This window comes from Festucalex cinctus, chromosome 2 (genome assembly GCF_051991245.1).
Source record: "Festucalex cinctus isolate MCC-2025b chromosome 2, RoL_Fcin_1.0, whole genome shotgun sequence".
NCBI classification, from domain to species: Eukaryota; Metazoa; Chordata; class Actinopteri; order Syngnathiformes; family Syngnathidae; genus Festucalex; species Festucalex cinctus.
Window position 1 is genome coordinate 18,033,351 of NC_135412.1, and position 121,207 is coordinate 18,154,557.

General features: G+C 39.9%; 3 protein-coding genes and 1 long non-coding RNA gene across 16 annotated transcripts; all 4 read right to left on the minus strand.

Moving 5' to 3' along the window:
• Window positions 1–8,014: 8,014 nt before the first annotated feature.
• On the minus strand, window positions 8,015–31,555 carry uckl1b (uridine-cytidine kinase 1-like 1b). 8 transcript variants are annotated; one of them, XM_077513459.1, is made up of 16 exons: window positions 27,196–27,475; window positions 22,252–22,448; window positions 20,489–20,595; window positions 18,890–19,060; window positions 18,630–18,701; window positions 18,486–18,513; window positions 18,234–18,392; window positions 18,032–18,093; window positions 14,083–14,102; window positions 13,420–13,518; window positions 13,235–13,328; window positions 11,737–11,799; window positions 11,518–11,646; window positions 11,321–11,428; window positions 9,257–9,413; window positions 8,015–8,937 (listed from the first exon to the last, which is right to left on the minus strand). In XM_077513459.1, exons 1-16 carry the CDS (start codon window positions 27,351–27,353, stop codon window positions 8,858–8,860), a joined length of 1,704 nt encoding a protein of 567 aa, XP_077369585.1. In that variant the 5' UTR covers window positions 27,354–27,475; the 3' UTR covers window positions 8,015–8,857. The 8 variants fall into 8 exon arrangements, with proteins under 8 accessions (XP_077369585.1, XP_077369589.1, XP_077369588.1 ...); XM_077513463.1 differs by lacking the exons at window positions 18,486–18,513; window positions 27,196–27,475 and adding an exon at window positions 31,437–31,555 and having other exon boundaries at window positions 11,524–11,646; window positions 18,234–18,423; XM_077513462.1 differs by lacking the exons at window positions 18,486–18,513; window positions 27,196–27,475 and adding an exon at window positions 31,437–31,555 and having other exon boundaries at window positions 18,234–18,423.
• Window positions 31,556–33,235: 1,680 nt separating this feature from the next.
• Window positions 33,236–38,295, minus strand: LOC144013998 (uncharacterized). 2 transcript variants are annotated; one of them, XR_013282381.1, is made up of 8 exons: window positions 36,784–38,295; window positions 36,033–36,174; window positions 35,830–35,907; window positions 35,686–35,756; window positions 35,520–35,571; window positions 35,342–35,404; window positions 34,720–34,899; window positions 33,236–33,537 (listed from the first exon to the last, which is right to left on the minus strand). It is a non-coding gene; the product is annotated as an uncharacterized LOC144013998 (long non-coding RNA). The 2 variants fall into 2 exon arrangements; XR_013282380.1 differs by having other exon boundaries at window positions 36,033–38,291.
• A 2,576-nt stretch (window positions 38,296–40,871) lies between these two features.
• znf512b (zinc finger protein 512B) lies at window positions 40,872–62,395 on the minus strand. Of its 4 annotated transcripts, none has more exons than XM_077513467.1 (18): window positions 62,087–62,393; window positions 60,990–61,185; window positions 59,066–59,200; window positions 48,934–49,013; window positions 48,659–48,787; window positions 48,332–48,510; window positions 47,949–48,226; window positions 47,786–47,863; window positions 47,573–47,704; window positions 47,003–47,130; window positions 46,545–46,637; window positions 44,311–44,409; window positions 43,747–43,995; window positions 43,371–43,682; window positions 43,142–43,243; window positions 42,964–43,026; window positions 41,738–41,836; window positions 40,872–41,378 (listed from the first exon to the last, which is right to left on the minus strand). In XM_077513467.1, the coding sequence occupies exons 3-18, from the start codon at window positions 59,196–59,198 to the stop codon at window positions 41,034–41,036; spliced, it is 2,499 nt and encodes an 832-aa protein (XP_077369593.1). In that variant the 5' UTR covers window positions 59,199–59,200; window positions 60,990–61,185; window positions 62,087–62,393; the 3' UTR covers window positions 40,872–41,033. The 4 variants fall into 4 exon arrangements, with proteins under 4 accessions (XP_077369593.1, XP_077369591.1, XP_077369595.1 ...); XM_077513465.1 differs by having other exon boundaries at window positions 61,659–62,393; XM_077513469.1 differs by having other exon boundaries at window positions 43,747–43,893; window positions 60,990–62,395.
• A 1,288-nt stretch (window positions 62,396–63,683) lies between these two features.
• On the minus strand, window positions 63,684–113,609 carry samd10b (sterile alpha motif domain containing 10b). 2 transcript variants are annotated; one of them, XM_077513471.1, is made up of 5 exons: window positions 113,337–113,609; window positions 85,440–85,624; window positions 76,732–76,900; window positions 72,368–72,508; window positions 63,684–65,043 (listed from the first exon to the last, which is right to left on the minus strand). In XM_077513471.1, exons 1-5 carry the CDS (start codon window positions 113,347–113,349, stop codon window positions 65,021–65,023), a joined length of 531 nt encoding a protein of 176 aa, XP_077369597.1. In that variant the 5' UTR covers window positions 113,350–113,609; the 3' UTR covers window positions 63,684–65,020. The 2 variants fall into 2 exon arrangements, with proteins under 2 accessions (XP_077369597.1, XP_077369596.1); XM_077513470.1 differs by lacking the exon at window positions 113,337–113,609 and adding an exon at window positions 94,446–94,577.
• Window positions 113,610–121,207: the final 7,598 nt, after the last annotated feature.

A 121,207-nucleotide genomic window follows, 5' to 3' on the forward strand; every position in this document is an offset into this window, starting at 1 on the left:
AGTGTGTGAGAGCATTTTAGTAGGTTGTGAGAATGTTTTGGTAGGAAAGTAGTGTTACAGCAGTTTTCTGAGAGCATTTCAGTAGTTTATGTAAGCATTTCGGTAACATTTTGTATTTTAGTAAGCGGCATGAGAGCCCTTCCGTAGTGTGTGAGAGCATTTTTTTAGGGTGAGAGAATTGTGTATAAGAAAGCATTTCAGTCATGTGTATAATATAATTCCAGATTTGTGAGATCATTTTAGTAGTCTGAATGACAGCATTTCAGTAGTGTGTGTGAGAGCATTTTATTAGTGGGTGAGACCAGATTGGTAGTTTGTGAGAGCATTTTAGCAGAGTGTAAGAGCATTTCAGTAGTGTATGGCAGCAGTTCAGTAATGAATATGAGAGCATTACAGTAGGTTGTGAGAATGTTTTGTTCGTAATTCTGAGTGTTATAGCAGTTTTCGTGAGAGCATTTCAGTAGTTTATGGGAGTATTTCAGTAACATTTTTAAGAGTATCTTAGTAGTTTGCATGAGAGCCCTTTCATAGTGTGTGAGAGCGTTTTTGGTAGGCATGAGGGAATTTTAGTTGTGCGCGAGAAAGAATTTCGAAAGTGTATTTGAGAGATGTTTAGTAGTGTATAAGGAAGCATTTCTGTCATGTGTATAACAGAATTTCGGATTTTTATAAGAGCAGCATTTTCGTAGCCTGAAAGACAGCATTTCAGTGGTGTGTGAGAGCATTTTATTAGTGGGTGAGACCAGTTTGGTAGAGGTTGTGAGAGCATTTTAGCAGCGTGTGAGCATTGTAGTACTGTGTGAGAACATTTTAGTAGTGTGTGAGAGCATTTAAAAAGTTGTGGGAGAATTTCAGTGGCATATTTTTTAGTGTTTTAGTGCTGTGTAAGAGAGCACCAGTAGTGTGCAAGAGCATTTTTTATGTGTGAGAGCATTTTGGTAGTTGTGAGAACATTTTAGTAGTGTGTGAGAGCATTTTAGTTGCTGGTGAGATTGAAAAGTGGCCACATGAGCGTTTCACCTGTGTTTAATTAAGAGAGCGTTTCGGTAAGTATATATATGAACGGGAAACAAAGCCCAGTAGGTTGTGAGAGCAGTTCAGTTGTGCATGTGTGAAACAAACAAACAAACAAAAAAATCTGTAGTGTGTGTGAAAGTATTTCAGTCATTGCACAAATTGGGGCGAGTGAGTGTGATGGGGTGAGTGTGCGTGTGTGTGGCAAGGTGGGGGTTAAAGGCCAGGGGAGAGACGGACGGGCGTGGTCAACGGTTGCGGCGCTCACAGGAAGTGGCGGGGAAGGGGAAAGGGGAAGTGAGCCACCCCCACACTGTTGCTCGCCTCCTCGGGGATGGAACAAAAAGTGACCTCAGCTCACAACTCCCACCACACTTTCTTAACCCTCTAACGTGCACACGCATTCGCACGCGCACATGCGCCTCGTGGAAGTAAACATACTCACGGCGAGTCAAGCCCTGTTTTAAGACTTGTGAAAAGTGAATTTGTATTCCGCAAATGGAGCTTTTAGCTTGAAATGATGCGATAAAACAATGAAAAAAAGCAATTGGTATCATAATCGTATGGCACAAATAAACATGAATTTTTACATGGGAGCAACACACCTTACTTGAGCATTCCTGTTAAAATTGACTTCATAAATAATGTCACATTTGATCTGCCTTTAAAAAGCTCTGAGAGTTATTATCAAAATTGTCTGTGTGCTTATTAATCTGACCTCTTCAACCACCTTCAGACTTTGAGCACTCAATGTCCGATTTAGAAGAGCACTATATATTTATTAATTACAACAGATATGACACAAACCCTCAGTTCAGAAGATGAATAAAATACTTATTGCTAACACATTTAACAGATTACATTAATTACACACTTTCAGTTATGTAAAAAAAACAAAAACAAAAAAAACATCTCGTTATTTACATTTCCCACTAACTTACTTTTCCATCTAGATTGATTTTTTCTTTTTTTTTTTTCTTTTTTTTTCTTTTTAATTGTAAGAAGAATATTTAATCCTAGTTAGGCTTTCTGAAGACTGTTACACCCACACAATCAAATATGAAGTTATTGAAATTAAAATGACCAGAGGTATGAAGTGCAAAGCACTGAAAACGTTTGTACAATTTCAAAATTAAAACCCAGAGGAGCTCAGTGACAACGGTGGTCCATTTTCACTGATTTATGTGTATATTGCGCCACCTACTGGTCAATTAGTTACTGGATTTTTTTTCCCCCCTGCGTCTTCAGACCCAAATAAGAGATACTCGTGTTTAAAATAGATAATTAGATAGATAGATAGATAGATAGATAGATAGATAGATAGATAGATAGATAGATAGATAGATAGATAGATAGATAGATAGATAGATAGATAGATAGATAGATAGATAGATAGATAGATAGATAGATAGATAAATAAATAAATAAATAAATAAATAAATAAATACTAATGTAGGCTAGTAATTCAACTCCTTTGCTTAATAAAGTCCTAGTTTGATTTAAAGATGATTGCTATTGTCCAAAAAACTGTAATAAATCACCTGAAGGATGAAAAAAAAAAAAGACATAGTGTATTTGGTTAGCTCAATTTAAATATGTTCATGCACGTCACATTGAATTGTGTATGCCAAATAAAAGCTAAAGTTGGGCTGCATAAAAACAATTAATAGACAATCATTTGCTGGAACAACTTCAAAATTTCACGTTAACAATTTTGTTCAATGTAACAATAATGGCATTTCCATTCATTTCAAAGGGAAAAGATCATTTGAGTGTTTTGATTTACAAGCGTGGTCATGGAACAAATTACCATTGTGTCTCAAGGCCCCACTGTGCCTGCTTTCACTTGTAGGGAACAAAAGTCAGAAGTCATGCAGAGTGAGATACCTGATACACAGATAGGCCTACCTGAAAAATCCACTCAAAACATCGCAGTATGACATCTGGAAAGATGAAGTCTTTTACTGTCCAATCAGAAGGCAAAAAAGTTTTTTTTTTGTTGGTGTTACTGTTGAGGTGAGTTGCTATTTGATGGGCTGACAAACCTGAGATTGAGCGTGACACGAAACATTCTTAAGTTGGTCAGTCCAAGAAAGAACCACTCAGCTGCGTCCTTCTCAACACTTTGCGAGCTCACACAGTCTAATAAATAAATAAAATGAACAAAATAAACCCCACTTTGATGGAAATGCCGCAAATATACCAAATAATGTAGTATGTAGTAGTAATATGTAGTGTACACATAGATTACAGACTGAACTAATATACTATATTATACTACTTATACTGTATTTTTGCTAATCCTTGATCGTGTTTGTTAGCATCAAAGCCCATTTCTTTCACGACAACGTGCAGTTAGCTAGTTAGCTAGCAAGGCCTACAATTAATATAAAAAGCTTGTTGTCATTATTTACATTGCTGAGCAAGGAGGAGATACCGTGAACAAAGCTGCCAGTCAACTGTCAGCTGATGGGAGCTTGTTAGCTCGTGACTAGCCAGCGTCTAGCTAGCACATCTCGTCCCAGCAACAACCTGCTGGTTTACATTCTACCAGCCACCGGAGCCTTTAAGCTTAGTGTGACCGGATTTTCAAAATTAAAAACTGGGACACTACAATTTTACTGAAAATCAAATTTACAATAAATTCTCACTCGAAAATATTAATAAGAAGTTCATCGCAAGCCAATTGGCGACCGGCTATTACTTTAGCTAATGCTAAATGCTATCTTGGTTGGTTGACAGTTCAACAGCGCCAAACAAGTCACTGAACTCATCATTATTCAACCTTAATTTGCTGTCCCGGCGGTGACCTGCTGGTCCAACATTGTAACATTGAAAACACGCCGCCAAAAACGCTCAGATCGTGTTGGGTCTGACAACATTACCCATGATTCTAAGACACAAGCAAGAAGTCGATCTAGGTCCAGTATGATGTAAATGTGAAAAGTAATTAGGATTTAATATCTAGATTTCTTAGTTTAGTTTAGTGTATGAATCAGTATGACAACAGTGATTAACATACACATGACATGGGCTAAACAATTGGCTTGCTGACTGGCCAAAAAAAAAAAAAAAACGGGATGCCGAGATGAGTCCTGCGCAAAATACGCCAGAATTGGAGACACAAGGCTCAAAATCGAGACTAAATTGCGACATTCTGTCACCCTGTTTAAGCGGATATATTTGGGGGGCTCAAATATGTTAGCACAATCCGAATCCATGATTTCAACAGCGTGTGGTTTTACACAATTAACGAACACGCACGTATCGTTTGAGTTTGATTTTTCACAATTTTGATGCCTCCTTTTATATACTTGCTTATTTTTTATTTTTTATTATTAAACCAATTTGGCATGGTTGTTAACAACATGCTTCTCTGTGCTGTGTCATATTTGCAAGACATTTTATTTTCACTTCACAGGTACTTTAATGGCTCTTTGTATTGAAATTTATGTTAAAAAAAATTATGTAATTTTTACGTATAATTACGTATAATTTTATGTTCTTGTCAGTTGTCGTTCGACGTTCAAACTTACAATAATATTAAAGATCCTTTTTAAAAGTAGGCTAATCAATTGAATACTGTTTCTAAATATTGTATTTATTTAGGGAAAATGGCTGTATTAATGTTTTTTATTTTAATTATTAACGGCCAATAGTTTTCAGTATCCCACTTGAAGAGATCCGATCTTGCATTGAGCGTCAGATTGGAGTTCACACTACAATTGTATTTTATCCATGGATTCGTTATAATTCGAAATGTGGTCACGACTTAACTTGTAAATTTGTTTATTTGTCTTTGACTATCAATAAAAGCGCTATATTATACTCTATATTGTTATTATTATTCGTTGTAGTAGTTGTCATGGACATTGCACCCATTGAGGATGCGGCGTCACAACCCTCATACTTTTTTTGTTTTTGTTTTGACAATTGTACTTTTCAAAAAACAAGCTTATTAAAACAAGCTATTTTTCAGAATCAGAAAAGTGACGAAATCCGAGTAAAGGTTGACTCACTCCTTAGCCATGTGGAAGCACGTCTACGTGAAGGTCGCGGAGGTCATGGAGGCGCTCAGTAGACCAGCAAAGCGCTGAGCCGAATCTGAGGAGAAAATTGAAGAATAACAACTCAACTTAATCGCTGAAAAAACACCCAAACGCACCCGAACGCACTCCTGCATCACGGCGTGACCTCATCTTACTCTGCACTGCCAGTGGGGATGTCGTGCTACGCACACGCACGCACATTGAGCGTCTTCCTGTTAGTTTCATTGCCGGTGCTAAATTTTCCACTGACACTTGTCATTCAAGGGACTGGTGTAAAAGAAATGCACAGAAATTTCAATGCAGAATTTTTCTCATTTGCACTGAGCGAGTCTAACAGAAAAGACTTTTTTTTAAAAATGCACAGCACCTTTTGATCACGTCCACACATCTTCTGACAGCTGCAGAAAAGCATGCAAACGGGCTCGCTGATATTCTTAGCTCCCCTCACGTCTTTTAACTGTCCTTCACACACACACACACACACACAAACACACACGCACGTCCTCCTCCCAAAAGGCGCCTCTTGTAGGTCAAGATGTGTCTGACAGGCTGCCGGTTTGTAATTGTCCATCAGGCTCATCAGACGTGCGTCAATCACGCTGGAGCTTGACAGCTGTCAGTGGTCGTTACGGAAAGCGATGGAAGATATCAAGGTTACTTTCCACGACAAGAGGATAACAACCACAATATCCTTCCTGTTATCATTAAGTCTTTTTTATTTATTTATTTATTTATTTATTTAAATGCAAGATAAAAAATAGGTACGGTGATTTTCTTGTATAGATTAGCTCTGATGTGATGTTTGTTTCATTGGGCAAGTTAAAGGGATACTTAACTTATTTAGCCATTTTTGGCAAAACAAATGTGAATATTTTCATTATTTTTCATGTACAATTAGTACCTTTAAAAACACATTTTGCAACTTGCTGTCGACTGAAAATGACATCACAAGGGCTCAGGTAACCAATCAGAGCTCAGCTTGTGAATGTCACATGACCAAACCTAGAAAACAGGTGAGCTGTGATTGGTTACCTGAGCCCTTGTGATGTCATTTTCAGTCGACAGCAGGTTGCAAAATGTGTTTTTAAAGGTACTAATTATACGTAATAAATAATGAATGTATCAAATTAATTATAGACCAAATATGAACCTTTTATTGCTATAATGGGCATAATAAGTGAAGTATCCCTTTAAAATTGTTTATGGTCAGTCTCTGTGACCCCCTGACCCGCTGCATGATTACCTATAAGCCATATTTTCGAGGAAATAGTTTTGTAAATATTGGACAATCTCAGCAACAGCTCATGAACTCATGGAAAAGAAGTGTTGAAATTGGAAAAATGTGTACATTATTTTATTTATTTATTTATTTATTTATTCATTCATGTATTTATCTCATAATGTGAGTTAAAAATACAACAGCTTGGGGTTCCCAAAATAACGTACAATACGATTAATGATGTACCTTCTTAAAACAAACAAACAAACAAAAAAAAAACACTAGTGCTGTCAAAGTTAAAGCCTTAACTAATTGCATATGACATTCAGAATATTTTTTCGTGTCAAACTAATCGGTGTCATATTTTTCCCACATTTTAAATGATGCAAGTAATTAACTGATTAGAATGAGCGTGTAGTGGATCAAAAAATGTTGAAGACGTCCTCAAAACATTAAATGTCGAAAGAATTAACATACAAAACGGGTGCTCTTTAAATTTGGTGGGAAAAAAATGTTTAAACCTTTTTATTAAGTGATTAATCAAAATTCTGAGATGTGATTAATCTGATTTTAAAAAATTTAATCCTTTGACAGCTTTAGTGTAAGCCTACATAAATATAAATCACTTTAGCTTTGGGCAAACTGAAAGCTTTGATATGATTGCGACATTTAAACACATAAATCTGACATCTCAGCATGAACAAAAATTATAATTTTGCAAGAATATTTTTTAACAGAATAAATGCTCCTTACCAGAGTAAAAGGTAAGAAGATTGATTTTTTTTATTTTTGTTTAAATTGAGTTGAGACTCACTTCCCTGACTTTTATTCACCTCTTCAAAATATGAATGTGAGCGTAACATTTACTTTTTTTTTTTTTTTCATAAAAATGGGCAACTTTTGAATTCCTATGGCATTTAGGGATACATACAGTGAGACACCTCCGTGACACCCCAATCATCTTTCTCCTAGTCATCTTCCATTACCGATGGCAACGTGTGCTAGCACATGGCACATTTCCCCTGCTTTTTGCCATACATTGGAAAAACTCAACTTTATTTATAAAGCACTATAAAGCAACCATTGCTGCATACAAAGTGCTGTACATGGAGTAATAATCATGAATGAACATTTCCTCATAGGATTATAAAATATATATCTGAAAGCACAGGTATAAAGTACAGAAAGCAAGAAAGGTATGGAATGATATCGGCTACACTTTGTCTAATTAATGTACAACTGTACTATGAAATGGCTTAGTCTTAGTGATAACACACATGCACAAAAACAGCTACAAAGTCACAAAATACTTTTACTAAACTTGGCGAAACTTTACAATTATGCGAGATTCGTGAACTTACCGTGGCGTTGGCATAAATAATAATGTTTAATTTAGAAATTACTACAGTAAAATGGGAGTTTAATTAAAAACACGGAAGTGTAACATGCTCCAGTACATTTGATTGGTCAAATGTTTCGGTGACGCGCTCTATGAAAGAACTCCAATGATCGCAAATTCTGGCTTGATATTCTCTTTCCGTTTGATTCTGAAGATTTTCGTGACCCTTCAAGTTTGATAGTAGTTACTTTAATCGGGTCAATTTGACCGACAACATCAGAGTTTAACAATGATATTAATTACGTTGCTATTAAAAACTGTCTTGCATGGTGAGTGGTGACCACTTGAAAATACATGTGTAATATCAAGGCAATACAATACAAGGACACAATCTAAACAATTGCACTTTTATTGAACATATAGAAAAAACATGCAGCAGAAGTTGTAAAAAAAAAAAAAAAAAAAAAAAAAACAGTGCAAAGGCATGAAAGACAATAAGGGGACATGCTAACATTTGTCAGCTAAACTTTGACAGTGGCCTGCATAAACAAGAGCAATTTTGATGCAACAGTTTCAAACAACTGATCCTATAATATAAATAGTTACTGAATGTGCGATTTTTTTTTTTTTTTTTCATGGCTTAGCTACTAACCAGACTTGCAAGGACCAAAACACAAGACAACGGGGCTGAAATGTGTTTGACACACAGTGAAGTCAATCTCACAAATTGTGTGAACGACCTGCCTGCCTTCTGGCTGTCTAGTCAAATTTACAGCGTGCTGTCTTATGCAGCAGTGTGCGAACGTGTGTGCTCTCAGCTGTATAGTATACAACAACGTCTTCAACAGCCCAGAAAGAAAGGGGAAAAATACACCTACACATTTTCCGATTGAATGGTTACAATTAAAGTGCATGTGAAAGTTGAGTTTAGTTTGTGTACTGATTTAAGTGCACGTGGATGATGAAGGCAATTCTTACCCCCAAGAGCCCCAATGCAATGTACAAATTCACATTCAGTATGTCGTCCACAGTATGAGAGGCATTTAAGGCGCGACCAAGCCAAACTATTAACATTTTTTACAAAAATATCTTCACCTTTATATCACAACTTCATGAAGAATAAAATAACTTAAACGCTTTAACTGTACAGTGTGGTTGTTGTTTTGCTCGGGGCAGCAAATTTTCCCTTCGTGAGACACCAGATGAGCGCGTGCACGGCCAGTGGCTCACGTTCAATCAGTAACTGGGCTCATCAATCTCGTCATCGCTCCAGTCAGGAGGTGCATCCGTACCGAAATATCGATCACCAAAATTTCCTAGAAAAAAAATAAATTAAAAAAAATAAAGAAAAGGGACAGTCAAATGAGAACCTGGGAAGAAGAAACATTCCAGATCCAACTGCAAGATTAAAAAAAAGCAATAACAGAGGATTAAAAAATATATATATCCTATTCTCATTGAATCATCGTTAGCATTGAATAAATTGAAAACTGCACCAGCAACAGAAGCTCTCCTTTCCCACATGTGAGAGCATTACTGCAAGAATACCATAAAAATAGACATAAAACAGTATACTGAAAAAGTAAAGAAAAAAAGAAAAAAATCTGCGATATATATCCTGTGTGAGGTGCTCACCGATGCCTGGTATGATGTGGAAGAGATCGTTGACCTTCTTGTCCACAGCCGTGGTGATGATCTTGACCTGCGGGAAGGCGTAGGCAACCGAGTGCACTCCCATTTCGGCCATGAGCAAAGAAACCAGGAGGATTTTGTCCTCTTGCACATCGTGGTCCTGAAACACAAAGTGAGACGTGGTGAATATTCAAGGCCTTTTTTTGAGAATATAAATATATAAATACTAGGGGTGTGAATTGCCTAGTACCTGACGATTCGATTCGTATCACGATTCACAGGTCACGATTCGATTCGATTCGATACCGATGAATCCCGATACGAATGGTCACGATTCGATACCGATTAATCCCGATACGAATTTATAAGTCGATTGTTGCGATTTTTTTTCATTCATATTTAGAAAATACTAATCAGTAAGCTTGTAGAGTGTAAGATTTATATGAAAATGTATTATTTATTTATCTGAAATTTCAGTCTTATAGAGGTTGTAATCTGTTTCATGTTTGAACAGCATTAAAATAAAAATATTAAGGCTTAATGTGCCGTTCATATAACATTCTTCCATGCTCAAGGTGTGAATCCTAAAAAATAAAATAAAATAAAATAAAAAAAAAATAAAAAATAAAAAAAATCAAAAAAATCAAAAAAAAAATCGATTCTGCCGATTATTGAATCGATTCGAGAATCGCGCGATGTAGTATCGCGATATATCGCCGAATCGATTTTTTTAACACCCCTAATAAATACTATGACTGTCAGGTGATTACAATTTTTAAAATCAGAATTAATCACGACTTCAAACGTTAACTCACAATTAATCGCAAATTTGATATCTCTTCTAAATGTATAATAAAATATTTTGTTCAAGTTTTCATACTCTTGTTAACAAAAGTGGAAAAAACATTAAGCTAATAGAAATATGGCTTCATCTTTTAGTCACTGATAAAGTAAATTCTTAATTCATAAAATTTTGTTAAAATTAAAAAGATGTACTGTGCTGTAAAAAACGAGTTATTGATTTGTGTTGGTCATTTTTTTCTGCCACTAGATGGCATAATTCCATTTGTAAGACACAAAGCTCAGTGCATTTTGCTTTCATATTAAGAACTAATTTTTAACATAAAGTTAACTTGTGAAATACTGCACATTAAAAAAACAATTATATATATTAGGGGTGTGAATTGCCTAGTACCTGACGATTCGATTCGTATCACGATTCACAGGTCACGATTCGATTCGATACCGATTAATCCCGATACGAATTTATAAGTCGATTGTTGCGATTTTTTTCATTCAAATTTAGAAAATACTAATCAGTAAGCTTGTAGAGTGTAAGATTTATATGAAAATGTATTATTTATTTATCTGAAATTTCAGTCTTATAGAGGTTGTAATCTGTTTCATGTTTGAACAGCATTAAAATAAAATATTAAGGCTTAATGTTCCGTTCATATAACATTCTTCCATGCTCAAGGTGTGAATCCTAAAAAAAAAAAAAAAAAAAAAAAAAAAAAAAAAAAAAAAAAAAAAAAAAAAAAAAAAAACGATTCTGCCGATTATTGAATCGATTCGAGAATCGCGCGATGTAGTATCGCGATATATCGCCGAATCTTTTTCTTTTAACACCCCTAATATATATATATATATATATATATATATATATATATATACACACACACAGACACACACACACACACACACACATTTGTATTTAATTTTTAAGTTTTTATATCCGTTTTTATTTTCACCTTTAATCATTTATTTAGTCATTTATTTATTTTGAATTTTGGCAGTTTTGGTCCTCCATACTTTCCAAGTAAGGGGTTAGTCATTAATCACACGTTTAAAAAATAAAATAAAATAAAATAAAATAAAAAAGTGGCATCAAAGGAACTTTAAATTAACTCAAGATTACGCACTAATTTTGACACCCATAATAAATACACTTTGAAGAAAAACAAAACAAAAAAAAACACTCAGCATTACTCGATCCTATCCCAACTGTTCTGATGATGTTGCAAAAGGAACACAATAGATGTTGAATTTGTGAAGCAGTCCATTTACCAGCAGCACTCGAACGGCCATCATGGCTGCAGCGCCAGTGGACACGGTGCAATCCATCAGGATGACGTGATCTTCACTTATATCTTTGGGGAGACGCAGGTAATGAAGCTGTGCAGGAAACAAAGTATGAATTGACGGCACAATATTTTTTGTACACATCGTTTGCCGTCTGTCGCCAGTATCCAATTGTTTTAAACCTGGACCTCAGGTTCTCCTGTGTCCTGGTTGGTCTGGATGAGGATTTTGCCGATGCGGACGTCTTTGCAAACGGCCCTCAGAGCGGGCTCCATGGTCTCGCCTGCCCGCAAAATGGACACTCCAGTTATCTGCATTGAAACAAAAACAAGGATTACGCAACTGCTGTTTAAAGGTCTTCCAACATTTAAAAAAAAAAAAAAAAAAAAAAAAATCGTTACCCTCTTCCCGTGGAAAGTCCTGCCTTCATAGTCCTCTCCCTGGGGTGTCTGGACTACATGGCGCTGTGAAAATAAACGTGAAACGATTACTCAAGAGAACTTCAACAGTAGTGAGTCAACTCCACCAGCTTTAATTTGTCCACTGCAGGAATGTAACTAGAACTACAGCAAACGATTATTTTGCCGGACGACGAATCATCAACAGTAGTCGCGATTTGTCGACCAATTGGATCATTTATAAATAGCGGCAAATTGCACCAGCTAGCACCTGCCCTTATATAGCCATTACGGGTGTCAGGCGATTAAAATTTTGAGTCGTTATTAATTGCATGTATATATATACCTTCACTTTGAGCCAAGTGATATGATTGACAAATCTATATATATATATATATATATATATATATATATATATATATATATATATAAGTTTTCATATTCTTGTTAACAAAAGTGAAAAAAAATGTTAAATAGAAATAGGGCTGAATCTTTTAGTCATTGATACAGTAATTTCATAATTCATACAATTTTGTTAAAATTAAAAACGTACTGTACTGTAAAAAAACAAAAAACAAAAATGTGTGATATTGATTTGAGTTGAGGTCATTTTTCTGTCACAAGAGGGCATAATTGCATTTGTAAGAGGGTGACAGCTCAATGTATTTTTCATTTCGGATTAAGAATGATCTACTTTAACATGAAGTAATTTGTGAAACTCTGAAAATTACAACTTGAACCCAGTCCCTACAAATATATGCATTATTGTGAAATTTATCACTGCTAAATTTTGACATGTCTGCTGCGTTGCGACTGGAATTCCCCCAGTACAGGCTTTCCAAATAAGGGGCAGGTATTAATCGCACATGGAAAAAAAAAAATTGTGGCATAAGGGAACTTTAAATTAACGCCCTAATTTTGACACCCCCTAATAACCATCATTAGCTTAGAGCTTGAATTCTTGAAGGAATGCACAAATTAATGATAAAGACAATTAAGATGATATTATATTAACGTTTAATAGATTACACTTTGTAGCATGTTAAATAAGTAATGCCGAATGGGACAAAAACTATACACTATTTAAAAAAAAAAATAAAAAATAAAAAAAAAACTTAAAAATATTGGACTCTTCCTGGGGATCAGACCTTTTTGTGGAAGGTAGACAATTCAGATGAGGAAAAATTAGTAAACTAAAATAAAAAAATAAAAATGCTTTTTAATTTTGGTTTTATTTAACCTTTATCCAAAAGTTTTGTTTTCGTTCACTAGTATGCATAATTTAAAAGTAGCAAATTGATCTACACAATAAAAATAAGTTTTGCACCTGAAATGATAACTGGGAAAAAAAATAAATAAAAAAAAAAAATCCCTGAAAGCTGTGCTGAGAACAAATGTTTGGCATCGACTGCATTCAATTCACACATTCTTGCGCTGGCTTGTCAGCGCCAAGTTATGTATTGATTCTAAAATGAATGAATCAATTGTGTGTCTTAAGCACCTGTGATGGCAGGAAGGAAAGCGCTCGCTCAATCAACAGACGCATCAATCGCTTGGAGTAAAAGATGAACTCATCCCGGCTGGTTTCTTTGTTCCTAAACGAGATGACATGGAAAAGAAAAAGTGTTCACGCTTGTTGCACACTGGCATTTTCTATTACGGTGGAAAGTTTTGCTTTTTTTCTACCTGATGATGGTGTGCATGCCTTTGACCTGGGGTGTACTCTCCAGAACGCTGAGTGTTTGGGGAAGTGGCTGAGCTTGGTGTGCGGAGGCCAGGGCTGCCCTGTCGCCACGGCAACAAACAGTGAATTGAGAGGAGCAGAAAAAAAAAACAACAGTGGGCATTAGCACCCTCCAATGTGCACGTTCCTAAATGCACACATTCAGTCCAAAAACAAACACAAACTTGTAAGTAGCGTGAATGCAAAGAGGCACAAAAAAAAATAAAATAAATTGAAACCAGCTTTAGGGTTGATTTGCAAAAGCAGAAAAACAAAATTGCAACGCACACACAGTGTCCTTGTTAGCCACGTTTGGTAGAAAATTACGACACAAAAGAGACCAAGGCAACAGAATACATTTCAATTCAAAATCTTAGAAGATTGGATGCTTTTGGTCTCAGTGAATTGTAATAATTCTCAAAGATTCCACACACGACGGGTTTGGACATGGTAGCTGTTAACCGAGGGAGGTTATCCTTTGACTGCAAACTCAACGCACACTGTTAACAAGTAGTGATGCAGTGATGGTGATTAAAATGATGCCAACCCTGTCACTGAGCTACACATTAGCCAGATGCAAAGACAAAAAAAAGAAGGAAAAAAAAAATCATAGCAAATTTGCTCACATATCCCAGCGAAGTTTCCTCTACGGACAATTTTCGTCCAAACACAACAGAGGAAGACACACAAAAGATGGAGAATAAGGGGAAGAGAAATGCAAGGACACAACATCAAGGTGGATGAATGGATGAAGGGCCAATCGGAGTGAAGAACAGACATGCCAACATGTTTACCATGAGCGTCTTATTAGGTGGAGCTTTTCGCATCTCCTGTGTGCGAATGTGTGGGTGGTACGCGAGCTAGCGTGGCACTCGTTGCATCAAAGTCTAGCGTGGTGGAAGTTGATATCTCATTTCACTTCCTTTCTGCGGCCAGACGTTCAATGGAAAGAAAAAGGCAGCACTTAGCAGCAAGGCCACTGGAAACTCTCAGCGGCCGATCATGTGTGCAACTGTCACAAGATCTGACACTCAACATTTTTTTTGGTAAATTACAGTCACTTTCATTTACTACTGTCGCTACGAGAGGACATTGCGCTCAGATGGAATTTGTAGACATAGAAGGCAGCAAGAGTGTGTGTGAGTTGTCATTTGTCCAAAAGATGGAAAGCCGACATGAAATGCTGGCTGCTCCACATTCACCTCACACACTTGAGCAGTGAAGTCCGCGCTGCATTTTTTTAAAAAGGTCCCACGTCAACAAAATCCTGTTTTGTCCAGTTTCATGCATAAATGTAGTCTGTGACATGATTGAAGTTTGACAGATGCTGTTTGCTTGCAACACGAGCACACTTTGGCGTCATTGTTGACGTACATTGGCTAATCATTATTCAAGTACCTGCTCACGTTTGTGGCTACACGCCCACTCAACTGGACGACTGCGCACCTGCTTCTTAATGCAAAGCTAAAACTTTGCCTCAACTGGCAAGGGCTTAAATGTATTTTTTAGAGAAACTCCTTAGCATTTTGGAACCAGAATAGAGCAGCGTTTAGGCACATTTTGTGGCTGACGACTTCATGAATGTGAGTTCTGGGTTTTTAAAGTGGAAATCAACCATAAACATTTATTGAAAATAATATTATATATGACCCAAGGTTATTTTAATTAACTAAAACTAAAAAAATAAAAATAAAAAAAACTAAAATAAAAAATAAAACTAAAATTACAAATTCGTTAAAGATGCCCTGCAATTGACTGGCAACCAGTTCAGGGTGTGCCCCGCCTACTGCCTGAAGCCAGCTGGGATAGGCTCCAGCAACCCCACAACTCTTGTGAGGAAAAGTGGCTCAGAAAATGGATGGATGGATGAATTTCGTGAACGAAATAAAAAAAACGAAAATGCTTTTTAAAAAAAATGAAAACTTGTTTTAGTCTTTGGTAATTAATTTCATGCGAGAGCCTTTGGGGATGATTTTAAATGTGATTTTAAGTAATTTATTTTCATATTAACCGGAATAAGGACATTTGAAAGTGTGTCACACAGAAGTGACATCATCTAGCAGCAGCCAATAGAAACACCTTCAGATGACGTCACTCCCGTGGCGTTTTTAAATATTGCGCACAAGTAATACTCTTTTTAAAACTAAAACTAATACTGAAACTAACTCAAACTATTTATTTAACTAATAAAAACTAACAGCACCACCTTGCAAACTAATTAAAACTAAAAAAAATTATAAAACAAAACTCAAAACGAAACAAAAACTAACTAAAATGAAAAATTCCCAAACTATAATAACCCTGATGTGACCTCACTAGTCTAAACACGACATTCTGATTAATATTACATTTGTGGAGTTATGGAGCAAAATCCAGCCGTCTTTATCCATCTCAGGGGGCGGACATTTTGCCACTTGTTGTCAACTGAAGATGACATCATAGTTGCTCAGGTAACAACCAATCACAGTTCACCCGTTTTCTGAAGCTGAGCTGTGATTGGTTATCTGAGACCTGAGCAACTGTGATGGTATTTTCACTCGACACCAAGTGGCAAAATGAGATTAGATGGATAAAAACGGCTTGATTTGGCTGCTTATGCAATATTAACCAGACGCTGATGAATCGTCAAGTACCTATCAGAAGAAAGTTGTTTTCCATATTAATTTAAGGAGAAGAGCGATCCAATTAGAGTAAATCTTATTTATATATGAAAAAATAATGAGAAATCACCCATTTCAAGATGCCAGATGTTTGTGACCAACTAGAAGAATTTGAAAAAGGGCATTCTGAGAACTTCCCATAATAGATATCAGAAAAAAGATATACAAAATGACATCAAAGATTACAAGGAAGAAGAAAAAAATGTGCCATGGGACCTTTTAACACAACTTTGCCAGTTTTGTCCAATCATGAATTTGAATTGCTTTGGTCTACATTTGTGGTGCCTGGTGATGTCACATAGCAGCCAGCAGGCGGGAGAAGACTTTCTCCCCGCCGAGCAGTAAGAGAATGCAGGAGCAGTCGGGGAAGAGGGCAGAGATGTTGAGGAGAGGACGGATGATAGACAGGATTAAAGGCCACTCTACCTGACGCTGAGCTCGCGCTGTGAGCCGTGGAAGGTGGCGGGATGACAGTGTGGTGGGGAAAGAGTGGGAGAGCAATTCATCATGAGTGTGCAAGTGCACATGTGGGGAGAAGGGGGCAATAAAAGCGTAATGTGCTTCTACTAAATCAATCGAAAGAGATTTCACTGCACATCTGTTTTGGAAACTGCCAATGTACAACAAGCAGCCACAACATTATGACTTCAACATATATACAGTATGAGAGCTAACATGAGATGGACCAAATACTGCTTTCCTGCCTTTATAAAGTTAATAGAGGCAATTTGTTGAATGTTACTGCTCAAGTTATTAAGTAAAGAATATATACATTATTGTTGTTCTATAGTACTGAATCTAATATTTTTCCAAACTATTAGTGACATGAATGGTTAAAAAATACACAAGAACAGCTTTCAATACAATGTAAACTACACCCACAATAACATATTGTTAAGTAAATTGTTTTTAAAAACAGTAGTTGATAGAGCTCTTGTATTAGATATCATTTACTTGTGCCAGTGGTCATAATGTTGTGGCTATTGAGTGTATATTATACTGTGTATAGAATCCTTTTGAAACAGAATGACTTATTAATGAGAAGAGCTACTGGCTTGATACGTACTTCTGAAATACCAAATTTGATTTCTCACAATGATGATTTAACAAGGTAGGAAAAAGATAAATAGCAACGTGGATCACTTTGCTTCTACTCTATAACCCTCTGTGTTTACATTTTTAAATGTCCCATCACTGGTGAGTAATTTTTAGAAAAGGACTGCAGATTACTCATGTCGTTCTGGTTCGTATCTTGCTTAGATATCTGATATCATTGCTTAGCAATTGTCCATGCTGTGACGGCAACGGGACAGTCACATCCACTGTATTATTAAGGAATAGAAGTAGAAGCTATAAAATAGGTTGTTTTTTTTGTTTTTTTTTGTTTTGTTTTTTTAAGGCTTTGGATAAGTCAACTACAGTACAATAAAACTGTGTATTAGAATTCCAAACAGTTGCATGAGGTAATTTCTCCTAATTATGGACATTATCGTTCCACGTAATAGACTTTTTTTTCCTTTTTTTTTTTAACATTGAAACAATATGAAAAATAAGAAAAAAAGACTAAGCTAATTCACAATGATCCCTTTAAGTGCAGCACATCTTCTAACCACTAGAGGGAGTGGTAGAGTAAGGCAAGCACTCTCAGATACATGGATAGGAGAAATGAGAAAGGCCATTTACTGGATTAATTCATCCCTCAGGGTTGGGAGAGATAGGGCAAAAAAAACCAAAACCCTGGTTCATAAAGATGTTTTCTTATGAGTTGAGTGCGAAAGAACTTAACAGGCAAACAGAACCTGAGACACAATAAACAACACTGGCAAGTAGGAGGGCCCAAGTCTCAACTCATTCACGTAGAATTAACAGACATGACTGTTTCCGTGCTTTAGGTGGAATGCGTGAACTTTCTCACCTCCTCCAACTGACTGTGTACATGCTGCACTATCAAATCAATGGCCACCATGTTCCCGCCACCTGATGGGATGATAATAGAAAAGCATGTCAATATTGGAAGTATGAAAATAACTTCTTGTCTAATGTCACCAGAGTATTATACTTCCCTTTCCTGTTCACAGTAACTCATGCAATTGTGTACGTGTGGACAGTGAACGTACCGCGAGGCACCACAATATCCGCCAGGCGCATGGTCGGTTCAATGTACTGCTCAAAGGCTGGCTTGACAAACTTATTGTATTGTTTGATGACGCCCTCGATGTCACGTCCTCGCTCTGTTATGTCCCTCCGCAGCCGCCGCACGAGACGGATGTCCGAGTCTGTGTCGACAAAAATCTTCATGTCCAGCAACTTCAAAGGAAAAAAAATGACAATTGTTTAGCTTTAAGTTTTTGTTAGAATGTTTTGCTCACTGTATTTTGGTGCACACGATACTGGGTGCTGGATGGTACAAGTGGTTGCAATAATGGGGGGGAAAAAAAAAAAAAAAAAAAAAAAAAAAATAGCATATTCGATCAGACTGTTATTAAACAACAAAAAACCTCAGCCTTACCTACCTGCAAGAGCTCTTTATCGACGAAGGCCATTATACCCTCAAAGATGATTACACTGGCTCCATATACTGTTTTCTGTGGTGGATAAATATGGCAATGTTGTGAAAATGTTTAAAAATAGTAATCATGCATAAAAAATATGCAGACAGTTAAAGCCTATACAAAACAAAAGAAAACAAAAAAAACACACGAAATAGTGAAAGTGTAGTACAGTGGGAGAACACTATACACAACAATTGAGTATTTGGTACATTGATCCTTACCCATTCCTTCTGTCTCCCGTGAGTTGTGAAGTCATACACGGGGATTTTCACACTCTTGCCCTGCTTGAGCTTTCGAAGCGTGTGCGTCAGCAAATCAAAGTCGAAGGCATCGGGGTGGTCGAAGTTATAGTCGTTACTGGCAGCCCGTGTTTGTTGTTCTGAGGAGAGGACCTGATGGACACATTTCATAAATAATACATCCAAACTGCAATGATGCAATCACTGTCCAAGCACAATGACAAAATGATTTCCACAGTAAAACCCTGCTGATTTTGCTCATATTCATCAGAGATTGTGTAGTACAGGGGTGGTCCTCGAGGGCCGAAGTCCTGCAGGTTTTGGAGGTTCCCCTCTTCCAACACAAGCTGATTCCAAACAACAGGATCGTTATCCAGCTTATGCAGAGCTTGCTGATGAGCTGATCATCAGATCGATTCAATGAACCCCCCCGATTTAAATCGAATCGTGGAGTTGGCGAATCGTGACACCCCTAATATATATATATATATATATAAATAAAATATTGTTCAAGTTAAATATGCATCGCATCGAACTGCCATGAGGTTAGTGTATTTTTCTCTTAATCGTCTTTACTGTTATGGCCTAAAATGTTTAATCACCAATAACTTTTGGAAAATAGGACTTCTAGGAAGGCTGTTTCAGTATTGGATTTATGGCCACGGCAAAAAAAACAAACAAACAAACAAGCATAAAAAAGCTAAATTAGGAAAAAAAAAAAATTAACTGTACAAAAACAAAACAAATCATTTGTTCCATGAAAAGGCATTTTATTCAATACTTAAATGATGTCTTTCAAGGCCCGTAATCTGAAATTTTGGCCAACTTGGACCTCTCATATTCAAGTGACTTCGTATGCTAGGCAAGGTCACATGTTTCAATAGAAAGTGAATTTTCTTCATCCCAAAAATAATTACTATGCTTCATTCCATGATTGTGAAACAGCATTTCAAGAACATTTGCACATAAATTCCTGCTCAATATCAGACGAGGTGAGTAGAACTAAATTTAGGAGGCCATCACGTGCCACGGTGACCTCTGCACCAGGTGGTCAGACGCTAATAAAACGCCAGTGCTGCCAACTATTTGTATGTTGAGAGGTTTCTTCAAGAAAGAAAAATGAGCACATGCTCTGTGTGACACGACTAATAAATGTGTGAATTTGAGTCAAAACACATTCCAGAAACGATTTAGATGTCGCCCTCCGGACACAGCAGTGTGAAAATTGGCACTTGCGGTGAGCCCCAGATCACAGTGACAAGATTACATAACCACAGTTGGTCGGGGTACATTGAGGAGTGGGAACTATAGCCCTCCTTCACCTCACTCAGTATGAAATCCTGCCTTTCAGATCTCATCACTCTGGGATCCAAGAAGCAAACAGTATTCCCTTTTAATCTATTCTCCACGCTAAACGACTGCACTAAAATGTTGCTTCAGGGGGACTAACCAGTCTGACCAGACAACAATTAAATAAAGTGGGAGGGAAAAACAAGTTAGTTCATGTTAAAATGTCGTCTCAGGGGCCATGCGGAGAAAGGCCTGTTAAATGTTGACGGGTGTCTACGACCTGTTGCATACCTTGTAAAAGGAGTCCATGGAGAGGAGGACGACCCAAGGAACGTCGAGCGCTTCGATGATTTTTCTAGCAACTGTCGTCTTTCCTGAAGCACTGCCGCCACACAGACCTGTGACACGATGACGACATCAGAACAGTGGATGTGATTTTATATGATGTTGTTGGGTTCACAGACAGGAGCACACAATTGCACCAATATTTTAAGAGGCAGGCTGAAGTTGAGACTATCGTCTATAGAGCTCATTCAAATATTTTTAGTAAACTTCTGTCAGTGACACAAAAGGATTGTGTCTAACTATACGCCATGCTAGAAACTTAAAGTGATGACAAAATAGGGATACACTGATACAGCATTCTTCAGACTGAGTTATGAGTCGAGTATAAATACGTACATTGGCATACTCAACGATACAGACTACCAGGACTTGATAATGCCAGTCTTGCAATTTTGATGAAAATGTTTTTCATTTTAATCAAATATTCGTCAAGTCACAAGTCAAGTTTATTTATAGAGCCCTTAATCACACAATTGCCTCAATAATTTGTGTTACATTATTTCACTTATTGTGTTCTGTTTGGTATCTATTATATTCATCACTTTACAGCTGCAGTTACTTTCATTTGTTCAAGGTTAAAACATCAATGCGACTCATTAGCCTATCTATGGTGTTTTACATTATGTATTAGCATTAAGCTAGCGTTAGCATCCTTTTGCAAGACAAAGCTGTGAGTTTACCTAGCCCATTTTTGTTGAATTGTCGAATATGGAACTAAGCAAGAATCCAAAACACAAATAAGATGTTGCTTAATAAATATAAAAAATACATATACAGTACAGCAAACAAACATCAGTTCTTAAAGGGATTACGCCACAGTATTTTAAGCCCTTCCAAAAGTTAACTATGGAAATATAATGATTAAATCTTACCTTTGACACCATGGCGATGTAATTTTTTTTAATGAAATATTAGGTGTTTTGCTGGTTAGATTTGTAACATGGAAGTAAAATGCCCAGTTCAGTAAACCCCCACCACTCCCCGTGTGACTGACGTGCCCCCGGCGAGCCGAGTGCAGTCTGCTGTTGGAGATCTGTGTTTGAGCACTCTTCTGAGTACACCACGCAACTTGACACAAGCCAATTCTGCAATAAACATTTGAAACAAAACTGCTCCTTGAAGCTAGAAATCGTGGAGGAGATGAGGAGAGTGAAGAGGGGAAAAAAAATAAACCTGTGCTGGTTTTGAACCAGGGACTTGCTGCTTATAGAGCGAGCACACCAACCACTATACTATTCGTTCAGTTAGGTTCAACAGTGCAAAAGTTTTACTTATAGTTTATACAAGTGTCAGCCAGAACCTTGTGGGAGACACCCAATTGTCATTGCACTTTTGCATTGCAAATGTGAAGGATAACTGATTGCTTTGAATTCATTTGGACAATGTTTACTGATAAAGGCTACTTTTGTCAGTATCCCATTGAGGGTTCAGAGAAAGTGGGCATGCGTTTAGTCCGCAAAGGTGGTGCAGGGGTGGGTCCGCACTTTACGATGTCATAAAGTGAGCACTCGCTCGTTTTCTCAGGTTGGGAGGGGCAGGTGCTTGGAGAGCAAAATAACCTGGAATTTCTCAGAAAGGGATGAATGCAGGAAAAAACTTCTGTGATGTTTTTGGTGAGGAATTAGCACTTTAACACGGCTAAAAGCTCCAAAAAGTTGATTTTTCATGTTGCTGTCCCTTTAACGGTGCACGTGCATGATGAATCCTACCAATGACAAAGGCCTCTTTGGACTGGGTGCCGTGCTCGTTGTACCAGGGTGGGCGCCCAGCGGTGTAGATGGTGCGCTTGGAGGTGCGCAGTAGAGGCGGCTCAGACTTGCACTGACTGGTGGTCCTTTTCCGCGGTGACAGGCCCGTCGTGCTTACCGAGGGGAGGAGGCGGTCCAGTGAGTCATCGCCAGCTCCGCTGCAAAACACACAATCAAAACTTGTCATCATCATCGCTCAGTAAAGGAATTCTTCTTACATGCTACCTGTTAAAGTCAATGTCATATCCCATTGACATGCTAAGTGGAAATTAGCATTGACTTCCGGGAGTGATATTAATTCAAATAACAAATATTCACATACAGGTAATAAAACAATACTCAAATGTACATAATATTCTCTCTAATCTGTGAAAAACAAGTTATATTAGAGCTGAATCACAATTTTTTTCCTTCTACTTTTATTTTGTGTACTCCGTACATGTACGGCGCCACACTGCCCCTATGAGGCCAACATGCACACAGCAGGAACAGCCAGTATTAGTTTTTATTTATTTAATTTTCTATTGCTATTATTTCAGTGTATTTTTATTTTTATTTGCTCTTTTTTTTGTGTTATTAATTCAAGTTATATCTCAAGTTTTTAAGAATTGAAAGAATTTGCACCAACACACATTTCCACATTATCTGGCATGTAATACGATACTGGATGTCCCAGATTAGCCAGGCCAGTAATAATTGCGACAACAACATTATACAATACAGTAAGATCAAATACATATTATAAAAGAGATATGGAGGATGATTATTCAAGGTTTGAATGTGTGCAAAAGTGTGAATGTGTGGCTGTGGCAGAATGAAAATGGAAGAAGCTTTAATTTCACATGATATCTACAGGGACATAAATGTTCAAGGAAAAACAAAACAAAAAAAACAAACAAACAAAAAAACAAGTGTTCAACTTGCAGGGCTCAATAGACCTGATGAGGCTATGGCGGTAGTTTTAGTAGTTGAATGATTATCATTTCCCCCCCCCAATAATCACCCAGCCCTATGAGACACCATGATTTTAACTGAGTGAAATGAACACCTGTGTGAGTGTATCAAAACTGATCTCATGAGATCGTGCAAATGGACATAATGTTGCGATCGGCCACTGTAGGTTCTTTCGAAAAACAGTATTGGGTTGCTGTATAACAGAGGCTTAAAATCCCAAGACAACCGGCTCATCGTTGTGTGACTGGTCACCATGTTAACAGTAAACAAGACCCAGTATGTGCCGAGTTACTGCTAATTGAGGGTTAATGTTTAGTTCTTAGCAGCATGAATAGCTTTGGCCAATCCAGTGCAACTCCAACAGGAGCCAAAGTACACAAAGTGACCCGATTCCATGACAACAGCTCAACTGTTTGCGCTACTGAGTAATGTGCATGCGGAGTGCTGAGTGAGGCTACGATGACTGCAAACACAGTGTGTCATCACAAATAAGGTAGTCACGAGGTATCAGCTTGTTCAAGATTCAAATGTTACTCACAGTAAGGAGCGAGTGCAGGCTGAGGCTGCAACTAAACCTTATTTGTTGAATCTTTCGATTACTTTTTTTTAATGAATGGATAAATCGGATAATATATATTTTATTCAATCCATCCTTTATTCAAAGACAGGACATGATTTCAAATTGACAGTGCAAAAAAAATAATAATAATTGCACAAACATTGATTTTTTTTACTGTCTTTTGGTCTACGCCAAAAAATAAACAAAAACGTTGGCCAGTGTTTTCCAAAATAAAAGCAGGTGTTTACATTTTTTTTTCACTCAATGTGCAACAACAATACATTAGATCAGTGGTGTCCAAACTACAGCCCGGGGGGCATTTGCTGTCCATTTTTCAGTGGTCTGCGACATATGCTAAAAATGGCATTTGACTCAGTTCAAATAAAATAAAACAAAAATGTTTGGAGATGGTGAAAGTAAGAGGGTATTGAAAAAGAGGTGCCATTAAAAGGTTAATTTAGTTAACTAAAACTAACATTCAAAAACCAATATTGTTACCGAAATAAAATAAAAATGTTTTTTAAAAAACGAAAACTAACAAACTACATTTGATGTTTACAAAACTAATTAAAACTAACTATAATTAGAGCAAACATCCTTCGTTTTAGTCTTTGGTAATTAATTTAATACATGAGCCTTTGGGGATGATTTTAAATGTGATTTTTCATCGATTTATTTTGATATAAACCGGAATAATGACGTTTGAAAGTATGTCACAAAGAAGTGACGTCATCTAGCAGCAGCCAATAGATGTTCAGATGTCTTCAGATGTCGCGCCCATGGTGTTTTTTAAATATTGCGCACAAGTCATACACATTTTTTTTTTAAACTAATACTAATAACAAAACTAAAACTAAGCATTTTTTTTTAAAGAACTAAACTAATAAAAACTAACAGAACCACCCTGAAAACTATTAAAAACTAACTAAAATGAAAAATTCCAAAACTATAATAACCCTACTGCCATATTACAAATTGTTACTGTAGCATTTTTCTAAATATGCAAAAGCACAAATAAATTATTTGTACAATTTTTAGGACTAAAACCAATTTCTCTTCATAACATCATGTGGCCCTTGCGTCCTTCTGATTTTCTGTATAGGGCCCTCAAATGAAAAAGTTTGGACACCCCTGCATTAAATAAATCACAAATTATAACTTTGAAAAATTCACTTTCACAACTCGCCCAACTTGTGTGGCCCGCACTTACTGCATTATCCGAGACATCCACACTTCACCCAGCGAGGACTGTAAAAAGCCAGCCGCCATTGTTCCATAAGACTGCCAGTGTACCGATGCACTCGAATGCAGGCCCCCTCAAGAAGTGTTTTTCTCTCAAGTCATTCCAGCCAGTTTTGTATTGGCAACACTCCTCCTCAGGTGGAGTGTGGAGCATTCAGAGGTGAAGCACACAAGCATTTATCTTATCGGCGCGGGGGTCACAGGGGCACGGACGGACCGTGAGAGCGCACGCGCGCACATACGTACGCAGCCACTTTGTGTGTTATCCGTTAAAACCAAACCAGGGTGCAATAAAAGATTAGTGTCGCCGCCGAATATGCCGAGTCATGCACTTCTGTATTTACAGTCGCATGCTTGACGGTGCATACACTGGTGATGATTGGTCACTGTTCAAAGAAAGAGGGCAGGGGTACCTTGAAGCACAAATCCTACCCAAGGTCAACAACAAACTGGAAAGAACATTTGGAAATATAACACTGACAGAGTTGTATTGTAATTTGTAACTACCTTGCCTTTTGACAAGTTTCTTTTTCAACTTATTGGCTGTGTTGCTTTATTGCTGACACTGTACATGAGTTCAACCCAGTCACGAGTTACAAAAACACCACAGTAGTCTTTCAAGAATTCCTGCGGATATGTTGAACACTGATATCAAAACAACATTTGTGTTAAGCCCAATAATACCCCATGAGAACCAACTCAGTCAAAATGGCTTGTTCCAGGATATTTATTTACAATGTGGGTGCCTGCTGAGTCGGCCAAGATCACATTTGAAATAATCATTAAGCGTCACAAAGCTGATAGTGTGATGCCTTGAGATACAAGTGGCCCGACATACATGTTTTAGAGATACAAGGTTTTGACATCCATTTTTTTTTTTTTTGTTGCTTTGACTTGCGAGTGCTAATTAGATAAGAGCACTGTATAGTGGCTGTGAACGCAACTCACTTAAAAGCAGCAGTTTGGCAGTGAAGGAACGATTTCTGGGGAAAAAGAAAAAAAAAAAGAAGAGGCTTCAAGCTCCTGACTAACACTCCCGGTTGAAGTTTACTGCCAAGCTAAACAAAACAAGAATGAAATCTTTAAAACAATCAGATAGCTTTGCTGACAAACGCACAACCCCTTTCACGTTCTAAGGGATAGCATTGCAGGTTTAGAAACGACGTATATTTCAAGAAACAGTGGACCAACAACACATGCATATCGCTGTCACAATTTGGTCTACACTTTGGTCAGAGCACACGTGTTGGTGTCATGTTTACAAACTATTTACCAACCTAAAATGTTTCAAAGGCTTTGCTGTCTTTGGTGATACAATGTTAATGGTTGAGCAAACATGTGGTTTTCGAGGGTGTCCTGAAAAGTGATATTTTGGAAGTGCAGGTTTTGGCTGGACGCCAGCGATATGAAAATTACCCCATATACGAGTACATTAATATATTCTTTATAGTTGACAGAAAATTAAGTAGTAGAAAGAAGTACTATTCTTCTTCGTTTATCTGCATGACTAAATTATACTGTCTCCTAGTGGCCTAAGCGGGCACATCAGAAGGAGCAGCACAATGAATTGAAGTACCGCATTAAATCATGATGCATAAACTTTAAGTCTTTACATTCTAATTAATTAGGTTATTGATTTGTGTTTGTATTAAATAAAATATTACAGCATGCTACTTTTTCTGGGGGGCTAGAACAGATTATTGGCATTTCTATTCATTTCAATGGATACAGATGATCTGAGATATCATACTATTGTGAGTTCAATCACTGAACAAACTTGTATCTGAAGGTACCACCATACCGAACCACACAATCATTTAGAGCAGTTTGGAAAATTGAGATGAAAACAAAACTGCAACAAACCCACTTGCCTACTGTGACAGTAGGTCACAAGTGTCACAACCAAGCATGTCAACAAATACCCGAAGGACGTAGAGTTGTGTACACTCCGAATAGCTAATGAATGGGGTTTATATTTTACAACAAGAGACTTACAGTCCTGTCGGCTCAATAATAATACAAGAATAGGTCAGACAAATCCAATCCATCCATTGTCTACACGAAGCGGCTTCGGGCAGACTACTGCCCTCACCAGACAATCCCATTCACACTATAATATATTACAAATCAATCAATTAAAGTGCACTTACCAGCCATCAGATGTCAGTGTCCAGCAGCCAGATATTCTGGCTCCTGAATAATTCGGTAGCGAGCTCATACGTAGAGACCACCAGGGAGACTTCCACCACTTTAATGTGATTTCATATGTTGGACATGCACACTCTGCTGCATTTGTGGTGCAGCACATCAAAAGTGAGCCACGGTGTGCCAAAGGGGGGAGCCGGGGATCAGCTTGGAGAAGAAACGAAACTTTACAACATGCTTTCCGTTTCCTGCCGTTCGTTCGGCCGGGCGGCGCGCACGGGGGGAGGCGAGGCACTGCGGCGCGCTCACCGTCCAACTACGACACCGCCCCCTTACCACGCTCCTCCCCCTCCTCCCGGACAACAGAGAATGCATGAGGACGAGCCGCCCTCGCGGCTAACTTCATTAGGCGGTATTAATAGCGGCTGTCCCGGATGCGGGCGCGCTTACGTCGGCGCGTGCCTGTCATCTGTGCTTGACAGTGCGCATGCACGCTGCAGCTGGGGCTGAAATAAGTAGAAGGAGGACTGTGACGAGGGCCGGCCGAGGACTGAAGGAGGAAGACCTGAACAAGACGGAACAAACAAGTTATTCTTCTAGGCTAGCGTCTGAATAGTTGACAGATTGGAGAAGGCTAGAGGGAGGGGGGGAAGTTGTGTTTTCCCCCTGCAGGGACTCCTATGTCGCACACTGCTTGCTTTACACCAGTCACACACACACACACACACACACACACACACACACCCACACAGCATGATGAAATCCAGCACCATCTTTTCACCAGAGTCACTCTCTCTCTTCTCTCTCACACACACTTCATAAACAGCATGATGAAATCCAACACTCCCGCCCTTCTCATCAGCTGACACCAATCCCTCCCACCACAGTCAAAACACATAAACTACTGATCAATATGCTCACATCAGAGATATCCCACATTGTTTGCCAGCATGTGAAAAAGCATACTCATCACGTCGTGTGTTTTGAACCAACGCAAGAGTAAGACGGACGGCGTGCAACTCCAAATACTTGCAGATATGTCACAAGAGCTGCTCCTTGCTAAAATGTCAAGTGTTAGTGCTGAGAGTCGCTGCGGTCCAAGACATCACAACAGACGAGTGCGTTCAAATTAAGTAATGGGTCGGGCGCTGTTGCCAAGCTGAAATGCCAAAGACAAGAAGAGAGTAACCGAGGACGATTTTTACAGTCCCTCCAGCATTAGTCTAAAGCAATCTTCCAGATGCAATAGTACCAATTGCAGAATGAACAATAAATGTACTATTGGGTTCAACAATAATTGATGTCTTTTTCGAGGTCAAGTTGTCGATGGGGTGACTGACTTGCAAGCACAAACTTGGGATAAAAGTGCTCTACCTTGGAAGTCGCAGATGAATCAAGTCAACATTAGTAAATATTAGGGGTGTGAATTGCCTAGTACCTGACGATTCGATTCGTATCACGATTCACAGGTCACGATTCGATTCGATACCGATTAATCCCGATACGAATGGTCACGATTCGATACCGATTAATCCCGATACGAATTTATAAGTCGATTGTTGCGATTTTTTTTCATTCATATTTAGAAAATACTAATCAGTAAGCTTGTAGAGTGTAAGATTTATATGAAAATGTATTATTTATCTGAAATTTCAGTCTTATAGAGGTTGTAATCTGTTTCATGTTTGAACAGCATTAAAATAAAAATATTAAGGCTTAATGTGCCGTTCATATAACATTCTTCCATGCTCAAGGTGTGAATCCTAAAAAAAAAAAAAAAAAAAAAAAAAAAAAATCGATTCTGCCGATTATTGAATCGATTCGAGAATCGCGCGATGTAGTATCGCGATATATCGCCGAATCGATTTTTTTTAAACACCCCTAGTAAATATGGTTTTAAAAAAATAACAAAAAAAACAAAAAAACAGAGGCTACAGGAAGTTCATTGTTGCTTTCATCAAACTAAACATTCAAGACAATTGACCTTACCATAAACCACACCCGCATGACCAAGTAAACCAATCAAGACGCAAGACGTCATGTCTGCGCCGGCACGTGAGTTTTGCTAAGGACAAAGCAATCCAGCTCCCGGTGTTGCATTGCGTGGCTATCCAAATGCAAGAAAAAAAAATCAATAAAAATGGTTAAAAGCTGTAGTCATGGCTTGTGAAGGAGTAATAACAGTTATCCCGATCGATTAACCGGCGTCCTGCTGTAGTCACGGCTTGTGTAAGAGATAGCAGTTATCCCGATCGAATGGAAGGAGGTGTCCAGTTTATTCCCTTCCCTAAACCCTCAAACAACTATGAAAAATGTCTGTGCTGGATCAAACTTTGCACACATAACCAGTTGAATCACCCCAAAATGACCAGAAACGACTACATCTGCACTAAGGCAATGTTCTCCATTGTTGTTTTTATCTAAAGTTAATGATAGCTCCCGGTAGCTAACCGCCCACATGCGCTTGTTGACTTACTATTTACTATAAATACCAACAAAACATTGAAACTATGAGGTAATAGAAATTCTTTCATACCCTGCTTGACAAGAATAATGTCCAAAAACTTCTGTTTTGCCGACTATGGGTCAAAGTGTGTGAGGTGTCTTTTTAAGACTTCTGCAGCAGCAGACAGTGTATTTCCTTTGTTTTTGGGCAAAATTGCATGGTGACATGGTCAGGGGGTGAAGATACCCTTCACTAAAGAAATTTAAAGCCCCCTCTGCTTGCTTGGAAGAGAAATATCGGCGTCCTGAAAATACCTGACCGAGAAATCACAAGGAACATTTGACAACTTTGCCATTACTGTGAATGCACTTCAGCTCATCCCGGCCGGTAAATGTCCGAGGGTGCTGCTCGTTGCATTTAGTGGGCGGGGAGGGGCGTGCCACCATAAGGTCAATTGCACTTTGTGTATTTCCAACAACTACAAACGCCTTCAATAGCTTAACCCCTTATCATACGAGCAATTTTGCCGAAAATGCTTTAAAAAAAAAAAAAAAAGTTGCATTCAAAGTAAGTTTGAAGCTGTTCCTGAACCATAGAGTATCGGCATAGTTTATATATATATTTTTTAAGAATGTTTGCCCGCCAGAGACCATGCTAACATACAAAATAGGAAACACAATTGACAGATGGAATAACAATTGGCATCTATGTAGTGGTATTTTATTTATTTTTATCCATGAAGCAATGGAAATCCAAACACAAACTTTGCTAGCACACATTGCGAAGAACGACTAATATTAGTGCAGCATTGATGAAAAGAGGAGTTGAGACCTCACTTGATGAATAGCAGCGTGCACGCCATAAGGTTTGATGAAACTCTTTATCCATCCAACCATCCATTTTCTTAACCGCTTAATCCTTTATTTGATTATGTAATTACTATATTAATAAAGTGCTATTTGTTGTTTTTTGGGTGTGCTAGAACAGATTAATGGCATTTCAATGGAGACCGGAACCAATTAAAGTCAGATATGAAGGCACCGTGGCAGGGAAAGACCGATTATCTGCCAGGCCAATTATCGGCACAGATATCCAGTGTTTAGATGAATATCGGCATCACTTTTTAAAAATAATATGAGAATATTACGAAGAATATTTTAACTTGTAACGTAAATTTGGAAATGTTCATTGCCTTCATGACCCCTAAAATTAAAGCAATTAATGGCTTCCTTCTTCCGCTTGTGGTTGGTGAGCAATTCACTACCTTGAAACGGGAGCACAGCCTCAGTGGACAGACGCCTCAATGCAGTACTACCATCTTGTGGCCTAATCGAGCACCTTAGTAAGGCTCAACATGACAGTTTCTCAACCACATGCTCACTCTCCAGCCTTCATATAAACATTTTGCAAAAGGAAACAGACGCAATTACTCTTGCTAATCTTACTACAATGATCGTAACAAATGCAACAAACATTTCTTCGTCTGAAACTTTCACACGGTAAATATTATAACGTTCAAATTTCATGTGCTCGTTTCATGTTTTTTCAAGCCAACAGGCAAAACGAGTGGAAAGCACGAATACATTAATTACACAATTATGAATTATATTAACCTTAAAATTCGCATCGTAGCTTAAATTATTATAATGTATGCACTGGTTGGAAGTCAGCGTGTGCGCCAGGCCATATTTCACCGATGGCAACCGTTCTTGATTACTGCACTCGAATAAAAATCTCTCGGAGCTCGTCATTACGTCCAAGTTTGTAAGATGAGCGTCACAAATTGTTATGCTTCTTTACCTGTTCGGGGTTTTGTCGCCCTGCTCCATCTTGACGAGCCTTTCTTCCCTGCTAACGCCAGACATTGCTAATCTATTGACAATCAGATGCTGGCAGAACGTTTGTGCCCCGAGGCTTTGTGGGAGATGTAGGCAGCTGGTGTGCCACAAGACTGCGAAGATAGCGGCAACTAATAGACTGAACGTCAAGTCCCAGAATGCAACTCTTGTGCGCTTCCGCTCGCCCACTAGCAGCATGGGCTGTACTCGCTGACTGTACTGTACAGTACATTGAAGCCATTTAGCCTTTCCTAAAAGAAAGGGAGAGAGATAAGGGCCTCGGGCTACGTATGTGGCAGTGGAATTGAATAATTTTCGTGTTTTGACAAATGATTTTTTTAAAAAAAATTTAAAGGCGAGAAGTTTCAAACAGTACGACATAACCGAAGGGTGACCACTGATACGAACTGTTCAATAATGCTTCTGAAAATACAAGAGGCAACATGTTCAAAATTACTCGTTTTATCAAATAATTTAATGTGGAGATTCAAAGAAAATATAGTAGGCGACTTCACTTTTTTTTTTTCTTTCAACAAACCTTTATTTATTAGTTGAGGGCTAATGAACAGTTCATACAATACGTTTGGGAGAAAACTGTTAACAGTCCAAACTCACAGGAGAGAGAAAGCCACCTGTTAGATACAACACATCTTTATTTCAGATATCTTTATTACATCACCATTGTGAGCTACAACACTATCTCTTAAAACTCTCATCCAATAAAATGACACCTGCAACACCGGCGGATGTCTTTTGCTGTTTTAAAAGTAGGTAGCGTACAAAGTCAACCACAGTCGTAGGTGTACAACTCTGAGACGGTCTTGACTGGGTTTTTGCGAATTAGCCTCAAGTTTATGAAACGACAAAGGGAAGACACTTCCCAGATAGCAAAATGTGGTTGAATCAACGTTGAAATATAGTTCGGCTTAAGTGTTGAATCTACGTTGAGATCTAAAGTTTAAATTATACAGAAAGCGCAAGGTTGATAAAATGTTGAGTCAACGTTTGCTTTCCAACCATATATCACTCAATATCAATGTCGTTTCAACCATAATCTAAATGAGAATCTACATGCATCTTTGGTTGATTTTACATTGAATTCTAACGTTTAAATTAAACAGAAAGCGCAGGGTTGATAAAATGTTGAGTCAACGTTTGCTTTTCAACCATAAATCACACAATATCAATGTCGTTTCAACCATCATCTAAATCAGAATCTACATGTATCTTTGGTTGATTTTACATTGAATTCTAACATTTAAATTATACAGAAAGTGCAAGGTTGATAAAATGTTGAGTCAACGTTTGCTTTTCAACCATAAATCACACAATATCAATGTCGTTTCAACCATCATCTAAATCAGAACCTACATGCATTTTTATAGTGAATTAATGTGAGGAATAAATGTTTTAAGTTAATCATCATTTACATTGGAATTTACATCTAAATGTACATTATTATTATTACTATTATCATGCACATTAATATAGAACTACTTTTTTAAACTAACAAAAAATATTGGGTTAGTCCACTAGAAAAAAAAAAGTTACCGTATGTTTTTCACCTAGTGTTTCTGCAGATGTCTTACAACTTACTTGGATGTATTATTAGCTTGTTGTTTTCCTTAACCATACTTCCCCATATGTATGAAAATCTTAGGACAGAAAATATGTTTAATATTCAAACATTTATTAGAAATCAAAACACAGTACTTTGTAACTGAATTCTGGGGAGAATGGAGGCAAAGAAAATAACACCCGTTTGGTTTCTGCCTCAAATAATGTTTGTTTTTATTGTATTATTCTTTTTCTTGACAAAGGAATGAAATAAACATGAAATGAACTGTAGGAACATCAGTGTATAAAGCGGTAACCATTTCACTTTGACTGTACGTCAGTCCATAAAAAGACACACTAAATTTGACTTGCGTTCGCAGTTGCGTCCAAGGCACTAGCATTGCTTGGGATGCCACCGTTACGCTAATGAGCAAAACGCAGCCAATGCTTGACAGTAACACCAAAGTCCTGCTGAGTCAGTGTACGGTCAATCTGTCGAGCAGCAACTGAAAGACAAGATTACAAAAGAGAAGAGAGTTAGTATCCAATACAATTTATTGTTTTAGAAAAAAAGCTGTTCTGTTGTTACAGTAACTATCAGTAAGTATTAAGTACCACTTTTTGTTGAATTTGACAATGTTGGTAAATACATCCGATGTCAATATAAAAACCACTGTAGATTTATTTTAGTTAATTAGGACAATTACAGAATGTTGAATGTGCAATGTAACTAGCTACTAGCATGAAAGTGTGTCGTGTATAGTTAGGTACATTGTTTATTTTCTTTTCTATTTTTACGACGACTTAAAGAGGGTAATGGTCAGAGGCCATTGTTCAAATTAATAGCACAAAAGGAAAATGAAGTCTGGTTATTTGGAACGTCGTTAACTCGCTGTCTAGCTGGTGAAATTTAGAAGCTTCGGAGCGAGGACAGCATAAAGATGAAAAGGTAAGGGGAGTAGCGGTGAAGAAAAAAAAAAATACTGATTTTTACTGAGCTAAAGAAAATAATGTTGACATAATTTATTAGAAATGATTGACTTGTTTTGATAGCCACTGCTGTTGCAGGCAAACCTTGTGTTCCAATAAAATATTTTGCAAATATATCGAGTTGCGTATGCCTAAGCCAGGTCATGCTGCACCTCCACAAATAATGGTGCGACTAAATCCTGTGCTGTGCGAGCAACCAAAAATGTTACTCGCACCAGTGCTAGTAGTGGAAAAGTTAGTGTAGAGCCCTGGCCTGATGGAGTCCATCTTGACTGCAATATATTAATGAAAAGACAAAGATACATATACTAATTGCTGTTTTTGTGAAGTATCAATGATGGGGTTGTTTTTTTTTCATTGATTTCGGAATTGACCATTCTCTAATTAATAGATAAATAATGTCTATGTGGAGCCGCACTTTTAAAATGTGTCTTTTCTTAGTGTTTTTTTTTTAAAAGCTTTTTCTGGGAATTTTCAGTCATTCAAAAATATTTTTGGACAATTCAAAACAATTTTTCAGTTATACAAAAATGTTTTCGGAGAGTCAAACCCTTATTACGAGGTTTCGGGTATTGGAAGGATTCTGACTCCATACCCCAGGTGGAGTGATTTTACACAACAAAAGAAAGCAGCTCAGAACATTCTGCTCAAAAACAACTCTGTGTTGTAATAAGTAGTTTACATAGGCGATAACTCACCAAACATACAGTCTTGCATCACTGTCTCCTTGAATGCCTTCTTGCCAATGCAACACTTGTCTTGCTTCCCTGCCCAGTTGTATTCATTTAACAGCCCAGGGCATTTGTCATCACAGTTGCCATCATCCGTCTGATTAGGTTGTCCGAATTGGTGCCTTCAACGACAGCCAGGTGATTAATCTATGAGAGACGACATTATTATTATTATTAATTTAATTTTTGCACTCAACTTTTGTTGATAGAATTCTCCCGATGCCTGAAGATTTTACTTTGAAGTAAATTACATAACCTTTACTAAATTTTGCAATATTCATATACATCACCCCCTCTCCACCCCCCAGATGACTAATTAAATAACTAAATGACTAAAACTGAAAATAAAAATAATACATTTGTATTTCATTTTTGAATTGTATATTTTTCATCCGTTTTTACTTTCACTTTTAGTAATTTACTTATTTATTTAGTCATTTATTTATTTAGGCATTTATTTATTTTGAATTTTGGCAGTTTTGGTCCTCCATAATTATGCCTTACAAATTGAAAAAAAAAAAAAAAAAAAAAAAGTGTGCTAAGATTTATGATGATTTGGTTCTACAACAGTGACCTTTGAAAAACTTACCAACTACGAATACAGTATTTCCCTTTCTTCCGGTTGGTCCCCAAGCACCGCAAAAAGGGTTGCCTGAAACAAACAGAAGACCCTGTTCAACATTTTTTTTTCACAATGTGATTGTGTTCTTTCATAATCATAGTAGTTATTATTACTCACAAGTTAAATTAACAATGGGTCTAGGTACCTGTTGTAGAGCTGTAATTGTGTTTGTAGTCTTGAAAAAGTGAGTTGTGCACCTAAACAATATCAACAACACAGCATGTAAGTTTCAAACTTACTGTACAAGTCAGCAATGTGTTACCGCAATAATATCATCACAATCATGTAGTACAGTGCGCAGAATCATTTACCTGTCTTGCGCTACTCCTCAGAATGGATTTTGTGGACAGAACATTTTGAAGAAACACTCAGAGCCTGAAACCTGAGCACAACCGATATTCTATTAATTATTATGTTATCTTATATTATGAATTCTGAAAACATACCAACATTACCTTAAAAAAATTTGCACTTTGCCCTCTTCCTCCTTATAGGTAAGACAGACCTCTGCATGTTCTCCTTCCCCATTAAACCTGTGCCAAGTTATATTCTCTGTCACTAATTTCAACATTTGGATGTGGTGAAAGGTAGTTCACCTAAGCTTTCTTCAGATTCTTAGAAATGAATATTTTGAGTGTTTGTTCACTTGTTTACTTACCAAAGAGGTTCACCAAGCTCTGGCCAAGGTACAACATGCCGTCTTAGTTTGAATAAGTAGTAAATTACTAATTAGCCATCTGGTTTCGAAGACACTGGCACCACCTGTACGCCATGTGACTCGTCAAAACAGCACAAGTTACCTGTACATCAACAGACAACAAATGATATTAAAAGCAACAAAGTACAACATTTACACCTTTGTTTTATTACAGTGTGAAAAAAATGTGTTCATTATAGGCTCAATAATTAGTAATTACTAAAAAATACTTTTACTTCCCTCAACAAATAAATATCCTGAAGCATGATTCGACTAGATTTCGTGATGAATTAAGTTATATACAGAAGTTAAACAAATTACAGATAAACCTTACATTACTATACAAGTGGACTTAATTTACTTTAAAAACTAAACCTAAAAGAAAACGCTATTCAATGTTCTATCTTCAACTGTTAAACCAGCCTGTTAAAAACGACTGAAAAAAAGATACATTCTTCATGTAAACGCTCCTGTAGCGCTTCAGTGCCGTTCGTTAGCTTACTAGCATATCAGCAACATAGCACACAGATAGGCTTGTAGTAACTCTCATTGTTAAGAGGCCGTCGGAATTAGCAACTTAGCTTCAACGTTTAGGATCATTCGAAACAATTTCTTCACTAAAACCACCTCTAAAGACCAATATGCTTAGCGACCCAACTGACAATGGACATGGTGATACATATTTGTTTTATTTAATGTAACTTTTACCGACCTGAAACACAGAACGTCGACGTTTGGATTCCCGCTCTTAGCACGGCTGTCGGCAATTTGAAATTCTTCTTCTTCTACGCTGTGTATGACTGTGTGTGTCAGTCTGGTTAGTAGCATGTCCCGCCATCTAGTGGCGTACTGTGGAACAGCGATCCAATAACGTTAGAAAGTACAGTAGATATTTAAATCAACTCGATGAAATTAAAATTGTATGAGATATATAATAGATTTTTAAAACATAACCTGGGAAATGTGTGTAACGCATAAGTCATTCCTCTTTTGTATTTTTTTAATATAATATTATGCACACAATGTACATATCACACAGCACTATAAAAAATACATAATTCAAGCTCTGCATATTTTACAATACAAGCTGAATATTATCCCAGAACAATGTAATATTTGGTGCTAGTGATAATTTGGTACCTTTTTATATGATTATACTCGCAGAGTTGCGTCTCAATAAAATAGCTTCATTACAATATTGCCCCCTAAAAGCTTTACCTCTGAATCAGATTTCCACTAAATGTAAATAATTATCTCTTTCATATGAATATTCATAGTTGTTTTTATTTTAGAATTGTTAGACTTAAAGTTTATGCGTTGCAGGTTGAAACAAAACTGGTCAGATAAAATGAGATTTTCTCTGATCAGCCAGTGAGTGCACCTAACTAAATATTATGGCATTGAAACTATTAACGGGAAAATTTAGATAACCACACGCACGCACGCACACACCAATGTCTGTGAAGTCAATTCAGTAGTTGTGTCAATATGAAGCCATAAAATATCAAATGTAAAACATAGGAAAATTAAATACTTACCCTTGAATCGCTACAAAGAAATGGTGAACGCACGTTCGAAGAACTTCTCTCTGGAAGCTTCATGAAAGTTCGTTCACAGAATTCACACACAAACTTTGATTGTTTGACCAGAAACATATTGAAATGTCTGTGTGATGATGTATTAAAATTCTTCTTAACATCTGTTATGCAAATAAGTATGTGTAAAAAAAATGTGTGTAGAAAAAATAAATAAATCTGAAACTGCATTTAAGAGTGGGACAAGACTGGCTATACATATGTGGCCCAGAGTTGTAAATTGATAGCTGGGCCAGATGCGTCACACAGCAACTGGCCCACATCCTGTTTGCCAGAGTCAAGCCAGTGCCACCTTTGCTGCTCCTGGGCCATGTTCGGCCCACATGCCTTATGCCAGTGTCGACTGAATGCCACCTGTGCCGGACTTATGCCGGATGTGGGCACATATTTTTGATGACTGGGCTGAAATGCACAAACTAGAAACTCTAACGTGTACAGTTTATTTGGTGGAAATGCCAGGTGTTTCGAGTACATTCAAATAATTTACAAGTTTTGCAAATACAGTGTTCCCTCGTTTTCCGCTGGGGTTAGGTACCAAAAAATACCCGCAATAAATGAAATCCGCAAAGTAGTTAGCTTTATGTTTTATATTTATTATAAATGTTTAAAGACTCTAACACCCCCCACCCACCAACCTGTCCCCAAAATACTTCCCCTCCCCCTCTCCTAGTCAATTTCTCAGCTGAAGGGAAAAAAAAACGAGAAGGGCAAACATAGATTCAACGTTAATTAAACATTGACCTTTCAAACGTTTTAATTCAACCAAAATACAACGTTGATTCAATGTTATCTTTTAAACACAAACTTCAATGTTAACATAATGCTGTTGAATCAATGTTGATTGACCAATCAATCTTCAACCGTAACCAAAAATCATCCATTTTAACCCTAATTCAACGTTGAATAAACATCTTTTGCTATCTGGGTTGAGTCTGCTGTTTGTCCGGCTACAAAAGTCACACCACACACAGTCCAGATCACTAGAAAGCTCAAACAACACTCCTATTTCAAGCCTAGTTCATGGTATAGTAAGTGCACTAAATACAGAAAACAAACATATACATATGCCTTGTTGTTCCATATTGAATAAGTAAGAATAAAAGACAATCCCTATGTATTTGTCACTGTGTATTTAAAAACAAAAAAACAAAAACACGTCCTAATTAGGGTAACCAAAAATGACAAAGTAACAGTGTACGCAGACAAATAAGCCTACAATATATGTGGTAAAAAGCACATCAGAGCAAACAAACAGTAAGTCAGTAATTGAGAATAGCCGTACGATTGTGAGAAGACATCAATATCAAAATATCAGCAAGCACACAAAGTCAGCTAAACGTGGTGTATTGCTTTACTCTCTAAACATGTTGCGGTTAGCACACTGCGGGATAGATATGTTTTCCATACCATAGGAAGACAGATAGTAAAGGGCGTAGTAAAATATAAAATACCCAGGTAAAAGCAGTGCTAAACTATCATATTGGAACACCAAAGCTTGCCCGGAAAAGGGGACGAGTAGCAAGCCGTTGATTCGTAACACTCAAACGAAAGCGCACAGACTCTTTGATTTCCCTCAAGTTGGTAAATGTTCCACACACGCAAGCATTCTCGACTGCTCCGACGGAATTGAATCAGAGCGTGTCTAATAAATCTTCACCAGTTAAACCTGGATAGAAGAAGGTGGTCCATCCCATCAAGCGAGAGAGACAGACATGCATAATCATCTCCACCTTAATTAAAAATGGAGAAACATCTGAGTTTGACACTATAAAAAGTTCATAATCATGTGTCAATATATATTTTAATCAGAGGTGATATCGCGGCTTGACTGAAATGTTAAATGAAATTTATAGGTGCAAACAGGAGGAGAGTAAGGATGGGAGGTTTTTGCGGACCTGCTGAGTTGTCGTTGAGTAGTTTAAGGTCAAAGTTGGCAAGAGTGTGATCAAGACTTCAAGATAGAGTCATCAACTTTTCTGGACTTTTCATTTGCTCACTTCATTAATAAAACAGTGCATTCAGGAATCTACTATTCTATGATTGCACACTTTGAGATGTGGTAATTCATAAAACTGGATTCATATTTCTTTTTAAATGCAATCTAAAACTATCACTGCAGGAGGTGGCTGTTATGGCTTTGTGTGGTGAGTTAAAACTTTATAGGTCATCATGCTTGATAATGTATGCGATCACAGAGGTCTGCATTATCCGTAAATAGAATCTAAAATTCTGTCCCGAGAATAAAATATTTCTGTTCTTGTGTGACAACTACTAGGTTACATTAAAGATGATCTCGGAGTGCAAAATCACAAGAGGGGAACGACAAGGGTTAAAGTGCAATGCAATATCTTTGAACATCCAGGTTAAGTTCATATATATATTATTATTAGATGCGAATCATGATTTGCAATGGAAAAAAAAATCACTCTCCTAAACCTCTACAAAAGATAGTAGGCCTATATCCATTCTAGTCTCATCTCTTTGATTCAAGATAAAGCAATAGCCAAACATGTGGCTTCTTCTTTTTAGAAAACTTTTTTTTTTTTTTTTTTACCCTACGTGATTGTGCTGCAACAGTGCAACGATCTTCATAAGAATTATTCCTTCACGTCAGACAATTGGCTTTGCCAGTCTGACATTTGTGAGAGTATTTCAAGCTTCTTCCTTTTCTGACGAAATTGATTAAAATGTTGACACTGTACAGAAAAAAAAAAAAAAAAAAAACCCTATTCGATTTTCTGCTGACCAATGTCAGTTGTGTAAATCCTGTTTTTTCCACACTTCATTATGGGTTTGAAAGCAGACGTACCCTTTAAGTGGTACACAGAAGAGAAAATGTGAAAGACTGAAAACAACATGTAACACAAAACATTCCATAACACGCATGATCAATGACGGTTAGATGTTTAAATGTGACGGCGTCGTTCATAGGAGTAAATACGTAGCTATAGAGAGATAAGCGTGTTTATGTACAGAGTATAAACGTAAAAGAAACGTGAATGCGCATGACGTTTCCATGTGAAGGGAAAATATGTTTTGTGAACATGATCTTTTGGAGCGAACGACCCTCCGCCCATCTGAAGCGACGGCCTTTCTGCTGAGAAAACGTCATCGCTGTGGAAGTCAACGTTGCGGAAGTCTTTGATTTCATTTTCTGCAACTCCTGCTGAGTGTGGGAACCGAAATTGGGGGGGGGGGGGGGGGGGGGGGACTTAGAAGGAGATCACTGGAATGGAGACAGTGCGTGTGTATTTTTTTTTAGGACTGCAGCCACAATTTACGTTTTCTCAGTGCTCGGTTCTTGCAAAGTTCAACTACACCTGGAAAAGGCCTCCTCTGTGGTTCCTTCGCTGACAAAAAAGCTGAGCTACTCGGACGACGACAGCCTCTTGGGGTTGTTTTGTCGTGCGGTGGAACCATTGGACTGCTGATCCGGGTCTGGATCGGCAAAGTCGGTAAAGTCCGGGCTTTGTGTGGGGGACCGTGTTGAGTCAGAGGATGGAGTCGAGTCAATCGTTAAGTTTTGATCGATGTCTGGTGCGTCCGTTTGTGTCTGGGGAGGGACAGCCACCAGGGTGCGCTCTTTGGGCTTGCGGCCCCTCTTTTTGCCAGTGGTGGCGCCGTTCCTCACCTCTTCTCGAATGCCTTCGTCATCCAGCGCTTTATTCTTGCTGCTGGAAATCCCTTCGCCATCAGATGCGCGGAACCAATTCTGAAGGAATACAAACGTTGTTGGAAGCGCTCAAGAAAGAACAGGTGCAGCTAAATGACCTTCATGCTTTCATTTGAACAGCAGACCATAAGTTTGCAGGCAAATGTTGGTGTAACCCCAAAAGGCCAAAAAAGTCAATAATTCATTCACTGACAGGCCTTTTACAGTGTTCCGTCACAACTAAGCATCCAACATACCAAATGAGAGAAAGATTGTCTACTTTCACCCCCCGGGGGTGATTGACAACAAGAAACAAGGAAAACAATTGTCAACTTCAGCCATCATGTAATTTTTAAGGCATTATATTATAACATAGTTTAAAAGTTAGGATCCAATTGGTATTACTGTCTGTGACCCACCTGTGAGTGTGTCTTGCTTATGTGGTACTTGACACCACTCTCTGAATTGAACTCCTTCTGACAGATCAGACACGTGTACTTTGCCAGTTCTCCACCTCCCTGCAACACACAAGCAATAACAAATTGCCATCGTCCGGTGTATGTCCTTTGCCAGTGCTGTGAAGGAAACCACTTTAAGCAAACATCTTTAACGGTCAGGAATGATCACTTTGTTTAAACAAGAACCATATTGGCTTTGAGGAATATCTGACCTCTATTGCATGTAAAGTGGATGACACGCTCATCCAAAGGTTGCTCTCCACTCAAGGTTGAACTGACTAGTTGACTCGACCACTCAGCAATGATTGTTAGAGCTTGAGGTTGATTATAGCTGGTCACGTTTTTAGCAACAACGTGCACATTTAGACAACAAACTAGCCACAGTGCCTCAAACGAGTGGCAGTATTTGACTAAAATTGAGACTGGCAACATGATCACTTGCACAATACGTATGCAAGTCTGTCCTTTAAAATCTGTATAAAAAAAGCACAAGTGATATCCTCTATAGTGGAAGAATGAACGGTTAGTGGCAGCTGTGGCCAAGCGGTTAAGCTTGTCACCTATTATCATGGGGACCCCAGTCCAAGACAATCCCCGGCCAGATGGCGAGTAAAACATAGATCCTTCCAACTGCTCCCTAGGTGCTTAAGGAGTCCCGTGCGTTCATTTTAGAGATATTGAGAAAACTGCAAAAAAAATACACTGCATACCAATAATGTCTCTAAATATGGCCTGGCTTTGACTTAATTAGCTTTGTCTTAACTTCGTAAGAACCATAATAACTATCATTATTTTTCCCCCAAAATAAAAAGCAGTAGTAAAAGTAATTGAAATTGCTTTTGGAAGAATTTTATCATGTGATTTCTTTATTATTGTAATCCTTTCAAACTATGTTGAGCAACAAATGAAAGTGGTTGGAAAAATATGTGCAATATGGACTCACATAACGCAATATATGGTGTTGCACAGGGTTCAATTCTGGGCCTACTGCTGTTTTCATTGTATCTGCTGCCCCTGGGTTCCATCTTAAGAAAACAGCGGTGGTTGTTTTAATGTGCTCTACAAATATAGAATGCGTGATGGGAGTCAGCGTCCTAACTACATGATTTGCAATGCCAAGTTGAGCAATCTTCACTGGCGTGAACTGTGTGTTCAGTCGAGGTTTTGTTACCAATGAGTGTTTATACCTGGCTACAGTTGGCAAGGTGGGCTTTTAGTCCAGATACACTGGAATAGACGGCCTCGCAGTTCTGAGCAAAACAAAAACAAACAGCAGCATTACGTTCACAAACCTATTGCTGAGACATATTTGATTCAACAAATTTGTGGCACATTGTAACTCAGGAAATCTGGAGACTCTCTTACTTCATTGGTGCAGCAGATAAAGCCATTTTCCTTGACTTGAGTCTTCCAGGTCTCGAGAAGCTCCCTGCTGAAGTTGGGAAGGCCTGGTCGAGTGTAGTTCAACTATACACAAGGAAGCAGTAATTAACTGTGTTCATGGCCAGTACAATATATAATATTGGAAAAAAAAAAGAAACTAGTGACCACCACCTTTGACAACTTGGATGTATGAACAAATGATCTCTCTTACCCTCTTGCTGTCGGGCACCAGGTCGTCCTTGATTCGACGCTTGGTGCCCCAGTCTTTGGCGAGCTCATCTTCTGCAATCTCCTGCAGGTGGAAGACGGCCACCTGAGCTGAGCGGCGCCTCACTCTGCCGCTAGGCGTCCGTTCCAAATCCTCTGGCGGGCTTTCATTCTGCGCTGCCTTTTCCTTGACTCTGTTCTTCACTTGCGTGTCTCTGTCTTTAACCTTGTCCTTCTCTCGGGACAGCTGTGCTTTTACGTGCCATTCGGGCTGGCTTTGCTCTCTCTTCCCTGCTGAAAACTTCTCAAAGGTGACCTGGAGGATCAGTAGGACACAATGAAACATACATCGAAGTCAACAAGGATATTTTCTTTATTACCCTCTCTTTGCCAGTGTTGTTGTTGGTGTCAGTCCGATTGTCTTTGTTGTTGGTGGGGGCTGTCATAGTAGAAGTGATGGTTGGGGAGTGTTCGGTGCGTACATGGTAGTCCCTGCCGGCCTTGGAGCGGTATGTTTTTCCACATTGCTGGCATAAAAACACGGGTGTCTCAACGTCAGAGAATTCCGGTCCACAACGCTTCTGGTGGTACTGGTAGCCCATTAGACTGGAGAAGTGAGCTGAGCAGCCCTGCACATTAACGTGAAGGACGTATGTAACATATTGTTTAAAATTCTTCATTTTCAGTACGAAAACATGCTATTGGTGTTCTCTTTCCGTTTCGTTGGTGTTGCATTTTGATGCAATGGAATGGGAGCGGAGTAATGATAGGATTTTGGGCAACATGTAATACAAGTCAGGAAACAAGGAAAGAGAAATAGAGGAAGTGTGGTAAAAAGGTCAAACGAGAAATCACAACTGGTTGAACAAGAAGCATAGTGTGATGTGAAATCTGGAAATGCGAAGCGCTGGAATGGAAAAGAGAAACAAAAATCAATAGCATACTTCACTCGGACATTTGATTCGACCCATCTGCTTGAGAATTCGGCGTAGTCGTTCTCGCTCCTCATGTTCGTCGTCCATCTGGCCTTCACTCCACGACGACTGGGAGGAGAACAAACACGCGTCACATTCAGTGTTTTCAAAAACTCGTGTAATATATTTTTCCATTTCATGTGTTCACAGTTAGCGAGGATTAAATGGCTTCATTTTTCATGAGTATGACACCTGTAAAACCTGAATGTTAACTGCATGGTACCAAGCTTCAGCCAAGAACACAACAACAGATGGCAAAGCTGACACGAAGAAAAAAAACAAGACATGCAGATGACTGGAGAGAGTATCGACTTACTGGGGGAAACCCAGTGAAGAGACCTTTGTGTATCTCATGTTAACACATTGAGATGACTGAGACACAACACGTTGTTGTACTTCAGACAAGTAAATACAAGCACGGCTTTTCATGAAACCGGGAAATAATATTGACCGCATATTCTTAATGCTTCTATAATAGACAGCGCAAAAGAGACCGAGCCTGCAATGGAATATCAAGGTCAAACTCAGGAGGCAAGCCTTGTCCTTCTGTCAGCATGCTGTGTTGTTGCACACGACACCGATGCCCTGCCACGCGACCGCAATGACAACAAAAATGACTCACACCCAGTTCAGGCACCGTTTCAACCTGAGCTATATATTCAACGCTTTACGTATAGATTTGCTGTCTGTTTCCTTGCTAGTATGATTAATTTCTCCTGACCCTCCCTATCACCATCTTAGGTTGAGTGCACATTATGCTATCATAGGATGCTGCTAATAAAGGCCAACTCATAACAACAAATGATTATTACTTGACTTACAAAAACACACAATACTATATGCAAGAAGGTAATGTTTCCTGTTGACATACAGTACAGCCCCAGAACAACGCTGTATTCACCGTATTTTTACTGGTTTGTGGTAAAAATATATGTTGTACAATATAATAATATGGTGTGTTCACAAGCAAATCACTGTGGCACCTCTAGTACTGTTTACGTTCACAATGGTGACCACTGGGAAAAGCGCCTTGCACATTTATTTGTCAAACTAAACCAAAGTGCATGGAAGTAATTAGCTTCCTAATAACATTTGCTAGCAGTTTTCTGTTTCTTGTGAGGGTCAATTAAGAACAATAAATAAATAAATAAATAAACAAACAAACAAACAAACATTTACTACGGTGCTTACATTCCCAGCCACATTGGACATTCTGTCTTTTATGCACTATTTCTTTATGGCTTGTGCTTATCAACCTACAGGAACATCCTATGTAGAAAAAATAATCACTGCAAAAATTCTCTGATATAGGTATGATTTAAAATAAATAAATAAATAAATAAAATAAAAATAAAAAATAAAAAATGCAGTGAAGCTTGAAATAGTGAACCACTGTACTTGCAATGTGTGTGGCACGTGTTTAATATTTACACAGTGCTAAGTCTAAACCAACACTATTCGCAAAACAAAACAGTGCAATATTTCAGGTAATTTTTCTTCGAACATTTGGTACGTAAACCAAACTGGTCATAAACATGGTCATTCGTAACTCGATATTCCACTGTGTATATATAAATATATATATATATATCATAAATTCAATGATATTGCAGGTTGCGCATTCTTACAAAGAATACTCACGCACAAAAAAAAAATCATGCAGCATGCCGCAAGACTTGCAGCCCGTCCATTCATGAAACATTAATGCCACTTTTTGAAACCTATTTGAATTATTCAGCAAAGCCCAGAGCTCTAATGCAGGAGTGCTCTGATAATATCTTTAAGAAGCTCTCTCAGCTGTCAGACTTTAGACAGCTGCAGAAATAGTGAGCGCTTGAGGGACGTCTGTTCACTAATGAAACCTAAGATTAAAACTCAACGAGGGCTCGGTGGCGACTTAATTAAAATGCAACATACAAATATTGTGCAGTGTAGCTTATGGGAGTGCAAATGCTCCCATGAATGTGTCATTTATGTACAGGACTCTCTACACCAAAGTTAGCGAAAGCCGACACTGGTTTCAGTGTGTGGTGGATTTCTATACATAGCGTAATCGCTTGTGGTGTCAACTAACAAATTGTGCAATTCACTAGACTACCCTACGTCACTGGAGAAACAAAATCTCAAAACACCGACTACACTCCAATGTTACTGAATGGAAGTGTGTGATTTTTTTTTTTTTTTTGGTGCTGATGGGTGTGTACCTTGGAGTTGTGTTCTGCCATGGTGTGGTAGTTGAGTCCTGCCTTGGATTTGAACTGTTTGTGGCACTGTTGGCACTTCAGGGCCTCTTGGAGCTGCATGGGGTCAAAGGTCAAATAAGCCGCCATATTAAGATTCCAAATAAAACATACAATATATTTAATAACAACAATAACAATACAATCTTTAATTCAGTATTTCATCTGATTCTGAAAAAACACAGCTTCAAATTCCCAATTTTGCTGCAATAGATCCCCAAAATAGTTTTCCTGGATACGTGTTAAACATCATGTCACGGCTCACAACCAATTTTGAACTCCAATATGTAAGGCTTGTCCCAATGCTAAGGTGAGGAGGAGGAACTGGTTTAGTCCCCCAAGTTATGGCTCGGAGCCCCCTGTCTGAGAAGCAATGGTATGGCATTGCAAATGCAGTTACAACCCCACCCCCATTTTCTGACCTTCTGGCAAATCTCCATGTGTTTCTTCAGGCCATGGATTGTTTTCCGGGTGACGATGGAGCAGGTGGGGCACACCACTTCGCCTCGCTCTGAAATTGCTTTCTGCCACTGAGTGTCAGGAACTGTACCTAGAAAAAAACAAAAAGAATGTTTCTTTGTGACTGAGCAAATCAAATATTTGTGGTATGACTCTGACTATATGACTATATCTCTTCCTCACCTAGTGAGGTATGCATTATGTCAGGAAGAACCCTGGTTTCCTAAGTAGCCACGATGAAAATTGTGCTGCTATGTGCCAGTTTGTATTTATTAGTTTCTAGATCTACTTTGAAACCAAATGAAGATTTGTTACAAAAAAAGTGATTTGCTGCCTCCTACTGGTTACAAACAACATCAAATTTTTCTTGCAATGTGAAAATTCAAACGGAGTTGATATGCCAAGTTTCAGATTCTTTTCCAAGTTTCCAAATTACAAACTGTTTAAAGACCTCCAGTCAAAGAAAAACTGCTTCTTTGCAAAAGGCTAGACAAAATCAAGCCGCCATTTTCTAAGTTGATCAAGCTGTTCACCTGAACTGGTGCTGGCTGTGTGTTTAGCGGAGGACTGATTTGAAGGTCGTCTGTGAGTCTCTTCGCTAAATCCACTCCCGTCCGATCTCTTCACGCGGCTTGCCTTCAGCTTCTCTTCCACTTTAGTCATACCTGCAGCATGCATACAAACAGTAGTTTGGAAGCTAGCTCTCCACAGATGTGGAACAGAGGTGAGATGGATATTTTTGACACCTTTCAATCCAAACGTTCCCGAGATGGAAGGCTGCTCTCCAGTGAACTTCTTGGGTGTTTTCTGCTTCCGTCCTTGCTCAAGAAATCACATAAAGGAAAACAAAAAAGTTCAAGCACTTACAGTAAAGGTTATGTGGTGAATATGGGAACGCTTTCATCTTACTGTGTTTCATTCGTTCTGGGTCCTCATCGGGATAAGATGGCGGCAGGCTGCCGCATTCGCTTTCGCTCCCCCCTGCATCAGAGGATGTGCTTTGGGACTGCGACTGGTCAAACTGAGGCTGGGCTGACTGAGCCTGGTGACTCTGCAGCGACGGCTGGCTGTGCTGTTTCCTCTCACTCCTCTGGTGGGTCAGCTCTCCGTTGTGAGAGGGGGTAGACACCTCCAGGGTCTTTTTCACTTTGAAGAACACTGGAGATGGAGGGTTGTTATCCAAGGGCCTGAATTCACACACCAAAGAAAGTCAGAAGGCAATATGGTCTAACAAATATTATTACACAATTATTAACATGGCAGAATTATTTAGCTTTAAAGATTTTTTTTACCTTTTTACGGTGTTGGACTTGACAGGGGTCTTCTGAAGCTTATTAAGCTGCTCATTCTTCGACTCCAAACTAACCCTGTCTGGGTGGTTCCAAAGCATGTGCTTCTGCAGGCGCACCTTTGTTGCAAACATTGCCTCACAATATGGACAACCGTGATTCTGCTTCTCAACTACAGTGGTCTGAAAGAAAAAACACACGCACACACAGACAAGAGGACAGAGTTCAGAGAAAGCTCATCTAATAGCTTCTGTTTACACAAATGTGGGCAATAGGAGCACATTGTCCGTCAAATATTACTATGTAGCTAGAGAGAGGAGACAGGCTCACCCCCTGGCAGCGTTGATAGTGGTACTTAACGCCATAGATGCTGGGAAACTCCAACCAGCAGCCTGAACACGGACATTTAACTCTGGAGCGACGCTTAAACTCTTCCTTCCACTGGACTATCAAGTGGGCCTGGTCAGGGAGAGGGAAAACAAAAAAAAAGAAAGGTTGGTTGGTGCGACATTGAGCATTGTGCAAATTCATGTAAGGCGGCCTACTGTGAGCAAATAAATGAAGCCCACTTCAAAAACCCACTCAGTTCAAAGAGGACTACTCACAGGGATGCTTCTCAGTTCCTGCTCATCTGCTTTAGGACGACCTTTCCTCTTCCCCTCTGCTGCCTCATCACACGCAGGCACTGGCAAAATACAAGAAAAAAAAAAAAAAGATAATCCCGTGTTACCGCTGCAAAAAAGTGGTGACTCATTCAGGACATTGAAATTGAAATAACAGAGGTGGCCAGTGGAATATGAATTATAATTTCATTCAGTTTTAACGTGTGCTGCATTTATGCGGAATTCTAGCTTTGCCAAGGTTGATATTTATTCTTCTTGCCTTTGTAATATTTTAGTGTTGTAGACAATTGACATTCACGAGAAGCACATTTTCAAGCTATACAAATCCCTGGATACTCAGCACAAAAGAGAAACTTCTTATGAGTGCGAACACATCAATATATGTATGTTTGGCTTTAAGCTGCAGTTTGATTTTGAGAGCGCAGACTGAGTTAAGGCTGTCTGGTGAGCCCAAAAGAAGACCTATGAATCGCTAGTGCTATTGTGAACCTTTGACACAACAGCACACATAAAAACGACTGCTTCAGCTTTATTTTTTTCCTTCAATTCCAGAGACTGCTGCTTTCATTGCTGCTCATGCAATGTCTGATGCATGTCTAGAGTCTTCCACTCCCTTGCCTCTCAACCGAATGATTTCTACCCATACCCAAATTACGAACAAATTGCTACTACAGTGGTTATAACCTTGCTGGAGGTACTGAGGCCTGTCAGTTTGCGATGCGCTTTTACCAAAACCTTGTTTTTGGGGGAGGATGGAAGAGATTTTTTTTTTCAAATTCAAGACATAGGTATAGGTGCCCTGCGATTGGCTGGCCACCAGTTCAGGTTGTACCCCGCCTGCTGCCCATAGCCAGCTGAGATAGGCTCCAGCACCCCCCGTAACCCTTGTGAGGAACAAGCGGTTCAGAAAATGGATGGATGGACATAGGTATAGGGTTTTCTGGTGAATAAAATGAAAAGGGAGAGCAGCGTTTTCATTGAAACTTGCTCTCTTCACCTTGAATTCGGAAAGCATTGTGTTCTTGTATTCCCCATCTCCATGCAGCTGAAGGAAGTGTTCCTTTAGTTTTAAATAGATAGCTAGTTGTACTGGACTAGAATTGCTCAACTTGGCATTGCAAATCATGCAGTTGGGGTTTGGACGCTGACTCAAGTCACTCAGCTCAGCTCTGTATTTATGCAGCACTTTAAAACGACCGCCGCTGTTTTGTGAAGATGGAACCCAGTGGCAGCAGAAACAATAAAAACAACAGAGGCCCCAGAATTGAACCCTGTGGAACACCATATGTTCCATTATACGTGAATTGATGTTGGACATATTCGCCCAACCACTTCATTTTTTTCCTCGACATAGTATGAAGGGATTAAAATAATAACAAAATCACACAGCGTACCAGTCAGTCAGTCAAGTACTGAGCGCACCAAATTCCCTGCAGCACAGATAATGCCCAAGTGGGGTGTATCATCACGAGTCATGAGTTAGGTGTGTGTTGCTCCGCTGAACACCTGAGACTGACTCATCGAATCCCGAGGATTCAATCAAGCCCATGTTAAGAGCCACTGGTTTACTATTATCAGTACTTTCTTCTTTATTTCAATTATCTCTGAAAAATCAGCCTTGTTCTCCATTTTGTCTCACACTACAGATAAAGTAGAGCTGGAAATAGCGGAGTATTTTTGTGTGGGGGAATGAGTGATGAAGGGAGATGAGGGGAGACGAGCAGGCGGAGGGAGTGCAGGCAGGAATCTTCAAGGTGGATGACTTCGTCTTTGACTAAGCAGAATACTATATGACAGTGCTGCAGGTACAAAATGATCTGATCTACGGCACCACAAAATAGTCTACAATACAACCTGATATCAGCTTCCAAGCACTGATGTCGCTAAACTTCACAGCGACTGAATATTAAAGCAAAATTCCACCATATCAGATGTAGACAATGTCAAAAGGAAACAACTTCAAATGGAGAACACAACTGCTTGCTGTAAAAGGAAACAACGAATTGGAAAGCTCGCATGGAGGGACAATAATATTACGTAAAAAATGTCATGTCATGTCGTACACACTCGGCAAGCAGTGGCAGCATACACACAAACTGGTTCAGAGCACTCAGCGTGCCTATCAGGATTATAAAAATGGAATGAGGATTTTTGCAATAAATAAATTGATTGGTTTTCTGGCTGGAAAAGGCTTAGACTAGCAGAATACCACACGCACGCACAAACATATACCCTTAAATATCTCTAGACATCAATGATGTATAACATACTTCAAGTTCACACATTTCCTGTATTTTATCACCATTAAGGTTATGAGAAAGATTCACTCATTTCTATTAAATGTTTAATGACAAGGAGTTTACCTAGCTACCGGTTAGTGGTTGACCCGGGAACAAGGGGCTCTATTTTCATAAACAGTGCCGGTGCTCGTGGCGTTAAAAATGGTCACATCCTTGATTGGCCAGTGCAAGCCTACTTCACCGTATTTATAAATTTGACCGACTGCATTGCACCATGCTGGGTGTTCTGGAGAACTGAATGGGGTATTTGTGTACATACCCCGGCGCATCTGACAGTTTGGTTGGCTGAAAGCAGATTAAATTTCAGGTTTGGTGGAAGCAGGTCTAAGTTGTGGTGCAGGTGTTGTAACGAGATTTTGGTGGATTTGATCGAGGTGTAGGCAGACAGATTCTGAGCTTTGCAAATTGGTTGCTTGCAGTTCCTTAAAAATGTACTTTGTACAAATGTACGCGCTTCGATCTTCCTAGAGTCTATTGCTGCTTCTGCAATGTCAAGGATTTGTCTAAAAAAAACAAAACTGTACTTCGTGCTAGTTTTGCGCAGGGCATGAAAATAAGAGTTCAAACTTTTAAACATGCAGCTGTGTGTGCTTGAATATTATTATTATTATTATTATTATTATTATTATTATTATTATTAACAGAGGTGGGCGCGTAAATGAATTTTGAGCGTCCGCCATTCTGCAATCGTCAACAGTCGGGACACCCTTCTGCCATCGTAAATCCGTCAATATTTCAGGCCAAATCGTCAATCCGTCATTCGTAGATTGTTCAGCAAAATCAGCGTCCGTCAACGTTTCCATCATTCGAGGTGGGCATCCGTCAATGTTATGTCAATCATCATTTATTAATCCGTCACCAAAATGGGATGTCCATGATTGACGGATTGCCAAATTTATTGATGGACTGACGATTACATTGACGGACCAAAAATCACTTCCGTCAATGTTAAATTCATCATTTTTTTTTTAGAAGTTTCCAGTCAATCGTCAACGAAATGGGTGTTCATCGTTGATTGAATGATTAACCTTCTGTCAATATGCCTACCTCTGATTATTATGAGAAAAGTATTTAGATTTTACAGGCAACAGAGCAAATTTCTATTGGCTGTCTGAGAAGCAGCTGGAGGCGTGTTACAGCTGTTGTGCTGAGCAGGAAAATGGGCACGCGTTCAAATTCCGATCTCAGAAAACAAAGGTCTTGTAAAATAAGGTCCTAATTAACGCAATCCGCTCCCGGGGAAGATATGTTCTCGTTGCTATGGGAATAAGATCGACTTGTCATAGTTAGCACTATCAAAAACCTCTTTGCAGCGAAGTAGTTACAATTAGATTAGTGGCTCCATTTAATGAACAGGCAAGTAAACACGGGCAGAGCACTTGCTACGGATGAATATACGACAAGCAGTCAGCCTCATTCCTGTTGCTGGAGTCTGAGGAGCACACTCAGCCATTGTCGCAGCTGAAAGAAAGCAGGCCTGTGTCGCATCCAAACCAGGCACAAGTCAAGGGGATAAAACAGCTGTTCATTTAATGTCGGGGAACGACTTGCTCCCAGCTGTCTGCGTATCTGTGCAACTGTTCAGCTGTGTAAAACAAATCAGGGATGAGAAGAGTGAGGAGGAAAGTTGAATGTACATTAGCGTTAGCTTGTGAACGACACGGGATAGCAGCACTTGTATAATTTGCCTGACTAGACAATTATTCACTTGTCATTTTTGCCCATTAACTGTTCAATATGCATTCTGTGCTTTGTCCCATATTGTTTATAGTTGATGGTAGAATATATTTTTGTATTGTAGAGCTGCACCATACTGTATTTCGTTTGAGATCATCATCACTAGTACGTCTGTGCACAATATCAAATGAACTCAACGTGTTCTCATTAACATTCAAGGGTATCTGATAGGGAAGTGCGGTGTTCAAAGACCAGTCACTATTTACTATTTGGTGAGCTGAAGCTGTGTTTAAATGTGGCATATAAAGAAAATCATTTCATGAATAAGCTTCAAGTGTTCTGAAATAAGGTCTATTTGACAGATATTGCATGGCATACATTTGAATTTTTTTTTTTTTTTGCAGTGGTCCATTGACTATTGCCAAGGCTTTTGAAATGAAAATTTAGTTATCAAAGGTAACTCAAATTATTGAAGAGCTCAGAAAATTCACGCAGCACCCTGTTTGTGCAATTCTCTGCACTGCGAATCAGTTTGAAATGTTTTGTTTATTTTAAATTAATGGGTTTCTTTTTTAAATCCAAATCATTGAGTAATCAAACAAATAACAGATTAATCGATTTTAGAAAATAATTTTTAATTGCAACCCTAATCGATTTAACATCACATTTACAAGCGAAGCGAGTCTATGATTATAGACAAGAAGCCCTTTGTTTCTGAAAGTGAAACAACAGTGATTTTTTCCATTTTCATGGAAATAACAACTAGACAACCATGCATTTAGATATAAAGAAGTACTTTTTTTCATGAAGAGAAGCAACCAGGGTGTTCTGGCAGCTGTCTGATACTCTCATTCATATAATATAACCCCTGAGTTCTCCGAGCTGCGCCTGCAATTGCTCCCCACACACTTCCAGCACACATGCACGCACGCGCACACACGCATGTACTCACGCTCACTCACACAACAGTAACAGAATGCAGATTTGTTTTTCTCTGCGAGTACTCACACAGGGGCCATTGTCTAGATCTGCCCAGTCGGATTAGAACGACTCTGCTGTTTGGAAGATGCATATAAAGGGCACCAGCACAGCTGTGTGGAACGAAGATCCAGTATCACAACATTGTGTCAAAGTTGACTTCTCATGAGAGAATATATGACTATTGAATGGGGACTAAAAGCAGACAAACAAAGATTTGTTTAGAGAGGACTAAAGAACCATACTATGACAAACTCCGCCCACCTAACCACAAAACACGTTTTAAATAAAACTGCTTGGTCAGCTACAGATGGCTAAACTAAACCCTGCCTACAATGCAGAACATCCGATATTCAAGACAAAATAAATAATATGTATGCCCGACGACACTGAGCAGGATAACTGTTATAGAAAATGGATGGATGTATAAAGATGTCGGAAGCGCTACTCGTACCTACGGCAGGAAATAAGCAGCTCATGGATCGAATCCATGTTGTTTTATTTCTTTCAAGCACAGCTTCATTTGCTCAATGGTTAAGCCCTGCTGATAGACAAAAAGCTTTTGTGAAGTGAGCAGCACTTTGTGAGCGCACCTGTGGCTCAGTTTATAGCACACGTAACGTATAACGCATGCTTCGAATAAAAGAGCCTTGGTTTCAAATTCCTGCCTCCTTCTGCGGTAATTCACAGTGTCTCAATGGTCTCTTCAGATCGGCACTGATTCCAAGAGGCTGCGACATCAGCTGCGTACTCCACCACCCTGCAAGCTGTATCTATTGCCAGATGCTCATTTGAGCCAGGGCCAACAGTGAATTTACTGATCCTCAGTCAGGCTTGAATTACAGTCCATATTCAGTACGTGGTCAGTATAATCCAGATGTGAACAAGCAGAGATGGAAAATAAGTACTCCATTTTCCAATATAATGGCTATTACACTCTGACTGTGACAAATAAGTGGCGGACCAAACTCAATCCCATGGGTGCAACAAAAACAAATTGTCACCAACCTACTCGTTACTCTGTAGTATTATTGTTACAGTGGGTTATTTGCTGTGGCGGGTCAGTAATTACTAATAATTATTTGATAATGCTTCAGTTGCCAATTGGTAATCTGCCTTTGTTGCCATATGTCCATATATATAGTAATATTAAAGTTTCTCTAAAAGATTTCACACATTGCATTCAAACAAGGAGCTCTATCCCGCATTTACATTGTTTACATATATTAGGTCATCAATGGTTTGAGTTTTATATGAATTAATTTCTATGACAGAACATAGGCTGTGCAATGAATCAAAATTCAATTAAAATCACGAAATCGGCATAATCGTAAACAAAAATAAAAGAGTATTAATACTCATTTTGAGTTGTATACATTTATATATTTGCACCTTTTTTTATTTTAAAATGACATTTAATCAATCTTATCTGGTCCAACAGTAACTTGCATAATTTTAGTATTTCAAAGAAAGTTATTTGTCTTAATAACTTTTTACAAGTTTAAACAGTTTTGTGTTTTGTACCATAAAACAAATGTCCTAATCGTGATTGCAATTATTACCGAATTAATTGTGATTCATATTTTCTTCATAATCGAGCAGCCCTACCAGAACATATTAATCCAGTCATTTTGATTTTACAGTGGATCCCAGGAAGCTGTAGAATAGATTTTTAAATTCTGCAACTGGTTGCTACAGTAAATCACTGAATGGCTTAAATCTTGAATACATTCAAGAAATGCTGATCGAATATAAACTCTGAGGTCAGCAGACTCAGGTCAATTAATGGAGCCCAATGCTCAAAACAAACATGGTGCATCAGCATTTAGCTGTTAATCTGCACACAAATGGAATAAGGTGCCAAACAGAACTGAAGTTAGCACCAAGTGCAAATGTTTTTAATTCTAGTTTACAAACTACGCTTTTTTTCATTGGAAGCAAACCAGCAGTATGGAATGGGCCGTGTTCGATCTTGGAGGTTCCGCTGTACATGACGAGAACTGGACAACAAACGACGGCACAGGGTGACTGGGAAACGGATGCTGTTTCAAATATGCAAGGTCAGCAGATGGCACATGAACGATGTCCTGCAGTCAGTGAGGTTGGCTGACGCTTAAGAGCACACACACACACACACACACATACATATGGCAGTGTATTTATAACATGAATAAATAAATAAAAGGTGTCGGCAGCAGCGGCACTTCACCATACGAGTAACCACCACGCCTAAAATGACAAATGCATTTCGTAAACCATGTCCCGTTGTCCGACAAGCAATACTGGTGGTCAAATCATCATGACGACAAAGTCGCAAGAGAATAATGTCAGTATTCTTAAACAGTTAACCCCCACGAGGCCACATACTTGCTGATTACCATATTTACGGATTTTTTTAATATATAGATTTTTTTACACCCCACACAAAACATTCCAATGGGTATTAGTTATGCGCGGAATTTCGCTATTGGCGAGGCAGCACGATCCCCAATCCCCTACAAATAACAGGGGGCTGACTGCACTGTATGTGATCATGTACCCATCCATCCATCCATCCATCCATCCATCAAGCCATCCATCCATTTTCTTGACCCCTTATTCCTCACAAGGGTCGCGGGGGGTGCTGGAGCCTATCTCTATCTATCTTTGGGCAGTAGGCGGGGGGTACATCCTTTACTGGTTGCCAGCCAATCGCAGGTGATCACGTATCCATTTGCATAAACTCGTAAAAGGTGACGGCTACCACAGGATCAACACTAGTTTCATTCACTAGTCAATGGCATTTTCAGTTGTGGATTAGCATTATGTTGACAGACGTTTTTAACATGTTTTAGGTGGACTGGCTGGTAACCAGGTCAAGGTGCACCTTATCTGCCGCCCAAAGACAGCTGGGACAGGCTCCAGCACGATTGCGACCCTAGTGAGGATAAAGCGGGTCTGAAAATGAATGCATGGATGGATGGAGGGTGAACTACATGATGTTCCATTCTCTTTCGCAGCTAAAAAAAAAAAAAAAAAAAAAAAAAAAAAAAAAAAAAACCTCATAAGTCAGGTCACTCGGAAGTCAACATACTTGTTTTGCTAGCCATTATTTCTGTTGAAAAGAAAAAGGAAGTAGACAGACTCAATTGCAGAATGTGACGGTTTAATTAGCATGCTATAAAAAAAAAAAAATGGAGATGAACCGGTGATAGCACTACATTAACAACTCAGCCAGCATATATGCATGTAAGACATTATTATTACATGACCTCTTGTTGAATGATGTGAAATGTGAAAAGAACCTACGGTACTGCCATTCTAGTTGTACCTGTGTAAGTAAACATTTAAGTAATATCATCAAATGAAAGTGGTAAGGAATGAATTCAACATGATGTGTTCCTGTGCTTTTAGTTCTTTTCTTGCAAAGGAAGTTTGCAAATCTGTCAACTGCACATCATGAACACAGCCTCACATGCATCATAATCCATCCTTGAGGGCAGCCTATTAACCTATTTTTTTTTTTTTTTTTAATGGAAGCACTGTCATCCTGTGCAGTATTAGTGCTACACATGTATGGAGGAGTGTGTGTGGAGGGGGTTTAAAAGACTATTTTGTAGCAGCCAAAACAACTGGGTCATTAGAACAGCCTCGCTATCACCCTATTAAAAAAGTAATGCCAAAGCTCGACTGGTTATTGGACTGAAACCCAATTCTGTAGTCCTAGTACATTTCTTTTTAGAATATTTCATCTCCATCCAGATGACTTGTAGCAAAACTCATTTGCAAGGCAATCTGAATTCTATTTACCAGGCCCTTGTGTCTGTCTGTGTTTTGACCCACACATATTAAAACCAACAATATTTTCCCAGTTGGCAGTAGAGGGAAATGCAAACAGTATAATGTTAACAAGTGCTAATTGTTTGTGGGCTTGTTTTTTGTTTTTATTAATCACAGTTCCAACATGTCATTTGGTATTTTTTTCAAGTCATTTTTCTGTCTGTCTAATGACTAACCACACTGAATTATTCTCATTTAGCAGAATGTCGACATCACTGGCAAAATATTTTGTTTTGCATTAAAGAATGTGGATTCGTTCCCAGTTTTATGTAAACCATTATTTCATTAATTTTATTTCTAGATTTACCGTGATCTCCGGACTATAAACCACAACTTTCTTCACACGCTTTCAACCCTACGGCTTATACAATGATACCGCTAATTTATGCATTTTTTTCTAACGGCCGCCAGGGGCGCTCGAGCAGAAAAGGTAAGAGTGACGGGTGGAATATATGTGCCGAGGAAGACACAAGTTTAATAATGTAACTTTGTGCATTAATAAAATTAGCATGAATAGACCCCTCATCATGGAAAATACAAGAAGTCTCAGTCTCAATGACTTTTACCGCTATATTATTTTTAATCAACCCTGTTAGTGCTGTGTTACTGCCGTCTTAATGCTGCGTCACAGGCATTGTTTGGAAAGAAAAGCTAAGGTACATTATTAAACCTTTGAAAACTCTTTTTGTGTACCGTCTTACTTTGTAAATATCTCATGTTTCAATGTGGGCACATGCGGCTTATAGTCAGGTGCGGCTTATGTATGTACAAAATGCTTTTTCGTTCAGAAATCTAAAGATTAAACTAGCGCAGAGAGTGCCACCGCTACCAATCAGTCATCAATAAACCACGGCTAGCGTAAAGCCGGTAAACAGTCATCCATCATAAAGAATGTTTAACTATTGTAAAGTTGCAGAGAAACTACCTCTCCCAGCAAGAGACAATGTACACCACCAGCTCAACAGTCAAACCACCATCCTGACATATGGTGACAGACAACCCTTCACACAATCTGCCATTTCTGAATCATCAAGGAAACTTCTTCTTGCTCTGAGCAAGTTGATCCAGTGATGTTCAACATGTCAAGTCGGCATGGGTATCTTTCGGTGTAATAACCCAAAGGGAGCATTTTATTTTTTTGTCAGGGCTAATGGGCGTATGTCATTTTGTACATAAACAAGTTCTACAGTATTGCAGCCACAAATCCTAAAATGGAATTCTGCCTGGAATCATATCAAGAACTGACCCAAACAAACAAAGCTCCCACAGTTAGTTCCCGCATCTTCAACAAACTGTGACAATCACTTTTGTTGACTAAAGTGGGACAGTTTGCCACTTACTGTGCTTGATGTTGTTTTCAGGACATGGCACAGTTCGAACAGGCTCCTGTGGATGTCCATGCTTGGAGGTCCGGCCCCTTGGCAGGCCTGATGTTGACAGCTTCCCAAGCCTAGTGCCACTCGGGTTTTCCATGCCTACATTGGTACAGAGGGGGCACAGACACAGGAAGTGTCAAAAACATTATTCATGTTGATGTTTCGTTAATGATGTAAACAGCAATGATCATATTTGATGACCCTGTCTTCACATACACAATAATGCATATCCAAGCTATCCATTAGTGCAACTGGGCTGAAGGTTATCTGATTGGAGGCACACACATCATCTATGGTGGTAATGAGGCTATGACCTTACATGTTTGATTTCAAAATCAATACTCTCACAACTCCACTAACTCCTTGCATTGCCCATTAGATGTCAACCAGAGAGTCAAGGGTGAGGGGTTCAAAGCTCCTCATGACAACCAGCTGCGCGTCTCTTGGTCAAGTCCCAATGCAGGCAGACATTTTTCTTTTCTTTTTTGCTTTAAGAAGGCCCCAGTGTGTTATTAACTGCATATTGCCATCATCCATAACAAGATATATGTTAGCAACAAGCTCTGGGTGCTGAACCCTCATTTGCCATGGACGTGGGGGCAAGCTAATGGATGAAGGCTGACAACCGCTAATTATGCTAAGTGGGACTGATAGCGATCCCACATACTTTCTCTGAGCACACATTCCTGTCAGTCAATGATTTACAGCAGCACACAAAGGGTCACTCAGTGTCTGTTTATGTGCCATGCCATTCAACACAAACCGCAATTGGAACTATTGTATTTGTCACTCATGTTGTTGTTGTTAATAAATGTTGATTGTGGAGGCTTGGATAGAACACATGGAGAAAATAAAGACAGAATAACATTATACAATGTCCAGAGTTACAGTATGAGGACAATAACAGGATAGACAAACCACCAAGATGTGATTGTTTAAAAGTAGTTTATAGTCAGTAACTGAGCATATAGATCCCACCCCTGGGCAGTATCTTATTTTGAAATGACTTGGTCAGAACCATCAAAAAGCCGAAAACCGGTCACAATAATGCCTAAGGGTTTTAAATAGTTTTCACCTTCACTTGCTGATTTATTGTGCGTGGGTCTTGCTGTCTTCAGTTTAGACTTGAGGTAAGTGAAAAGACTGAGAAAAAAAGAAAGTTATTGGAAATGGAACGTATGGTGTTCCGCAGGGTTCAATTCTGGGGCCTCTGCTGTATTGTATCTGCTAGCCCTGGGTATCGTGGTAGTTTTAAGGTGCTCTTGTTGAGTTGACGGGAGTCAGCATCCTACCTCTGCATGATTTGCCATGCCAAGTTGAGCAATTCTTGTCCAGCACAACTAGCCATCTAGCAAAACTAAAGTAACACTTACTTAAGTTGCATGGAGATGGGGATTACAAAAACACAACACTTTCTGAATTCAAAGTGAAGAGAGCCAGATTTGATTTAAAAAAAAAAGAAGAAGAAGAAAAGACAAAAACTGTATTCACCCTGTTAATTTTGTTCACTGTAAACCAATGTCTTTAATTTGGGAAAAACAAAACAAAATCATGATATTAAAATCACATTGTATTTTCCAATAAAGGGTTTGGTTAATGCGCAATGAAAACTGGTGATGTAGTACCTCCACTTAGTTAAGTACATACAATTGTTTGTTTTCTGAAAAACAAATAATGAAAGGAAGTGAATGACAGCTGTAGGTATAAAATCGGCTAGACACAACACTCCCACTCAAATCCACTCAGACAATCTGCTGACAAACTGGAAACAAGTAATTTAGCCGTGCACATGGCACGCTGCCATGTTAGTGTGACTCACGAGAGCGATGAGAAAGAAAGAAAGTAGCACTTTTGTTGCTTCCAACGAGCTGTAGTCAGCCACACCTACCTGAAAGTGTTGGCCGCTCAGCCTCAGCTCACGGCCGGCTGGCCCCAGGTCAGCTAGCCCCCGCGGGCGAGGAGGGGGTCCGGAGACAGGCACCGTATTGGGCGTTTATCCGCCAATGTTTTCTTACATCCCAATCCCACCTGCTGTGTGTCAAGGGCCGGTCACAACGCTGCTGATGGATGGTAATGACGTCGTCCTGCCCCCCCGTGCAAAAAAAAAAAAAAAAAAAAAAAAAGACAAATTGCGTGTGGGTTAAAAAAAAAAAAAAAAAGAAAAGAAAGAATCCAGGAGACTTTATCCTGGCCGTGCCCCCTTCCTTTGATGCATTAATGTGTATACCACGAGGCACCGCTCCAAGCTTGGCGTTAAACACTCCAAAAATAGCCAGAAAAGATGCGTAAATCCTCGACTCCTTGATAAAAAAAAATATTGGAATACCGGATGGTTTATACAGGCACTGAAGCAAAATGGCGACTTTATAACGAAGGAGGAGAAGCAGGAAAAAAAACCTTGCGCTGGCTGGATCTTAAGGGAGCCACCAAATTATGATACGTGTGGTAAATTCGACAGCTTCCAGACACTTTGGGAAAGGGAATCCACCCGAAGCGGGGGGGAATAAAGAGAAACGCCGAGGGTCGCTCGCGTTTCGGCCACTCCTCGGCTCCTTACCTCGGGATTATTTTTCGCTTTTAATACGGATATGATGTCTCCGCGCGCGGCCGTGTGTGCTGGGTCACACGCTTAGCTAAGCACGCCACCTTTGACAGTGGCAACGACACTCGAGGCAACTTGGCGTCGTTGTTGTCAGAGTTGTTCTTGCCATCATTATTTCCGATATGGAGGAGGCTGGGAATGGAGCAAAGTTGCTGCTGTGCCACCGGCTCAGGCTCCTACGACGTAACGGCGTTGGCGCCTGACGTTAAACGGCCAGCTTCAAAATCTTTGCCAACTATTTCTGCCCATTAAAAAATAAATACACATAAGAATAACAGTTTTAAAAACAAAACAAACAAAAAACATGCTCAACATTAGCATGTAGCACGCCGAATCCACTCCACGGTCTTGTTAATGATTATACTTCGAGTTTAGCATGATACCTTTTAATGTGGCGGTGGGCGTTTAGCCAATCACATCCTTCCTTATAACCCGTGAAATCAAAATAAGCCTCAGCAACTGTACGTGCACAATTTAATAACCCGTTATCCCTAAATTAAAATAACATTGTAGATCACGTTATATCAGCTGAACAACAACGGTCAAAAGGCAACTATTTTCCCAATTGCTGCAGCTGTTTTCTGACATTTACCATTTTAACTCTGCTAATAATAACAACAACCGTTCAAGCATAGGGTGACTCTTCCTCTAAATGAAAGGGAATCAATCGGGTCACTATATGTTTGGTAATAATAAAAAGGTTTGTTTTTGTCTTTGATTGGTGCCAGTCGTTATGACCTAATGCATGGCCTAATAAAGGGCATCATTTGAGACCATGACGTCAACATTGTTTTCAGTGCAGCCAGGAGAGGGCAGGATATACTCAATTTTGTACAAGATTTTGATCTCGCATGAAAAATAAAGGTCTTTGTTTTGGTTTCGACTATTTTTATTAAGGTAAGTGAAAGTGTCATTAACTGTAGCAAATAATAGGCCTTCATCCATTATAGGCCTTCTGGAGACATTTTTAATTATTTTTTTCCCCTCCACTGTATTCCTACATTTTTCTTTTTGTATGCTTTGGTCTCCCACTAAGGGGCAGTGTTGTCTAAAAATCAGCCAAAAGGCTAAACTAAAACCTTGGTTGGGGTGGGGGTTTCATTATTTGTGACATAAGAGCTTTTCATTTCTTTTATTATAACGTCTTTATAGTTTCAATGTGTATTTGAATAAAAATGAAAAAAAAAAAGTTTCACACACTGTATGCATTATAATCTATTACTGTTACAATATATCACTGTCAATAAAATTTATTTGAATCTCCTATGCTGCTCTTTATTTCTGCCACAACTTTGTTTACGATAAGTGTTTATGGGTACAATTCGCTGCAGTAAGGATTTAATTTACCTGAATAAAGTGTCAGTTTTCTGTCTTCTTTTTTATGTAGATCTTCAATTGGATCGTATCAGGTTTTGCTAGTGTCCCTCATGTGGCCACTGGCTGAACATTGCAGTACGATATCGTGTGGCGTTCACCTACGATACAACCTCTTGGGTCCAACACCATTTGCTGAGATGAGATGCTCGATCGAACTGCAATTTGTTGATTATAAATCAGTATTTCCCCATTGCCGTGTCAGTCACCGTTTTGTATGCATTCCAAATCCTCATTGTGTTGAGTGGAATATGAGTCATGTTCATCCAGCTGTATTAGTTGATTAAAAAAACCTATATATAAATCCACATCTGGTATCGGTAAAGGCTGGGAGAGAGTAGATATAAAAAGTCTACACACCCCATGTTGAAATGCAGGTTTTTATAATTTAAATTAAAAAAAAAAAAAAGGGGGGGGGGGGCAGATAGTTTTATAATGTAACTTACAACTGGTACAATTCAATTGTGTATATATAAAATAAGGGAGAAAATTAATGTATATACTAAAATGTTATCTAATAATTCAAATTAGAGTGTAACAATGAGCAGCATTTGTTCAAGAAAGTCAAAACTTCTTTAACTTGAGTAGTTTATTATATTTTAAAAAACAAAACAAGTCATTTTATTTTCCTTGCATCTTTTCTATACGTATACACACACCAGTCATCAGGTTCTCCAACAATAATACAGTAGGCGATCTCCCTTTTAACAATCAGTCTCCTGCAGTTTGGTGCATCTGGCGCTGAAGGTGCCAGATGGAGGGAAGTTATTTGTTGGAAGTCTGTCTCTTGATGTATGCAAATGTGGCATCCTCATCAGCTTCCATCCATGCCTGCGTCTGTCTTATACTGACGTCAAACGCGCTCACTCGAGTCAACTTGGGAATCTTGTATCTGGGTAGCTGTCACAGGACCATTTTTGGAAGCTTTTGAAATCACAGTGTCACATGGGGATAGAGGTGTGTAAAATATTTTCTTTACAGTAACATTTATGAACAACAATGCAAGGCAGTTAAATGCTGCCTCTAAGAACAGGCAAAGCATAAACGGCATTTTCCCCAGCACACGGGCTATAAAATAACACATTTCAATATGTCTTACTTATCCCTAACAGCTAGTCATCATTGTGTAATTCCATTTAAATTATTGCTTGATCACGCGTAGACAACGAGATCATCACATTACACTTGCATGTCCTTGGGATTTGGCCCATGAAAGCAACACCGAGATTGTGTGCCAATAGACTTGCTTACAGTGCATGTTATTTTACAATCCTCAAATGTACTGTATATTGCTACATAGTAAATCTAATCTAATTCAATTACAATATAAAACGTCTGATGATAATATCCGCTACTATTAGTCATCCACCAGCCATCTCAAATCCTGAGGAAAATGCGCTGTAGTTTGTGAATGAGTGACGGATTCGTATATATACACTTTAAGTAACCATCCATGTCAGGATCCTTGGCTTCAAAAAGTTAAAAATCATGTAAAAAAAAAAAAAAAAGTGGAACTCACCAACTACCACCTTCACCACACCACCATTATGATTAATAAGTTTGCGTTTCAAAATAATACTCAGTTCTGGTTGACACTGTCAAGTTATTATCATCATTAACTTTTGTACCTAAAATTAATGCTCACAAGGCCATATTCAAATGAGACAGACTAACATGGATGGATTTGCTACTTAAGACGTAAACCGGTTTCAGACCGAGATCATCACCATGTTATCGCTATGCTACAGTTGGCATCCCGGCCTTCAGCTGGGCTTTGTCTCTCGTCTGGACGTTTGGTAAACCAACGTGGAATGAGAATCCGACAGACTGGTTGGCGTGTATCACGTCCATCACAAATGTGAAGACGGAAGCATCTCCATTGCTCTTGGAGTTTTTGTGGCCGGGGTTGAGGGCAAGGGCCGCCAAATGGACCAAAGGATGAGCTAAGAGAAGTTTCCAAAGGAGGCTGCGGGAAGGGGAGAGAGTGAAGTTTAGCACATAGTTAGGGATAATCCACAAGCATCTGTAGTTTTACTCAGTATCAATTGTTAATTAAAAAGACAATTTCGCTCTTTTATGACAATAAAAACAGACAATGACGTGTGATGTTCTCAAATTTAGAAAAACATATTGAAAATATCCTATTCATTCTATGCATTTTGTTCATGCGTTTGGAAAAACTTTAAATTTGGAATGTGTAAATCATCTACCAAGTGACTAAGTCAAACAGAAAGAAAAAATTTGCAATATTCGGAAAATACAATCTACAGAAAATGTCTGGTGAGTTAACTACACTCAATTCACAAGCAGCACTTCGGCAAAGTGTTACAAAATAAATAAATATATAAATAAACAAAAAAGAAGTTTCAAGCTGTTTATTGTCACTCCCAGTTGAGGGTTACTTTATAGACCCTTCCAGCTGACACCACCGCTTAGCTCCCGCTGTGCCTCCCGGAGGGCAAACATCCCATAAATGAATGTAGAGCGTGTGATTTTCGGCGAGCGTTTTCGTTAAAAGGTGGGAAATTTGTCAAGGGTCACAAAAAAATGTCCGGAGTAGGACACTACATTACTGCGACTCATTGAAACCAGCCGTTTGGAGCCGCGAGCTACAAAAAAGGAGTTTGCTGGAAGGCAAAGTGGAAGCGGAAGCTTAAGGTATGTTGTTTTTGCTTGAAATAGGACACCGATCACTACTTTCACAGTGTAAATTGTCATTCATTAAATCGTTTGTGTCCAGATACACTTGTCTTGCTGTATATCAAAGTTTTCAAGCTATCTTAGCTTGCTGGCTACTAACAAACAAATTGACGCCCTGCCCTCAATGGCAAGGGGCACACTTAAACATGACGTCACACTGCAAGGGTTTATAACATAAAAGAAAATTGATCTTGTCAATTTAAAACAAACACATAGCAACGTCTTTCAGCCTGCTAGTAAGGATGCTAATGTTAATTAGCATCTATATGCGGTACAATAACCCTTTTAGCAAGTTAGCAGCAGACTGAAAACATCCATATATGTGTACGATACAAGAAAATACAACATCACTTTAACCGCACTTTTAAGTAGACCCTTTAAAATAATACACGTTACATACATTATATTTATATTTTTATTTCTATTTTATCCTTATATGAAACTTAGCACGAGAAAAACTCGTAACTTGTATCGCGCGACTCATAAAAACCATAAATGTTATTATAATATACATAATAGCCACAAAAAAGCATATATTATGTTATATATTTTATCACACCAATCCTTGGTTCACTGCTTACTACTACGCAAAACTAGGTTGTGTAATGACCGCATGCAACAGCAAGCTTCCCTCCACAATGTCATTATCTCCCTCTCAGAAAACAACAGATGAAACCAGCCGGTTTCCTTGACGACCAGCCAACTCCTGACATCAAGCGTCATTAGGCGGTCACACTTTGCTCGCCTAAACTGCCGGCGTTTTCAGCTGTGAGCTCGTCTCTCCCGATAGCCGACGCGCCACCTGTTTCCCGGGCGCAGGCAGATGCCAGCGTGGCACTCGAGTGAACCTGAGCCACGACACACACAGGCGGAAGAACGAAGTGGCTGGAGATTTGACTGCAGGCGCGTGCGGAAACATCGCTCTGATGGAAAATATTTTTAAATGAGCTCCCAAAGGAGTCCTCGGAGCATAGGTGACACATGAGGGAGTGTGAAGAATGGGAGATGCGCAGGAACCCTCCCCGTTTTTTTTTTCTTAGGCGTCACACTTGCGGCTCATAAGTTGAACTGTGAGGCAAGCCAGAACAAACGAACTGCATGGAAAGGCAGCATCTTCTTTCTGTTGTCGTATGCCGTAATAATAATAATAATAATAATAATAATAATAAAATTAAAAGGGCGAGAGAGCGAGAGAGAGAGAGAGAGAGAGAGAGAGAGAAATATTTACTTTAAAAACCTAGTCAAGTTTTTTCACTCAGAAATTCAAAGTAAATTTTACAAGAAGAGTTTTGAGTACATTTTTACCAGTATTAAAAAAAAAAAAAAAAAAAAAAAAAACCCTAACTCAAGCATTGAGGAGCAAACTCATGACCTTCAGCTTGGGAGTCAACCACTCTAACACATGAGCCATGCCACTTTTGCCGTTTGCCACTATACTGCATTAACCTTGCTGTCGCAAGATGAATTCTCGCGGTATTTGAGTTCACAAACCTCGGAGAATACATCTTGGACCGCTCCCGCTGATATCCGCCATTCGGTTCGGACCAATCACAGAGCGACATTGTGTTTGGGAGCGGGATATGCAACTGTGAAGAAACCAGGAAGCCAGCGCCGAAGCCGGGGCTAACAAACAAACCTAACATGGACGAATCGACGCTGCAATGAATTTCGTTCTCGCAGAATTACTCACCGTTTCTGTGTCGAATGTTGAACAGGGAGCTTCGTGCATTTCTAGCTGGTAAGATGTTCGTGCTTTCCTCCCCTTCGGCAAGCACAAACACGAAATTTCACGACCAAATTAGTGTGGAGAAGTACCAAGTCAAGTCAAGTCAAGTCAAGTCATCTTCACATGTATCAAGATCCAGTCCTCAAGGGCCAGAGTCCTGTATTTTTTTTAGGTATCTCCACTCCAACACACCTGATTCAATGATCAGGATAAATTATCAGACTCCTGCAGAGCTTGCTGATGAGCTTAAATATGAGCCAGCTGTGTTGAAAGTGGGGAAACCTTGAAAACCTGCAGGACTGCGGCCCTTGAGGGATTCAATTTGACACCTATGATGTAGATGGATATCGCAGAGAACTCACTTGAGTGTATCACATATCCAGCTGGCTATTGCCAGGTTAATACTGCATTGCTGGTGTGCCCAAAATGGCAAAAAATAAAATAAAATAAAATAAAAATAATCGCTTGCAGGTACAAGAATTCTGCCTGGCTGACACCATCAGTATAAAAACACACTTCTGGAGCGGCATGGCTCAAGTGGTAGAGTGGCTGTCTTCCAAGATGAAGTTTGTGGGTTTGTTCCTCAATTCTTACGCAAGTTTTTGGTTTTAAATAAACTAGTAAAATGTATTTAAAAAAAACAAAAAACTTTACTATTTTTTTTTAAAAGTAAAAATTACCTCTTTTTTTTTTTTTTTTTTTTTTTACACAGTGTAATATAAGAGGTCAAAGGTGGCATGGGGGGTATAACAGTCATTTGCCTTTAACTAATTACCAGTGAGACGCTGAGGCATGGCAGATGGCTGAATACAAAGGCAGACTTTGATGAAAATTTTATGTGTTGAGAAGGAAGGAGGAACTGACAATTTATTATAATGATAAACCAACAAACACAAGATGAGAAGGAGGAGGAGGAGGAGACGAGGAAGAGGCTTCATTCCCTCCTCCCCCCTCACTGGTCTCCGTTCCAAACACAGCCCCAAACCTTCCGCCCAATACTGCCAAAACTCTCCAGATGTTACAGCAACCCTTGCAAAGCTCACACTACACTGGGAGAGGTAAGAGGCTTTGGGCTCTGGAAGACTCCCCTTTACCTTTCACTGCACAGACGACACAATCCACCATGCAGGCTGAAAATACAGCACATGGATCGTGGAAAGGGAAGTCTAAAAATACACGCGTAAGTTGCTGCCGAAAACGTGCGAGGCAATAGATTTCAAACATGAAAGGGGTGAAAGTACTACAGTTAAAGTTGAACAAGTGTATGTATGGTCGCTTATAAGCATTTGCATTCTACTTTGATGCTCTGATTTAAATTTTACACACACATGAATTTTTCAGCTTGCCAGTGCAGTATATGGCTTATTTAACCGTGACCTGAAAGTTTGCTCAAAGTTTTGTTGAGAAAAAAGAAAGAAGTGTGCTTTGACAGCGATATTTTTCCCCCTGATCCTTCAGCTCCTGCAGACTTCACAATTTTTATACACTGTTGTAGTCAGTGAATTTTCAAAGCTTTGTCAGTTTACGTGTCATCTTCATGCTAATGTTTTATGGATTTCTTCACATCATTCTTTCACTTCAGCCAATTAGGCAAAGCCCATGATGAAAACGCGTCTTTTCACAAGGAGAAAAGTCTATTTTCTTAGCTTAACTCTCAAGGTGTTGCGTAGTGAATAACAGCTTAAACTCCAATTTGCTGTCCCGCAATTAGTACGGTGACTCGATATCGACTACGAAACGTTATTACGGCGCTTCTAGCAAGTGTGCCTGTCACAGGACTGATTAACACATAATGGACGGCATAGACATGCAGCCAGTGAAGAAATGCGCTGTCAGACGAAGTTTTCTCTCGGTGCACTGCTTCATTATCCTCTGATCTATCAATTGTGGCCCGTCTATTTTTTTTCTGTCATACAGCTCAAAGCCAATCACAGCTCCTGTCTCTTTGTGCCGTGCTTTGTATTCAAACATTATCTCACAGACTCGGCCCAGAGACAAACTTGCATCACATTTGAGCGAAACACAGTTTCATCCAGGAGGTGTGGCTTGGAAATGTACACAAAAACACACTCTGGTTTCAAATAGATTGTCAAGATCACAATAATGTACTTTTGAAACTCGCCCATTTCACCCAGAAGTTATTTCCCATTGAACTTTATATTGATTGTATAGAAGTAGATGTTATTCTGGTCTAAATCCATATTGGTCAAGGCCAAACAATGGATGTACAAGCAGGAAAATATGACATTTCTGACAGGGTGGACGGTGACAGTGTGGACAGTTTTGGCTAATGTTAGCTTTTACTGAGCAGATGGTGGTCTAACTCATTCAAACCCAAAAACGTGCAAACACGTTTTTGATACTTTGTCCTTCACTCCCAAAAACGTATTTAGACTTTTTTTGTTTGTTTTTTTATACAAGAGGATACAGAAGGTTTTGATGCAGCTTCTGACATGAAGAGGTGGCTTAAAGCAATGGTAGCTATTACAAAAACGGGCAGTAGGTGGCAACAGAGAATAAGAGATCACCCATGGCCACGTTGCAACAAGTTCTTTTTGTCAGTGTTGTCACCAGGAATGTGAATAACAATTAAAGTTAGCAATGTTCTTATGCTAATTGCTGAAAAATGGAAACAGATATAAATATACTTTTTACCTGATGAAAGAAGAGACTCTAATCTTTCTTTTGGTAGCCACCATGTTTTTATAGCAATAGAACACAATATTCTGTGGGCCTTGCAAAATTAGTCACATTCCAGTAAAGCAGCCGGGAGCGAAGGGGATTGCTTCAGTGAAAATGGCTATGAGTGAATGAGTTAATGGTAAAATAAATTAAGGTGAACTCACACTAGAGTTAAAGTTACTTTGTTCTATTGTGTAACTGTACAAAATCGTGATTTGCTAAAGAACTAAATGTTATCTTATCATCATTAATTATGTTTTCACCAATTTCTATATTGTACTATTTTTTTTTAACTACAGAACCATCAAAATAAGGTAAATAAAACATCACTGCAGCTGCCTCATGCTTTGGCATTGAGAAATTTAACAAAAACATGAACCTGTGATACGGCTCTCGCTTGCTGGGATTAAATCAGAAGTGTCTCTGCTGGTTGCATAATTCACATTATATTCATTTTCTTAAAACATAATCAACGTTGTTAGAAACTGACCAATGACAGCACTGCACAGAAGAAGCTCTGCCTTTTTTTAAGCTTGCTCTGCTGTCAAACATCAACTTAAAAGTTCTGTCATTAACTCAGTTCAATTAAATTTGATAAAAACATGCATTCTTGAAAATCAGTGAATGTAAATTTTCTGTTGGTTCACTGACTACTTCATACAAATGAGAGAGCCCAAGTTTTAATCTTAATTGCACTTTTTCCAAAGCCTAATTGACAATTATTACCAGTAAGTGGGACTGATTTGTATCAGCAGCAGTGTTAAGTGAATACATGAATCTATAATTTAATCTAAATTACAACCGGTTGTTTAAAATGTTAATGTCTAACAAACATGGTGTCGTTTTGTGTATTTCTTGTTCCTTCATCCAAAATTCCTAATCAAGTGTTGCTGATTGGTTTTATTTGTTAATTACGAAGCTGATGAGTTGGAAAAGGATTTGCTTGGATTTACAGCACATTATCGTCATGTATCTACTTATCTCGAAGTCCACTGCTGTGAATAGTTATTGTGGGGGGGAAAAAAACCCCCACAAGCATCAGTAAAATATATGGAAAAAAATACAGTAGTGTCTTGAGGTATGGGTTGATTTCTTTCAGTAGCCTTTATTTTCTGAGCATCATGCGATATCAAATATATCACAGTCTTGTGCCTGATAATCAAAAGCGACTTAATAAATGGCCATCAAGCTGAGAACACAGTATGCCATTTATTATTTTACAGTTTTCTGACAAGAGCTGAAGCAATACAGTAAGAGTATACCATAAGCGATATCAGAAATTTTAAGATGTAGCTTTAATATCAGATCAGAAACCCACTTTAGGGACTTAAAGGTGGGTTCAAGTATATTTTTGTGGCTGCGTCTTCCGGGTGGATCATCTTAACGATTGTTTCTTGATCCTGTCAATCAATATGCGTAACGACGTCGCGCGTGCTCGTTCCTAGCTGCGCATGCGCACTTCGAGTGTTTGTAGCATGTAGCTAGCTTGTGTCGTGAGCTTCGGATTCGGCCATTCATCGTTGTAGCTCCACCGAGCTGACCGCGTACTTTGAAAATAGCTGAAAGCCGCAAGAGGACATCCGTATGAAGCGACTGCAGATACTGATGAAGATGATGATGAAGATGAGGTCGGACGTTAGCGACATTTGAGAGGCGTTTCCCCCGGATGAGCAGGAGAGCTGATAGGATGGTCTTCCGCATGCGCAGTTTTTTAAACGTGACAAACAAATATTTGGCTTCCACATTTTGAGAACATCATTGAATCCACCTTTAATATTAACAATATAATTAGTAGCTAGTAACATTGAGAATTACTAGTGGGGACAAAATGTTACTAGTAAGACACTGTCATTCTAGTAGTGAACTGAATTGGCCGCCTTGGGATGACAACAGTTGAGACAGTCTTTCAAGCAAGCCTCTGCTGGATCTATGCCAGCTGTGATTAACTGGGTCATTTTTATTGATGACTGACTAGTAAAAATGTTTACTGAAGCTGTGACTCTGAGGCAGGGCAGCAAATTAAGCGCTGCCATCAATGAAAGCGCACGCTGCCTCTTCGATGTCTATTTCCATGTGGCACAGCAGGCACACCTGCTGCCAGGCTGTCATTTTATCCAAAGCAAAATCAAAACTGTTTCCTGTAAGGTACCACCACCCAAGACATGATTATTTTGTTACTTACTCCGACTGAGGAGCTGAAGGTTGCGGACCTCTTCTCTAACCTGAAGCTGGAGGACTTGTTGGAGGACTTCCTGTCTTAGGGTGTCCTGGACGATTCCCATCCTCTGGAGCTTCTCCCCGTTCAAACGCAGCAAGGCTCGTCCTGTGAAGAGGAGAAGAAGGCAAAGGGTTAAAAGCGTTAGAGCAGTCTGGAATTAATTTGATCATAATTAGAAGACACTGTAATATTTAATAGGAGAGGAATTTAGGGACTACCAATTGTTAATAGTGCATATTAATAGTGCATATCCAATGGCAACGGTCAGTCCATTTATTTGTTTGCGTTCCTGCAGGATGAAATGCTGTCATGCCAAACCAACTATAATCTGTATCTGACCCCAATTGCACATTTGGCAGGAAATTTATGGGAAAATCCATTGACATGCTCAGACTTCAGTTTACATCTATGTTCAAATATCATCAGATCACGTTTGCTTACACTTTACTTGGAATTAGTTTGGAATGCGGGTGAAGCATTAGCCCCTTTTATGTATTAACACACAAATAGGCATACAGTTGTCCTTTGCTATAGCAAGTGATTCAAATGAGTCTGCATTGGAGATTTTTCTTTTTACCATAATTATATCAGGTATTGGCAGTGATTATTTTTCCACATGGACAGCTAATACAGACTCACATAACAATAAATGTGACCCAGAAGGAAAGAGTGATAAATGAGAGTCTGAATTCTACACGTAAATTACACAAACGCTATCAGTACAGTTTAACAGTCAGTAAGGGTAGAGTGACAGAGCTTTTGTGAAAAAACTAACAAAATAAAGTAACCACAAGCATATTTTGCCAACATTCACAACAACTGCACATTCACATTTGCTCACCTCCACATCACTCAACAAGTAGGCCCGCCTTTTTAAAGGCACACACGCAATCAAGGTCATACAGAGAGTACTGTGCAGAATGTTGAATGTTGTTAGAGTGGGCAAAACAATTCCTGCACCTCACATGCATATGTTGGTATTTCCATGCACTCTCTCTGGTCACGACTTTGAAGATTTATACCACCAAAATACAGAAAAACGAAAAAAATTGTGAACGAACGGGGATTATATGCTGTGAAGTATTCTGTCATGCGACGTGTCCTCGATGTTGATTTGCTGCAAGTGAAGAGAAACTTGAATAAAACTAGTGGTCATGTTTGTAATTCAGCCAGGAGATTCAAAACCTAATCCACGTCCACATTGCAGATTTCCAATTAGCAGCAGTAAAACGTCTGGAATGAAGAGGAACGCATTCGTTCTGGGTCGGACTCATTAAAGAGCTGGCATTTAACACAAGGGAGACACTCATTAAACAAACCATTTCCCACAGCAAGCACAGTTTACAAGCAGCCCGCATTCACATTAGCACGAAATAATAATAATAAAAAATAAATAAAATCTGCTTCAAGCATCAGGCGCACGCACGCACATAAACACACATGTTCGTACAGGCAGGTGATGTCCTTCACTGTAGAAAGAGAAATCCATCATTTTTGTCGCAGCTCCCAAATGATATAATTACACTCATTACTCATGATGTTATCTCCTGTTTTTTAATGTCTGGACAGACAGACTGTTCTTTCTATCTCTCTATCTCTCTATCTAGTTAGCTTTCGTAGCTTGCTAGCTAGCTCCATACCTAGCTACAAAACCATCCATCCGTCTGTCCGTTTGTCAGAAGAGAAGGGAACAAAAGAAATAGCAATCAGCACTTTCACCACTGCCCCATTTTAGACCTTATAAAATATAAATGGCCTTAATTTAGAGAGCTGGCAGTCATATTTTCAAAGACAAGCAGAGGTAAAAGACAGAATTATGCACACTCCTCATGATGAGATGGCCCACGGCTCTGTTATTTGGCTTTAGAAATCATCTGCTAAGGCAAATGGAAGCAGCGTGAACAATATTTTGAGGCTCTTTTGTTTACTATTTGCTTCCGAGTCTGCATGAGCGCTCTGCAGGCTACCGTATGCTCATACATCACAATCTATTCAAACCTCCATTTCCTGCTTGGACCCACTCCATTGTTTGTAACCGCCGATGTTGACATGCATTTCAAATGCTAAACAAAATTCAATACTGCATCAATTTTGTGGTGGTGCTTGTGTAAATAAAACTAGGACATCATGCAGTAGCATCTGTTCATTCTTTTACAGTTTCTGCCACTAAGAGGAAACAATATTTATACTTGCAACATGCAAGATATGAGGACAACAGATTCAGACAGGCATTCTATACGGGCAAACAATTTCTATTTTAACCGCGTGAGTGTGCAGGTGAATTTAGTTCCGATATTGTGAAACAACCCGATTCTGCAATAAAATAATAGCCTATTGATTTTCTGCACAGTCATATTTTTTCCTCACAAACCTTACGCTTGCATCCACAAAAACCAAAGCAAGCTCTTCTCACCATCTTCCCCCCACGGCCCTCCTTTGTGTGCGCTTGCACCAGTATGTCCTCGAGGCACAATGCCCTTGCTATACGCGTGCATAAATGAGACAAAGCAGTAGAATGGAATTCAAATCAATTCTCCACAGACGTGCTACGGCTCTCATTAATTGCATGCAGATTGGGAGAGTGTATAGCGAGCACTGTCAGAAGAGCAGAAAGACAAAAACAAAAGCTGCTCAATTGAGATCAGTACTCTCAATTTGCCTTCAAAACAAATTGCATATTAACACTTTCAATGGTCAATGAGAAGCTTTCGCAGCCAGATAGGCACTGTGAAAAGAATGAAAATTAAGATTTATTTTTTCTTTTACGCTAACCGAGTGCTATTAGGGTAATTCAAATTAAATGGTCACCGCTGACAAAATTTTGAGATTTTACTTCTCTTAATTAGCATCATTGCACGAAAACATCCAATTACAATAATAACCATATAATATCTAGCTTCACTTTACTTTTTAGTGCAAGACCGTCATTCCTCTCCATATATATATTGCTTACCATTTGTATTTATCTCATTCTTATCATCCTATTGTGACATGTTCACACCTGATATAACCATCCTATATCAGGACACTAGCAACTGGATAAGATAAACATAATAGAACATATTCATATCTGCAGCTATAGCTGAAATGCAATCCCGCAAACAACATTACACCTCAATGCGGTTCGAGTTGATTTGAGTTGCCTGGAGATGCAATCACTTGAAGGTGTGCGGTCTTCAGTCGTGTCATGTTTCTGTTTCTCTACTTGTTGGTTCCGCCGTGTTCCACAATATTTCTCATTCCTCATATTTTGTTTTGCTTAATCTGGGAGTACAGTACTTACTGATTATTTGTTGTTTGACTAATATAAATATCTTTTATATCTTGAATACTTACCAGCCTCCTTCTACAAGAACTTGCGGCGCGACATCATTTTTTTTGTGTAGCTTACACGAAAAAAAAGGGACAAAGCTGTGATAAAAGGATTAAATAAAAAGCACACTATGAAAAATGATGTCCCAAATGTTCAAGTGCAAATTGAATGGCGACACTGATCTCCTCGGGCAGCTTGTTCTGCTGTGATGGTGCGCGTACTGAGAGACTGTGAAGAGACATGATTACGTTTGGGTCACTGAACAAAAGATGATACAGGCAGAGAACTCATCTCGGGGCCGTTGCTCGGATCCGCCACCCTTCTGTGACCGCGCAAGTATGACAATTCATATGTAAAACATGGATTGATACTCGCCATATGAATCAGAAAAACAACAACAACAACAACAACAAAAAAGACATTCGGGCATCTGATAAACATACAGCATTTTTACGTGGGTAGGTTACTTAATAATGAATCACCAATTATTAGATGGATTTTTACTTGAGTTTTGAGTTACGTGCATGGTTAAGTAAAATTAAACTCGCGTCTCAAGGCGTCCCTGTAGTTTGTATTTGAAAAGCCACTATTTCTGACACAGCTCATCTGTCTGCTTGTGGGAGGTATTGTTTGAACTCAGAACGACAGTTGACCCCCCCCCTCAATGCAGCTTTCTTTACCAAAAATAGTCTGCAGTTCTTTTATGGCTACACACGAAAGCCTTCTCAATCTCCTTTGGAAAGATTTGGCTGCATGTGCTTCCAGTTGAGCAAGCTAAGCTGTGGAGACACAAACCCAACTAAGCTGTGCGACCACATACCTTAAAATAAAACTTGCAAAGCCAGATATGCCAAGCTTTTTATTGCACTGATTCACAAAGACAAAGGAATGCCGCATAAGGTGTAAGGTTGTCACAGTCAAGTAACTTTTCTGTCCTTTTCTAGTTCCTGCCTGCACTTGAAGTGGCACGAGCTGCGTGTGGAACAAAGGATGCGGTGCATGTTTTGGTGAGTACCTGTGATGGCGTGATGAGAGAAGGCTTCGACATAGGTCAGGTAGTTGTGAGGACAGTGTTTCTTAAGCCACTTGCAGACGTCCTGCTGAGTCCACAGCACCACAGGTTTGGACAGACTGGACAACGTCGGACTGGTGTGATACACAGTGAAGGCTTCACCTGGTTGTAACTGAAAACAAGCAGGCGACTTAGGGTCAACAAATTCGTATTATCGTACTGTGTGGTGCTTCAAGATATTCACAAAGAGCAAGCCAGCTAAGCACACCACCCCATGAAGGGACTTTTAAATTCTGCTTTCACAAAGAGAATGGCTCATGTTGCACAATTGCGATATACAGGTAGCTAGCTAGCTAGCTAGCTAGCTGAACACAAAACATTTTCCCTAGATGCCAAAATTTATAGAACAGCTTGGTGTTGTTATTCAAATACCCAAGTGTTATTTACTTTGTGCCATTCAGGATATTGTAATATGTTGGAAGGCAAATCATTGTGGGGTTCAAAGAGCTAGCAGGAAGTAAATGTTCAAATGTAGCATAAGCCACAGGATGACTGATGTGTGCCACCGTTTTTGTAACGTCAACTTTCCCTCAAGTATCTGTGTCACGTGGACCAACACACAGTGGCGTTCCTAAGCAACTTGGCACCCAAGGCAGGATTTCTGGTAGTGCCCCTCCCAGAGTGTGCATTACTTATTAGACCAACCACAAACCCGACCCCGTGCAACTTATTAGACCAACCACAAAATATTCATCAGAAACTCACACGGGGCACACGGTATCTTCACGTCTCTGGAATTTTAAAACCGCAGTTGCAGTGCAAAATTAATAATGTAGTAATTGTACTACAATAAATCCCTGTATGGGATAATGAGAGCCTAGCAAAGAACGAACTTAATTGTTTGCATCAACCATTCAGCGTGTTATCTCAGTATCGTGAATCGGGACTGGCAGAAGTTAGGTTTACATTTCACAAGAATTTTTTTTTTGTGTGTGCTTTCCTTTTATTTCATTGTTGATGGTTCTGATAACTGGTTCTGATGATGCAGACCAATCTGAGTAGCAGTACCTTATGAGAGAAAATTTATATTCACATTCTTACTGATGAAATCTGCATTTATACTTATTGGTACAACCGGACGTCACACAGTGGTATTTTCGCTGTAGATGAGGAAAATAACGTGAAGTATGCTACGGAAAAGTCAACTTACTCTAAATGTGGCAACGCAGAATAGCCGTCTTCACTTTTCGTTACAGCATGAGCAGCCCTGTTTATTTATGACGTCTGTGCTGTATCAGCCTGCAAATCCACCTGAGAGTCTGATTGTGATCTTTTTGTGAAGCTCTGAGCCAGGACAGCATAGTAGAGTTTTCATTTCATTTTCATAACTAAAGAGCTATTGTTGTACACGCGTGTGGGTCGGCTAGCATCGCTCTAGGTAGCATCGCGTTTACAGCCGGCGACTTGAATGATGTATGCGCACTTCTCTCGCAAAGCACAGATCTATATGAATACTGGATTATGCGTGGTCATTGTGATGTGATGAGCGCAGGGCTTCCATAGTATATGTAAATCCGTGAATGAGCAGCGCTCGCCGGAACAACTTTTGAGGATAATAATAATAATTTTAAAAAAAAACTTCTCCTCTCACTGTCGCCGTTTTTGTTCACGAGCGCCCCTAGCATCTGCCTAATCCGCCTAATGGCAGGAGCGCCACTGCCCGCACACTGACACAAAACAAAGTGAGGATGTGACAACGTGGATAAACCCACATTGCCCGTCCGTCAATACAGCTAATGAACTAGCTGGTGGCTAGCTATCACCTCTCGTTGCGCCACAGACAGCCCCACGACAACGTGTGTGGTATTTAATTACTTGACAGTTAAGTGGGGAATGCTAACACATTTAGCGGACATGCCCAAAGCATTTGGGAGTGGAAAGAATAGCCTATTTATTCCCCACTTTGAAGCCTCATTTACTTGATTTTTCTTGTTCTAAATCGCTCAAATTTGACACGGTTATTATCAGCACTCTTCTCGAAACTATATTTTTATTTTTATACAGAGACATAACTGTAGGTATTTGGTATACAGTCAGCCTCTGTTCTTTTTTTTCCCCAAGGAGTCAAATTTATTTGGCGATTAAACCGTTAGTCTCAGTCTCTTCCTTCATCATGTCATTCGTTCTCATTTGTACATAAAATCCATGGATTAATGTCCTGAATGAGCCAAGCGTAAAACAGGAGCGAAACACAGAACGGCTGCCAAAACTTTAACTCCACTGCCGAACTGCATGTCATGGGGATTATTCATACAGACATGTCATGCAAACAAGCGCAATCAGTGTGCATGCACGCTTGTGGCTTAATATAAAATGTTGACCCGTAACCAGTTGCCAGAACATGTTTTCAATACAGTCCATCCATATTAGACACTGCTTTTAGATTAGCAGCCAGGATAATTGGAGCTGTGTCTCTGGATTTAAACGACACTCGGAAAGCGCAAGTTCGGCCTGGTCCGCTTGGCTCTGTAATTGATCATTTGTAAGTTCACACAGACACACACACATATACACACACACACACACATAATCAATCCATCCACCATCACTGGCTGCAATTGAGCTAGGAATTCCTGATGAATGCAGACAATAGAAGGTAAAAATTGTCTCCTTCCGAAGTGACAGTGAAGCTGTAAGCATGCAAATGTTAAAATCCACATAATGAAGACTACCGTATTTTCCGCACTAAAAGCCTTCAATTTTTTCAAAAGCTGACCATGCGCCTTATAATCCAGTGCGCCTTTTATATGGATCAATATTGAGCCGCAACAGGTCTCGCTGTCAAGACGCTATCGGTGACCCTGCACGATCGGTGACGCGCATGCGTAGAAGATCCCGCCATCTTGGATCGCTAGCTAATACTCATACTTTACCTCAGAGAAAATAAGAAAACTTAATTTTGGGAGTGAATGGAGTTGTCATAAAGCTGGTTTGTAATCTATTAATAAAGTTTGACTGACCTATCTGACTGTTTTGTTGACATTCCCTTTAGCGCAGCACCATCTAGTGGATGCATGACGTAACCCCAGCCTCTACTGTGGCGCCTTATATATGGAAAAAGTTTTAAAATATGTCATTCATTGAAGGTGTGCCTTATAATGCGGTGCGCCTTATAGTGGGGAAAATATGGTAATCTATAATCACAGTGATTATTTAAGTGAGCGAGGCCTGAAGGTGCCCGCTAATCATCAGCTCTTATCAATACAAAAAGAACAATAGACCATGCATTCTTTCTTTCTTTCTTTCTTTCCCTTCTCTCTCTTATTTTGATGGAATCTTCATTGAATTTTATATGTGAAGTACAGTATTAAGTATTTGGCAGCACAATGCGGCTCACTTTGATTGCATGCAGTTTGTTAAAGATTCTGCTTCATTTCAAGGCACCGTAGAGGGAGAAAGTATCTCGGTTAGTTTGGCTCTCTGGATGTCATGAAAGCCGACAAGATGAAAGCTATGCGGACTATTCTCGTCTTTGGCTATTAATAAAATAAAAATAAACTCTGCATTGACGCTTGAACATGAATGCTTTAATTTCTATTTAATTGCTTTCATTTGTAAGACTGCAAAGTGGCATAAATAAAAGAATGAAGTAAATTTTTAAGAGAAGGCAGATGAGACGGCAGATGAGACGGCAGAAGGCAAACTGGATGATAGTTGTGCATCATCTGCCCGTCCCCTGCCCCCCTTTCGCTTCTCTTGCGTGCCTTTACGGCCATCCGTCAGTGTCTATGTCCTCTGGCCAACTCTCTTTTGATCCTGTTCACACTTTGTCGGCTCCCCCACACTTCCCGAGACCTAATTCTGTCCAGTGGGAGGAGCTCCCTCATTCATTACATACGCGGGGAGTGGGGGCGAGATGAGAATGAGGAACGGAAGGCCAAGTTGAAACTCAATATTGAGCGGAAGGATGAGAGATGGGAAGATGGGTAATATATACTGCACTGATTGTCTTCCTGTTGTCCATTAAGACTGAAATACTTGATGCCGAGAAGCTCCAATGCCTGCAAGATGAGAAAAAGCTGACGTACTCGGATAAATTCGTGTTCAAGTTTCACTATTTTGATGGACAATGTGAGAAAGATTTTTTTTTCCACTTTTAAAAGAGGTATTTTATTTTGTTTAACTTCATACTATGAACTCTGCTGCAGGGTTATAATAGTTTGGTATTTATCATTATAGTTTGTTTTTATTTAGTTTTGACTTTTGTTTTTTATATTCAGTTATTTTTAATTAGTTTTCAGAGCGTGTTTGTTATTTATTTATTTATTTATTTTTCATAAATAAGCATTTTTGGAAATGGACCCCTTTATTTGAGTTTAGTTTTTATAAATTTTAGGATTAGTTAGGCCTGGGTGACGAAATGTCCTCTTTTGCGCAGACCTGTCCATTTTTCTACATCCTGTGTGTGTGTGTGTGTGTGTGTGTTTTTTTTAAATTATTAATGAGATTATTTAGTGTTCATTGCGTGTTACCACGACTGATAGTCTGCGGACAGCTCCCAAGTCCATCACGAGAGGTTTTTGGATTGGGGAAAAAAAAAAAAAAAAAATTAAATGGTTAGCTTTGTACTTACGTCACTTCCTGAGTGTTAAAATAGCTGTTGGCGGCCTCGAATTTTAGCTCACTGGTAGCGAGCGTTCTTGTTTTATTTTCTACCAATGCAGAGGAGGCACACATACGTGAAAGTAGTTCTAATGTATGGCATCTTTGAGGAAACTTTCAGTATTATTTACGTAACTCGCCTGTCCGAGTGTCCTCTTATTTAGCAATCAAAATATGGTCAGCCTAAAATTAGTTGCATTTATTTTCTTATATAAGGAGTATTTGCTAGAATTTTTAAAAAGTCAGTAAGTATTCTGTAAAACAGTAAATTACAATTCCCAAACAACTGTTCAACCTTCCTTCTGTGTGGCCATACAGTAATATAATACATTTAGAATCAACTCCAATATCCAACTCAATATCATGTATGATGTTTTGTGTGAACAACAATATTTGTCTGTTCCTGCTCTGATCCCGCTGACAGTTGATCTCTGTTCGGTTCTTGTCTCTTCGATCCGACTGTGACAGACGATTTGATACATGATCTTGCATATCTCGCACAGTTTCCATCCGTCATTCCCATCCGCTGTTGATATCTAAGCCTCTCTCTCCTTACCAGATTTGGATGTGTCATTCAACAAGCCCGGTCTTGTCATGCCTACTTTCAAAAAACAAACATTGTTGTGTAACAACTACCTTTGTTTGGTCACTCTTGGTCACTCTTCAGTCAAGGGAAAAAGGACGTTAATTTCTTTCACATTTCTTTCTATTCTAAGTCTACTGCCACCATGTGCGGAAAAAAAAACAGTAAATTTGCAGAGCAGCTGCTTTTGTTTTGTCTGTCTTTTGTTTCATGCCTTTGAGGCTTCCTCAGGATTACACAAAAAAATGCATAACCATTTTTCAAACCTGAGTGAATTCAACTGTTTCTTTTAAACTCAACATTTAGGGTGTATTCAGACCTACACTGTTTGGTCCACTTTAAACGGACCAGAGTTCGTTTCCCACGCTGGTCGGGCGGGACCTTTTGTGCAGGTCTGAATACACACAAACGAATCCTGGTGCGGACCAAACAAGCGAACCGAGACCCATTTTTTTTCGGTGGTCTCGGTCCGCTTCCAAACGCACTCGGTGCGGTTCGCTTCGCAGTCTGAATACAAACCAAGACTGATCCGCTCCAACTGCAGGACATATGCGCCTTTGGGGGCTTAACATGCCACTGTAGCCAAGCATCGTGTGGAAACAACTTGGAAACAACTTTACTGACGCACGACCACCGGTAGATGGCATTGATGTGTTGTTTTAGATAAGAGCTCAACACCGTTTGAGGGTCCACTTCGTGGAACTGCTGAATTTTGTGGACCTACCTTTTTTTATACTACAATAAAATATTGGAAAAAAGGCAGAATCAAATGGGTTTTTTTTCCGATGAATGGAGAGAGTCTATTCTTTGATTTGGTAGATTCAGTGTATATGCAATCTTTGAACACAACATCCTGCAGATGTTGAAAATGTCCAAATGCTCTCTCTGTGAATGAGTGAAACTGACGGGGAGGAATCCCAAAGTCGCACCTTAAATCCAGCAATGATCTGGCTTCACGTAACTGCTCCCTCATTAGGGCTATATGTGTGAATAAACATTCTAATGGAGAATAATCTAATCATCACTCCCGAGAGACGCGGAGACAAGCACAAGTCTGTACGCTCAAAGACTCTTAAAAATGCAGGCACAGGCAATGAGCGTACAAAGTGTGAATGCACAAGCATGCACACCTCAGAGAGAGAAAGATTTTTTTTAATAATGTATGAGGTGGCGTGTCGCCACGAGGAAACGATAAGCTTCATGGTATAGAGGTTTAATTATCCGTCCGCGTGTAATCACATGGAAACAGCTTCCCACTCGTCTTTTATTAAACCTTTTCTAGTTGTTAAAGCTGAGGGGGGCCCTCTTATGAATTATTAAACTTGCAGAGAATGTGTACATCTCACAGCCTCCCAGTTGCAAGTTTTCTGAAGGCCGCTGGGAATACTCCATCGGGCTTTGGGCTCTTTCATGTGCGCAGCTGGACCCTGGAAAAGGAGGCGGTTGTGTCATGCGCTATTTTGGGTCAAACACGGAGCGCGAAGCTTTGAATTCTTGTCTTGCTACAATTTGTTTTGCCCCTCTATGGATTGCACAGATGGGAATCAATTTTGCACAATAGCGACATGTGGACGTTAGTGGCGCTCGGGCTGCTGTGCTTATGTTAGACCGCCGGGACAGCAGGCCACTAAGCAGATCCCGACCGCATCGCCAATTATCTCCGATCGCTGCTGCTGAGCATGAATGAAAACACTTCACAACTCGAGGACGAAAAATGCAAAAGTCTGTTTATCTGAGTATTGTTACATCACAAGTAGTGAGGCTCTCCTCTGTTATATAACAAGTTTCTCTCAGGTGAGAGCAGAGAAGCAATTAATCATGATGATCTGCAAAAGAGAAACTCTTTCCTTAACTGTTGTTAACTACACTGTGTTGGCTAATCCAAGAAAATATTAAGGATTACATGGCTATACGGTTCAAATAGATGGTTGTGAAAGTCTGCATTGATTTTTTTCTTTTTTTTTTTTACCATTTCACTATTCAAAAGCGTAAAGATATTCTGGGTAGGGATGTAACGTTAAGGGCAATATCGTGATATTAAAACTGCCACAATATCGTCGTTGTCATGTTCACAATATTTAAAAGGAACACATCTGTTAAAAAAAAAAAGTCAGGTTGATTTACATTTGTCCAGTTCTAGCCCCCTCTAGTGGCTAGTTTATTAGTGTAATTCAATTTTCATTTGGGATGTTTTGGCCTTCTATGTTTAAAATCTATGCTAATTGTGAGATGAAGGGAAACCTAATTTGCTTGTGAAGCAATCAATGTGTGCGTGCATTACCAAGTAAGTGCTTCAATATTGTTATTAGAGATTATAGGTGGTTTATATGCTGTACAAAAGCACAATATTGTGCTGTTTTTCAGTGTGAGCTCTTTTTTTTTTTTTTTTTTTTTTTTAAACAATATTGTGATCTTTTTTTAAATATCGCCCCCCCACAATATCGTAATAATTATCGTATCGTGACTTTCATATCGAGATAATATGATGTTTGACGTTTGGATATCATTACATCCCTAATTCAGGGTGACATTTGTTTGTAAATTATATCCTCTTTAATGTTGTTATTGAACAGAATGTGTATTGACAAAGACTGTATCATTTATCTTGAGCAATTTAGTTAGAGCAAGCAATTGCCACGTGACTGACTGGTGAGCAGTCCAGTGGGTGTCTCGCTTCTCGATAGGCTCTGGCCCACCGATGACCTTGAGCAGGATGAGGGCTAGAAAATGGATAGTTTGATGGATAAAACATGACAAGGAATAGAGGGCGTCTGGTTTTGGTTTCTCCTTTTATTGTGTGTGGTGCCAAGCGCAGGAAGCGCATTGCTGCCTCCAGCCAGGAAGAAACAACACTGCAAACGGAAATTTCGACTTGCACCTCCGGCAAGAAAGCAAGATTATATGTTGTCCCTTGGGACTCTAAAAACATAAAACTCGGATCTGAACGGATCCGCTGTATTCTTTTGATGTAACATCAAATAACAGCAGGAAATAAGTATGGACAAAGTTAGTGAGATTAACCTTTTAATCAATGAATTATTTACAAAAGAGTGGGCATACCCCCTGAATCTCAATTAGTTTCTATTACTTGTTACTTGTGAACATACATTGTCGTATGGTGTTCCACAGGGCTCAATTTTGGGGCCCCTGCAGTTCTCATTGCATTTTCTGCCCCTGGATTCCATCTTAAGAAATGTTGGTGATTCTTTTCACTGCTATACAGTTCAGAGTCATATCTGCTGGTGTTTACTGTAAATTGGAATGGTGTTGACTGTTTTTGTTATTAATTTTGTTTAAATGTTTTCATATGTCTGATGTTAGCTCCACGTACAGCACTTTTTATGCAGTGGTTGTTTTTAAAGTGTTGGAAAATGAAGTTAAGTTGAAGTTGAACTTTACCTTTTGAATATTTTAAATGAGCTACAAAAATGTATTCTCCCAAAACAAAATCACCCCCCCTTCGTACCTGGATGCCCTCTGTGCCGGGCTGCTGCAGCAGTTTGACAGTGCGCGTGTGTGCGGTCTTCTGGCCACGGCCGTCGTGCCAGGTCAGGTTGCTGCCTCCGGATCGACGCGGCAGCTGGTAGCTCAGCTCTTCAGCCGACAGCGTGTGCTCCAGGGAGGCACGGCAAAAGCTGAAGCTGGACGCCGCTGAGAGGAGGCACAAGTAGAGGGAAACGATACATGCTCACTTTACAATGACCTTCATGAATACCTGTTTTCCATATGAGCAACTAGGGCAGCAAAAAAAATGAGTGATTATCTTCTGGAGCATAAAAGGGTACTCATGATTACAGGCTTTGTAGATTGAGGGCTGGGAATATGGACTACACATTATGAAATCAAGCCAACGAAATTCCTCTTCAATCATAATTATTTAATTGTCCATACATTGTGGAGAAATTTATGGTTTGTAGGGAGAGTTGAAAAAAGATTCCAGCGTACAGCATCCTCATGAACAGACTCCACAACATTGGCATCACATACACACACATATACACACATGCACCTCTCCGGTGGTTCTCTGGCCACACCCAGTTTGTCCACATGAAATCTTTCAAACCCATCCATACCCTGTTTCTTCTGGTGTGCCCCAGGGCTCTGTCTTGGATCCCCTATCTTAAATTATACTTTCATAGACTGTTATGTTGATGACACCCAACTCGACCTCTTCAGCAAAACCTATAGCCACGGTTCCTTCTTCCTTCCTTACTGTTAGGGTTATGTATATATATGTAGATGGTGTTTAAACTTGACATAATCACTGCACCTGCAACATAAATTGCAACTCATGCTCTATTTGTGTGAGAATTAATTTATCTATTGTGAAAAAAAATATCTCAAAAACAAAGATGATAAAACAAAAGCTCCTTTTACTTCGCTCCTCAAGATCCTTGAGGACCAGATGCAGAAACAGAACAACACTGCATACACTTGAACTCTGCTGCCCTGCTATATAATGATCATTTTCTTTGCTTTATATTGTTATACTCAAGTCATTTTGTTCCACACGATTCATTTCCTCATCACTCCATTCATCTCTGCCAAAAAAGGTAGGCAACCTAGATGCAAGTTGTCAAAAAGATACATGAAAGAAAAATGAGTAAAACTCCATCCAGCAACAAAGGAGCACCAATCTTTCAGGAGTATTTCTCTACACACCATTGATACGTGATGTGTGTTATCACATCTCAGAAGTTTGTTCAGTCAGCAGCTGCAAGAAGACAGTGCCCGTTCTGCCGTGATGGAGTAAAAAAAAATAAAATAAAATACAAACTAAAGTGAAGATGAAAACAAGAGTAACAGCCTGCAGGAATTACTGATGTGATTGCCTCGTTCTCGGTACTATCTATATACTTTTGCTTCTGTAACTTTTATCTGTTTTTTCCTTGTTTCCCTGCGGAATTTTTCTCCCTCTGCCTTTTTGTAGCTGGCGGGTCTTTTGGGTCGTTGGGACAAACCGGTGTAATTACTGCCAGTCAGACTGCGACGGAGGAGTCAGGAGAGGGAATGTGGGGAGCTAAAGCGCCTTGCAAGCCTAAAGACCTGCCAATCGAAAAGAAAGAGACAAAAGAAAGACCCAAAGCAAGACAGACAAGAAGGAATGTGAGATGATGGATATCATTTTCACATTTATGCGTTCTGACAGTAAACTATATTGTGCTGATAACCTCGTAGGGGAGACACATAAATAAATAATGAAACAAGTTCATTTCACAAAGTGTGAAAGACAGAGCTTTTCATTTAGCCCCACAGACACTTCAGACTTTTTAAGATGAAGAAGTGCTGCATCATTTCATCTCGGATCCACTGATGTCTCAGTCACTGCCCTTTCACCAGACCTTGTAAGCTCCAGAAGTCATAAAAAGAAGATAAAGCACTCACACCATAGGCTATCAGACGTGTTGGACTTAACCTCATGGAAGAGGTTACAGACCATTTTCACAAAAATCCATACCTTCCAACTGGCCTCTGAGTAATAATAGCTAGAGAGAAAAAAAATCAGTTAAAATATGCTCAATCACTTCACCAGTAGTTACGAATGCAGTTTCCACTAGCCAACTTATCAGTCAATTAATTGGTCCGAACCTGCACCATATACTGATCTGATCTCTTGCTTTGATGTATCACTCACACAAATATTTCAAGCCTAACTTAAGATTTATGCAATTTTTTTTACACAACAAGTTCCCGTTTACTTTTTTTTTTTTTTTTTTTTAGATAATTGTATAAATCTACCAAACATTAAATGATACATATTCATTCGTCTAATGAAGCCTATTTATTTGAAATGATTAATCCTCAGGTTGATGTATTTATTAAAAAGTATAATTACTTTATATATATATATATATATATATATATATATTTATATATATAATTATGCTAAATTAATAATAATGAAAGTATTTAAAATACATAAAGTATATTGTTTGAATTACATAATAATCAAATTAACTACACACAATAAATATACTGCTTTATGAAAAACACTTAAGTACTTTTTTTTCCCCATTGTTTACATGTGTATGTTTTTGGGATGGAACTGAATGCAGACATCTCAAAAACATAACATAAAAAATAATTGTTCTTTATTAATACTAAAAACATAAACCAAGGGATTATGCATTTCAGATTTATTTAGACTTTAGGTTTATCAGACTAATAAATATGTATAATATAAGTTTTATTTGGGTCTTCTCCGGGTACTCCGGTCTCCTCCCCCATTCCAAAGACATGCTTGGTAGGCTAATTGAACACTGAATTGTCCCTAGGTGTAAGTTAAGTGTGGATGGCTGTTTGTCTCTGTGTGCCCTGTGATTGGCTGGCAACCAGTCCAGGGTGTCCCCCGCCTACTGCCCAGAGCCAGCTGAGATAGGCGCCAGCACCCCCCCTTGTGAGGAATAAGCGTTCAAGAAAATGGATGGATGGATAAGTTTTATTTGGTCGGTTTGTGTTAAAATTATCTAAAAAAATAAAATAAAATCATCACCCTCTTAAGATAATTGCCTGCCATTTTTTTTTTTTGCCTAAATCATCTCCTCATGATGCAAATGGTTAATTTTTTTGTGTTCCCTGAAAAATCTGAAAAAAATGACTTCGGCGATTATTTTAAGAAGGCGTCGAAATGGGGATTTCCATCCATCCATTTTCTTACCCGCTTATCCTCACAAGGGTTGCGGGGGTGCTGGAGCCCATCCCAGCTGGCTTCGGGCAATAGGCGGGGTACACCCTGAACTGGTTGCCAGCCAACCGCAGGGCACACAGGGACGAACATCTACCCACACTTACAAACACACCTAGGGGCAATTCAGAGCACCCAATTAACCTGCCATGCATCTTTGGAATGCGGGAGGAGACCGGAGTACCCGGAGAAGACCCACGCAGGCACGGGGAGAACATGCAAACTCCACCCAGGAAAGCTGAAGCCTGGACTCGATCTTGCGTCCTAAGAACTGGGAGGTGGACGTGCTAACCAGTCATCCACCGTGCCGCCGAAATGGGGATTTGTTACGTAAAAAAAAAATGTGTCAATCTTAAGTTAGACTTAAAATATTTCTGTGAGTAAGGACAACAATCACTAAAGTTTTGAAGAAAATTGTTGGGGAATATGGAGCTTCAACAACTTCAACAAAAGACAGCGGGCACGGTAGAACAGGGCCAAATCCTGCACCTGTTCCCGCTGCTTGGCTCGGACTATAATGGAAGTAAGTAGAAGCCAGTCATGTCTCAGAGGTGATTAGCGTCTTCACTGGTCAGCATCATGAGTCATCTGTCACCTTTCTGTCTCAACGCTCAGTTCTTGATGAGCTTGGACAACTGCCAAATATACTTTGTCCTATTTGTCACTAACTGGTGTTGAATGATGTCACTCTGCCTTTGACAACAAGCCCTTAACCACTTGCAGAAGGCAGACGTCGTAGAATGAAAAATGGATGATGGGCAAAAGGAGGCAGGAAGAATCACAAAGAAGCCTGTTCTGTGTCAAAGAATAAAAAAGAAGAATTGGGAACTGTACAGGCATATGGGAAAACCTTTACAAGACTTGTCCAAGCACAAGAACATTTGCGGACAAACATTCACACCGTATTATCACCCGTTTCTTCTTTGTGGTCGTGCTTCTTCCTATGGGACAAGCCAAAAGGGTACTAGCTGAATCCACGATAAATTAACTGATTAAGCATTATGGATGTGGATGCATTTTTTTCAAAGCTTTACAAAAAAAAAAAAAAAAAAAAACGGAATAGGAAGAAATAGTGCAGTAAAGTTGAAATTGATGGCTCTAAAATTACAGAGCAAAGTAAAAGACAGGTGTTAGTGCGTGTGCGCAGACGGTAGAGGGGTCAAAGCAACTCGGCCCAGTGAAGTGTAACCTCAACTCTTCATGGCAGCGGAGCATATCTACTGAGCAGAGCGGCAGCTAAATCTCAAAGGTATTTCTTCACAAAAGGTAATTAAGCAATTTGGCACAGCATTGTGGAAGGTCATTCCGAGCCAAATCCCACACTCTATTAACATTACTCATTTGACTCCAGTACAGTGCGTTTACCTTGGTCGATGGAGTTTTTGTTGGATTTTTGCATAACCTTGGTATCAGCTTAAAGGATAGAGTTGGATAATGTACTTTATTTCAGGCATCGGTGGAAGAGCGCAATGGTGTATTTTAGCTGCATTAGCATCAGCTAAATCACTACCAAGTGTCATGAATAGGGTCATGCAAGGGTTATGCTTACTGTCATAACTAGGGTCATGTAAGGGTTATGTTTAAACCTAGGGGTCCGCCAGGAGGCGTCCTTTGAGGGAACGGTACTGTCATGACTAGGGTCACGTAAGGGTTATGTTTACTGTCATGACTAGGGTCACGCAAGGGTTATGTTTGGGTCATGACTGTGTGGTCAAGTGTCTGTTTTGAACTGAGGTCAAGGGTCTGTTTTGTACTGATGTAACCAGCATCTAGTTTCAACTGGTAAGAAGCTATGTGATGTCAGAAGCTATGTGATGTCAGGAATCTTTAATCTCTTTATCTGGTTAACAGCCGATCAGACAATTCCATGTCAGTCCTGTTACCCACATGTCTAGCCACAACCAATCAGATCGATTCGCTGTATATATATAAGCCTGTCTGAGAAGGGTGTGTTTTTGTCGAAATATTACCTCTGTTCCAATCCTCTGTGCAACTCTCGTTGTTTCTCGTCTAGTCAAGTTTGTTCCACGCCTCGCGATGTGAATAAATAGTTAAAATCTTATTTGTGTCTGCATTTTCCAGCATCTAGCTTCAGCTGGTAAGACACTATGTGATGTCAGAAGCTATGTGATGTCAATAATCTTGAATCTCTTTATCTGCTCAACAGCCAATCAGACAATTCCATGTCAGTCCTGTTACCCACATGTCTAGCCACAACCAATCAGATTTTCTGTATATATAAGCCTGTCTGAGAAGGGTGTGTTTTTGTCGGCTTATAACCTCTGTTCCTCTGTGCAACTCTTGTTGTTTCTCGTTTGTTCCACGCCTCTCGATGTGAATAAATAGTGAAGGTCTTATTTGTGTCTGCATTTTTGGGATCCAACACCAGTACATAACACCAAGCACCTCTTATTCAACTCAAACATTACATTTCTATTCGCTGGCCGAGTTTTAGTCGAAATCACTGCCATCCTCATTCCACTGTGACCTAAAAGCGGGTGAACCTTCATCTTGAGGTGATTTCATGCCTGCAGAACCCGTTCAAGCTGATTTGAAAGTATGGTACCGGCAAAGAAATTCCGTCCACTCCCAACAAGTCGGTTGTACATCTGCAAATGATTAGCATTTGTTTGTGCTCTTAATATGTTGGAGGTGAAGCAAGGGGTTATCTGTGATGCCTCCACTCTTCAATACCTGGCCCAGGAATGAGCCATGAAATTACTCAATTTTGAGAACGTGCTTCGGGATAAATATAAAACCCAGAACCCAGGCTTCTACCCATGATGCATCGCAGTCCATTATCCACTCTGACACGAGACAATGTTGCTGAGGTTTACTTTTCACAAGCTATCACTGTCACTCGGCCAGGCATGTATGGGCATCCACAATGCAGGCTGATAGAAGATAACAACACTCCAACTCTCATCAGGACACAGGCGAGGAAATGCCAACTAAATCTGTGTATGAATGAGTGTGTTAGTCAAAGCTGGCAGGCTCATGCATATGTGAATATGAGTCACAAAGACAGCGCGGAGACTCCACATTTGTATAATTCTCTCCTGCGTTGGTTTGGACCAAGGGGCCTGATGGAGTTTGTTGCCCAGAGCCCACAAGAAAGTGTGCGGACCAAAGATGGATTCTACATTCACACTGCAGGCAGTTATGTCTCACAATGAGGTTGAGAACTCAGGTGCATTTGGCATTTCTCTTGTGATTCTTTTGGACATCTACACCCTGAGAGAATTCCGTCTCAGAACACCACAGGATGCCCAGTTGATCTGGGGATGAAAAGGGAAACTGCCACTCACAGAGCTAATTAATAGAGGTGTGGATTTTCTTACATCATCGGAATCGTCACTAACCGGGTCAGCGGCCATGGAGATATCAGTCCATCACTTTCACTGACAAGTCACGTTTCTCTAACGACTGTATGAAGGCAATAGCTTAGTGCTCAGTTTGTGTATTTTACATCAGACATAGTGTTGAACAGCTAAGGGCCCCTATGAGGGGACCGATTGAGCAGGTAGAACGATGTGCTGTTACACGGCGACATTAGTGGGAAAGGAAGAGAACAGGTATATAACAGACAATATCAGGCGGACTCAGTGAGTTATTAAAGTTTGTAAATAAACTGAGTCAGTTTTAAAGCCAGGTTTGTGTCTGACCGTTGAATGCGAGGAATGGACCCCAGTTATACTCAACAAAAATATAAAAAGCAACACTTCTGTTTTTACTCCCATTTTTTATGAGGTAAAAGATGTAAAACTTTTTCCACATACACATTACACAATGTCACAATTTCTCCCATATATTTTTCACAAACCAGTCTAAATCTGTGATAATGAGCACTTCTTCTTTGCCGAGATAATCCATCCCACGTCAAAGGTGTGCTGTATCAAGATGTTGATTAGTGCACGGGGGGGCTTTTATTGTGCGCAGTCTAAGGCACACCTGTGCACTAATCATGGTGTCTAATCAGCATCTTGATATGGCACACCTGTGACGTGGGATGGATTATCTCAGCAAAGGAGAAGTGTTCACCATCACAGATTTAAGGCCCTGTTTACACGGTAGCAAAGCCGGCTTCGATCCTCAAACAAATCTTGTACAGACAAAACCGTCTCAAGACAGGCGAGTAGAGAAGTCAACGTGGCGTTTAACGGATGTATGCCAAGTCTGGAGTGGAGCTGTAGCGCTGCCATAGGGAGTTAACGGAAAACGTAGAAGAATAATCAGCGAAGAAGATGAACCACTAAACTGAATAGCCGGTTTTGAAGCTGCGAGGCCGCCATATTACTCCTCCCAAGAAACGTTTCTCGGCATACGATCCTATACATTTACAGTATCAAAATTAGAGAACATTTGAGACAGTACTTAGTAGAAACAACAGGGGTATAGCAACTGAGCGATTAAAGAAAAGAGGTGTTCAAAGTAGTCTGCTACATCAGTCTGCTCACGAGATGGGAGGACTAAGATGGCTGTCCTGTTGCTTCAACGGCTTGCACGGGCGTACATCGGCTATCCAGTAATATATACAGATCAGTGAGACAAATACAACACAGGAGAAGTGACAACGCCGGGTGATTCAAGTACAACATCACGCAAAACATTTTGCTGTAAAAGCATAAACAAGCTAAGGAGGTGGCGCAAAACGAGGAATGCACGGCTATCCGCCATTGTTGTTGACAGACTGGCGGTTCGTGAGCAGTCACGGGAGAAGTAGCTATTCTGCTATGGTGTCCACATTGGAATGTACGTGGCGCATTTTGAAATCTTTCCACTCTGGAGCCCGGTTTCAAAAGTGATCGGTTTCAAGCTCCGAAACCGAGCCACTGTGTGGACGGACTGCCTACACGGTAAGAAATTTGTGCCGATACACCGAAACGGGCTTTCGTGTGAACGGGACCTTAGACTGGTTTGTGAACAATATTTGAGAGAAATGTTGATATTGTGTATGTGGAAGAAGTTTTAGATCTTTGAGTTTATCTCGTAAAAAATTGGAGCAAAAACAAAAGTGTTGCGTTTATATTTTTGCTGATCATGATCATGCTTGTGTGCATGCTTGCATTATGTCACTAATCATTACGTTTTGATGATGTCTCGCTTGCAATCTGTTCATTTTAGTATGCGGTGAAATAGGCTGACAACCAATTTAAATCAGATTTTTTTTTCTAAGCCTGATTCAGATCGGAGGAACAGTAGGATATTGATGCTATAAACTATTCCACTCATATCATGTAATTCAATTATTTAAAGCCACCGTGTTCTTGCGCAGGCACAGAAGGTCAATTCCGCCATAAGTTAATTTGCATAAAGCATAACCTCTCGCTTTCAATGTGCCCGATTCTATTTTGAGATTTGATCAACCTGCTTTCGGAGCTAAACAAATGAACCGTTTTTATATGCGAACACTGCGTGACCCACAAGCCATTTCAAATCTTCTCATTTGTCAATTCCATCCAAATTAGCCTCGGATTGTGCATGTAATGAGGAAAATTACATTAGAAGGTTGTATCAGGTGGAGCAGAACTGTTCACAATGATTTTGTAAAGGTCATGCTAACTTCCACTCTGTGTGGTTGGTTGAATAGTTCTGACATGCACTATTGACAACAATGATAATCATTTTCATGGGTTATTGTGACCGATTACAGTCATTGATGCCAAACAGCTGTTTTGCAAAAAACATTTTAAGAACGGAATACACAACCCAATTATTCACCACATGTGCTGATCAATGAAGTAATTAAGACTTTTACCAAAGCACAACAAGTTAGAGCACAAATACCTTCAGCTAGAGCCTGCCAGGTATCCAACAAACTCAGTCTGGTGACCATCGAGATACCTAAAATTGACGCGATCATGTGAATTCATGTTATAAGTCCAAAGCAGGTGATCATCATGTACGGAGCTTCAACTTGCCAGAAAGAAGTGACTGTTTTCCAGCATCAATCTTTCATGGACTTCTCTTTGACAGATTTGTCACATGTGTCCTATAAATCAATTGGGAGCGCTGATGCTGCGGCCTGCTGAGTGAATGGCGTGCAGTGGGGGTGCACCGATCAATACCATATTGAGTGTCCTTCGCCAATGCCTATCACGCAAGCACGCCACGCTATTGATGCATGCGTGTCACAGACCTCAGTGACAAATGAGAAGAAATGTCTGAGTGATGTAGCGTGGCTAAAATAACACCCAGTCAATAACGCTAACTGTGGTAGCGCACACAGACACACGCTAGCACAAACACAATGGCTATCGATCATCGAGGGGTTTGCAAACAAAGATGCAAATAAAGAGTTGGTTGATGGCAATTACGCCTAAAAATAGTGTTGCATTATTTTTTGGTGGAATTATTTTTTCAGTTTTCATTTAACATCTACTTTAATGGTTTTAAAGCTGGAAAAGCACCCAATGAAACTCTGTGCTCTGGGTCGTTCCATGCCAAATCACCCAGAAAAAAATGAACATTTTATCCAAGAAGATTTAGATTTGAATGAAACTTGGTGTACTTGTTGATAGTGATGGCCTAACACCAAATCTCAAATTTTATGTCTATCTGAGCAGGGGTTTGGGAGCAACAGCCCACTGGATTTTGACATTTCCAGCAAAATTCACAGAACAGAAATTGTTGGAAAGGGAAATCAACAAGAATTCAAAATCTGCAATCATTTATAAGATTGGTGCATATTTTAGTAACGTTTTGACCTTTTGTTTTAGTTGTTAATTTGTAATGCAGGTAGTCTAACGCAATTTTGGTGAATTAGATCATAGGAAGACAGATTTTGAGATCCACATATAGGTGTGGTAGATATTGTATTTTGTTCATAAATATGACAAAGACGTGCAATGAACCATCTGAAACGGTGCAGAAATGAATTCATTGAATTCATCATCATCAAATGCTAAACAACATAAATAACGGAGGGCCGTCGGACTCACAGTGCTCACTTCACACATCTGTGATCCCCCAGCCAACTATATATAATGTGCCTGTGGAGGTCAGCTAGTACTTCCGTATAAACGTACTTTTTGTGCATCGACCTGCCGCAGTATTCAAACAAAACAATCTTTTCCTGCACCAGTTAGCTACCATCTGTGAAAATACCAATGCTCTGTCTAACATGCCCCTGCACAGACCGTACCTTTCGCTAAAATATGCCAATTGGTGTGATGGATAGACTGGCCCAGTGAAACGAGCAAACAGAGTTCATCATTCGCTTCACATAAGCCAAACGATAAATGATAGCAAACAGCAGCCATAGTGGTGGGGCTTCTTGTTCTCCAATAAGGGCGTCAAATATAACTTGAAGCTTTGAAGTTGTCTGAGTTTGTTGTGCTCCTGAGTGATTTGATGCAAGTGGCTCTAATCTTTCCCAGAGGAGAGGCAACAGACAGACTGAAAGAAGAAAGCGGAAGAGATGCACAAGTTGGTGCACTGGGCCACGCAGCAAATGTGAGGCAATACTGCTGAGACAGGTGAGTGGAGGAAAAATTATCTGTCTATCGGTATATTTAAGGCTCGGTGATAAACCAAATTATTGGGTCAGACTTTTTTTCTTCCAAAAAAAAAATTGAACTGTATTTTCTTCCATGAGCCAATGTTTTGTTTAATGTTTTAATTTCATATTGAAGTCCAATATACTTCCCCGTGATCCTTGTTTTTCTCATTGTTGACCTTTCCCATGAATAATTCTGAAGTGACCAAAATACCCTTTCAGTTGGGGAGAATAGCACCACAACATGACAGACTGTAAATGTGTGATGAGTTTAATGTGAATAATAAAAGGTAGCGGGAGATTTATTTCTCCACCAAGTGGTTTTGTCTCTCTTGACTTAATTGCCATGTTGTCAGCTGTACACCTGCTTTGCCTCTTCATCCAGCCAATTCAATCAGATTGACAGGCACCTCCTCGCCCACTCGCAAGCATCCTGAGGCCGCACTGTCAGGTTATAAAAGAGACAGCTGCTTGGAGGGGGAAAAATGGACAGTTTAAGAAGAAATAGATAAAGCAATTCAAGCTCGTTTGTAGTGTTTCTGCACACTTGCAGACGAATACACACATCAATAGATGCAAAGTGCTGAAAGGAGCTTCTTTTTTCAAGGCCAAACGATCCAGAGGGAACATCTGTACTCGACACACGTAAGAATGAAACATCATCTTCAGATCAGGTATTGTCTAATTAAGTCTCTCTGTGAATATGGTCGCAGTGCATTTCAATGAAATCACCTGGCAAATATCCACTTCATAAAAATTGAATATTAAAAATGTCATTATAATTGAATATTAAAAAAATACAAGTGAAAGTGAATGATTTATAGATTTTCCCAAGTGATTTTCTATTTGCATTGCAGTCAAGCGAGTGTTTTCACACCGATGATGTAATGTGTAACCTCATTTGCACCAGGCAGTGCAATTTGGAATTGTAAACCCGCCATTGTGGCACCACCGTCTTACAATGCTGAAGATCGATAGATATGCAGTACTTCATTCATCTTGTGGGGTAATAAGCTCATCGCCATTGGGTAATCCCAACCCAATCTAATGTGCAACAGCCGTCCAGCATACTAAGAACAACACCACCATTCAAACAAGGGACATTAGTCAAAAATGACAAATAAATGGTTTGGGATCCTCTCAAAATTGATTTTTTTGTCCTTCTACTCCATTCCTGCTATCAAATAGAAGTGAAGTGCCATTTTTCTTTTGGCCGGTTACCAGACTGCAGTGAGGCCAGCACCAACTAGAAGTTAAATGACTCAAGGTTGTTGTTGTTTTTTTTAGGCATGAAATTGTGAGTCAACTGTGTTGGGAATTAATAGCAAGAGGGAAGAAGTTATTGGAATGTCTGCTGGGTTTTGTGTGCATAGTGCGATAGCGTCTACATGAGGGAAGGAGCTGAAAGAAGTGGTGACCAGGATGTGGAGGGTCAGAGAAAATTTTGCCTTGGTTCTTGCAGTGTGCTAGTCCCCAAGAGTAGTCAAGGGAGTACCAATGATTTTTTTTTTTTTTTTCTCAGCAGTGTTAACTGTCCGTTGCAGTCGGATTTTGTCCTTTTTTTTTTTTTTTTCTCAGCTCAGAATTGTTCATTCGGTAGTCTTACCGACTCAACGTCTTATCATCATTGCTCTTTTTTTTTTTCTTTCTTTTTTGTGTGTGTGTGATCGTTTGCGTGCGCGTGCGTGCAAATACGTATAAATTTATACTCATTAATTCACCTAAAACCTTGTAAATATCCCATTACCCTTCGCCTTAACCAGGTACTTCAGAATCTTGCCAGAGTCGTGAGGTTCAAATGGTCAGGAGACCAGAGAAAAGGTCAGAAAAAATAAAGAGAAAAGAAAGATAAATCAAAGTGAAATCCAGCACCGACCAAACACTTCCTGCCTTCCCCATGGTTACAAAATCAAAGTCTTACGCCAACCCCGGAAGCCTCTAAATTCCAACAAATTAGCGAGATCTCAAGAGACCAGAGGAAAAACTAAAGAGAGGAAGGAGGGAAGGATCGATGAGGCAGAGTGAGATCCATAGAAGCCAGTACATCCAATCCGTCAAAGTGAAATCCAGCACCAACCAAACCCCTCCTGCGTGGTTACAAAACCAGAGTCTTATGCCAACCCCAGAAACCTCAAACTTCCAATAAATTGAGATCTCAAGTGACCAGAGGAAAAACTAAAGAGAGGAAGGAGGGAAGGATAGATAAAGCAAAGTGAGATCCACAGACACCAGCACCCACTGATTCAAGGGGCTGTGGGAGGGAGAGGCAAATTCTGTTTGAGTTTCAGTAGATGCTGGTGCGATGGATCTGGCATGCATAAGGACCACCACCAAAGAAAGAAGCCGTCAACCGCGGTCCAGCAAAGCGAGCACCGCCCCCCCCCCCCGGAATCCCCAGGCCGCGGCAGCACCAAGGCCACCCCCAAGCCACCCGAGCGGACACCGGTCGGCGAGCTGACCCAGACGCCCGGAACACCCCCGCCCCAGCCCCGGCCCACACCCCCGAGCCCAAGGCCGCAGAACGAGGCCCGGCGGGCCCCCACAGCGCCCCACCGGTCCCCAGCCCCCATCCCCCCACGACCCCCCCGCACCCCCCCCAAACCCGCCACCCGCCACGACCCCCCCCCCCCCCCCAAACAAGCCGCCCCCCCCCCCGACGACCGCCAACCGCCCCGCGAACCCCGCCGCCCGCGAGCCCCCCCCCCCCCCACACACACACACACACACACCCCCGGAAACCGGCACCGGGCAGCAGCGCAGAGAGGGAAGACGTGCCCACCCCAGCTCCAGCCGTGCGAAAGGAGCACAGCGGCGGGAGGGGGGTTAGCAGAGGAGGAAGCACCGGGGGAGAGGCGGAACACCAGAACACCGAGCCCGGTGGGAAGAGGCCCCGGTCGTCACGCCAGCGTACTAGTGACACCTAACCCTGTTACTGAGTCCGCCAGCCCGCCGACTGGCGAGCTCTACCCTTACACCGTGAATGTGGCCCCACCCAGTGTATATACAAGTGTGTGCGTGTGGTGCATTAAAATTGGGAGCAGTTGAGTCGGAGCAGAGGGAAAAAATTTCCCCTACTCCGATACACCCGCATCCCCCCCAAAAAATGAATATGTATATGTGTGGTGCATTAAAAAAGGAAATGGAGGGACAAAGTGGTGGGGCAGGGACACAGATGGGGGGGACCACAGCGCTGCCAGGCACTGCAGTCCATCCCCCCTGATGGCTCCCCGCCCCAACTCACCCCCTCCCCATGGACATGATTTTGTCCTTTTTTTGTGGCAGCACCAAACCAGACTGTGATGGAGGAACAAAGGACTGAGTCAATGACAGAACCATCTCGACAGCTCCTGTGGGAGGCCATGCTTCCTCAGCAGCCGCAGGAAGTACATTCCCTCCTGTAGTAAAATCGATTTGTCGACTAATCGGTTTGATCCCTACCATGAACCACAAAACCAGTTGGTTGGATGCTAATTAAAAATTTGCTTTTTAATTATTGTTTTAAAGGTGCGTTTTTATCACTTTATTATTGTACATACAGTTGTTATTCGACAAGGTAAAGCCAGGTGAGTCCCATTTGTACTTCCAATTCCAGGAAATTGTCTGCTCTCATCTTCATCGCAGCTTTATATGACTCAGCTCAGATGTTCAAACATGTGACCTATTTGTATTCGATTTCACACGGAACTTTTTCCATTTAAGATTTTAATGACTGGTTTGATGCTGTACTTTTAAATATGTAATTTCCAGCCAGATTAATTACATCTCTACGCCACTCCACTTTATTATTTCTTTTATAGAGCCATGAAACTGTTTTACAAGTTTAAGATTAAACCCATCGATGTGTATGCATTATGAGAAGCTCCTCCAATGAATCTATAGACTATAAGTATTTTGTATCACTTTTTCCAAACTGAAAATTATTATTTTTTTGCCACAGGCAGCCCTGAAGTATGAATGTATTAACAAAATTGAGTTATACTTTACACGTGCGTAAGTGTATGCATGGTTGCGTATGCATTATCCTGTAGTGCACCAGTGACCTGAAATGTAGGAGCCAGACCGCAACGCTGAGTTGACAGCATATATATTCCGCCCCCTGAAACTCTGACTGACAGCTCTGTGACCTCGCTTACCTCCCACAACAACATTTTGCTCATGCGGTCGCTTTAACAGCTGTCATTTCTTGCTAAATCTAACACATAGTCTACATAACGAAATACATTTCACTCAAAGACAGACTGATGAAAAAGAGAGAAACTGATATCTGTAACTTATTTTTAAACGCAAATATCAAAAGTCTCGCAAAGGCCCTCTGGTGACTTTACTGATTGCATAAGATTTTTGTTCCTTCTTGTCCCAGAGCAGCGTTTAGACACACACGCCTCTATCTCCCACTTATGGAACAAATCCCGACTAATCTGAGGAGAAGGGGCAGCAACCACATATCTCAATGGATTTCTGCAAAATCAGGTCAAAAGGGTGCAGACAAGCAAAAGCGTGTTATCGTACACAAACCCCAATTACTATAGTGTGTGTATTAAGTGTTTACATGATACTAAATCAAATCTGTTTCACATGGATTTTTTGGCCATAACAACTTTATAAAATTGATAAAGTTGAGAAAATGAGTGGGCGGCGCCAGTGCAGAGATACGTGAGATTGAGTCCAGACTTCGGCCTTCCTGGGTGGAGTTTGCATGTTCTCCCCGTACCTACGTGGGTCTTCTCCGGGTACTCTGGTCTCCTCCCACATTCCAAAGACATGCATGGCAGGTTAATTGGGCGCTCTGAATTGTCCCCATGTGTGAGTGTGAGTGGTTGTTCGTCTGTGTGTGCCCTGCGTTGGCTGGCAACCAGTTCAGGGTGTACCCCGCTTAGTGCCTGGAGCCAGCCGGGATAGGCTCCAGCACCCCCGCGACCCTTATGAGGAAAAGCGGCTAGGAAAATGGATGGATGGATGGATGTATGGATAAAAGTAGTCATTATCCATCCATCCATTTTCTTGACCGCTTATTCCTCACAAGGGGTGCTGGAGCCTATCTCAGATGGCTTTGGGCAGTAGGTGGGGTCGGAGAAGACCCAGGCAGGCATGGGGAGAACATGCAAACTCCACCCAGGAAGGCTGGAGCCTGGACTCGAACCCGAGTCCTCAGAACTGGGAGGCGGACGTGCTAACCAGTCCACCACTGTGCCACCCTAAATTAGTCATTATGATCATGTTTATTATTTTTTATGACCATATCAAACATTTTGCATGTATCCATGAAATTTCTGTCCATCCTGTCATGATGGGAAACCCAGCATTTCGACTTTCTCCAATGGAGGCTGAAACATCGGATGGTCACAGAATAAATATTGACACGTATGTTTCGTATGTTTCATTATATTATGTGTGTACTTGGATATTATCAAGCCTAACATGTCCACTCTGTAAATATGAAATATGCCAGAAATGGCATAATTTCAAAATATTTGTTCAACAGTACAGTCGGCATGCTAACTGAATCATGTTGTTAATTAAGTGCAAGACACCAGTGCTCATCAAATCAGCCAAAAATGTCCATGCTGTCATTGTCCACCCTGTCATCAAGCTCACATATTTTGCTGTACATTTGAATGTACATTGTCTGCTTGCAGTTGCTTTTTTTTTTTTTTTTTTTTTTTTTTTTTAGCATAACATCTAGTGAAACATCTAATTAAGAAAAAAAAGTGAAGGCATCTTAATGGTCATGTTGAATTGTTTATCCTGCTCAGGGTCAAGTAGAAACTGTCTACTTCAAATGAGATTACCAGTCACTGACATGACTGACACATCGTAGAACCGTCATATACTTACTGCCTGTTATTTACTGGTGGCAAACAATGTAAGTTGACAAAGAAAAATGTAAACAACAACAACAATAATAACAACCACAATAGCTAACAATAATAATAACAAAACCACAAAGCTGCCTGGTCCAAGACTAATGCCTTAAAAAAGGTGTGAATTTCTTATTGTTACTGGGTGATAGTTGACAATCACCATATATTCTACATGGGAAGAGTACAGTTGTAGATGTTGATAAAAAGTAAGGTTCATTGCTTCGCTCATTGTTTGAAAAATGTGTGACATCTTTAGGGTAAAGGCATATTATCACTGTCAAAAATTGTTTACATCCTGAAAATGGATAAAATGGAGCAGAAAAAGAGAAACCCACAAACGCTCTTGGCATTTCATGCGACCATGTTTTTAAAATTGAGATGTCAAAAGAAATGCAGTGACAAGATGTGTGTGTGAGAGAGAGAGAGAGAGAGAGAGAGAGAGAGAGAGAGAGAGAGAGAGAGAGAGAGAGAGAGAGAGAGAGAGAGAGAGAGAGAGAGAGAGAGAGAGAGAGAGAGAGAGAGAGCGCAGTTAGTTCGGGAGGTTTAGTTCTGGAAGTTAAAGAAAGTCACATTTGATCTGCATTTAAACAACACACTCTTCCCAACGTCAACTGCAAAGCTGACACACAGACACTTTGTAGCCTATTGACATAATTGAGAGGCCCCATTTGAGCGCCACTGGGACAGTCAAACTGGCATTTTTGCCATTCATCACTGCCAGACTGTTGGATAGCATACGGCGAGGAAGGCGACTGACGACGAGCAGAACCGAGGCTGGACAACTTGAAAAAGGTTAGTTAGCAGTAGGCAGTTAGAAGAGGAACACAGAGAAAGATCCATCACAAGCAGCAAATATTGTGTTCAGCTTGTGAGAGGCGATTGCAATTGCTTTTCAAGTGCATGAATGTGACTTGTGCTCCCTGAGTCATGAGAAGTGAAGTTGAAGCCAATAGCCATTTGGTTTAATGGGCAATCTGCAGCACAGACTGCACTGACCCTCAGCACTCAGTAGGAGGAGAAGGCCAACCTATTAACAAAGAGTGGGAAGCTCCGGGCCCCCCCTATCACACAAGGCCACACTTAATTAGACTGTTTGTTTAGCAGGCTGTAATGGGAAGATTGCAAATGGGGGGGGAATGGCGGATGCCGACTGCTCTCCTTGAAACTTCTCGGCTCAAAGTCATTCGGTCATGGATGAGGCTGAGCACATATTGCGATTGGTGCTTTCATGGACAGATGGTCATAGTGAGGAGGAAGGGATTCAAGTCATTAAAAAAGTAAATTGACAAAAAAAAATTGCGGCGTTTCTTTGTCAGGCCTTAAGGCCTAGATACACCAATCCGACGTCAGTCAAATGTGACCGGTGCCTAGCCCCTGTGGAGTCGACCCAGACGTCGGCACGTCGCGTTGAAAAATGACGTAAATACACACCGCACCGACCCCGACTATTATGTATCTTCAGCGCATGCGCGAGAAGTAATTCCCCTCCATACCATCGGCGGCGGTAGTTATTCCTAAAGGCAACCGGAAACCACTTTACGGAGGCGGTATATAAAAAGGTTAACAATGCATACCTGTTACGTTTCTCTCACGATGTCCTCGCACGTGAATGGACCCCTCCGTTTTTTGCACAGTATTGGACATAAAAGTAAATCCTACCTGTTATATCTAGTCACGTCCCAATGTCTTGTCATAGTTTGGCTTTCATACCTTTGTTGGCATATCCTTTAGCGTTAATATCATACAATATTGGTCTCTCTCGAACCAAAGAGACAGTCATCTTCCCGATCTTCTGTCCAGACAGACGACCTTTACGTTCAAATGCGGAGGTATGGCAGGGTGACGATGCGCAAAATGAGTGAAAAAAAAATATCCAGGCTTTCCATCAGTTCTGTTTATCCGTGTTCGTCACTTCCTCTTCTTGCTCCGTGCGCTGATTCAGTAGCTAACAGCCAATCACAGTGATCAAATGCCCCGACGCCAATTCAACATTTTAATTTGTTGAAAACACCCAACACGTATTCCAACTCGATCCGACTTTACGACAGTAATTTATACACTGATCAGACGGCGCAATGCTATCAGACTCCCGACGTCGGATCTAGGCCTTTAAACTAAGCTACAGTAGTCTGTGGCTCAGAGAACGCTGAAACAAGACTTTAGGTAGCCATTTTGTTTCTGACCAATATAGTAGATCAGCCTCCTTTGCGGGATGACCGCCGTCAATATTCGGGTTTAAGTCAATATTTCATTTTCTGACAGATTCGGAATAACCCGTTTACATATGTAGACAGATATGGACTCCGTACGTGGTAATGTGATCAACGCGCCGTCTAAACTGTAACGCACTGACAGCGTAATTCGTATTTTCTACTAAAAGACATTGTTATTCATGTCACTATGTACACTAATAAATTAGTAATTTTCCTCCTCGCTCAGAAAGTGTATTGTTGCATCAAACTTTCACCATCTTTGTTTATCCCTGCTTGTGTTTTTTCTCGTGAGTAGCGCATGTACGTGGGAGACGGCCTAAAATGAAGAACAAAATTGAGTTGTAACTGGACAAAACCAATCTGCGAAATAGTGGGACGGCAAAACCAGAACACACTTTGGTGCTGGTCATACAACACGATTCACTATTTCATTAGGTCATTAGTCTCATTACTATATATTTGTTATAAAGTATGTTATATATTTTTTATTTTGGGGAGGCTGGATTGAATTAATAGCATTTCAATGATGAGGGGAAATAATTCAAATTGTACTGTAGTTGGAGAAGGTGAAGTCCGTATCAACAGTGCGGTTCATTATCCTCACATGAAATGTTACCCAATTAGTAATCCCTTCCAAAAATATGGCATCCTTTTTACCATCGTACTCAACACCAATTCAGCCCCTTTCTCCTGTATCCCTAATTAAAGGGGAGAAATTGGATACGGACCTACGAGCACTCTAATTTAGAGAGAAGGGGCCGGTGGGAACGGGTGTGAATTGTCGGACCCGAAGATGCGCCGCTGGATTCGAGCGGTGAGGCCTTGTCACTTGAGGAAATATAGGAGGATGCCAAGGTTAGCGGCGAGGTCAGACTGGATGAGGCAGTTGAAGCGTGACCGACGGAATCCAAAATCCAGCATGCGCGCTAGTGGCGCTAATCCGCGGCTGATTTTTATTGTATGCTGCTCTCCTCCACCTCATCACTCCTTGAAAGGCCAAATCATGTAGATGTTTATCTACTAATTCATTCATTCATCTATCGTGCCACCGGTCAGGGACACTCTTGATAAATGCATTCCTTTCATTAAAAAAAAAAAAAAGGATTTTTTTTTTAAGGGCGAAACGGCAGTAATTGATAATAATAATAAAGAAAAAAATACAGTGGTGACTTGAATTTGTTACGTGACCATGCTCACAACTCAAAACGCTGGTAACTCAAATCATCTTTCCGAATTTGAAATGAATGGAAATAACATGAATGAAATTAAATGAAGTAAAAAGTACTCATAACATTTTACTTTGTAAAAATATACAGTATTGACATGATTAAATACAATTAAAAGAATTCAACAGTTTTTGTCACACTGAATTGCCACAATTGAATGGCCAATGCTGTTCCATCTGGTGTGTTCATCTTGGCCAAATGGGGGTAGTATAAGACGGATGGATATATACTTTTTATTGAGATGTCTCAACTCCTCTCATCTCATTAGTAGGGTTAGGGTTAGGGTTCATATTAGTTCTTCACAGAGGATAAAGACTGTACTCAGTCGTAGTACAGTACTGTAAAATTGTCGAAGTGTTGCTGCACTGTTTGTGTTCAATCTGTTGTTTAACCGTTAGGCATTATTGTGACCCGTTTTGGGCTTTTTGATGGTTCTGACCAAGTCATTTCAAAATAAGATAACGCCCAGGGGTTTTAAAGGAGTATAAATAACACTTCAACATAGATGTTATTTAGCATTAGCATTAAATTAGCAGACTGAAATTCTAAAATTAGCTATGTTTAAGAACACTAAATGCAATTCTGTTTGTTTTATGTGTAGCTTGACAGTCACCTTGAAGAGTCTATCGAAATATGAACCATCATTTTGTGGTGTGTTTTGCTTTGACTTATGAGCGCAGACTTGAGCTGCCTTGAACTCAACTCACTTCACAATGAGCAGCACTTTGACAAATAATGAGCAATTTGTCCAAAAAATAAGTCAAGTTATTCACACCTTTTTTCAAAACATCAGGGCGTCATGCTAGTTATCAAAGCAACCATGGGGGATCCGCTAACCTGTTTTCCGGGTTTGGCCACATGACTTTTGCAACGCAAGCGCGAGAGCAGTTGTTATGATAATTTTGGTCGACAGCAGAGGGCGATACTGCCCTGAGAATTGATGAATTATTCTGTTTAATTCTTATTCCACAAATGTAACATTTCTCAAAATATTGTAAAACCCGAACCACACACAAGCTAACATCATTCAAACCTTTTCTAGGTCGTCCATGTTTTTTTTTTGTCCGCAGTTATCCTACTCTAGCTAAAATACAGGGTTAAGCCAGGTAGGCCAGCTGTGCCAATCAGTTGGTCGTGTGCGTGCATGTGTGGCTTCAAGAGGCTTTTCAATCTCTGCACATTAAACAGAGTGACATACAATGTGCGGCAAGGACGCGGACGTGGGCGGATGCTTGGTCGATGTCTCGCACGCTCTTGAGAAAGCACACACGTGATCCTGCAAGTGAGACTCCTTGCAGATTTTCACCATATTCCGATTGACGACAGAGGCCAAAAGGTCATTTGCTGTCAGCGCCAGATCGGCCAAATGGACGTAGGCCCCAGCAGGCGACATAACGCACGCTGAGAAGGCAACAAAGGGTGTGTTTGTCTGTTAAACTAACAGCCCCGCACAACAAGGCCTACACCCCCATCCTCTCACCCAGTGGGGGTGCTGGCTGCCCTTCTGCTTCATCTGCATGTTCACACAAACACACATGGGTCGCAATGCATACAACCGCACGACATGCCGATCCAAGAGCTGTGGCATATAGACAAAGTAGTCACAGGAGGAGGCGCGATATTACGCAGGCTGAATGAGCAAAAGGCTTTGTGAGTGGCAGTTTGTTTACATTGGATTTATTTATTTTTTTTAATATAACCTTGGATGCAATTCTTCCAGAGAAAAAAACAAGTTAGACAACTGTGAATAATCTGGGTAGTAATCACCAACGTCATTTCTTTACCGCAATAGGGCCCAATCAATATGGATTTTGTTTTAGGTCGATGCCGTTTCCAATATTTGGTATAACAAAATTTGAATAACCAATCAATCTATATATTATATAATTATATAAAATCAATGAAATTACATCTTTTTTGGTCTCTTAACACTTAAAAATGTGGGGTCTTAAGTTTTCACTCAGAAATAAACACTTCATAAACACTGGATGTATGAAATGCTTCTCAATCAACAGCTCTAGGCTTCTGTTAATATGTGGTGGTGATTTTGTCATCAACACCCCCTTCTATGCTATATTAACACTTATTATGGAAACATATAGATTATGTATTCCTTCTAACAGGAATGCTAATGATTGTTTTTAGGTGCTTATAAGCACTAAAAATACAAGTTCCTGGAGGTTAACCATGTTATCTATCTGATATAGTTTTAAAAAAAATGCATTAAACCTAATCGCACTGAAGTCACCAATGGCCAATACTGGACATGACTAAGAAAGTTCAAAACGCCAAACGAGAAGCATCACAAACTGCAGTCAAGTGTATTAATCAACAGGTGTCGTCATGGTGACAAGATAATCTCTACTTCTTTTAGGCAGTGTGTGTTTTAGTCACGCAGTGGGGAGCCACACTGGAATTAAATAGATGGTTTACTTTTGCGCTTCCATCCAGCTGCGTGCTTGACTCATGCTGGCCTGTCAGGCTGATGTATATGTGTGTGCGTCAAAGTGTGTGTGCATATGTCTCACTGTATATGTATGGAGGCAAGCCAACAGGCATTGCAAAGAATGATCGAGATCTTGGAAGCCTGCACGCTGAGCTTGGCCAGGCCCACATATTGTGAGCGAAGACACTTACACAACAACAACACAACTACACAATCACACAAGCCTAATCCTGCTGGAAATGAAGGATGAAGCTCTCCACTGAAACAAAAGATCCAGTACAGTCCACACATTAGGCATTGACCACCTTACATCCGGAGGTATTGTGCACACTGTGATGGCAATGCATGCCAGATATCCTGAGCAATTAAAAACAAAAAACAAGGCATGATGAATTACACCATCTCTGGTGTATAGCGAAAGTATAAAGCTACTAAAAAGGGATTTGATGTGCAGCAGGCAGTAATGCCTCTCATTAACTCATTCCTTCCCCTCCACGAGTTAACTCGGGTATTTAATATACGCGGCTCTCCCCCATCCACGAATTAACTCGGGTTTTGCGTGTTTTTTTGTTTTTTTTAATGCACTGGATGTAGGAGAACCTCATGCGAGTCCCCAGCAAGTATTGCGCTGAAAATAATTGTAATGAGGTGTAGTTGCCAGCAGATGGCCACAGTAGCTTTGATCAGAGGAGGGTCGGCATGTGTGGGTGTAGAAGAAGCCCACAGTGGACAAGGAAGAATGTGGAGAAGCACAAAGCCCAATTCACACTGTCTGCGGAACGGACGCGGTGCGTTTTCCGTACGGTGGATGTACAGACGCCGCAAGGATATAACGCATTCAAGTCTACGTGTCAATTCACACCAGCTGCGGTGCGGTGCGGAACGACTGCGGCGATGCGGAACGTTTCCGCAAGCGTTCTATTTCTTACGGACGCCGCATGCGGATTTCCATGAAGCTGAAGAAATTACACGAGCCGGGCATCTCGAATCAAGGTAAATCCAGTATATTTCAAAATAAAACCGTTTGCAAACTCGTTTTTGGGGAGGGAAGCTAGCTAGCTACATAGCATGACATTAGTCGGACATTTAAGACAAAAAAAAATGAGTTCAGAATAAACACGACAAAATGACACTATTTAAACACAAAACGTACTTACCCATGGTAGAACAGCCATGGTAAAAGTCCCAGAAATAATGTCCAAAAAGCATATCGATGTGACAGCGTGGCTATTCTTTACAAATAGGACTCTATATAGACGGTTGTTATTGGGTGAACTCAAGTCTCCAGCGTGAATCTCCAGCGTATATCGGGAGCAGATCTCCGGACACGCAACGCACGCGGTGTTAATTGCAGTCCTTGCAGCGTCCGTAAGTCCGCCGTATGGAAAACGCACCACGTCCGTTCCGCAGCCGGTGTGAATTGGGCTTTAGCTTAGCAGTTGGGTAAGATGTGGGAATCCACAGGGTGATCGCGCGTCTGTTTGACTTTCCTGTTCACCGGATGACGCTTCCTGGGCAAACTGCATCGAGGTATGACGCCACATTGATCGAAAGGAGGCACACAGCAATCGTCATATGGCGTTTTACCTGAAGCGTCCCCTCCTCAAGCCACCGGCTTCTCCGGACTTCCGCATTCACCGGATGAATCACCGTGGGCAAACGTATTCACGCCACCGATCAAAGACGGGCAAGCGGCATTGCCAATCGCCATGTAGGTAAACACGAACTTGGTACCATGCTAAATTTCATAACTTCAAAATGACTTTTTCACTGTGCATCTATCAGCCCACATCATATGATGTCTATACTATCTATTGCCTCCTGTGTTATACTGTATAGCAGTGCACGATAAGTACTGGTCGGGTCAGTTCGGTCAGTTCAAAGTTAAATTTTTACTTGAAATGCATCTTTTCACAAAACTCGATTTCTCTGTTATTTTTGTCAAAACATGATTTTCGGTGAAACTTGTCTGTCTTCTACTGCCGATTACTCAGGAATGACAAATGCTAGAGAGAAACGTTTTTTTTTCTGATGAAAGATGAGGGTTTCAGCTTTTGTTTTGGTGTTTATATACCCATGGATCACAATATTCTGTAGGCCGTCAAAAATAGGTTAAAATCTTGTAAAATGTCTGGCACTGAGGGGATGGCAGCACTGCAAATGGCTGGCATTCAATGAGTTAATTTATAAGTCAAGCTCATGTAAACTGTCAATGCCTCCTAATGCTGTACACAATGAAACTGCATCCCCCTCACAAATGGAAATTAGTTATCAACGCACAACAGAATGGAATAGAAAACTTGAAAATGTCCATTGTGTATCAATAGGAAGTTTTTAATATAGGTACATAATGCGTCAACTAATGAGACCGCACATGAGTCTAAGACGGATGCAAGTTGGCCACTTGTAAATAAGTTTCATCAATCTTTCTGGACAAACCCCCATTAATCTTTAAAGAGAAGAACACACTGTGAGGGTTCCATCAATGCCCAGAGCACTCAATTAATGATGCATAAGTAAACTATGGATTAATTAAAATATAGCCCCGTGTTTGACTGAGTGAGCATACTCAAATGTGTGTGCTATCTGTGATACTAATGAAGCTTCAGTTGATAAGAGACACACTGAAAAACAATCGTGCTGACAAATATTAATGTCCCCGAGCTGAGGGAGGCTCTGATTGGGCCTCACTTCTGTTAGCTCGCCTGCAGCAAACAGCAGCTAGCTAGCCGAGCACAAGCACGACAACATGACAAACAAGAGCACACGGGCAGCACGTAGTGTACCTCCAGCAAGGCTTAAAACGAGTTACCTCCAAAATCAATGCGGAAATGGCCGCGCGTCTGAGCTTGGTCAAGAGTGAAAAATTGGTAAGTTGCGATCAATAGCGTTTCACTCCAACCCAAATTGTAATTGGTTGCTCTTTGGCCCACAAGCCACTACTCCTCAAAGCTTTTTGTGTAGAATTGCCTAACGTGAACAAAACACATCCTCCTTGGGGGAGAAAAGTGAAGGTAAAGGATGTACAGTACATAGCTGAGCTCGGACTCGTACCTAAAATCCATCCATCCATCCATTTTCTTGACCGCTTATTCCTCAGAAGGGTCGCGGGGGGTGCTGGCGCCTATCTCAGCTGGCTCTGGGCAGTAGGCGGGGGACACCCTGGACTGGTTGCCAGCCAATCGCAGGGCACACAGAGACGAACAACCATCCACACACACAAGCTACCTAAAATCCATACTTGCTATTTGTTTACCATTTAGCCAGCAAGTCCGACGCAAATGGGTTGTACCTTTGCCTAAAATCACGTCATAGTCCAAAACATGAAAAATCCAATTTGATCATAATGTTAATACGGTGCTTATCTACATCATATGTTGTCCAAAGTGCTTCACCAAGCCTCTTATTCACTTTTTTTTAAAACTTATCAGCGTGTACACTTATGCGCTAAGGCAACCTGTCATATCAACTAATGGAAAGGTTTTCGTTTTATTTTAAAATAACTGACTTGAACCTCCAGGTTTACCTCTACATTGACCTCCAATTTCAAATCCATCCGCTTCTTTTATACCAGCCAGGCGCCAACTGGCATTAAGCTAACCCAGGTATTTAATCTTCCTTGGTAGGATGGCGTGAGAGTCCAACAGTGAGTAAACAAAAGCTTTGATAAACTTGCCTGGATTATTGATTTGAATTTAAAAATTCATATTCAGTGTTTATTGGACAATTTGCTTCCCTGTTCAATTCACCACCGGTTTGTGCAGTCTTAATATACAGTGATATAATGTTGAATAATGCAATACTGATATTAGTGCAATATTTAACATGTAGCAAATGAAATTGCATTATTATGTCATGAAAATTACTTATTTTCGTACAGCAAAATAAGTAGGCCTATTGTATTCTTAGCTAATTAATTGTAATAACTTAAAATGGTTATAAATATATATTTTAAAGTTATTTAGTGTTAGTTCTGCCAGTTAGTAGATGCTGTTCACCTATTTGGTGGCAATGTGTATTTTTGCATTGGTCAAAGTTAAACAAAGGTATACAATTCCATATGAAACTAATTCCGCATCTTTGATACGCATATTGCATGGACCATTATCACAATTACAATGTTTAACATTAATTATATTTTATATAGAAAGTTATATATATTTATTTTTTTATATATTGTGCGAGTTTGCATGTTCTCCCCGTGCCTGCGTGGGTCTTCTCCGGGTACTCCAGTCTCCTCCCACATTCCAAAGACATGCATGGCAGGTTGACTCGGCACTCCAAATTGTCCCTAGGAGTACTTGTGTGTGTATGCGTGTGTGGGGGTGTATGGTTGTTCGTCTCTGTGTGCCCTGCGATTGAATGGCAACCAGTTCAGGATGTACCCCGCCTACTGCTAGAAGCCAGCTGGGATAGGCTTCAGCACCCCCGCGACCCTTTTGAGGAGCAAGCGGTTAAGAAAATGGATGGATGGATGGATGGATGGATGGATATTGTGCAACCATGGATGGCGATGCACGTTTAAATTTGCGTCTTACTGGTCAAATTGAGCGAAAGGCATAAAATAAAAAAAAATAAAAAATTTTGCATGGCTTTGCTATTTGTATATTGCGATAGCGTAATTTTTAAATATATTGTGCAGCCCTTCTGTTTATCCTGTTCAGGCATGTGGAAAGATTGCATCTATCCCACTTCTGACTTCTGAAGTGAGACGGACTTCACATCAGTCAATCACAGGGCACACAATGAAGACAGACAAACATTCACACAATCAGGAACTGAACCGACGCCGCCTGCCCCCAAGTCTGGCGACTGTACCACTTCACCATCAGTGACTTGCTTTCTGAAATATTCCATGAAAAAAAAATATATAGAGAGAGATATAAACACTACTTTTTCCCAATTTCAAATGAATTCAGGTTCATACTTCACATTGAACTTCACGCTGTAAAAAATAAATAGAAACGAAAGCTATATGAGCTGTTATGAGCTCATCCATACAAAAGAGGACATTTGTTTTCACTGTTTGATCTCTATTTATAGCCAAACAAAAGAATAGGGAACAAATAAAAGCCAGCTCATTATTGTATCCCTGGATTCCACCCATTCAGGTGAGGCAGGTGAAGAATTGTTACTTCATTTAAATTCATGACCCACTTAGAAATAATAATTATAATAAAATAAACATCATGTAAAAACAAACAAAAAAGTTCCGGCAAAATATTGAAAACATATCGGGCAACCCGCTTTGTGATTATGTCATTTAAGTTTCTATTTGTTGTATTTCAAGAAAAATGAGCCTCTCGCTCATTTAAAAAAAAACGCGATGCACTTTCCCTTTACTTCTAGCATCTCTTGCCATCCTTGTGAAATACGAAAAAGTCTCACGTTGGCTCGCCGCTGACCCGGTTACGTCAAGACAAAACGCTCCTACCGTCCACGGCCATGCTCGCTCTCGGCGTGGGTCTCTCCGTGGTGGTGTCACCAGGCTTCTTCTTCCATCCTGCTGCCGGAGCGACGGAATGTTCGGAGGGTGTGGACGGTGAAGAAGGAGGAGAAGAAGAAGAAGAAGTTCTCTCTATCGGACAGCCGGACGACACTCTCGCTTACCGCGACCATTTGTTGTCACGGAAGCCGGCAGCCCGCACACATGAGGCGGCAGGCGCTCAAGCTCCGCCCCCTACATGCACCTGACCGCCTGGAGACTGAAAAGGTCACCACGGTACAATCTGTGCTCGTCTCTCTTTCTATCACTCTTTTCTCCGCCTCATTTTTAGTCCTGAGCGTGAGATGTCACGTTTTAAAATGACGTCTAATACAGAATAATTTACCTCTATTTTAATGCATCAGAACTTGACCCATTTGGTCACATTTATAAGGTTTTTCAGTCAGTGCATGGGGCACATGGAGCAAGATTTTAGAAAGTATGTTTGCTTCGAAGTGATGGCCATCCAGGGTGTCATGGCACACTTTGAGCATGCATCTTTTGGGGCTGATGCTAGGCTATTTAATTATTATTTTCCTAAAGAGACCAGCCCAGAATTTAGAAGGAGAAGCCCATTAATCGCTTTACAATAAATAGACAGCAAACTGAACCAATTAGAGTCAGTGGTAGTCGGGACCAAGGTTATATTAGTTAACTAAAACTAATGAAAAAATTAAAACTAACATTCAAAAACCAATTTCGTTAACAAAATTAAACAAAAACGAAAATGCTTTTTTTTTTTAAAACAAAACAAAAACTAATTTAAACTACATTTTAAGTTTACAAAACTAACTAAAGCTAAGGATAATGATGGCAAAAATGTCCTTCATTTTAGTCTTTTGGTAATTAATTAATGGATGAGCCTTTGAGGATGATTTTAAATGTGATTTTAAGTCGATTTATTTTGATATTAACCGGAAAAAGGACGTTAGAAAGTGTGTCGCGCAGAAGTGACGTCATCAGGCAGCAGCCAATAGAAAAGCACCTTAAGATGACGTCGCTCCAATGGTGTTTTTTAAATATTGCGCACAAGTAATACACTAAAAAAAAAAAAAAACTAAAACTAACACTAAAACTAAATTAAAACGAAGCATTTATTAAATAACTAAAGCTAATAAAAACTAACAGAATCACCCTAAAAACTAATTAAAACTAACTAAATTAAAAAAAAAAAAAATCAAAAATAACTCAAATGAAAATTCCCAAACTATAATAATCGTAGTCAGGACTCAGGAGTCATGTCTGAAGTCATTGATTACCATACCATCCACACAGTCATGGTTTCAGGAAGTAAAATGCACTCATATCCACCCGACACATTCAAGCCATATAGAAAGGACTCGAAGGTTGGACCCCCCCAAAAAAGATAATATAACGAAATAAATAAAACTATCCAGCCTTTGATGACACATCCGATACAAGTAAGGTGCCGTTCTTTTAAACGTTTTGAAGTGATAGTGCACAAAGAAGTTGACTGCTGTATATTAAAAACATCAAAACAATACAATGTGTGCGTACTAATTCTGTTCTCACACGATTAAAACGGACAAAGAAGTGAGCATGCAGACCCGCGCATCTCGCCAGAATTTTCCCTTTTGCATGACAATTATGGGATTGTCATTGGACCGCCTTCATGTGTCAAATCTGCAGTTCACTGTGTGAGTAAATCATCACGATAAACGCAATGCAAAATGCTGAGAATCAGTTACCTTTTTTTCTTTCACCTAATATGGAACCAATAAAGTCTCTCTTTCTGACACACAAACACACACACACACACACACACACTGTTGCAAAGACAATGCACAGTAATAATATAATTGTAAGCTTTTGTGATAATGGGTTAAATTTCCAAAAGCACATTTGGGAATTAAATGCAGAAGCAAAAACAACTTTGATGAGTCAGAGCCCTTGGGAGTTCAACAGAACTCTTCCGTGTTGTGTCATTAGTAAAATTTTTTTTGCTTGTTATAATTACAGACAATAGAACTTCCCTCAAACCATTTGATTGATTTATTGTTCCTTGGAAGCTACAATCAATCCGTTCATTTTGAAGGCTGCAGTTTTGTTGGTGTACAAACTATGGCTTGGGGCCATTTGCGACCCATCATCAGCTTGAGGGATATACTGAAATTGACAATTGACATGGCCCGTGTCATTTTCCTGCATGAATGTAGTTATTAATTATTTTTAGCAAATTATGTGTCCTAATGGACATCATGTAAGAGTGAGGAGCAATCCACAAACTTGTCAGAGCTTCCAGTGCCTTGCTTAAGGGCTTTTGCAACTGCTCAACTTAGTAACATCAACTCATGCAACATATGTACACCATTGTTATCGATTGAGCCGCTGAAACCCGCAGAGTGCTTCACTGGAATTGTAGGGAATAAAAAATGTGTGTACTGCGGATTATAACATCGAAGCAAACATTTGACCACCTTTGCATCATGAATGAGGCAGTTGTTCCTCCAAAACGGACGAAACCCATCCATTTTAGCAAGCAGATGCCGTCCGTGGTCAGTCAGCATTTTCCAACAGGCAGTTGAGCTTCACTTCAAAGAGGATAATTCGGGAGCAAGTGGAGCTTGTGTCTTTGTTAGTATAATCTCACCATTTTCACGGCTAACTGATTCTCCAACTTTCAGACGCTGCTCAGCAACAGTTCACCCAAAGAACTGTCCCCAAAAGACCTTACAGAGGAGCGAATGGGAGCAGATGGGATTTTACAGCGCTGCGCTCACCATAGGCAATGAGAGTTTGGGGCGATCTATACTGTAAAACTAGTAGAAGCTATAAATAAGACAATGAGTTAAAAGTTTTGCTTCACCAGCTTATACAGTATATTGTTGGTGGAGTTAACAAACATAATGTTAATTAAAATAATCTTAAAAAAGACTCACGTTAAATGTGAGTCTGTATACACCTGCCACCAAAAAGTGCCACAAGTGCCTGGTTAACCACTAATAAAGTTCAGATGCTGTAATAGGACATTCCTGACTTTTATTATTATTATTATTATTATTATTATTATTATTATTATTATTTTATTATTATTATTATTGTTATTATTATTATTGTTATTATTATTATTATTATTATTGCGATGCACACAGTTACCATGAAATTTTTGTTTCTGATTAATTGGTTTTAAAAGTAACTTAGTTACCTTACTGATTCTTTTCAAAGTAACTATAATAAAACTACAAGTTACTTTAAAGGGATAGTCAGTGTTTTAAGTGGGCCGGTACGCACACCGGCGCTTCTAAAAATCTCACTTGAGCGTTCAGGTACTTCTCAACGTGCAAAGAAAGTACTATCAGCATTCCAGTGCGCTCGACAATGCATGTTTTATCCCCAAAAGCTGTTCCGGAGAGCGCCGCTCGTCCACGGACTTACATATAGTATGGAAATCCTGCGCTCATCACATTAACGTGGGCACGCATACTTCAGAACTTTTACAGATCTCTAGTTTGTGAGAGAAGCGCTCACGTCATTCAAGTCGGCCGCTGTAAACGTGAATGCGTGTTGAACCATAGTTCTTGAGTTAAGAAAATGAAATAAAAACGGTACCAAGCTGTCCCAGCTCAAAGCTTCAAAAAGACTACGGTCAGGCGGTGGATTCGCAGGCTGATACAGCACCGACGTAAAAATAAACGACTGGTCATGTTGTAGCGAGAAGTGAAGCCTGCGGCGGCCATCTTACGTTACCACACCTATCTGACCTATAAGGAAAATACCACTGTGTGGGGCGTATGGTTGTACCAATAAGTGTAAAATAAGTGTGGGATATATATATATATATATATATATATATATATATATATATATATATATATATATATATATATATATATATATATATATATATTATATATATGTATGTATTTATTTATTATTATCATCATCATCATCATCATCATCATCATCATCATCATCATCATCATCATCATCATCATCATCATTATTATTATTATTATTGTTATTATTATTATTATTAGGAGAGTACCGGCACTTGTTTTTTTCCACTTGAAACACTGTGGATAGTTTGGATTTTTTGACATGAATCTCTTTTTCATCCTAACCTCCAGTGGTGTACGATCATCACTGACTTACCCCTGACACCGTTCTGTGACACGAGTTCTGCCTCCGGGATAGGACGAGAGGAAAATAGTCCGGCAAGTTGGCTGGGGCCACCTAAATAAAGCGTTTTCTTCTAAAAACAATTTGTGTTCAAAAGAGTGATACATTTGCTTCACAAAACTCCCTTCTGAAAAAATGCCAGACTCCATTACCGCTGGGCACTATTTTTTTGTTCGTTCGTATCACTGAGCGTCGCCCTGTAGACAGCTGATAGTCGCACCTTCCACCTTCGAAAAAAACAAACAACTTGTAGATTAGTGCGCGTCGATCAGCTGTATGCGGGGCGCCGCGCCTGCTCTGCTATGGCTGGAGGGATAAACAAGTGTCTGTCCACAGAAACGTCCCGCTGTTGACAAAACAAACACAAAATGGCAAAATACAAGCTGGGAGGGTGGGGGTTTAGGAAAAAATCACCACCACACATTAACAGATGCCCACAGGTGTAGATTGAGAAGGAGTTCACAGGTATACATCCTGTATTTATATAGTGCATTTTCCTGAGTGAAAACGGAAGACCCCGCCTTTAAATTGGAAGTGCAGTATTAACAGTGATGAAGTGTTGTTTTTATTTTTAATTAACAGCCTTTTTTTAATTAACAAATATTTTTACATTTCTTTTTTAAAATAGTGTTTCCTGATTTCTGGATTTCAAGTAAAAAATAAATAAATAAATAAATAAATAAATAAATAAATAAATAAATAAATAAATAAATAAATAAATTTAATTTAATTAAATAAACATTGTTTTTTCTGGACTGGACGAGACTGTTGAGTCTCTCTCACTCTCTTTCTCTGTCTGTCTGTCTCTCTCTGTCTCTCTGTCTCTCTCTCACTCACTCACTCACTCACTCACTCACTCACTCGCAAATAAACAAACACACACCATGCCCTACAGACACACACATTTGCAAATGCGCTTAATTTCAGAGGCAGATCTTAATTTAGAAGTGTGCTCATGTACGCCTGAAAGGACATTTGGTTCTGTCTAACAGGGAGCAGTCAAAGCATGTATCTTTAATTCAAATGATGGTCAGCCCTGTGAATAATGAAAATGACTTTACAGGAGTGGACCGAGAACCTTATTGTGCCAACTGGGTGGCAACAAGGTCACCAAATTTGTTAAAGCATCCATACCTTGCATCCTTGAAGCAACAGATGACACCATGAAACATGTATTATATCCTGTTAGTCTCATTCCACTATGGGCTGTCTTCCTCTTGCCAAGCAGGTTTTTGATATGACCACACAGAAAACATTGAACTCAAGCCTCCAATTTCACGATAACACTTTATATGTAGTTTGTAGTGCTTGTGCTCAAACGGACTATTGTGGCCTGATAGCGGAGAGAGAAAAGGGAGCTTATTGAGCTGGAGCGCCATTCAAGGAGAGAGGAGCACTTCCTGAAAAGACATAGAGAAGCTATTGATGCTTGGAGTGTGGCATCAGCCTTCCCAAAGCTGGTGTCATGGTGAATGGCTGTCTTTGAGTGCGCACTGAGAAATCCATCCATCCATCCATCCATTTTCTTGACCGCTTATTCCTCACAAGGGTCGCGGGGGCTGCTGGCGCCTATCTCAGCTGGCTCTGGGCAGTAGGCGGGGGACACCCTGGACTGGTTGCCAACCAATCGCAGGGCACACAGAGACTAACAACCATCCACACTCACTGAGAAATCACGCTGGCCAAATAGAACACAACCTGGAATGAAAAGTGGCAAAAAGAAAGTAAAAAAAAAAAAAAAAAAGGACGATGAATTTAAATGCATAGAAAGTAAAGTTTGAAAGCGGTGCGAGTTCAATGGAGCTTCTTAATCTGATATGAAAGGGGTGTCTCTTTCAGGTGAAAGTGAAAGAAATGCACTCAGTTCCCAGAGGAGTCTGTTTTCACTGCGGAGTGCAAATGATGGAGAGGAAGTCACTTTATATTGTCAGGTTGTGCTCCTGAGCTGTTTTCCTAATCAGAGACCTGTTCTTGTTCTTATATTGTCGGCAGACAGGCCCTTCTCTGTAACAATGCACTATCTCCTGTCATTTGTTTCAACTGGAGAGCCGAAGATGACAGAAGCTATTTGAGAGAGTCCATTTGCAAGCTTCTGAACATCCTCCCCTGCACTGTCTGCAGCTGTCATGTGTATGTGCATGCTTCCATATGGGTATTCTATATGTATGGGCCATATGTCTTTGCTCTTGTACACACATCCCTCTGCTTCGTGCACCGCATCAACACGGGCTGGAAAATCGGCCTCCGGGCGGGAAGCAATTGAAGTGAAACTCCAAGAGACATAGCAAAAAGAAGTGAGAGAAAAAAAAAAGAGGATGTAAGATTTGCACCATCGCTCATCATCTTTTCTCATCTTGGGTTTCATCTTTGGAAGTCAGTGGCGTTCGCTCTGGTGGTCACTCCAACTCTCCCCAAAAATACAATTCAGTTGGCCTCAATTACTTTTCAATGATAGCTTCTTTTTCTTCAGAATTGAACTTGAGTTCACTGAACTTGTATTTTCTTAATTAAGGGGGCATTTTTTCTGCTTTTGAAAAGTAATGAAAATAATCACATTTCTCACTAAGAATGCGCTCCTTCCGGTAATAGCGCGGAATATTGCACCACTGCACCCGCAGTCTGCGCCCAGTTACCAACCTATTCACTAAGGATATTGCTCTCATCATATACCGGCGCAAACACGCCCACAAAACTGACAGCTTGGAGCAAATTTGACCTGATTTACCACACACAGAAATGGATTTGCGCCAAGAACATGGTTGTTATAGTAACAGTTGCGAAAAAGATGACATTATCAGAAAGCGAGGTTGGACCAAGAGTAAGCCTTTCGAGCGCCATTAAGCTGTACAAAGCAGAGAGAACGACAACGACGTAATTCATTCATAAAGTACAGAGTATTGGTACGATCGTTTTTTGAAAACATATTTTCAGAGGTTGGCGTGGGTGTATGCATCTGGCACGTAAAAATGATCGTAAAATGCCTCCCCGCCATTGCCGATCAGCTCGGGTTACGTTATATGTCCTAAACCAACAAAGAAAGTTTCCCTCTCTCTCTCTCTCTCTCTCTCTCTCTCTCTCTCTCTCTCTCTCTCTCTCTCTCTCTCTCTCTCTTTGCGTGTTCAGCCAGAAAGGGACGTGCACCGTGCAACATGCACTGCTGTTATGATCCCGGGATAGAAGTTGCGGCAGGTTAACACATGCTTTCCATAAACGTTTTTTGCGTCACACAAACTCTGTGTGGCTATTTGCGCTGGCATTAGTGAATTAGATGCTGCATATCAATGAGTCTCATTTACATTGGGGTGACGGATTTCCCCATCTGCGCGTGTTTAGTGAATTAGGCGCTCCCGGATTGCTCCATTTTTACCGGTTAGCGCCGTGCAAAGTGAATATGCCCCTCAATGCGATGCCAAGGGATGCACGTGTGAACCCAGGGATTTTTTTTATTTTTTTTTGGTACTAGAATAAAGTGTAATTCCACACCACTACAGTAGGTGACAGTGGCACTCTCATTGTTTGAGTATGTAAGTAAAGAGTATTAGCTCCGATCTGCGGTGTAGTACTTACAACAATTTTATAGACAAATGATACTATAGATGTAGTTGCAGCTGAGAGTTGGTGGGGGTGGAAGGGTGGAAAAATATTTTCTTCCTGTTTGGGGGGGGTAACAAAAAATAAGT

Excerpts from the sequence above, each read along its gene's own strand:
- uckl1b (XM_077513457.1), bottom strand. The coding sequence starts at position 27,353 with ATGTGCTGCACCACAAATGCAGCAGAGTGTGCATGTCCAACATATGAA. Across the intron at positions 18,424-18,629 it reads TCGATAAAGAGCTCTTGCAG|TTGCTGGACATGAAGATTTT; the intron begins GTAGGTAAGGCT and ends TTTCCTTTGAAG. Across the intron at positions 14,103-18,031 it reads TACACAGTCAGTTGGAGGAG|AGGAAACTTCGCTGGGATAT; the intron begins GTGAGAAAGTTC and ends AATTGTCCGTAG.
- znf512b (XM_077513467.1), bottom strand. The coding sequence starts at position 59,198 with ATGGAAAACCCGAGTGGCACTAGGCTTGGGAAGCTGTCAACATCAGGC. Across the intron at positions 47,705-47,785 it reads GGGAACGTTTGGATTGAAAG|GTATGACTAAAGTGGAAGAG; the intron begins GTGTCAAAAATA and ends TGCATGCTGCAG. Across the intron at positions 43,683-43,746 it reads ACAACACTGGCAAAGAGAGG|GTCACCTTTGAGAAGTTTTC; the intron begins GTAATAAAGAAA and ends CTGATCCTCCAG.
- samd10b (XM_077513470.1), bottom strand. The coding sequence starts at position 94,521 with ATGATCGCGTCAATTTTAGGTATCTCGATGGTCACCAGACTGAGTTTG. Across the intron at positions 85,625-94,445 it reads CTGGCAGGCTCTAGCTGAAG|CGGCGTCCAGCTTCAGCTTT; the intron begins GTATTTGTGCTC and ends GCCTCCTCTCAG. Across the intron at positions 65,044-72,367 it reads CCTTCAGCTCCTCAGTCGGA|CCTCCTTTGGAAACTTCTCT; the intron begins GTAAGTAACAAA and ends CCCTTCCCGCAG.